Here is a 144,179-nt window from a genome sequence, read left to right as displayed (position 1 = left end):
TTCCTTTAACCCCTAGGTGCACCAGGACGTTATAGTATATCTCTGCAGGTAGATACTTCCCGCACCAGGACGTGCTATAACGTCCTGCTGAAGTAGCGGCTGTCAGCTGTCTATCACATGACTGCGGCGTGTAAGGGTGTTCCCCCTATGGATCGGATCCCCCGTGTCGTTTACCGGGGGGATTCGATCCACTTCTGGGCAGCCCTGAGGTATGCCGAGTGCCCTGGGGCTGCCCGATGTACCTTTATAGTCCGGGTCTGACTGTAAACTGTCTGCACATGCGTCTGCATGCTCAGACAGTTTACACTGCTCTAAAATGAATTAGTATTGTAGAGCAGTGTATTGGACTACAAGTTCGAGTATAAAAAAGTAAAAAAAATTAAAAACACATATAGAATAAATACATAAAAATATAAGCCCCTAAAATATCACTTTCCCATAAAAACCCTTAATAAAGTATAAAAAACACAAAAATCACAGAGAATTGTTACTGGACCCACAAGGTAAACACCAGAGAAAAAAAAAAGTTCAGAAAAAAAAGATAATTTTTCATTAATACCTTTAAAAAAAATGCTCTAAAAATGTTCCGCACTCTAAAATAAGCCCACTGAAAAAAACAAATCTTCTCGCAAAAAAAGAAACCCTTAACCAGAATTTGTCAGCCGAAAAAAAAGTTCTGCATATGAAAAGATGGTGATGCTAAAATGAGCAAGATTTTCTCCAAATTAGTTTTTATTCAGTAAAATTGAATAAAACACAGAAAACCCCCACATATTTGGTATCGCTACGTCCGTAACAATCTGTATAATAAAAAAGAATCGTTATTAGATCCGCAAAGTGAACCCTGTAAAAAAAATTAGAAAATACACTCCAAAAAAGATAATGTTTAATTAATAGCCTATAAAAAACGCTCTAAAAAGTGATTAAAAAAATGTTATGCACTCTAAAATAAGAACATTAAAAAGAACAATCCTTCTCGCAAAAAATAAGCAATTAACCAGATTTGAGAGGAGAAAAATAAAAAAGTTATGCATATGAAAGACGGTGATGCTAAAATTCATTTCACCAAATTACTTTTTATTCAGTAAAAATGGGAAAACAGTAAAACATATATATAAATGAGGTATTTTTGTAATTGTGGCGACCCATATAATAAAAATAATATACTATTTTTATGGTATGGTAAACAGCCAAATAAAAAAACAAAAAAATCTTCCTAAAAATTGATGATTTTCATTTCCTCCAGTTAATAAAATCTCACCAATTAGCTATAGATGCCCCAAAATTATTTTGTTCTCATTTTTTCATTTATATCGTAGTTTAATGCAAGTTGTTGTGTCTTTGTATCTTTTGTATAATTATGTATTGTTATTTACTATTCTGTCTGGACGGAGTCTGTCACGCACAATTAACCATAGGTCCACCCCTTTTACACAGGTGAATTAATTCACTTGTGTACAAATGTGCGGACAAGACTCAGTGGAGACAGACCATGACTAAGGACGGTTAAGCCGTCGGAAACGCGTTGGTGGAGGGAATCTACACTGTGGATGTTTTATGATACCATTGAATAAAATTTGAATACGCCTTGGAACCTGGCTGGACCATTGGATTATTTACATGTACTGCGTTGCCTTTTCAAAGAAGGTGGGTCCGTTGCCGGCTCCATGTGAGGGACGTTATGATCTAGAGGAGTGCTGGAGCTTTTTTCCCTTTTTTTCTACTGACCCAAAATTATGTACCAGAAAAGTGCATCTCATGTGGCAAAAGAAATAAGTCCCTATAGGTCCACATTAAAAAAATTTAAAAAATTATAGACTGTTGCAATGCAAATCTACTCTGGATAGCGCCTCCTTTCATTCTATTTCCTATCATTCCACCCTGCTAAAGGTGTAGTGTTGGTGGTTTTTGGTGCCCCTTTACTTGTTTGTTCTGCTTCTCTTACCTAGGTGCTGGGCCCGGCACATGGTAACTCTCTGCTTGTCTATACTTTCTTACTTTCATTACAGGAATGGATCCAGCACATGCACTTTATCCATATTTATATTGACACAATTGCAGGGTAGCTAGCAGGACTGGTGCACAGGCACATGTTTACTTGGATATATTGTGATGGTGGTCACCGTACAGGGTTAAATTCCTGCTTCTATTCCAACAACCTTCAGTAGGGGTGGTGGAGGGAGAAAACAATTACCTCTGTTTTTCTCCTTCCTTTGTATTTGTGTTGTACTGGTGTACTTTTTTTTAAATGTTAGTTTTGTGTGTATTTACATGAATTTATTTAATAAAATTTGTTGTATTATACTCTAGGCCCTTTGTAGCACACTTCTTTTTCTATATCATGTTTGGTGTGTGAACTGGTCTTTAAAATTGAAGCTGTGCATGCCCAACTTTGTTTGGGATACATATAGGGCAGTTGTGGCGAACCTATGGCACGGGTGCCAGAGGTGGCACTCTGAGCCCTTACTGGGGGCACCAAGGTTAACACCAAAGAGGATGCGAGGTATCTTCATGGATTCCCAGACAGCCTAGGACTCAGTGCTATCTTAAAGTGACAGTTCTGCCTGAGACTAGAAGAGAAATGGGAAGGTGTGGGCAGATCTGGATTATCATTGTAATACCGACTTCAGGTGCGAGAATTCTTCCTATTTTGGGGAACCTGAATTTATCACTCCTTTCTACTGTATTGGTGTTCTCAGGATACTGATCCGATTAAAAGCTATGATAGAGAAGGGAGCAAGAAGTTACAGCTTAAATTGCAATGTTGGCACTTTGCGATAAATAAGTGGGTTTTGCTTGTAGTTTGGGCACTCGGTGTCTAAAAGGTTCGCCATCACTGATATAGGGTATCGGAGCCTTTTTTCATTTAAATGAAAATGTTTAATTTTCCACCCAAAATGAGTGTATTGTAAAAAAAATATTACAATTTGTAGACTGCACCGCCATTTTGTTTTAACCCCTATAAAACACCTAAAGGGTTAACAAACTTTTAAAAGTGCTTTTTAATACATTGAGGGGTGTAGTTTCCATAATGGGTTAAGTTATGAATCTTGCTATTTAGGCCTCTCACAGTCAATTAGAAGTTGAGCAGGTCCATCTAAATATGGGTTTTGGTGATTTTCCAAAAATGGCAACTAAATTCTGAGCCTCATAACATTCTAGTAAATTATGTGGAATCTTAAAATACCATGGCAACATAAAGCAGACATTTGGGAAATGTAAGTTATTAATTTATTTGGGTGCTATGACTATCTGCATCAAAAGTAAAGAATTCAGAACTATGAAAATAAATAATTTTTCCAAATTTTTGCCTATTTTTTTTTTTCATAACTAAACACAAAAGATATCATCCAAATTTTTAAACTAATTTGCAGTACAATGTGTCACGAGAAAACAATCTCAAAATCCCCTGGATATCTCATAGCGTTCCAAAGCTATAACCACTTATAGTGACACAGGGCGGATTTGAAAAATGGGGCCGCGTCCTAAAGACCAAAATAGGCTGAGTCCCGTAGGGGTTAAATCAACACATAGGTCAGTAAATGCTAAAATGACCAACAAAAAGGTTTGTTACTCCTGGATAGACCCATATACATGCTGGTCACATCTGGCTTAACCAACAACATGATTGTTTTCTTCTGACCGGAGGGATTCACAGGCTGGTCACCCATGATTTGACTTTTATAGAGACAGGGAGCAGCTGCGCTAGGCGACATACATGAAGCTCATCCATAGCAAGGCCAAAATACATAAAAAATAAAAGTGAGGCGGGTATGCAACTCGCTAAAAGTTTGCATACCTCCGTGCACCTCATTGCATAGCCTCCACCTTATCTGTGCATGTCCGTCAGTGCAAGCGCGTGAATTGCCTGACGTTGTCAGTGAGAAGAGGAGCCAGGGGCACGCAGACATGTATAATGTCCTAAGGGGGAAATAACAGGGGCAATATGGGGGACATGGGAGGGTTCTTTAAATTTCAAATCGACATGTACGCAGGGTGGGGGGGGGAAACCAATCCTCCCATGGGACAAGGGAAACAGCTCTTCATACAGAAAGGTGAACTTATGTAACTAAACTTATGATCTAACTAATTTTCTTGGAAAAAAACTGTTTTACTATAAAAACTCTTTGGCGATGTGTACACTGTTCCCTAAGAGGACATATGGGAGCTAGAAAAAGGGCTCCTGATGACAGGTTCCCTTTAACAATTTACACAAAAAAACATCTTAATATTCAATAAATCATGTATAGGTAATTGACCAAAATTTAGAAAACTAATTTTAAACAGTACAGTAAGGAGTTTTTGGAAATGTTACAGGTTTTAAGTGTTTCCCATAACAATTATATGCCGGCAAAGTCATCATCATCAACATGAAATGAGATTTTAATTAGGTTCAAAACTTTAATGTCAGCCCCTGGCGACTCCTCAAAGCAGAATTTATCATACAGTAGAATGACAGGGTGAATAATGGCTTCTAATCAAGATGCCAGACTCAAGAAATTCAATTACAGTGAACAGGGCAATCTCATTTCATTATGTTCCATGGGCCATGACTAGAGGATTACAGCACCACCTGCTGTTCACTCAGGATATGAAAAATATATAGATAAAAATCTTTTCCAAGGTTATATATATATGATCTACCAAAATCACCAGGTATCATGTACGACTGGCCCCTTCATAGGGTAAATAATAAAATATCCTGCTAACCAATTTAAGACATAGCCTTTTACCATGGACCATTTTTGGGTCTTTAGGACGTGATTTTGACTAGTTTTATTTCACTTGCACATTAATTAAAGGAAATCAACCACTCCTATACAGTGTTTGAGCAGCGTTCACTTACACATTGCTGCAGGTGAAGGATCTGTAAGGATGAAGCCCAGGAACAGTCAGTTTATGGAGAAAAAGACTTCAAAACCTCCGGACACGGCAGCCCTGAAGCACCCGATGAAGGCGGAGAACAGCGCTTCTTACATACATAATTATGCCTCTAGCAGCTCGAGGGGCGCTTCTTCTCTCCTACTCCATCCCATTCCCAGTCAGATAGAACTGTGAGAGACATGCATTATCAGGGCCGGATTATAGGGTGGGCTCCCGGGGTGCGTGCCCTGTGGCCCCCACCAAAAGTCAGGTGGTCTCATGGCTATCCAAATCGCCCAGAGTATGTGCAGGTCCGGCTCCCCATATTTTCTCTGAACCAGCTTTAACAGCCAGATCAGGGAACTTGGAGGTATCCAATAGACTTCAGTCTATAGCAGTTCGAGGGAACAATACGTTCCTTGCTCTGCTATAGACCAACAGAGCTCGACCAAGAGAGTGGTGTCCTGCCGCTGGCGGTGCAGTGACATCACACTGTGCACTGCAAGCGCCTGTATGCTGAACCCACGAGGGAAGAGGAGGTTGGCGCTCATCAAGAGAATTTCAATATTTTACCAAGGGCTATATATATTTGGTACAGTGAACTGTATGTATTTATTCTAGGGGGGCTGGATATATTTATCACAGTGGGCATTATGTTATTGCTGGGGTGTCTATATATTTATCACAGTGGGCAGTAAATAGTTATTATAGGGGGGCTGGATATATTTATCACAGCAGGCAGTATACAGTGATTGTGTGGGTGTATATATATTGTATATAGTTGCGGAGGCTGTATATAGATGTATTACTGAGCAGGGGGTGGGGGGTTTATATATGTATTACTGGGTAGGGAGAGGTCCGTTTGTATGACCGTTTCTAGGGGTCGTCTGTAAGTCTGGTGTTCTTAAGTAGGGGACTGCCTGTAGATGTATTACTAGGGTGTGGAGACTGTATATAGATGTATTGCTGGGGGAGGTGGGTGTATATAGATGTATAACTGGAGGGAGGGGGTCTGTATATAGATGTATTACTGGGGGGGGGCTGTATAAAGATGTATTACTGGGGGGTGGCGGAAGCTGTATATAGATGTATTACTAAGGGGTGGCGGAGGCTGTATATAGATGTATTACTGGGGGTGGCAGATGATGTATATAGATGTATTACTGGGGGTGGCAGAGGATGTATATGGATGTATTACTGGGGGGTGGCAGAGGCTGTATATAGATGTATTCCTGGGGGATGGCAGAGGCTGTTTATAGATGTATTAATGGGGGAGTGGCAGTGGCTGTTGGTGGAGGCTGTACATAGATGTATTACAGGGAGTGGTTAAGGCTGTAAATAGATGTATTACTGGGGGTTGGTGGAGGCTGTATACAGATGTATTACTGGGGGTTAGTGGAGGCTGTATATAGATGTATTACTGTGGGTAGTGTAGGCTGTATATAGATGTATAATTGGGGGTTGGTGGAGGCTGTATATAGACGAATTACTGGCAGGGGGCAGCTGAATATACTGGGGGGGGGCTGAATATAGATTTATTTCTGAGGGTGTGAGGCGGCTAAATATAAATGTTTTACTTGTGGAGAGAGGAGGTGGCTGAATGTAGATGTATCACTGGAGGTGGGGGGGCTGGTTGAAGATGTATTACTTGGGGTGGGGGAGGCAGCTGGATGTAGATGTTTCACTGTCTTTCTCACTAGAGGTGAAGTGGGCGGAGACTAATGTCTGTCTGTCTATGCCCTGCGTTGAGTCAAATTCTAGCTGCTCACAGATCCCATGATGCCTTGTGTTCTCACTCAAAGTAATTTAGCATTAAATCCATTTAGTTTCCCACATGTAAATCCACTGAACACTGCACATACAGGATGTATATGGGGACTGGCCTGGCAGCTTTGCTCACATGGAGGAGCAGGGAACATGTAATAAGTGGTAGTAATGTCTGCAAAGTGTCGTTATATAAATTGATGAATCTGCCAATTTTCCTTAGACTAGGAAAACAAAACCTATAAGGATAACAAAAACTTTAAATGTTTGCCTATGTCCATCAATTGCAGCAAACCAATATGCATGTCACGGCGTACCCGCGATCCATACCAAGGATCGCGGGTACATGCACTCCAACGTGGCGCGGTGTCCCCTCTGCCCGTACTTGCCTCTCTGGGCTCCTGCCTCTGCTCGGGTCCGGGCGTGTAGTCTGCACGACCTGGTGGCACACTGCCGCAGCAAGTCCATCCTGCTTTGCGGCGGGCTCTGGTGAAGACCAGGTGCCACTTAGACTCCGGTCCCAGGTTGCGGCTAGCATCAACTCCAGTGGTGGTCCAGAGGGTCACCTACAAGTGCGTTCCCCTGACAGTAAGATCTGGCCATGGATCCCGTCAAGGTCATGGACTGTTCGAAGGAGTCATATCAGTTGCTGGCAGATGTTCTCGCCCAGCAGTCTCAACTGATTATTTTCTTGGGGAGCGGTATCTGAGCAGTATCGCCACCCTGTTCCAACAGCTGCTAGACTTCCGGCAACCGCAGGCTCCATTCCTGCAGCTTCCATGTTCTGCTCCGGCTTCCCAAGAGCCACTTCAGCCTGCTTCCATGCCTCAACAGCTGTCTGATCACCAGCAACTACAAGTCTGGCTTCCATGTTGGCCTCGTTTGGCTCCGGTGTTCCTTAAGCCGGCCGCCTTGCTTCCTCAGCTTCCAAGCTGTACTCTTATTTTCCAAGAACCACTCCAGTCGGCTGCCATGCTACCACCATTTCCAAGCTCCTCTGTGGCTTTCCCAGAGCTGTTCCAGCTATCCAAAAGCTGCTCCAGCCTCTGCAGCTTCTCAAAGCTGTCCCGGCTTTCCAAGAGACGCTCCTTTCTCCACAGCTTCCCAAAGCTGTCCCAGCTTTCCCAGAGCCACTCCAGCCTCCGGCTTTCCCAGAGCCACTCCAGCCTCCGGCTTTCCCAGAGCCACTCCAGCCTCCGGGCTTTCCCAGAGCCACTCCAGCCTCCGGGCTTTCCCAGAGCCACTCCAGCCTCCGGGCTTTCCTAGAGCCACTCCAGCCTCCGGGCTTTCCTAGAGCCACTCCAGCCTCCGCAGCTTCCTAGAGCCACTCCAGCCTCCGCAGCTTCCTAGAGCCACTCCAGCCTCCGCAGCTTCCTAGAGCCACTCCAGCCTCTGCAGCTTCCTAGAGCCACTCCAGCCTCTGCAGCTTCCTAGAGCCACTCCAGCCTCCGCAGCTTCCTAGAGCCACTCCAGCCTCCGCAGCTTCCTAGAGCCACTCCAGCCTCCGCAGCTTCCTAGAGCCACTCCAGCCTCCGCAGCTTCCTAGAGCCACTCCAGCCTCCGCAGCTTCCTAGAGCCACTCCAGCCTCCGCAGCTTCCTAGAGCCACTCCAGCCTCCGCAGCTTCCTAGAGCCACTCCAGCCTCCGCAGCTTCCTAGAGCCACTCCAGCCTCCGCAGCTTCCTAGAGCCACTCCAGCCTCCGCAGCTTCCTAGAGCCACTCCAACCTCCACAGCTTCCTAGAGCCACTCCAACCTCCACAGCTTCCTAGAGCTGTTCCAGCTATCCAAGAGTCGCTCCAGCCTCCGCAGCTTCCCAGTGCTGCTCCAGCTTTCCAAGAGCCACTTCAGCCTCCAGCCTTACTGCTTGCAGAGGAGTCTATGCAAGTTATCCGATTTGTGACATTTAATATTGATCGTGTATTCTATCTTAGATGCTTGAATTTTTTGAATGTTTACTTAGCATAATATTCTGACAAGTATAATATTCTGACAAGTATGCTGCAGTTATACAGTGAATGGATAATGTATCAAGCACTCTTATTCGGTTATATATCTCTGATTGCTGGATGCAACTTTCACCCATGTACTCTACCTTTTAATCCACTCTCAGTCTGTGCAATGGTATACCTCTCTGATTCCTTATAATAATAATAATTCCTTTATTTATATAGCACACACAGATTACGCAGCGCTGCACAGAGCTTGCCAAATCGATCCCTGTACCCAATGGCGCTCACAATCTAATCAACCTACCAGTATGTTTTGGCATGTGCGGAGAAACCGGAGGAGCTGGAGGAAACCCACACAAACATGGAGAAAACATACAAACTCTTTGCAGATGTTGACCAGGGTGGGACTTGTAGTGCTGTCCACTCAGCCACTGTGCCGCCCCTTGACCACTTTGGCTGTGCAGATTTTCTACACTTCAAATTTAAACCTATGACTCTGCACTTCACCTGGCTAAACAGGTCTATTTTTCTAATCTAATATCGAGAAGAATCCCCAAAAGATTCTTTGATACTCTTCACTCCAGAGGTGCAGCCACCGGTCACAGACATTGGGGCTGAAGATCTGCCCACCTAGTTTAAAGAGAGGAAGGCAAATTAACCCTCTAAACTAAATATATTTTCATAAAGTGCCATTAGAAAGCATTGCCTCTATGGCTTCATTGTCCCTCTACATGCCTGTAAACTTAAGCAATGAGGTCCTAAAGCTGTATGCAAATGACCTGTGAGGTCCAATGAGTCCTTATCATATTCAAGCTGTCCAGCTTATTCATGAGTGGGAGGCACAGCCACACCCCCAGTGCTTGACTGACAGCCTGTATAATGGTGTGAGGTATAATGGTTGATGGCTCCTCCATGTGCTTCCTGGTACTGGCGCTCCTGCAGCCTGTGTGTGTATAGGAGAGATACGAAAGCTCCAGGCAGCCATTTTATAGCAGAACATGTCAGGTACTTGTTTAGCTGATGTCTGTGTGTCTCACACATGTGTATAGGAGGACACAGCATGTCAACAGATAAAGCACAGACACTAGCAATGCTCTCCTATACATTACACACAGACATGAGCAGGGAGAGGGGGGGGGGGGGTAACAGTGGTGACATCACTGCCTCTGACCATCTGACCAGACTCATTTACATAATAAAGAAAAGATGATTTTACAATGATTAATGTATGAATTGACTAGATAAAGGCTGTGATGGAATAATTGTGAGCTGCTCCAACAGGTAGTAGTGACAGGACTAGTGACAGAGACCTGATGACAGCTGTCCTTTAAAAATAAAATTGATCAGTTTCTAATATCCCTTCCCTAAACTTCTGGCCTATTCCCGACAAACACGTTATCTCTCTGCTAACTCCCCCTTGACCCCCTACAATCTGGTTTCCACTCTATGCACTATCCATTGAAACAGCTCTAACTATAGTCTCCAATGATCTCCTCACTGCTAAAACCAAAGGTGACTATTCGCTCCTCATTCTTCTGGATCTATCGGCAGCGTTTGATACTGTAGACCACCAGCTCCTCCTCAGGATGCTTCGCTCCATTGGCCTAAAGGACACTGCACTCTCTTGGTTTTCTTCCGATCTCTCTGACTGCACCTTCAGTGTCTCCTTTTCTGGATCTTTCTGTTCTCATCTTCCTCTCATAGTCAGGGTTCCTCAGGGCTTAGTCCTAGGTCTTCTTCTCTTTTCCCTCCATACTGACCCCATTGGACAAATCATCAGATTTGGTTTCCAGTATCATCTCTATGATGATACCCAGCCATATACGTCTGCACTTAACATCACCCATGCCTTAATCCAGAAACTAGTGAATGTCTCTCTGCTGTCTCTAACATCATGTCCTCTCTCTTCTTGAAACTTAATCTACTAACCGCCAAACCAAGATTTCTCCATCTCGGTCTGTGGGATCACTGTAACACCGATGCAACAGGCCCGCTGTCTTGGGTTTGTGCTGGACTATACCCACTCCTTTGCACTGTGTATTCAATCCCTTACTCGTTCTTACTTCATGCATCTCAGAAACATCTCCAGAATCTGCCCATTTCTGACAATTGAAACCTGAAATGCTAATTGTTGCTTTGATTCACTCTCTTCCAGACTACTGTAACTCCCTACTAATTGTTCTTCTACTCACTAAACTCTCGCCTCTACAATCTATTCTTAATGCAGCAGCCAGGGTCCTCCAGTAGACCAAAAGGTACACGGATGCCTCAAGTTTGTGCCAATCACTGAACTGGCTGCCTGTCTCTTTCCAAAATCAGTTTAAAATAAAAACCCTCATCCAGAAAGCTCTGTATAATGCTGTGCCTCCCTATCTCAGTCTATCACCCAACCCATGCTCTACCATCTGCCAGTGATATTAGATTAATCTCTACCTTAATTCGAAGCTGTCATGCACATCTGCAGGACTTCTCCCGAACTCCACCAATTCTCCAGAATGCCCTTCTGCAATCTATCAGACCAATACCCAACCTCCAAAGTATAAAATGTGCTCTTAAAACCCTATCACACTTTCTAACTGGATGAACTGTCTTTACCTCCCCCCCCCCCCCCCCCCCCCAGTCTATAATCTCTTGTGAGCAGGGCCCTCACTCCTATTGTTCCATATGACAGTTTGTACTCTGTAATGTATCATTATAGTTGTTTACTTCCCCTGACTTGTAAACCCCTATGGAATTAATGGCTCTATATAAAAATTTTTATTATTATTATTCTTCCACACTGCCAGATATTTGGAGATGCTGCTTGAAACACTCATCGTAATACTGAAAGTGAGAGCCCGTTTTTAAGCAGTCCGTTAAAAAAAGCATGCGTTTTTCGAAAACGCATCAGTTTTTGACAGGTTTTACCAATTATCTTAATTAAAATGTCTCACAAACGAATGCTTCTTAGAGCAAGTGCTTAAAAACGGACCAAAAACGGGTTGAAAAAGCCATGTGCGGCATCCCCGCTACTGTTTTAAACCAAACCTGTCATTACTCTAACCCCCCTCTCAGCCAGCTAGTACCTCCTGTGCTATGCATGTTGCTTGGAGGTGTTTTTACTATATTTCTAGGTTACAGCATGAATGAAATATCTTTTTATTCTCCTGCAGGCAAGCACCCCCATATCCCTCTCCTCACAAAACCTAGGTCCCCGTTTGTTGACAAAGTGGGAACCCCACGCCCTTTACTCTCCTATCACTCTCCTATCACTCTCCTATCACTCTCCTATCACTCTCCTATCACTCTCCTATCACTCTCCTATCACTCTCCTATCACTCTCCTATCACTCTCCTATCACTCTCCTATCACTCTCCTATCACTCTCCTATCACTCTCTTTCCATCCCTTCCTCCCGGCTCTGGCTTCCACATGGCCGCGCGCTTTCCTATAAATTCCCCGATCGCTCCTCCCACCCAGGAGTCGCTGATCACATGATCATGACGTCATCGATAGTTGACGCTGGGAGATCATGATGGCGGCAACAAGCGGGCTGTTTTCCGACCTGCGGGAAATAAAGAAACAGCTGCTGAGTATAAGCTGGTTGTGCCGGGAGCGGGGCCTCATGCACAGCGTGAAATGGTGAGAGCCTGCAGAGCCGCTACATGGCCTATAGGGCGGTGCTGTGTCCGTGCAGCCACTAACTGACAGATCCCTCCAGGTCTGCAGCACTGACATCCTGTGCATGGAGGTGGATATACTCTAGTGTTCTCTGTTATCAGGACACTCCTAAACATAATAAACAACACCCGCCCCCTCCTGTTATCCTTTATCTTATATATCTGACCGGTCACCGGCAGCTGTACTGACCCTGTAACATCACCCTCTATGTACTGCACCCCATAGAAGCGAATAAAGTGTCAGTCCTGCATAAGCACTGCAGAGTATCCACACCTTCTGAGCCTGGGGTATGTGAGAAAAACCTTTAGCCTGTGCGCACACATTAGGTTTATGCAAACGATGTAAGCACAACCTGTTATCATAGCCTGAAAGAAGTCTCCCTGAAGAGTAACTACAGTGGCTGCCAGGTAGTGGCAAGGATCACATCCAGGGTGTGTGTCTTGGGATTGCTACAAGGGAATCGTAGCGAGGCTCCCAAGATGGCTATATATATATATATATTATACACTATATAAAGGAATTATTATAATTCTGAGTAGAAATTTTAAAAACCCGATGGCTTTAAAAAAATAAAATTAAACTTGAATCTGACACTAATGGAAAACAAGGTATCCATTTTTTAAAATGGATCTGTTAAAGTATACTTTGCTATTAATGTATTTGTCTGGACATATATTTAAATTACAATATGTTATTTCAAAAACGGAAGCCAAAACGCAGATTGGTATTGGCCATAAAATTTTGAAGAAAACTTGCACAAACGTGGTAATAACACACAAAATAAAGGCCACAGATACAATCCACTTGTTTATTTTATGCATTCATTTTGATAAAACCTCCCCAAAGGCTGCCAGTGGAGAAATGTTGCTTTGTGTTTTAAAAATGTTATTTTTTTCCCCAACTCCCAGGGCATCTGAACTAGCATTTTCTTTGGAATCCATTCCATTAAGTGAGCTGCCATCAATGCCTGCATTAACAGAGGTAGGTTTACAAATACTGAATATACAGTACTTGTCTAGACTATTTTTTTAGTGAATTATACATTAGTAGTTATCTATATATGGGGATAAAAATATTCTACTAGTCTGTTCTATTGTACTACTGTGGTGATTGACATGTATTTGGAATATGTGTTATTGCCATAGGCAGTGCTATACATTGGACTGTTTATCTTTATAGAAGCATTGTTTCTGCACTTGAATCATAAGGTGTAATGAATGGAGCCTAAAACACAATACTGGTGCTGAGAGGTCTTACAGGGAAGCTCTCTGTAATTTTATAAACCCCCCCCCCCTGAGATAAATGGCTTGTAGGTGTTGAAATCTATAATCCAGACATAACATGTTATTCCATGTTTTAGTTTTCTCCTCTCAAAAAGTGTTTGAATAAATGTACATGAGCCTGGAGTGCCTCAGTTATGGTCCCATTGTTATGATTCTTCATTCTCACTGTTTATCTCACAAGATCCTGCACCTGCCCAGTGGAACTTGTAGTCCATTGTAGTTACATAACCAAGATATTTAGCTAGGAGGCTTCTTCCAGGTATATGTTGTGCACATACAATGGACATAAGAAGCCCAAGATACATTGTGCAGGATCTACTGAGTCACTGAGTGGAGGAAGGATCTAACAGGTAGTGGGCATAGCTGAAGCGCCTCACACATGGAAGGGGGGTAGATTATGTGCCGGGGCCTGGTAATGCCAAACAGAGGGTCATCAATATATTTATTACAATGCCTTTTTGGGGGAATAAAGAACTTTCACATTGAATCAAAATGCTTTTATCTCAGTTTAGGCATTGAAATAACTTGACAGATTCCACAGTTGTCCAGTTTTGTTGAAAAATTAAAAAAAAAAAAGTTATATTTCCCTCCCTTGAACAGGATTACCTAGGCTTCAGCAATGACATTGGGTAAACAATACACGAAGCCGTCTGTGCTCTGGCTTCACTGGCTTGCACCTTCAGTAATCTCAGCAGCAGTGAACACACAGTGGGAGGGGGGAAGTTCACCTTGTGCCGTGTAACAGCCTGTGCACAGAGGTGAGGTTACACTTCCATCGCGTTTAGCATACAGATGGTCAACAACTTAAGGACACCTGACTTAAAGGCAACCCCTAGTTACAAACGGCTTAGATGTTTGGAATTTAGCCCCAGGCTACAATAATCAGCTGTAAGAGTTATCAAAGGTGTCTGCAATTAAGATTTATTGTTAATCCTGTTTCTTATGACAACCCAAAAGTTACAAAATCCAATTGTCCAGAGACCAAAAATATTTTGGCTGTGGTTACAATTGTAAAATATACAGTTCCGACTTGCATACAATTTCAACTTAACAACAATACTGTAGAACCTATCTTGTACGTAACCTGGGGACAGCCTGTAATTCTAAAAGGATGGGGTAGACTGGGTTCATCATGGTGAGATTTATCATTCTTGTGTGTCTTATAGAGAAACCCTCCTTGCCCCTAATAGGGTGTATGGAATGGTTATATATTGATGGCATATCCTTAGGATAATCAGAATCAGGTAGTCTCTCTGGGCTACTGGTGCTCAGCTCCCATTCTTGTGAATATCAGAGAGGTGTCACTATTGCTGTATGACCATTACCCAGTCTACAGAGCTGTCTGCTTCTTGCTTGGCACACTGTGCAGATGTGCTGTCGGAACCTAACCAATCATGAAGTTGATGGCCTACCCTAAGGAAAGGTTATCAAATATCTAAGCCTAGATACGTCCCTTTAATGGTCCATGCTGCCACCCATAAAGAAAATGGGTAATGCTATTATTTTGTTTCAGGAGGATGCCCAAGATCTCGATGCATTTACACTGGCCAAGTCTTACTTTGACTTAAAAGAATATGACAGAGCTGCTTACTTCCTTCGAGGGTGCAAGAGTCAGAAAGCCTACTTTCTGTATATGTACTCCCGGTATTTGGTAAGAGCACATTGTATATAGTTTAATCCCTGCTTATTATTAGACTAGCTGATTAATATCTGCACCCCTATGGATCAGCAGCCATGTAGTTAGATGGTTTTACTATAAAAGGTATAATTAATGTAACGTTTACAATTTGTTCATTATTGCTCATTTTGTCTTCTAGTCTGGGGAAAAAAGGAAAGATGATGAGACTGTGGATAGCTTGGGTAAGTACCAGATTTAAAATTCATTTTAATGTTAATGTTGAACTTCTTGGAAAGATTTATGGTAAATAAATATGTGCATATAAGTTGCACATGGGACCCATGCATGAAACTTGGTGGACATGTGACAGCAGCGGCTTATACTGGAATAATCGGTTTTCTGTATGGGGACAGCAGTCTAAAGTCTTGTTTTCCATAAAGAGTGGTAGCAAGGAATTAACAGAATTAATTGACAACGATTTCATTTGTGATGTGCTGGCTTTCCGTCCTCAGAAGCAGGCAGAGGACTGACATTGTATTCCCATTACTAAGATTGTCCAATCTGAGTCCTCTTTTATAAAGAACAATAAACCATCATTGCAATCCCTGCTACAACAGCATTCTGTGCAGTTACGTGCATGTCTTGTAAACAATATGTTGTGATGCATCTTTGAGTACACCAGACAGGAAAGTTCTTTAAGGCTGGCTTCACGCCACATTTTTAGCTATATGTTGTAAGGACACGTCAGGCAGATTCTCAGTGTTTCCCCAGTGATGTCACCGACCTTATAAGGACAGCGAGATCAGCGGCGTCCTTCCACCTTCTGAGTGACATATACGCTTAGCGCAGGGGCTGAGGGAGGTTGCGTCAGCTCCCCATAGGATTTTGTTGCTTGTATTATGTCGCTCAGCAGGAGGGAGCTGGATGGAAAGATGTAACTTGCTTCATCTTTCCATCCTTTCTTTTTCACCGGATATGTGGTGTACTGAGCAGACGGAGGCAACAACTATGCCTCCTCCTAGTATATGTCAATGGGTAAGTGCAGCATATATTAAAAACGAGGTGTAAACCAGCCTTAGCTCTCGCCTATAGATTGGGCTCTAGGGTAGTACATTTGGCTGATCTGTTTGGAACGGACACTGAGCATTCAATTTGTAACAGATTCCATTGTGGAATATTTTCTTTTTATAGGACCCCTTGAGAAAGGGCAAGTGAAGAATGAGGCCCTGCGTGAGCTGCGCGTTGAACTCAGTAAAAAGCATAAGGCTAGAGAGCTGGATGGATTTGGTCTTTACCTGTGAGTTGCTGAAATGTTTTCCGGTGATTGTGGTATTGTCAGAAGCTTGTACTTATTTTCTGTTTTGCAGGTATGGTGTGGTTCTGCGAAAATTGGATCTTGTGAAAGAGGCTTTGGATGTTTTTGTAGAGGCAACACATGTATTGCCCTTACACTGGGGAACTTGGTTAGAACTGTGTAACTTAATTACAGATAAAGAAATGGTAAGATTGGTTTGTTAGATGGTAAACATGTTTTATACTAGGTGTGAAGGTTTAGAAATGGCAGCTGAATATTTCTGTATGCATCACGGTAGTATCTTAGATATTGCACTGTAAACAGCTTAATATTCTTTGTATTTGTTCAGACTTCTCATATACTCTTCAGTGTTCTATATAAATATAAGGAAACTATAACACTGAGACTAATTTTAAAGAATATGGTGGGGCATAATGTAACAAATCATAGAGCATCTCTTATATAATAAGGATCCTATACAAAGAAAGCTATAAAACCAACTAAATTCAAGAAACTGATCAAGTTGTATTTCTTATTCATTATATTTTTCAGCTGAAGTTCCTGACCCTGCCTGACTGCTGGATTAAGGAGTTTTTCCTTGCCCATATATATACAGAGCAGCAGTTGATCGAGGAAGCATTACAGAAATATCAGAGTCTCATTGATGCCGGATTCTCCAAAAGTACCTACATTATTTCTCAGATCGCAGTAGCATACCATAATATTAGAGGTAAGTCTATAGAATTCTGAATATTTTCTGCTTTAATAAATGGTTATTTCCTGACCTAATGGTTATTTGCTTTTGACAGATATTGATAAAGCTCTTTCTATTTTCAATGAGTTACGAAAGCAAGACCCTTATAGAATAGAAAACATGGACACTTTCTCTAACCTGCTGTACGTCAGAGTAAGGAACATTTGTTGGCTTCACTATGTGTCTGTTGCCTTCAGTCCTTCCCAGTTGCTTAATACCAGTTTCAATATTGTTTATTTTCCAAGGGTCTTAAACCGGAGCTGAGTTACTTGGCACATAACCTTTGTGATATTGACAAGTATCGGGTGGAAACCTGTTGTGTTATTGGTAAGTGGGGAACTCTCATTTCTAGTAATAGTAACAACTGTTCTTTTTACTTGCATGTATTATCTATTTCTTGTAGGAAATTATTATAGTTTGCGCTCTCAACATGAGAAGGCAGCGTTGTATTTTCAAAGAGCCTTAAAACTGAACCCAAGATATCTTGGAGCATGGACACTAATGGGTCATGAGTATATGGAAATGAAGAACACTTCTGCAGCCATACAGGCTTACAGGTATGAAAATCTGTTTTAGCTAATATATGCTGTGTATTTAGGTTTCATAGAGGCAACCTTATTCCGTGTGCCACATTGGAGATATGTTCTAGCTTTGGTAGACCTGCCACATCCAAGCGTTACATGGACAGGCATTTGTTTCAATAGCTGCTTGCGATTCCCTGCTGTGGGGTAAACATAAGCCTAGGCTTGGCTTTCCCCATTGACGTCAAGTAGCTTCGGGGAGTTTAAAAAAAGCTGGACCTGCAGCAGTCGAGATTTTTGTAAGATCACAATGTAAATGACCCTTTAGCAGCTGCTTATCTTTTCTTAGAGCAAAAGCATCAGGCGTGTTGAATCTCCGCCATTTTGATTTTTTTTTTTTTTTGTCTCACTTTTGGGGAATAATTTCCTTTAAATATATTAGATTCTTTCTTAGTTGATGGACTAAACCAGCACAACATCTTTATAGAGAGTATTGAACTGTTGATGTGGTCGATCCATGAATTACATACAGTACAGTGACCTCTTTCAAGAGCCGTTGATGCAAGGAGTCCCTTCTTCTCCACAGAAAACCACAGCAGTGTGAAAAACTGAGCTTGTAAAACTGTGATATGTTCTGGTTTAGGAACTAACTTTAGCACATTCACTTATTTAGATTTAGTAGCTTGTTTTTTTTATAGCTCATGTATGCAGTTATTACAGATATATAATATTTTTTTTCTTCACAGGCATGCTATTGAGGTCAATAAAAGAGATTATCGGGCTTGGTATGGATTGGGACAGACCTACGAGATCCTAAAAATGCCATTCTACTGCTTGTATTATTATAGACGTGCCCACCAATTACGGTAAGGAAAGTCTATTATATTTTAATCCATATTTATTTCCATATGTATATCCATATGTGTGTCATTCTGGAAAATAAAACCTTTCATGGCAGACTTTTTAAACCTGGGACTTATTCTGTACGTTCTTAACAGTGGGGGGGGGGGGGGGAAGGTAAAATATTTACAAAAGCAAGAAGTGATTCCTTTCCCAGGTCCTTGTCAGTTTGACCCCTGCCCATCTAATAATGCCTACACAGTGACATATACAATTTTTTCACGGCAGTAAGAGGCCCCTAATGTAAGTATTGCACTTTTGGGGGGGTTGGTGACATATTTCCTTTTAAAAGAGGTGAGCTGCTCACATAATACAGGCATCTGATGGGTTGTTCATGAGATAAGAAACCCTGTATCAAAAACAAATATCTTCTCTACTTTCAGACCAAATGACTCCCGGATGCTTGTTGCCTTAGGTGAATGTTATGAGAAGCTCAACCAGCTTGTGGAGGCCAAAAAGGTATTTTTGCGGACCTCAAACTGTGGAACAACTTAGTGGCAGTTGACATAAATCTGTAGCAGCAGTTTAAATGTGTTTTCTGAGCAAATACTATGACAAGTAGTTTAAGAGGGAGCCACGTGTCACATCTTTACCAATTGCCTATTAACCCATCCTAAGGATAGAAAATTAATAGTATTTGGCCGGGAAACAACATTGAACCACCAAGTATAACGTTACATATGATGACCAAGTTATATGTCCAGCAATATGTGTATAGTATTATGCTCCAAAAAGGTATTTTACATATAGCATTTGTCCTTGCCCATTTTTTATCCGTGGATTCATGGATTACAATCTTCAAATATTATTTGCCCCTCTGTATCATTGATAGACCTATATACAGTTCCACTAGACAATGCTAGCGTTGCTGTCAAGAAATTCACATTGACACTAGATTTTGGGTTATGTGGTGCTGAAAACTATGTAGTGCTGCACCCATTGCTGCTAGGTTACTGAAAAGTGGTTAGTAGGGTTTTGCCATTTAATAAAAATGAAAAGTAAGCAACTTCAGATTTATTCACTTAGCCTATTAGAAATGGAACATTGTATAATGTGCGGTTCAGGTAATTTTTTTTTATCATTATAAATGTGTGATCTTCTCTCATGGCAGTGCTACTGGAGAGCTTATGCTGTTGGAGATGTGGAAAAAATGGCTTTAGTTAAACTGGCAAAGTAAGTTATACATTTAAGATATTATAAATGATGTATCATATATTGTATGTACCATATATACTTGTGTATAAACCGACCTGAGTATAAACCGAGCCGTGTATAAGCCGAGGATGGTAAATGCATTGGTCACAGCCTTCCAGTATGGTATATAGCAAGCCAGACAGACCCCTATGGTGTATAGCTAGCCAGCCAGACAGCCCCCTATGGTATATAGCTAGCCAGCCAGCCCCCTATGGTGTGTAGCTAGCTAGCCAGCCAGCCCCCTATGGTGTATAGCTAGCTAGCCAGCCAGCCCCCTATGGTGTATAGCTAGCTAGCCAGCCAGCCCCCTATGGTGTATAGCTAGCTAGCCAGCCAGCCCCCTATGGTATATAGCTAGCCAGCCAGCCCCCTATGGTATATAGCTAGCCAGCCAGCTCCCTATGGTGTATAGCTAGCCAGCCTGCCCCCTATGGCGTATAGCTAGCCAGCCTGCCCCCTATGGCGTATAGCTAGCAAGCCAGCCTGCCCCCTATGGCGTATAGCTAGCAAGCCAGCCTGCCCCCTATGGCGTATAGCTAGCTAGCCAGCCTGCCCCCTATGGCATATAGCTAGCTAGCCAGCCTGCCCCCTATGGCGTATAGCTAGCTAGCCAGCCTGCCCCCTATGGCGTATAGCTAGCTAGCTTGCCAGCCTGCCCCCTATGGCGTATAGCTAGCTAGCTTGCCAGCCTGCCCCCTATGGCGTATAGCTAGCTAGCTAGCCAGCCTGCCCCCTATGGCGTATAGCTAGCTAGCTAGCTAGCCAGCCTGCCCCCTATGGCGTATAGCTAGCCAGCCTGCCCCCTATGGCGTATAGCTAGCAAGCCAGCCTGCCCCCTATGGCGTATAGCTAGCTAGCCAGCCTGCCCCCTATGGCGTATAGCTAGCTAGCCAGCCTGCCCCCTATGGCGTATAGCTAGCTAGCCAGCCTGCCCCCTATGGCGTATAGCTAGCTAGCCAGCCTGCCCCCTATGGCGTATAGCTAGCTAGCCAGCCTGCCCCCTATGGCGTATAGCTAGCTAGCCAGCCTGCCCCCTATGGCGTATAGCTAGCTAGCCAGCCTGCCCCCTATGGCGTATAGCTAGCTAGCCAGCCTGCCCCCTATGGCGTATAGCTAGCTAGCCAGCCTGCCCCCTATGGCGTATAGCTAGCTAGCCAGCCTGCCCCCTATGGAGTATAGCTAGCTAGCCAGCCTGCCCCCTATGGCGTATAGCTAGCTAGCCAGCCTGCCCCCTATGGCGTATAGCTAGCTAGCCAGCCTGCCCCCTATGGCGTATAGCTAGCTAGCCAGCCTGCCCCCTATGGCGTATAGCTAGCTAGCCAGCCTGCCCCCTATGGCGTATAGCTAGCTAGCCAGCCTGCCCCCTATGGCGTATAGCTAGCTAGCCAGCCTGCCCCCTATGGCGTATAGCTAGCTAGCCAGCCTGCCCCCTATGGCGTATAGCTAGCTAGCCAGCCTGCCCCCTATGGCGTATAGCTAGCTAGCTAGCTAGCCAGCCTGCCCCCTATGGCGTATAGCTAGCTAGCTAGCTAGCCAGCCTGCCCCCTATGGCGTATAGCTAGCTAGCCAGCCTGCCCCCTGTGGCTTATAGCTAGCTAGCTAGCCAGCCTGCCCCCTGTGGCGTATAGCTAGCTAGCCAGCCTGCCCCCTGTGGCTTATAGCTAGCTAGCTAGCCAGCCTGCCCCCTATGGCGTATAGCTAGCTAGCCAGCCTGCCCCCTATGGCGTATAGCTAGCTAGCTAGCCAGCCTGCCCCCTGTGGCGTATAGCTAGCTAGCTAGCCAGCCTGCCCCCTGTGGCGTATAGCTAGCTAGCTAGCCAGCCTGCCCCCTGTGGCGTATAGCTAGCTAGCTAGCCAGCCTGCCCCCTGTGGCGTATAGCTAGCTAGCTAGCCAGCCTGCCCCCTGTGGCGTATAGCTAGCTAGCTAGCCAGCCTGCCCCCTGTGGCGTATAGCTAGCTAGCTAGCTAGCCAGCCTGCCCCCTGTGGCGTATAGCTAGCTAGCTAGCCAGCCTGCCCCCTGTGGCGTATAGCTAGCTAGCTAGCCAGCCTGCCCCCTGTGGCGTATAGCTAGCTAGCTAGCCAGCCTGCCCCCTGTGGCGTATAGCTAGCTAGCTAGCCAGCCTGCCCCCTGTGGCGTATAGCTAGCTAGCTAGCCAGCCTGCCCCCTGTGGCGTATAGCAAGCTAGCTAGCCAGCCTGCCCCCTGTGGCGTATAGCTAGCTAGCTAGCCAGCCTGCCCCCTGTGGCGTATAGCAATGATGGCAAACCTTTTATGGGCCGAGTGCCAAAACTGAAACCCCAAAGCCCCCTCGTTTATCGCGAGGTGCCAACCAAAAATAAAGCAGTAACTTATTGCTCCCTGTTCTTCAACAACGTTCAATCTTACTGGCCTCCTGAGGACAGCAACATAATAGAAAAAAAGCTGGAAAATTGGCACCATTGTAGCTTCTTTCCAGTGGCCCTCTGTATACAGAGAATCGTGGGGCCAGCAGGAGGTCCTCCAAAGATAATTCGGCCCTGTCTATACATTCCCTTCTTCCTACAGTCCCATGTAGCCAAGTAAGTATCACTTTAAAATATCAATGAAAGCCGCATCTTTTAAGTTGTTTGGAACTGCGGGAAAATTCTTTGAGTCCTGTCTGGTGTGCTGGGGCAATGGCCCGGGTGCCCACAGAAAGGGCTCAGAGTACCGCCTCTGGCACCAGTGCCATAGGTTTGCCACCACTGGTATATAGCTAGCTAGCCAGCCCGCTCCCTATGGTATATAGCTAGCTAGCCAGCCAGCCCCTTACGGTGAATTTCTAGCTAGACAGCCAGCCCCTTATGGTGAATTTCTAGCTAGACAGCCAGCCCCTTATGGTGTATAGCTAGCTAGCCAGCCCCCTGTAGTGTATAGCTAGCTAGCCAGCCCCCACATAAAAAAATAAACTTACATACTCACCTTTCGGCGGTCCCTGATGCTTGACGCACCTCCTCTTCTTTCGTAACTCTGCTGTATTAGCCGGTAGAGGCGCAACACCGCCGCATCATAGTGTGCGCCCGGCAGAGCGCATGGGCGCGCCTCTGACGGCTAATACAGCAGAGAAAGAAGAGTCGTGTACATTTTTTGTGCTGAAAAACTTGCCATAAATACAGTATGTTATCATTATTAAGGGCATAAAAGAAAGCATCAAATTAAGTTTCCATTATTAATAACGGTCAAAAAAATGTAACAGAAGTGTGAAATGAAGGTAAAGAGGACTGTTATATAATGATTGATTAGTGATTATGGAGATAGGGGTGCTTCACAGAAGGGGTGTATTAACCAAATTTGAAAAGCTATGGTCCTTATGGATTGTTACTTTGGAACTTCCTCATCCAATCCCTTCCCTTCCTTGGCCAAGCATATATAAACTATACTATGAAACTTGAGGTATAGAAAGGGGATGGTCTGATTCTGCTATACAATGACCAAACTGTTATTTAACCATTTGTTTTCTTGGTGAATTGTAAATGCTTCTTATACATTGTAGATGGGTCAAGGGTTTCCGTGGCTGGGGGGTTTGTGTTGTATCTTTTGTTTTTGATATATAATAAATATAAATATAAAATATATATATATATATAATATTACTCTAAACTCTCATTCCCTGCAAGACAGTATCTGTCTATAGTCATGATTGCAGTTCAGTGCTGCAATTTTGCGAGGAAGAAGGGACTCCCTGTATTATAATACTAAAAAAATATTATTCCAAAAGAACACTGCGTATCAAATTCAGCAGGAAAAGTGGCAAGAATAAAATATAAAGTGTAACTTTTTATTAAAATTAAAATATAGTAACTTGCAAATGAAAAGTAGTAGCTTTTATTTTAATGCAATTGATAAAAGTTTACATTTTTATATTTTATTCTTGCCACTTTTCCCTACTTTACCACATTCCTGCAGAATTTGATACTCTGTATCATCATATGTCACTATGTTTCCTGTCCCTGGCACTGTGGATGGTCCATGAAATTCGTTTTTTCACAGTTCTTCACAGACCAATCGCGGTTGAATGTTGTCAGCCTAATGCATTTCAAGTGCTACAAAACTGTTTTTAAATGTCATTAAATGTATAAGTTTAATGCAGGTGAAACCTTAAACTATGGATGCATGCTTTTCACAAGAGTCTAAACCTCTGCTTATTATTACTACTTTTTATTAAAAATAAAATGACAATGTCATTGTTTTGGTCGGCTTGGTCTCACATGGTTTGCCTTTTACTCTTTTCCATTTAAGACTCCATGAACAGCTGAATGAGTCTGAACAGGCTGCCCAGTGCTACATAAAATATATACAGGATATATACTCGTGCGGAGTAAGTACATGATATTGTCCTTCTTTAGCCAATCTGTTTGGACCACCATGCAGCAGTTTATCTCGTCTCTTCCAGGAGATAGTGGAACATCAAGAAGTGAGCACCGCATTTAGGTACTTGGCTCAGTATTACTTCAAGTGTAAGCTGTGGGATGAAGCCTCAGCCTGTGCCCAGAAATGTTTTAATTTCAATGATGTAAGTATTTCACATTATTGTGGGTCATTTCTGCTTCGATGATTGCTCAGGGTATTGACGCCCTAAAAGTAATTTTGTATACTAGAGCCACACGGCAGCAGTGTTGGCCTCTGCATGGGAAGTTTATAGTATGGAAGCACAAAGGTTCAAAAACACTGCAACTTTTTCCATCCCAGAATCTTTACTTCAAAAGACGCTTTGCGGCAAAAATGTTCCCAAAGGGTTAAAGTATTCCAAAGGTTATAATCTGCGACATGAATTGATATGATTTTTTTCTTGTACAACATGTTGTTGCTTTAGCTGTTAGGACTGTCATTGCTGGTTCTTCACATGGCATATTATTGATATCTTGTATTGCTGTATTGTTGCTTGTTTCAGACAAGAGAAGAAGGCAAAGCACTTTTACGCCAGATTCTGCAGCTTCGGAACCAGAATGAAAGCCCATCTGCTGACCTGCAATCCAATGCTCCATTTTTATTCCCACAATCTGTATCTGCCAGCAACACCCCTACCAGAAGAGTATCTCCTCTAAATCTTTCCTCAGTAACCCCATAGTAGCATCCTCCAAGAGGATCCTTGGTGCTACGTCTGCAGTTAAAAAAAAAAAAAAAAAAAAGAAACTGTGCAGAGATGTCGCTTCTATTGAAGCTCACACCATTACCATTCAGAGCTCGTCTGTTGTGAAATCATTCTGCCAAACCCATGTCGGACTGGTCAGGTTTGTGCAGGCACAGACAGCGCTTGAGAGTCCACTGAGCAGCAGATTTCTGTCTGCGTTACATGAATTTATTGTCAATAAACTTTTTATACTGTGACCACAAATTTTCTTTTTAGATATACTGAAAACTGAATGTATGTCTAGAACATCCACTGTCATTCAAAAATCTGGAGTCTATTGGAAAGGTGTAACCCAATTATTTCAGTCATTTTCTCATAACTTATTTCAGTTTCTTAATATTAAAAAAAATATATAAAAATATTTATACACAACAAAAAAAATAGTACATTTTGGAATTGCGGTTTCAAAATCTGTCAGTGAATGGAAACCTGGTTTATATGTGTGGAATGAAGAATGGTGTCATTTAGGGCTCATGCACACAAATGTTTTAGGACGTTTGCTGCCCACTGTTTCAACAGTACACGTCCCCATGTATTTCTGTATCCATGGTCTGACTGAGCTGCAAGTTTTTGAGCAGGTCCTATTACTGCTCATGCTGTCTTTTTCTATTGTCATCAAAGTTAGCGGATGCCAATGACACATGGGCTGTGGACAACACACCATGAATGTTTGTGGCCCACAATTGCACACATTCTCGCCTAGCGAGCATACAACTTGAAAAAAATATATTTTTGATATTGATAATGTGTATTAGAAAGTTTAATAACAATTCTTTATTTTATATACTGTTAAACTTTACAGCTTTGAAAAAGAAGAACCTTTAAACACCCCTTCCCTCAATTATGTTTTGGAGCAGTTGTTTACTCCAGTCTGATGGAATTGGAATGATGTCCAAATCTATCTTTTTATTTTTACCCTTTGCCAACCATAATTTTAATAAAAAGTTGAAGAAAATATCATACATTTAGTAACATGGTATCAATAACACAAGCAAACATATTTATACTTTTGTGTATAGAGTTTTACAAGGAGCCCTGTTTTGCGGCACATGTTGTATTTTTTAAGGTGATATGGAAAATGTTATCCAATGTTTATCTAAAGGTATAAAATACCCAATTTAGATATTTTTTATTATCTCTGCAATCGCACTGACCCACAGAATAAAGATTTGTCGTTTTGACCACACAGTCAAAAAAAACAAAACACAAAAAGCTTGTGAGAAAATATTGCAAAGAAATATACTTCAGAACAAAGCAAAAAAACAAGATGTCATCGGTTCTACAAGACAAGGGAATAAAATATAAAAACACCAAAATGAAAACTGCTCTAGTCTAAACGTAAAGGAAATCTACTATCAGTTTACAGATTGTAGATGGTAGTCTTCTTTTATTATAACTCTATAGAACCACCATCAGAAATCTAGAGTTACAGAAGTTACACCGATTACCAAAGCTCCTCGGATAGCCTTATAAATGTATGCACTCCCACCGTAGCACTAATGGATAACAAAGATCAGGTGGGTTTTATCGCGGGCAGACAAGGGGGCGCCAACACCAGAGGCATTATAGACCTTGTAGGAGCGGTCAACAACGCAAGGAAGGGGGGCTCTCTTTTTAAGCCTTGACACAGAACAGTAGGACATTTGGGGGAGCAGGTGAGGGGCATGGAATTCAAATTATCTCTTTTTGGAGAGCTTATTAACCCTTACCAACTCAAACACTTCTTTTCCTGACATGCACAGACTACTTGAGTATTAGGGGAACCTTTCCTGCTATAAAGTCAACCTAATGTTCTGCTTTCTAGACAGGAAGTAAAAGTACCCAAAAAGCTTGATAATTAACATTTACGGAATGTCTGCTTTATGTTGAGATTATATTTTATGTGTCCTGTCATTTTTCTAGGATGTTATGAGGTGCAGAACTTTAGGTGCAATTTTTCAAATTTTCATGAAAATCCCCAAAACTCACATTTTGAGGGACAGCTCAGCTGTGACTTTGAAAGGCCTAAATAATAGTTAAACCCCACAATAGAAACTTCAACCCTCAATGTATGTAAAACAACTTCTATTGTCTAAAAGTCTATTAACCCTTTAAGTGTTTCACATGGGTTAAAACAATATGGACCTGCTATTTAGAAACTTAAAAATTTTTTGGGAAAATACATTCATTTAAGCCAAAACTGACCATTTCATAATAATTAAATGATGAAACGCTCTGTAACATGTGATACCCAATTCCTCCCGAGTGTACTGATACCCCATATGTGGTGGTAAACTGCTGTATGGGTGCACGGCCGGACATAGAATGAAAGAAGCGCCATTCACAGCAGATTTGTATTGTCACATTGTACAGGCTATAAATTTTAATTGTTTTGGTAATGAGAACATAAAAGGCTTATTATGTACGAGATGAGATACAACGTATAGATAATTCAATTTGGGGTCTAAAGCTTATTCATGAGATTTTATTAACTATTTAACGGGGGACACAAACAAAATCATCAATTTTTATTTTTGATTTTTAGCACTTTTTCCCCACTTTTTTTAGCTCACCGTAACATAAAAATAATATTATATATTTATTCTCTGGTTCACTACGATTGCGGTGATACCTCATTTATATAGTTTTTCTTATCTTTGCTCAATTTTACTGAGCAAAACCAATATTGCAGGAAATCACATTTTTTACTATCGACAACTTTTCAGGGCCATAACTTCTGTATTTTTCAGTTGTCAGATCTGGTTGGGGCCTTATTTTTTGCGAAAAGAGTTGTTTTCAGTCGCATCATATTAGGGAACGTAACTTTTTTTGTTCACTTTTTAAAAAAAAATTTTGTGATGGTTTTTCCAATCCACGGTGGGGACACTTACACGCTGCAGCCATGCTTGACCTCGGCGTATAAGGGGTTAAACACACACGGGATTGGAGTTTTTCCGATCCTGGGTGTTAGTGCTGGGTCTGGGCTGTGATATCACGGCCCGACACCGGCACCAGCTAAACCCGATGTCCCGAAATCTTCTGACACGCCTACATAGAAAGGCGTTGCGTCAGAAGAAGTGCCCTTAATGACCGCCATAGAATCCCGATACAGCAGTCATTAAGGGGTTAAGATAAATGCAGGCATTCCTTCCCAGTGCCTTATTCCTTCAATCTATAGCAGAGGAGCTTCTCTAGTGAGTATGACCATAGTGTGCATCATACAGTCATGGCCAAAAGTTTTGAGAATGATACATGATGTTTTTTTTACAAAGTCTACTGCATCAGATTTTATAATGGCAATTTGCATATACTCCAGAATGTTATAAAGAGTGATCAGCTTAACAGCAATTAATTGCAAAGTCAATATTTGCCTAGAAATGAACTTTTTCCCCCCAAAACACATTTCAACTTCATTGCAGGCCTGCCTTAAAAGGAGCAGCTAACATTGTTTCAGTGATTGCTCCAGTAACACAGGTGTGGGTGCTGATGAGGAAAGGGCTGGAGATCAATCTGTCATGATTAAGTAACAATCACACCACTGGACACTTTAAAAGGAGTCTGGTGCTTGGCATCATTGTTTCTCTTCTGTTAACCATGGTTCTCTCTAAAGAAACACGTCCTGTCATCATTGAACTGCACAAAACTGGCCTAACAGGGAAGAGTATTGCAGCTAGAAAGATTGCACCTCAGTCACCAATCTATCGCATCATCAAGGAATTCAAGGAGAGAGGTTCCATTGTTGCCAAAAAGGCTTCAAGGCGCCCAAGAAGGACCAGCAAGTGCCAGGACCGTCTCTTAAAAGTGCTTCAGCTTCGGGATGGGGCCATCAGCAGTGCAGAGCTTGCTCAGGAATGGCAGCAGGCAGGTGTGAGTGCATCTGCACGTACTGTGAGGCGGAGACTCTTGGAGCAATGCCTGGTGTCCAGGAGGTCAGCAAAGAAGCCACTTCTCTCCAGAAAAAACATCAGGAACAGACTGATATTCTGCAAAAGGTACAGGGAGAGGACTGCTGAGGACTGGGGTTAAATCATTTTCTCTGATGAAGCCCCTTTCCGATTGTTTGGAACATCTAGAAAACAACTTGTTCAGAGAAGACAAGGTGAGTGATACCACCAGTCTTGTCTCATGCCAACTGTAAAGCATCCTGCAACCATTCATGTGTGAGGTTGCTTCTCAGCCAAGGGAATCGGCTCTCTCACAGTCTTGCCTAAAAACACAGCCATGAATAAAGAATGGAACCAGAATGTCCTCCAAGAGCAACTTCTTCCAACTGTCCATGAGCAGTTTGGTGATCAACAATGCCCTTACCAGCATGATGGAACACCTTGCCATAAAGCAAAGGTGATAACTAAATGACTAAGGGAACAAAACATAGAGATTTTGGGTCCATGGCCTGGAAATTCCCCAGATCTTAATCCCATCTAGATGATTGGTCAATCATCAAGAGACGGGTGGACAAACAAAAACCAACAAATTGTGACAAAATGCAAGCACGGATTGTGCAAGAATGTACTGCTATCAGTCAGGATTTGGTCTAGAAGTTGATTGAGAGCTGCCAGGGAGAATTGCAGAGGTCCTGAAGAAGAAGGGTCAACACTGCAAATATTCACTTGCTGCGTTAACTCATTCTAACTGTCAATAAAAGCTTTTGTTGCTCATAATATGATTGCACTTGTATGTCTGTGTGTAATAAAACATCTGACAAACACATAAAAACCAGAGGGCAACAGTTCATGTGAAAATATAATATTTGTGTCTTTCTCAAAACTTATGGCCATGACTGTACATTCATCTCAACTAAAAGGGGGATCAAGTGTGCACAATCCGCATCTAGCCTGTCAAGCCATGAGTTGAGGTCCACATCCAGCTGAGAGTCCATTGAACACTTCCAAAACTGATGGAAGCATTTACTGGTGCAGGAGGCGGGGGTAGCAGTGAGTGTAGCCGAGAAGTCCTTACTGGTCCCAGGTCTTCTCCTGCCACTGGTTGTATGCGTCAAGGTCACAACCAACAGCAGAGCACCCAAGAGTGGCAAGTAATTGTCAGCTGTACTGTACTGCTCACAGGTCCTCTCTTCTCCAGGTCCTGATGCCGCTGCATACATCCAGCAAAGGACACAGAGCAGCAGATGGGGTAGAGAAGAAGGTGCAGGCAGGAGAAGGATTTATTTTTGTCTGCTATGGAGTCTCCAGTATCAGTTTTATGCTCTTGGTGTCTCCAGTATCAGTATTTGTCTGCTCCAGGGGTCTCCAGTACTATAATCTGCTCTGCATGGGCAGACCTGCAGTTGGATATTGCGTCAGTCCTCTCCTGCACCACTATACATAAACTCAAAATAAGACATTGCTGTAGTTGTGTCCTACAGACCAACTAGTCTGCTTCATGCACAGCCTGCAGTCAGACATTGCTTGTGGTTCTGAATTTTTTTTTTCCCCATTAAAGGGGTTCTCCTATGAACAAAAGTTAGGGCCCAACTTGCTGATCAGTTCACGAAAACGAGGGGTCCGATGTGGTCTCACGTACCTGTCGTATCCCTCGTTGCTCCATCAGACTAATGGAGCAGACTCCCGCACATGATTGTATGCCATGTCATGACTATTGGTACAAGTGCCCTATTTTGGTTTGAGAATTAGTTTATTTCATATTGGTCAGTGACAGGCCTAAATGTTTAGTGTGGATTTTGCAGTTATTACATAAAGAATTAAAATTAATTACGTTTTCCTAAATGGCCCTCAATCTCTACTGTATTCTATGGCAAACCGATTATTAAGGACAATTAACCTACTACATACTGGTGCATTTTTCATGCAAATTTAAATAATAGAAAATAAACTAGAATGACTGAAGTTACCGCACTCAAACTATAAACTCTGCTGGGCAAAATCTTTATGCCCTTGGAAAATAACCACTAGCCTGGTCTATTCAAGCTTCCCATTCATCCAAACACTAGGGAATATTTCAAGGAGTTACAGGAGAAATCTGTACAAAAGTCGTTTATTTGCAAGAGCTCAAACGATACATGAATATTGCACTTGTGAACCGATTCAACTTCAAAGTCGTAATAAAAGTAAAGGCCGAGACCAGTACAACTTTCCGTAAGCTGCACAACTTGTAATGTATAAAACAGAAGCATCATATAAATGACATTGAAGATAAAGATAGTACTGCGGGCAGTCATCAGCATAGAACACCATTTCTGCATAGTCTTACACACACGCATACTAGTCACTTAGCTATAGAAGGCATTGAGCCTATGAATACATTTATGTAATATACAGTTACTGCCGTAGATTAGCAGCAGACGCTCTTTTGGAGTCCAATAGCAGCAGACAAAACTCAATATTTTGTACCAAATGCAATGGATTTTAGAACAGGGGATCGGCGAGCACGCAGCACGCGGCTATAGGGGCTGTTCTCCATTAGTGCTTTTTGTCCAGGAGTCCTGGACAGGAGGTTGCGGAGGAATGGCTTCTTCTCAGTGGTTTGGTTGGGCTGTGAATTCTCATTGTTGACCATGCGTTTTAGACCAGAGGATGTGCCTTGTAGCCTTTGCACTGTGTTGTACTGCTCAGCAATGCAAATCGCCTTCTTCCTCAGGTCCATCTTCACCAGAACCATATTGTTTTGCAGTTCTGCTAGAGTCTTCTCCTATAAAATAAAAATAGATATAATTGTAAAAGCGCTGCATAAATTCTGAACAATTTTAGTAGTTGAACTATAAACCAACCTGTTTAGACAAGATGTCATCACAGCCAGCCAAGGCCTGTCTCAGCTTCTCTGCTCCAGTTGTATGGCAGCAAGCTCGATCAACCTGATGTAAGGAGGAACCAAACTTCTGAATTTCTGTGCGCAGCATTCGGATGTTCTGGTGAGGGGAAAAAAAAAAAAAAAAAAAAAAAAAGTTTAAAAAAAAAAAGACAACTTCTAAAATTGGCACTATCCCTATCCTGCTATTCCTCCACCCACAGATCTGGCCTAAGATGCTCACCAATAAAGAAAGGAAGGGAGCGGGATTCTGTGCAATTAAAGCAGGGAATACTACATCAGATTCTGGAGAGCAAGACAATTGCTTAAAAAGTCACAATCTGCCGTGCAATTTTTAGTTTTTGTAAATGATATCTCCGATTAGAGTCCCCAGTTCTCCGAAGTAGAAAATTATGGGCTTTTTGCTTATTAGATTGAGTACAATGAAAGAAATACATTGTACTATTCCACAATATAAAAAACAAGGGGCCCCATCATTACAACTAAAAAGCAAAGCAAGGACAGGAAAGGACTGCAAAGCAATAGAATCATAGTTGCTCCCCAGAACCTTATGGTGAAGAAAAAGTGAAGTCAGACAATTAAGGTGGTTACCCAAAGAGCTCTTGTGTGCTGAAAATCTGTGCACTTGTGTTGAGAGCCCAGAAAATACCGCTGGAAAAGTAAAATATAGGAGACATTTACAGATAAAATAAAAGACTTTAATCCCCACACAATGTGTAGTAGCAATGGCGCAAGGAAGTTTACATTCAACCCAAAACTGTCTAGCTCCTTGCAACCAATTACAATGAAGCTCTAATTAAAGGAAATCTAATGCCAAAATCAAGCATGATAAAGCAGGGGCACTTGCTCATAGATCCAGGTCCATCCAGGTGTAAAGTAAGCAGCTCCTAGTTAGTTCTAAAGCAAAGGCAGCAGTGTTGCAATGATAGCGTTATAGGAGGTTTCCCATTACTATCTAATACAGCTGCGGAGTACAAAAAAAAAAAAAGTGCATTCATGAGGGGGGGGTGGGGGGGGTGAGGGTCCGAGGCACTGACTCTTCCTCGGACCCCCCTGCTTGCTCCATAGCACGGCGGTGATTGCCGCGCGTCGTGCAGCAGTCACCGCCCCTAATCCCGCCGCTTCATGAATATCGTACTCCGCCGCGGTGTTAGATATCGTTATCAGAGGTGTCCGATAACGCTATCATTGTAACACTGCTGCATTTTTTTAAGCACTAGGGAGCTGCTTATGTTAGTAAGCAGCTTCTAGTGCCGACTTTCTGAGCGACTGGTCCTCTAAGTTTATGACTTTGAAACATAAAAGCTGCTTAATGATTCCTGGCTATGGGCAATAATATTTTATTTTACCAGACAGCTTTTATAATTCTGCGCAAATGCTGCCAGGAGCAGCCATACTAGCTACGCAAAGGAAAATTAACTAAGAAAAATCCATTTAGACTAGCTGAACCATTACCCTTTAGGATGAATGCACATATGCTACAAGGGTATTGGACCTTTTTTTTTTTAAATTATGTTTTTATGAATTTGAATTTAAAAATTATATTTGGTTTATAACCCCGAGCACTATAGACATAAGCCTATTTGCACAGGAACGTGCACATTATTGGGCTGTTGAATCAATGGATAGCACACAGACAAAATTAACATTCGTGGACAGGGAGCCTAAAACAGCAATTGGATAAATGTTTATACTGACCTACGAGGGTATTATTGTCCACTAATTTACAGTACTTGAGGTTTTTCATCTTTGCACAATGGATCTGCCATTGAAAAACAGCACTACCACTAGTCAAGGCAAATACACTACAAATACACACTTACCTTTTGGCCATCTAGAATCTTCCGATCTACATCAGCTGTAAAGGTTCTGGCAGATGAAGGCGGTTCCTGAATGGTCTTCAATCTTTGAATTTCTGCAGTAAATATTAATTGGATGCAATTTACTTACAACATGACTAAACTGTACATAACCTTGCAATGGGCTTTCCAGGGTCAGATGCCATGTACACAAGCAGCACAGATACACATAAATACTTGTAGTGAATTTACACCTATCCCATTCATTTATTAGGAATTTGGGGAAATACTATTTACACTATCAAAAAGTATGGATATTTAATGTACAGCATGAACAAAAAGGACCTTCTCACCAGGCCCTTCACATAGCTGGACAGCAGGGATGGCTTATGCAATAAAGTGATTTAAAGCCCAATTTCTAATATTAAGGGAACATATTAAAATATTTTGCGAAACCTGGATTCCTTCCTTACCATCATTCTTCAAACGCAATTCATCCTTCAAATCTACAATTTCTTGTTTGAGCCTGGTAAAGTCAGACGGTTCATTTGTTGCTAGACGCTTAGATCTGCGGAGAGGAAGATTATCCTTCTTGTTTATAGTGGTGTCTAATGAAATTGAAGAAGTAGTAGTATTTTCAGTTGCTTCCTGCAGAGCATCTTCCAGTTCTTTAATTTGCTGATCTCGTTCCTAGATTGTGCAAAAGATTAAAAAATAAATATACATTTTGTTGTTCCATCAAGTTTCTATTCAGAGTTCCTTTACCATTATTCCAAAAAAAGGATACAAAAAATAAACCCCACAACTCAAAGCAAGTTCACAACCCCCACAATTATTATGAGAGCCAAGGATGACACAGCTGAAGTATGGAGAGCATAGACGTTCAGCAGGAGTAAGAATGAGCCTTAAGGGTGGTATGAAGAGAGACGCAGTGGTTCCAAGCTGTTGATAAAATGATCATACTGCTGGTAGACTCCTTTAAATGCCTGGGAGCAATGCTCAAGTTATCAACACTTGACACTATCAAAGTATTTTCATTTCATATATACCGGAAAACACCTGCATAGTGATAATAGTACAAGTAATATAGGGCACATCGGCAAAATATGAATAGAAGACACACATTGGGACCAAACAAAAGGAAAGGAAAAGGGGAAAAAGGGTTTGATTTTGTACAAAACCAGTAGAATTACATTACATACATCATACTAAGGCTATATGTTTTAGTTATAATGCCTAAAGATTAAAAAAAAAAAACAACTAAAAACAACACAACAAAAACACAAAGCAAATTTGAATTGTTGCAACCAAACTTATTTGGTGTGATAAACCAACCTCCAGCTCCCGCTTGTAATAGTTTGTGAGGGATTCCTTGAGGTTTTCTAGCCTTCCCTCATACATCTCTTCTAGTAATTCACGCTCGTCCTCCATTGTCTCACTGCAGAAGAATTAAGAGAAATTACCACTGGATGTCAACAAGACACATTCTTAAAAACATAGGAGATAGATTTACCTGAACTGTGTCTTTTGTTGCTGCATGATTTCCATCATTTCACTGCACACTTCCTTCCTGATTGTTGCCTCCATGTCAAGATTTTCTTGGCTTTTTTTAATCAGAAGTTGTTTCAGATTTTCAATCACCTGCAGCAGTTCCTGAAATAAACAAAAGTGTCAAGTGTACATCCTATACAGAGCTGAAAAGTTTATCAGAGGATTCAAATAGAGAACACCAACTTCTTTGTTAAATGTCATAATATCGGCTTCATTGCTGCCTTCCTCATCAGACTCCTCTTCCGCATCTTCATCATCTGTATAACTGCGATTTGCCAGGATGCTGCTCTCCTTGATTAGTGACTGAATAGTTCGCAGATTCAGTTTCACTGCTGGTGCTTGAACCAGCTGTAAATGGAAATACAGGAAATAAATCATATGATGGCGAAAAAAAAAAAAAAAAAAAAAAAAAATCCTAAATTTATTAGGGGTGGGATCAGAAAATTATCTTTTATATGTAATTTTTATGCTTGAGAAATTATAGTTTTATATTTCCAAGGTACATTGCCTTAGAATTTTCCTACCTGGCTTGCTATGGCCGAGAACTTCATGGCATGTATGGTCTCATCGTAGGTTGAAGCACATTGATTTATATTCACAATCATGCATGATTTTCCCCTCCCAGTGAAGAATGCTTGAAAGACTCGGGTTAATTTGCTGTCCCGAAATGGAACAACATTCTGCCTCAACCTAGGGAAAGAGATCCGCATTATGAGAAGCTCTGCTTTTACTAGGAGTTTTTTTTTTTAATTTTACAACAATAAACTGTAACAAACATAACATGTAGATGAGAAATATTACAGTATGATAAAGTGTGCAGTCAGCACTGTACAACATTATGCTTGTTACAAAACTGTGAATAAGATTGAGGGTTTGTTTTTTTTCAATGTGTTTTTTGAAATGCAGTTTGAAGTACACATCAAAATCCACAAGGTACAGATTCAACCTAATACACAAAACTCAGCTCACTTATTCTGCTGATTCTGTCTCAGTATGGCGATGCAGCGTCCCAAAGTATGAAGAGATGTATTAATATTTGTTGCTTCCTTCAGACGATCTCCACTTCTCTGATCTTTGCATCGTTCAGATCCAGCCAAATCACAGAAAGACAGTCTTTTGGAGTAAAATAAAGAAAAAGGAAATTAAAAAAAAAAAAATACATAAACACAATCTATTCTAACAAAAACACTGGAATTGCATAAAATGTGAATAATCAAATTAAAATCATTGTACTTACTCACTAATCTTTGGTGTAAAATCATGGCTGCCCTGCAAGTGCAGAATACGAATGGAGAAGATACTATGACTGCAAAGGGAAACCACAAAATTAAGATATGACTGTAGAACTGTAAATTTTCCTGCTTACACATAATGTAAACACTACCCAAGACATGTGTTACAGAATGCCCAGAGATTTGATCTATGGCAGGAACCAGACAAAAGGGATGGTATCAAGTCCCAACATGGGGGGCCCCCAGTTGTAATCTTTGCAAGGTATAGTTGATATGCTGATGATTGCCGTACTGGGCAATCTCTGTCAGCTCCGTTGAGATGAGTGGGGCATGGCGCGCATGCACAACTGGCTGCGACAAGGTACATTGGACCCCCTTGGGGTCCCATCACCATCTTGTGGATAGAGCCCAACTTGCTTCGTGGGACAACCCCTTTAAGGTTAGCTGCTGGCGATTCTTCAAAATTGCAACCCACCCCCATGTCCTTCAAAGTAGATAAAAAACAGAACATTAAGTCGCACCTTCTGCTGGAATTTTGGTTCAAATGGGTGCTTGCAAAGCTTTGATTTTTCCTTCCAACCCTCAGCAGTTTCCATGCTTCATCAGCACTCTGAACATTAATCCAGTTTAGATCTGTTGCAGGAAATATTTATTAAACACAAATCATCAGAACAGCTATTTCTATCATGATAAGGCTACATTCACATCATTTTGCCTAATACATTGGGAGGATTAGCAGCATATTCGTACAGAGGCCAGCAGGGTATTTCACAGTATGCTCATAAAGTGGGATATGGCTTCCAGTTCAGCATCTTTCCCCTGAAAGTGCAAGGAGTAGTGATCATCGGCAGCCAACATCAGAGGTCAGGGACGGATGCCATGCAGTTACTCCTTTCTCCAAAGCCTCTAATGCCCTCAGCTGAGCGTATACTGCTCCCTCCAGCAGGATGATAGAGAAAATTGCTGTGTTTTTTTCATCAAGTATTTCGCGCTGGATGAGACGTCAGTTGAAGAGACAAACCGAAACAGATGCCCCCCTTCTGCCACTATAAATCTATGGACACGTTCAGTATAAATGCTGGGAGTTTTCCTGGTGTAGAAGCTCTAAATTGGTGTGTGAGTCATTACTACCCTGGTCCCCCCCAAAGGAAACAGACTGCAGCAGGAGATGTCCACTGTTCTGTGTGCACTAACCCATAACAAATAGCCTGCCTTTTCAAGCCATCTGACCACTGAATATAGAAGAAATCAGGTGGAAATGCACTCCCATGATCTCTGCAATATTTCTCAAAGACAGTTTCTTAGAAGTTTTGCATGTGCCAGAAACAATGCTGGCACGTTTCCAAAACCCATTCATTTCTGAGATAAAAGGATTTTGCAAAAAACATGAGCCAAAATACATTTTAACCAAGCCTTTTTACCTTTAACATAGGGATTTCCATTCCGGTCCTCACACAGCCTGAGTGTGTTCCGTTTGCGATTTGGCCCAGAAGGAAGTGGTTCCAATAGATCATATACAAATTCATTATAGATTTCAAAGAATGACACCCAAATGGAGATCTGCACATCATCAGGGCCATGGATTGAAACAGTCTCTTGAGGTCCCCAATGTGATGTGGTATCTATTAGGCAGATTTAAAAAAAAAAAAATCCATTAAAAACTTTATTTTCCTCCTCTCCTCCAATTGTTCCCTTTAAAATCAATTATTATCTAGAATAGAAAGTGTGTGGTTTGATAAATACTGGTACCTTCAAGTTGAATACTGCTTTGGTTATCATGGCTAGTGGATGAAAGCCCGCCAATTCCACTGTCAAAGCTCATGCTAGTGCCTGCACGCAACTGAGATTCATTCCCACCACTTCTTTTTAAAGGTGTGAAAAGATGTTCCTGCAAATACAAAAACAGACGCTTTTTTAAAGTGGTGCTTGTGCTGGAGTCCTGTATCTTCCCCCACCTGTATACTAAACATATTTATTTTTAACATTTTTCATCAGAGGACAGTCTGCACTGTAGAAAGTTCGCCATGTTTAAATATAATAAAAAATTCCTTGGTTTGTATTTAACGTGCACTAACCTCACGCAAATTGGAGAGAACAGAGATTTTCTTCATTTCCTCTTGACGCACTTGTTTGCTGTCCAGCCAGATTACTTCATTGGAGAGAGGTTTCAGGTCTGAACTTTTGTATAGACGGTCATGAACACTGTTGAAGATGAGGGATATGGATCGAGGAAGAATACCACCATTCTTACTAGTCCCTGAGGAATAGATAATGATAATATCATGAAACAGTATTTGAGCAAGCACATATCACAATTGTCCATTTCCATTATAGAAGCAACACGTTAAAGCGAAATACTGGATGAATACCTTACATTATGTTTCAGTAATTTACAATGAAAAACATAATGTAGCAAATAGCTTTGTTTCAGTACTTTTTCCTCTAATGAGTAAGAGATTGATATACATCAATACATCCATATACATATGTATCTATCTATATATATCTTGCTCACATAAAATTTCCATAAACCTTACCTTGTATAGTGTATGTTTTGCCAGAGTTGGTCACTCCATATGTATACACAAGCCAGTTTTGCCCATTTAGGGCATCTTTTACCACGTGCCTCATAGTTCCGTCGAAAAACTGCTTTTGGTCAACATCTGGTCCAAAAATCTAACAAAAAAAAAAAATAAAATAAATAAAAACAGGGACATTCTGCAAACATCAACACAGACATGCTGTAAGTTTAGATGCTGCGTTTGATTAGTAAACTCCTTTTTACCAATTGTGGATGTGTTTAGACCTTATTGCTTACGATCAGGAGCAAGAAACATGTGTTCTGCCTGTAAACAATGCAAAACACAATGTGCTCGTTCCCAGATATTTAAAGACAAGATGCTTAAATATACCCAGGATAACAAAATAACACAAGCTCTTATTCACAGTTACTAACAAAAATACAGCATTTCACAGAAATAATTCCAACCTGTCTAGCAGCCCTGGTATACACAATTTCAGCTGTCCCAGGATCAGACAGTAAAAGTTTTTTTTTCCTGTAAGGCAGGTCAGCTTCTCCTGTCTGCTCAATGCAGTGTGATCTCAGCCCCTCCCCCTCCATTAAAAGATGACCATACACAGACTCCTACTGTCAGCAAGAAGCAGTGCACTGACTCTAGTATCTACACATTAGATAAGGTCTTTATAGCAGGGCTGACTATGTGGGTTATAGCTGATTTAGCAGAGTGTCATTGTGGGTTATATCTATTTCATGGATCTCGTCAGCTCATCTCCCTTTTTCTCCGTGTCAGATACTAGTAGAATGTTCAGAAGATAAAATGAAGGTTCAGATAAACCTGGAACCATATAATCTAACCACCTTGTCAGCATAGAGGTATCCTAATGTGCCTTCTTAGGGAGTCCCCATCCACACTCTGGATTCTTACACTGACCGTCACTGAGCTAAAACATCAATAAAACTGAGAAAAACTGTAAAGTAAAGGGTTAAAATTATCTTTATTGTGTAAACATCACTAGGGGGTTATAATTTGAGAACTTTCCTTCATGGGCCAACCCCTTCAATACATCTGCTACTGGGAAAATCACCTTCCCACTGCACTTGAATTACATTTCAAACACATGCCTTCTTACCCGAGAGAATGTAAATTTGTGAACGCTCTGTCCCTGTCCACGTTCAGTGTTCTTCATTGCAAGAGAGTCCTTAGGAGCTCGCAAGACCAAGGTTTCCTGATCCTCCACCACAACACAACCCTGGGGGATTTTTTTTAATACAGTTAAAGCTGCACACCACTACCAGGATTTGGAAAGTAAATTGCAAAAATGTGTTCCTTTGCCTTACCTGGTCTTCATTTTTCTCCAGTTCACTATCCACAAATGGTCTTATCCTGACATAGACCATAACTTTATCATTGCCTTCATTGGCAGATACCTGAAAGTAGGGCAGAGCCATTATGATAATCAGAGCCAACAGCAAGATTACAGGATAAATAAGATTACAGGATAATTAAGCATAAATGGGGTTTAAGAGATGTGAAACACAGCTCTTGGTCTTACCACAGAAGCGTGTCCTAGTCCAGGGGAGATGCAGGAAAAGTCACTAAGAAGATCTTTGCGGATTCCGGCCGCACAATCAGCGGCTGTAGATTCAAAGATCGGAGAATCCTCATCATCAGAGAGAACTCCAAGGCCAGGAGAAATTACATTGCTTGTCATGTTGGGGGTGGTTGTGTCCCTTCTTAAAAATAAAAAAAAAATTTATATAAATATAAGAAGTAGTCATGTTAGTAGCCAGAGAATGATAGAAAGAAGAACATGTCACCAGATATAAAACTTAAGATAAGAAAACTTAGCTGACCAGTTACAACATGCAAAATGTTGGATGACAAAATTTCTGCCATTTTGATTGTTTTATCAACTCAGTAACCAGGTAGATTCTTGCATCTAGCCAGCGCTAATCTCTGTTGGTATACAGAGGCTTATTGGTGATGTTGCATCCACAGTGTGCATTTGCTGCAGTCTGCATTAGGGTGTAGCAGGTCGCCTGATGATCAAACTTCTATACAAGAGGTTGGCGGTGACTAGAGCTGCTGCACTGATGTGGAGTGGAGGATGGAGCTAAGCTCCGGTTGTTTTCCTTTGTTACAGCAGCCTCTACCAGTAATAAAATAAATAATGAATCACAGACATTATTGTATTTCAGTTTTATTCACTTTCTAAAAGGCAGATCTTTTTGAATTGAATAATAATCATATGACGGCTTATGTGACATACCTTCCATTCACTAGATATGGAAGTGTAATTGAGCTTTGCTTTCTAAGTTAATATCAAACTGCAGCAATAATTTCAACCGATTATTTTTAGCTCCTTATTTTTCCTGGGGGTCCTAGAGGTTAGACTCCTAGCGATATCTAACTTAACCCTCTACTGTGAAAAAGGGTCACTTTAGTTTGGGGCAACCCCTATAAATCTCATCCCATACACTTCTGTACATCACAGAGGGCTACTGTGGTCTATCATCACTACAATATTGCCCTATGCTCTGTCATTTGTGATTCCATATAGACTATACAAAATAGAGACTGATGTCTTCTTTTACTTTTTCTTCCTTTAGGCAAACCAGCTTCTAACACTGCAGGGCTGTCATGTCTGAACAGCTCTCTTGGCGTCACTCCTTTATATCCATACCAAACATGTTAGTCAAGATTTTAAAATAAGCAACGCTTACATAATGGAAAGTGGGGGGGGGGGGGACTATGCATCAGCCCAACACCACAACGGCTGAGAACACAAATGCTAGACTAGGTCAGCAATAGAAGTGGAAACTTTAGGCTGGATTTGTTTATATTTCACCAGCTTTAGAGGTTTGATTTAGCCAGCTACAGGAACCAGCGACTGTTCTGTAGCCAATATAGAAACTCTAATAACCCCATCCAGAATTAACCATTTCCTTAACAGAGCTCTTTTGTATTGTTAAAGGGAACCCGTCATCAGAAACCCTTTTTCTGGCTCCCCCATAGGGAAATTTCCAGAAAAAAAAAAATTAAATGGGTTATCCGGGTTTAAAAATTTTTTTATGGCCGGGCTGGGGAGGGATAGTTAAACATAATAAACATGGACTTACCTCCTCCGGCGCCGCCGATGTCCTGCGCCGCGGTCACTTCGATCCGTGCCCCTGTAAACAAACAGGGGCACGGAAGCCGTGCACAGGGAGCTTCCGGTCCGCGTTGTGGACGGCTCCTCCCATCCGTCCCTATCTCTCAGCGTTGTAAGCGCTGGGAGATGGTGCGCATGGGAGCTTCCGGCCGGCCGGAAGCTCCCTGTGCGCCTTTGTACTGAAACCGGCGCACGGAGAAGACCGGCCGCGGCGCGGGACATCGGCAGCACCGGAGGAGGTAAATACATGTTTATTATGTTTAAATAGCCCTCCCCAGCCCGGCCATAAAAAAAATTTTAAACCCAGATAACCCCTTTAATACGTTAGATCAGTTTTGCTAGAAAACCTCTTTGGCAACGTCTACACTTTTCCCTATGGGGACATGGGGGAGCCAGAAAAAGGGCTCCTGATAAAAGGTTACCTTTATGGACAGATCATACATACAACACCCAGGGGGTGACTCACACCATTGCTGCAGCAGGTGTGAGTCTGCGGTTGGGATGGCACTGCCAAAGAGGCGATTATATGCTCTTTATTATTTTTAAACTTCCCAGTCATATATTGGATGTCTTGATTTAAAGGGGTTTGCTCAGAGTACTAAAATATATATCAGAAGGGATATATATCAGAAGGGTAAAACAACAAAAACCTTTTCTGGCGCTTCCAGTGTACCGTACCGCCGTCCATTGGTGCTATGCCCCTGTTTGTTTACAGAGGCAGGCACACTTGGCTCGGACAAGTGGATAGGCGGAAGTTGTCGGAGCCTCTAAACAAACAGGGGCACAGCACTGCCAGAGAAGGCAAGTATAAGTTTATTATTTTTTTTGTATAGCCTTTTCCAATCACCCTCCCCCATATATTTTTTAACATACTGGGACAACCTCTTTAAGTTAAGGTCAATGTAAAAGGTGCTCTTACTTTGAAAAGTAGAGAGACGTGACACACAACTAGAATGACCACCTTGAATGGCGACAAACTGAAGTCATAGACAACAACATTGATATTGCACCAGTATTTTACAACCAGAGGTGAACCCCTCTGGTGGCAACTTGTCCAGTGCATCATGCACACAAATTCAGTCTGGAAATTAGTGCTTGCCATTTATTTCAACATGTATATCTATGGGCTCATTCACGCGGCTGTAGTTTCCATGCATCCGGGTGTGACGCAATTGAGCGACAAGCTTGTCCTTTGTCGTCACACCTCACAGGTTGTTTGCTGCCTATGAGATACACATCTTCACGAGGTCTAACTTTTACTAAACAATAGCATCAACTAATCGATATGGACCTCCGGTTACCACAAAACCCAAGCCTGGTAGTGTCCCATGTAAAATGAGTAGTTGTTCATTTTTGTTATAGTAAATGGAGGGGTGGACATACACTGCACCAGCCATTCCTAGTCCTGTCCTCGTGATCATAGTGGATCATAGCTGTCAGACACCGTATACTTAGTGAGAAAATTTGCCCCTACACAGCTCATTCTCCATATCTATGCCAGTATATCCCTGGTGAAAGTCCTCCTTATCAGTAAACCTTTCAGGTCATAGAGATGTCATTCAACAAACACCTATATGTATTGTACAATTTAGTTTAAATATTTACTTCTACCAAATGAGAGAAGGAAGTTTAAAGGGAACCCGTCATCAGAAATTGGCCTAATAAACCAATACTATTATTGTTGTCAAGCAGCTTAACACCTTCCAGATCATGGCTCAGCGGGGTCCAACGTACAGAAAATCAACTTGGAAGAGAGTAGTAAACTGGTATTAAGTCAAGGAGGCGGAGAGTTAAAGGGGTTGTCCGAGTTTTGAAAAAAAAAAAAAAAATATGTGGCCGGGAGCGGGCTGCCTAAAACAATAAAGCTGTACTTACCTTCCGGTGCCCTCCCGTATCCAGCGACAGCACCACTGGATACCGGAGGGCACCAGAAGGTAAGTACAGCTTTATTATTTTAGGCAGCCTGCTGCCGGCCACTAAAATATAATATATATATATATATATATATATATATATATATATATATATATATATATATATATATATATACACAACCCCTTTAAACATTGTAGTTAAGCTCTCCCCACATCCTCCCAAGTGATTGATATCATGCACCGGACTTCAGGAGATCTGTCTAGTGATGTTTCTGGATGCAGGACTATCAATTATAATGAACCCCTTCACTATATTCTAGGCAAGGAGAGCTTGACTTCAGTGCTAAAATATCCACCTCCTTGACTATACAGGCAGTCCCCGGGTTACATACAAGATAGGGTCTGTAGGTTTGTTCTTAAGTTGAATTTGTATGCAAGTCGGAACTGTATATTTTATTATTGTAATCCCAGCCAGAACTTTTTTGGTCTCTGTGACAATTGGATTTTAAAAATGTTGGGTTGTCATAAGAACCATGATTAATAATAAAGGTTCATTACAGACACATTTGATAACTGTTACAGCTGATCATTGTAGCCTAAGACTAAAGTACAATAAATTACCAATATCCAGAGGTCCGTTTGTAACTTGGGGTCGTATGTAAGTCGAGTGTTCTTAAGTAGGGGACCGCCTGTATACAAGTAATTTAATCTCACTTCAAAGATGATTTTCTGAATGATGTGTTTAGCTGCATGACAACAAACTAGTAGTGGTTTATTAGGTCAATATCTGCTGACAGGTTCCCTTTAAAGGAAACCTACCACTTCTGAAGGTAGGTATGAGATACAAACACCGGGCACCAGCTCAGGGTGAGCTGGTGCCGGTGCTTAGTCTCGTTAGTGTTAAAACCGCGGTATCGCGGTTTTAACACTTTTGAAACTTTCTAGCAGAAACTGCTTCGGCGCTTCGTGCACACGATCGTGCGCGCGCCTACATTGGAAACGCCGCAGGCGTTGCGCGCGCACGGTCGCGCGCAGCGCCGAAGCAGTTTCTGCTAGAAAGTTTCAAAAGTGTTAAAACCGCGATACCGCGGTTTTAACACTAACGAGACTAAGCACCGGCACCAGCTCACCCTGAGCTGGTGCCCGGTGTTTGTATCTCATACCTACCTTCAGAAGTGGTAGGTTTCCTTTAAGAGAAGTGAACAGTGGCTTTTGATACAGAATCTGACGGACAATTCCATAATGGCAGGAACACATGTGACTTCTATGAATGCAATTCAAACGCTACATGTGAATGCAGCCCAAATCCGATCCAGGTGCCTCTGGACTATAGATTGAGAAATTGTGCGCAAATAAAATTATATTATACAAAACATTTGTGGCAATGCATAACGTTTGTACATCCCCTCAGCAAAAAGTCAGATGACCCTATTGTGTTTGATGGGTTATGGGTCAGAGTTTACATCTCTATCACATAATAGAAAACAGAATAAGTACAACGCAATCTACAACCAAGGTTCAGGACGGTTCTTGTAATGCAATGTGAACAGAGGCGAATTACTACATATACATGAAGCTGCATGGTCACAGACCTCTGTCTGCAGCAGGGTAAGCGCGTTATACAGTCATGTAAAGGCGGAAGACTATGGAAGACATGAGAAGGAGCTTTCTGTGTAGCTATGAAGCACCGAGTGCTCCCCCGTCCCTCATGACACGAATGTAATGGCCACGTGCACTCCCGCCCCCGGTGGCCGCACTTACCTGCCGGTAAGAGGATCAGCCTGCTGCTACCTTTACGCTCGTGACGGACCGACTGTTACTATGCTGTACTTTCAAATCAGGCGCTGCGGCTTCTGACCACTCACAATGAACTACATGCGGGTCAGCCAATCACAGAGCGGGAAATTCTAAATTGGCCAATCAGAAGAGGATCTAGAGCTGCTAATCCTGCCCTCCTGGGAGTGTACGTACTGACACAACTTTATTGTCATCACGCCACATACACTGGTCTGCTGTAGTCACTATATATTACAGAGCCTCAAGCACAGGGCTGTACAGACATAAAACAGCGCCAATCTGATTTGGGACCCTAAACCATCCAAGTTCGGGAACAACCCCTTTAAAATATCAGTGGCTGTTATAAAAAAAAAGACAAACAAACATAAAGTGCGGTCACAGGTACCACTAGCGTTGTGTTAGAAACGCAGTTCCAGTGTATATACACATCACATATGTGTTTCTAAGAAAACGCAAGTCTACGCTAGTGCTGCGTTTGTAAATGCAGCACTAGAAGTATATGTGACCGCAGGGTCGGACTGGGGTGCCTGGGGCCCACCAGAGAAATTGATTCTGGGGGCCCACCATACCGCTACCTAGAAATATTCCAGAGTTCACAGCATTGTGCTTAGCACTAACTTAGCAAAAAGAATAACTAACTATAACCCTTCACCTTCTCCGAATGTTCTCTGCAGCATATAAGAACTAGGCACTGACATTATAGAAATAGTCTATATTGTTAGTCAGTAATTACAGTAATTACAATCAGACTCAGAGTGGGATTCAGTACCTCACACGTCACACGTCTTCTCCTATTGGTACTGAATTGCAGGACGACTTCTCACTGGAGAATTTTCCACCAGATATCTTCATCTCTGCGTGGCACATCTCCACACTGTGCAACTAAAAATATCACAGTCACTACAGCACAATGTCACGTGGATAACAATGTCCCACTCGCAACTGACCACACTGTGCCCACCACAAATATCAAATGTACCCCATAACAAAAACCATGCTGTGCCCTCAGTACTATTCAGTATAAATGGGCACAGTATAGTACTACTACTCCTTTCCTGTATATATATGGGCACAGCACAGTACTACTACTCCTATCCTGTATATATATATATATATATATATATATATATATATATATATATATATATGGGCACAGAACAGTACTACTACTGCTTTCCTGTATATATGTGGGCACAGCACAGTACTACTACTCCTATCCTGTATATATATATGGGCACAGCACAGAACTACTACTCCTATCCTGTATAAATAGGCACACCACAGTACTACTACTCCTATTCTGTATATATGGACACAGCAAAGCACCGCAAAACTACTCCTATCCTGTATATATGGGCAAAGTACTACTACTCCTATCCTGTATATATGGGCAGAGTACTACTACTCCTTTTCTGTATATATATTTACACAGCACAGTACTACTACTCCTATCCTGTATATATGGGGACAGCACAGTACTACTACTCCTATCCTGTATATATGGGCACAGCACAGTACTACTACTCCTCTCCTGTATTTATGGACACAGCACTGTACTACTTCTATCCTGTATATATGGACATAGCACAGTACTACTACACCTATCCTGTATATATAGGCACAGAACAGTACTACTATTCCTATCCTGTATATATGGACATAGAACTGTACTACTACTCCTTTACTGTATATATGGGCACAGCACAGTACTACTACTCCTATCCTGTATATATGGGCACAGCACAGTACTACTACACCTATCCTGTATATATGAGCACAGCACAGTACTACTACTCCTATTCTGTATATATGGGCACAGCACAGCAATACTACTCCTATCCTGTATATATGGACACAACACAGTACTACTACTCCTATCCTGTATATATGTACACAGCACAGTACTACTACTCCTATCCTGTATATATGAACACAGTACAGTACTACTACTCCTATCCTGTATATATGGGCACAGCACAGTACTACTACTCCTATCCTGTATATATGGACATAGAACTGTACTACTACTCCTGTACTGTATATATGGGCACAGCACAGTACTACTACTCCTATCCTGTATATATGAACACAGTACAGTACTACTACTCCTATCCTGTATATATGGGCACAGCACAGTACTACTACTCCTGTACTGTATATATGGACACAGCACAGTACTACTACTCCTATCCTGTATATATGGACATAGAACTGTACTACTACTCCTGTACTGTATATATGGGCACAGCACAGTACTACTACTCCTATCCTGTATATATGGAGACAGCAGAGTACTAGTACTCCTATCCTGTATATATGAGCACAGCGCAGTACTACTACTCATATCCTGTATATATGGGCACAGCACAGTACTACTACTCCTATCCTGTATATATGAGCAAAGCACAGTACTACTACTCATATCCTGTATATATGGGCACAGCACAGTACTACTACTCCTATCCTGTATATATGAGCAAAGCACAGTACTACTACTCCTATCCTGTATATATGTACACAGCACAGTACTACTACTCCTATCCTGTATATATGTACACAGCACAGTACTACTACTCCTATCCTGTATATATGTACACAGCACAGTACTACTACTCCTATCCTGTATATATGTGCAATGTCTTCCCCTCCCTATTACATATAGTACCCTAGTACTTTCTTCAACCACTCCCATTATTCTATATAATCTTGTAGTACCCCCTCTAATTTATGTATATAATCCTGCATAAGGGGTCCCTTATTATATGTGGTCATTTTTACTCTTTATAGAGCTGGAATGGGGCCCCCTTATAATATATTTAGTCTTGTAGTCTAAAATAATAAAATTCACTCACCTTTAGTAGCGCTCCCGCGTCCTCTGCTTCTCTTCTCACAGCTGCAGCGCGACCGACAGGAACAAGATGCGCGGCAGCGTGAGTGCATCATCACGCTGACGCGCATTAAAGCCGGTACTCGAGTAGTCGCGAACGGCCGCATCGAGTACCGATGCTGTCACGCACTGGCAGGGGCCTCAGATGGGGATGGAGGCCCCTGCCGTAGCGCCGCGGACCTACCGGGGGCCCACTGTAGGCCAATAAGACCCTGCAGGCAGATGCCTCAGATGGGTATGGAGGCCCCTACCATAGTGGAGGTAACGGGGGCCACCGGAGGATTCACCGGCCCTCCGGTGGGCCAGTCCGACCCTGTGTGACCGTACCCTTAAGGTGCTGCCACACGTGCTTGAACCGTATTTAAGCGGATGCATTTTTGTAAGCTTACCAAATGTTTGGCTGGTTTTAACCCTTTAACCCCTTAATGACCTGGCCTTTTTTGTTTTTTCATTTCCATTTTTCAATCCACACCTTCAAAAATCACAGTAATCACTATATACAGCCCCTAACAATAACTATATATAGCCCCCAGTAATCACTATATGCACCCCCATCATTACCTATATAGTCCCCCTATAACAACTATATACAACCCCCTAATAACTATATACAGTCCCCCTATTATAACTATTTACAGCTCCTATAATAACTAAATCGATCATCTAATGGCAATTGTTCCCTGGCTCTGCCATAGGCTGAAATCGGGACATGCCCCAGGTCCGCTGGGTACTGTCCAGTCAGCCCGGACCCAAATACACAGTGGGAAATTTGCATGACCGCCCAAATCGCCCACATTTTGTGGGGGCCTTTAAACCCCTTAACGCCGAAGCCACTTATCACCTTCCTGACACGGCCATTTTTTCAAATCTTCCCTGTGTCACTACAAATGGTTATAACTAGAGATGAGCGAACATACTCGTCCGAGCTTGATGCTCGTTCGAGCATTAGCGTACTCGAAACTGCTCGTTGCTCGGACAAATACTTTGCCCGCTCGAGAAAATGGCATCTCCCGCCGTTTTGCTTTTTGGCGGCCAGAAACAGAGCCAATCACAAGCCAAGAGACTCTGCACTCCACCCAGCATGACGTGGTACCCTTACACGTAGATAGCAGTGGTTGGCTGGCCAGATCAGGTGACCCTGGGATAGACTAGCCGCTGGCCGCGCTGCTCGGATCATTCTGTGTCTGGATGCCGCTAGGGAGAGAGCTGCTGCTGGTCAGGGAAAGCGTTAGGGTGCTCTATTAGAATAGTGTTAGGCAGGAGTGATTCAACAAGAACCCAACAGCCCTTCTTAGGGCTACAATAACGTTATACTTTTTTTTTTTTTATTTGCTTGTGGCTGGGCTTGCTGGCACTAGTAGTGCAGCTAGTACCATATTGTGAGGAATTTGCTGGGAGACTTGCTACCGTTGTGTTTAGCTCTTAGTGACACACATATCCACCTCAAACACCGAAGTGGGACAATTTATTAGGGGTTTGATTAGAATTAGGCAGAGTCTGCTGATTTAATATTTTTTTTTTACCTTTATTTCATTTTAAACTCAAACTCATCTTGCAAAGCAGTGTGCTCTCATTGTAGGCTACAAAATAGCCATAGGAGAACCCCAACGGCTTACTTAGGCCTACAATAGCGTTATATTTTCCTTTTTTTTGTTTGCTTGTGGCTGGGCTTGCTGGCACTAGTAGTGCAGCTAGTACCATACTGTGAGGAATTTGCTGGGAGACCTGCGACCGTTGTGTTTAGCTCTTAGTGACACGCATATCCACCTCAAACACCGAAGTGGGACAATTTATTAGGGGTTTGATTAGAATTAGGCAGAGTCTGCTGATTTATTTATTTTTTTTACCTTTATTTCATTTTATAGCCCAAACTCATCTTGCAAAGCACAAAATCCAGTTGTGTGCTGTCAGTGTAGGTTAGAAACTAGCCATAGCAATAGGATAGCATTGTTTTGTTAAAAAAAATTAAAAACTAAAAAAAATAAACACAAAATTTTTTTTTTTTCAAGTTTACACTTTAATTTGGAAAATATTTAACCCGAGGGCTAGGGGTATAGGACGCGGGCGTATACGTGGGCGTTCAACTACTGCAGGGGTCAGAGGCCGTGGTCCTGGGCGGGGTGAGACACCACCTGCTGATGGGGGAGCAGGGGAACGCCGCAGAGGTACACTCCCTAGGTTCATCATGTCTCAAGTTACTGGGACTCGTGGTAGAGCACTGTTGAGGCCAGAACAGTGCAAAGAGGTGATGTCGTGGATTGCGGACAATGCTTCTAGCCATTTGTCCACCAGTCAGTCTTCCACGCAGTCCACCCATGTCATCGAAATCGGCACTCCTCCAGCTCCTCCACCTCAGCCTCCTTCCCCCCAGTCTGCCCCCTCCCACCAAAATTTGGCATTTGAACCGGCATACTCTGAGGAACTGTTTTCTGGTTCCTTCCCACAGTCACAAACCACTTGTCCGGTTGCTGCTGAGCTATTTTCCGATGCCCAGGTTTTCCACCAGTCGCAGTCTGTGGGTGATGATGACATTATTCACGTAGTGGAAGAAGTGTGTAAAGAGGTGTCGGACGATGAGGAGACACAGTTGTCAGACAGTGGTGAAGTTGTTGTCAGGGCAGGAAGTCCGAGGGGGGAGCAGACTGAGGGATCGGAGGATGATGAGGTGACAGACCCAAGTTGGGTTGATAGGCCGGGTGAACACAGTGCTTCTGAGACGGAGGCGAGTCCTATAGCAGAACAGGTTGGAAGAGGCAGTGGTGGGGCCAGACGGAGAGGCAGGGCCAGAGCTGGTGCATCAGCGCCAAATGTTGCCCGTAGTCAAGCTCCCGTGGCGAGGGCTAGATTTTCAGAAGTCTGGAGGTTCTTTAAAGAAACACCGGATGACCAACGGACTGTGGTGTGCAACCTTTGCCAAACCAGGATCAGCAGGGGTTCCACCACTACTAGCTTAACTACCACCAGTATGCGCAGGCATCTGAATGCTAAACACCCCACTCAATGGCGCCAAGCCCGTTCACCTCCGGCCGGGAACACCACTGCTCCTTCCCGTGTGTCATCTGCTAGTCAGCCCCCTGCCCAGGACCCCGGCCCAAACACCTCCCGTGCGAAAACCCCATCTTCGCCTCCACGATCCTCCACAGCATCCACCAGCGTTCAGCTCTCCATACCCCAGACGCTGGAGCGCAAAAGGAGGTATAGCGCAACCCACCCACACGCCCAAGCCCTCAACGTCCACATCTCCAAGTTGCTTAGCCTGGAGATGCTGCCCTATAGGCTGGTAGAGACCGAGGCCTTTCGAAACCTCATGGCGGCGGACGCCCCTCGGTATTCGGTCCCCAGCCGCCACTACTTTTCCCGATGTGCCGTCCCAGTCCTGCACAAGCACGTGTCAGAGAACATCCTCCCTGACCAACGCCGTTTCTGACAAGGTCCACCTGACCACGGACACGTGGACGAGTGCTGCCGGGCAGGGCCACTATATATCGCTGACGGCACATTGGGTTAACTTGGTGGAGGCTGGGACCGAGTCTGACCCTGGGGCTGGTCATATACTGCCGACGCCGAGGATTGCGGGGCCTACCTCGGTCCAGGTCTCAAAGGCCTTCTATGCCTCCTCCTCCTCCCACCCCTCCTCCACCTCCTCCTCTGAATTACCATCCGTGGGCATGGCGCCATCAGTCGGTAGCTCTAGGCACAGCAGCAGTGCCATCGCTAAGCGACAGCAGGCGGTGCTCAAACTGCTGAGCCTAGGCGATAAAAGGCACACCGCCCAAGAGTTATTACAGGGCATCACGGTGCAGACTGATCTGTGGCTGGCACCGCTGAACCTGAAGCCAGGCATGGTTGTGTGTGACAACGGCCGTAACCTGGTGGCAGCTCTGCAACTCGGCAGACTGACACATGTGCCATGCCTGGCCCATGTGTTAAATCTCATAGTTCAGAGTTTCCTCAAGACATACCCCAATCTGTCTGATTTGCTCACGAAGGTGCGCCGCATCTGTGCACATTTCAGGAAGTCCAGCACAGATGCTGCCACTTTTAGGGCAGCGCAGCGCCGCCTCCAACTGCCCGCTCACCGACTGTTGTGCGACGTGCCCACGAGGTGGAATTCAACACTAACCATGTTATCCAGAGTTTACCAGCAGCGCAGAGCGATTGTAGACTGCCAGATGTCAACTTCCACCAGAACTGGTAGTCAGGTCAGTCAGCTTCCTGAAGTCTACAATGAGGAGTGGACGTGGATGTCTGATATCTGTCAGGTGCTGAGTAACTTTGAGGAGTCAACACAGATGGTCAGTGGTGATGCCGCCATCATCAGCCTCACCATCCCGCTGCTTGGCCTGTTGAAAAACTCTCTGGTCAGCATGAAGTCGGAAGCTTTGCGCTCGTCACAAGAGACGGGGGAAGAAGATTCCCTTGTTGATAGCCAAAGCACCCTTAGGTCTGTTTCTCAGCGCATATCGGAGGAGGTGGAGGAGGATGAGGAGGAAGAGGAGGAGAATGTTGGCGAGACAGAAGAGGGGACCATTGTTCAGTCCTTCACTGTTCAGCGTGTATGGGCAGAAGAAGAGGAGTTGGAGGAGGAGGAAATGGACAGTCAGGCCAGTGAGGGGAGTGAATTCTTGCGCGTTGGGACTCTGGCGCATATGGCAGATTTCATGCTAAGCTGCCTATCCCGTGACCCTCGCGTTCAAAGAATTTATTCCAGCACCGATTACTGGGTATTCACTCTCCTGGACCCACGGTACAAGCAAAATCTTTCCACTCTCATCCCTGGAGAGGAAAGGAGTGTGAGAATGCATGAATACCAGCAGGCCCTGGTGCACAAGCTGAAACAGTATTTCCCTTCTGACAGCGCTAGCGGCAGAGGGCGTACTTCTGCGGGACAAGTAGCGAGGGAGAGTAGGCGACCAGGCAGCTTGTCCAGCACTGGCAGGGGTACGCTTTACAAGGCCTTTGCCAGTTTTATGTCACCCCAGCAAGACACTGTCACCTGTCCCCAGTCTCGGCAGAGTAGGGCTGATCTTTACAGAAAGATGGTGAGGGAGTACGTAGCTGACCATACCATCGTCCTAAATGATCACACAGCTCCCTACAACTACTGGGTTTCAAAGCTGGACATGTGGCACGAACTGGCGCTGAGGTTCTTGCCTGCCCTGCCGCTAGCGTGTTGTCCGAGCGGGTTTTCAGTGCAGCTGGTGGCATCATCACCGATAAGCGTACACGCCTGTCGACTGACAGGCTGACGCTTATCAAGATGAATAAAGCCTGGATTTCTCCGCATTTCCATTCTCCACCAGGTGAAAGAAGCTGAACCTGAATAATGTATGCACTCCTCCTCCTCATTGTCCTCCTTCTCCTCCTCTTTGTAGACTAAAGCAGAGGAAACTGGCTATTCTTTTGCCAGGGCCAACTGGCTCTGGCTATAGTACTCTATGTATTTAATTTTTCTGGAGGGCCAACTACCCTGTCCTCTGTTTTAAACAATTTTTGGGAGTGCCACATACAGGCACTCAATCTATGTAATTTTTCTGGAGGACCAGCTACCTGCTCCTCTGGTTTGAAAACTTTTTTGGACTGCCACATACAGGCACTCAATTTATTTAATCTTTTTGGAGGACCAGCTACCTGCTCCTCTGGTTTGAAAACTTTTTTGGACTGCCACATACAGGCACTCAATCTATGTAATTTTTCTGGAGGACCAGCTACCTGCTACTCTGGTTTGAAAACTTTTTTGGACTGCCACATACAGGCACTATCCAAATTAAATTGTCTCCATAGCAGCCTCCACACGTCGTCTTTTAGCTGCCTTCACACGTTGTCTCCATTGCTACCTCCACACGTCATCGCCATAGCTGCCTCCAAAAGTAGTCCATATAGCTGCCTCCATACATGGTCCCCTTATCAAACGAGCTGTGTCAGGCAGAATTTTGGATTGTTTTCATGGCTTCCATGTTAACTTTGTCGCCACCCTGCTGTGTAATCCACAAAATATACTGGCAAACTTTTATCATTTACCAATATTATTTCAGCGCTACTTGCACATCTGTTTACATTCCCCTCACCCGCCAGAACCCAAACTTATAAGAACGCTACTACACTTGATCTTATACAAAAGGTTCTTAGAAGTGCTGTTTGGGGAGTAGCCTAGAGACAGGGGCTTGGATTGGCGAAAGCTCGCCTGGCAACGGAGCGCCAGCTCCATCCCAAGATCCAACTAACATAGTTTTAACTGCAGCACCTTTAATCTACTACTAGTTCACTGCCTCCATACATGGTCCCCTTATCAAACGAGCTGTGTCAGGCAGAATTTTGGGTTGTTTTCATGGCTTCCACATCAAACTAGTTAACTTTGTCGCCACCCTGCTGTGTAATCCACAAAATATACTGGCAAACTTTTATCATTTACCAATATTATTTCAGCGCTTCTTGCGCATCTGTTTACATTCCCCTCACCCGCCATATCCTAAACTTATAAGAACGCTACTACACTTGATCTTATACAAAAGGTTCTTAGAAGTGCTGTTTGGGGAGTAGCCTAGAGACAGGGGCTTGGACTGGCGAAAGCTCACCTGGCAGCGGAGCGCCAGCTCCATCCCAAGATCCAACTAACATAGTTTTAACTGCAGCACCTTTAATCTACTACTAGTTCACTGCCTCCATACATGGTCCCCTTATCAAACGAGCTGTGTCAGGCAGAATTTTGGGTTGTTTTCATGGCTTCCTCATCAAACTTGTTAACTTTGTCGCCACCCTGCTGTGTAATCCACAAAATATACTGGCAAACTTTTATCATTTACCGATATTATTTGAGCGCTTCTTGCTCACCTCCTTTGGTTCCTCTCTGCCACCCATTGGTTTTAAGCCATAGTCCATTTGGGGTATGTTGCCAAGACACTCTCTAGCCTGCCGCTGTCTCTGCATAGTCCCCTATAGTGTCAGGGTCAATTATTGGATGTTTTAGATGCTATCTAGCTTCATTCTGTCACTCTGTCATGGCCATGCTGTTGCCCATAATTTTGGCATAATGGTGCGATTAAGCAGCCTCAGAGGCATCCATGCATGCTGCCCCTGCTGTTTCCTGTCCATTTCCGTGGTGTTTCCATCCTTTTCTGAGGTTCCCAGGTGCTTGGCCAAGCTTCCCTGTGCAGATTCTTGGTCCCCTTGAAAAATGCTCGAGTCTCCCATTGACTTCAATGGGGCTAGTTATTCGAGACGAGCACTCGAGCATCGGGAAAAGTTCGTCTCGAATAACGAGTACCCGAGCATTTTAGTGCTCGCTCATCTCTAGTTATAACTTTGAAACGCTTTAACATATCCTAGTGATTTTAAAATTGTTTTCTTGTGACACTTTGTACTTCATGATAGTTTAAAAAATTTGGTGGTATGTTTTGTGACATGAGATGCACTTTACAAATATTTTATTTTAGTAGCTTATGGATGAGATTTTATTAACTCTTGAATGTATGGGTGAAAAGATAATTGTCAATTTTGGTTTCCTTTCTTTTTGTATTTTTTGGGGGTCGTACACGATATACTAAAGATACTATATTATCTTTATTCTACAGATCACTACGATTACGGTGATACCCCATTTATATAGTTTTTCATGTATTTTTAAAATTTTACTGGAAAAAAACTAATTTAGAGGAAATCTCATTTGTTTTTGCATTGCCATCTTTTCGGAGACATAACTTTAATATTTTTTGTTTGACAGAGCTGGTTTAGGGCTTATTTTTTATGCTTTGAGTTGTCCTTTCAAGTGGTACTATTTTAGCGCACATAACTTTTTTCAATCACTTTTTAGAACATTTTTGTGAAGAGATTTTATAAAAAATGTACATTTTTGGCGAGTTTTTCGTGTTTCGTTTTTACGGAGTTCACCGAGCGGGCCCAATAATGTTTCTGAGTTATTGTACGGATTGTTACGGATGTGCCGAGGCCCCTAATTTTACCACAAAAACCTGGTAAAACCTATATTTTTTTACTCAAGTATAAGCCGAGTTTGGGTTTTCAGCACATTTTTTTGTGCTGAAAAACTAGGCTTATACTCGAGTATATATGGTAATTATTTTTTTTTTAATTTTTTTATTTAATGTTTTTAACTGTTTTTATTTACTTTTACAGGTTAGCTTGAACAAGCGATCCACTGATCGCTTGTTCAAGCTCTTCTTCACCTTACACAGTGTAGTACAGATGTATTACACTGTGTAATGTAACACACTGAACATGCTGGAAGGGAGTCAGCAGGGACCTAGCACCTGGAAGAGGATCGCGCAGCCCTGGGCACTGCGATCGGAGCACCGGACCCCCCAGTAAGCGCGGCAAGGGGGTCCGATTCTTGTAAAATGCCCCTTGCACGACGCGGTCAGCGCGACCGCAGCGTGTTAGGGGTTAACACCCGTGATCAAAGATTGGGTGTTAGAGGCGGGTGTCAGCTATAATATATAGCCAACACCCGCAGCTTTTCGCGCCGGCTCCGTTCAGAAGCCGGCGCCAGAAGCTTGACGTAATAGTACTGCAAATTGCAGGAACGCACCTCCCGCGATGCAATACTATTACGTCAAATGTCGGGAAGGGGTTAAGGATAAAGTGGTGGGGGCCACAGACCCCCCCCCCCTTTATAATCCGACCCTGTTTATTTGACTTCGAGGGAAAGAGGGGTGATGTGAGTTTTTAGGGGTTTTTTTACATAATTTATTTTTTTTTTTTTACATTCTTATTTTTTACTATTTTTCAGATCCCCTACCATACTTTGACCCTAGGTTGTCTGATTGATCCTACCTGGAGCAGGTCATATTCTTATCCTAGTTTGCAGCTTGCACAGACTTTTCTCTTGTCATCAGGGTGTGAGCTGACCATGGGTCCATTGTATGCACACATTCATGTTCAGGTAGCCTTTTAATTACCTAGATATGGTGGTCCGAAGAGTCACATTGAACTTATATGTGGTGCTTATAATGCCTATGTCTGAACACTTGGCCTGGCCTCCATGCCAATCAGTTGTTTGGCCCAGGGTAAACACAGGGCAATGGGCTCCGTGATCTGTGAAGCAGCCACTGCTACAGCATTTTCCAAATTACCATATAGCAAAAGCATGCTACGGCACCGAGCACAATGATAACTGTTTGTTTCTCTACAAAACAGTGTGTGGAGGGGCAGGTATTGTTCCTTTCAACATTCAAACATTTCTTGATAACCTCATTCAGAGAGCGTTCACATGTGGCGATAGCGCATGCATTTTCAAACAAGTTCCCGCACCTTGACCTTTATGTCATGGTGATTGCCCGGGACTTTGCGATCACTGCGGGATCCCGGCAGTGCACGATTGCCGAGATTCCGCCTTTTTAACCCTATAGATGCCATGGTCATAGTGACCGCAGCGTCTATAGGGCATTACCACCATGGCAGCCCTGAGGTCCGATGAAGGACCCCAGAGCTGCCTTCAGTATAAGCCTGATAGATTGTGCTTTCTGCACAATCTAACACTGCAGCTGTCAGCCTAGACCAGAAGGGTTTAAAAAGCATGTGTTTTGTAAACGCAATGTTGACCGCAATGTAATTAGGTAAGTCTCCTCTGTTGTGATGCATTTGAAAACGCATGTGTTAACGCCATATGTAAACACACCCTAAATATTTCTCCTTTCACCTATTCCATTCTAGACGGTGTAATAGGGATTATGCTATATAACTTGCTGCACAGAGACCCTGCTTTTATCTCTCCCATAGACTGCTTTATCTTGAACCATAAAGGCTAAACACTATACCTTATACTATACCTATACTAGGACCTTCTGACATTATCGGGTCAGGACCTTCCAACAGGGGACCACTAGGATCCCTACAGATAAGGTAACGGCTAAATCCTATAACTCAGAGGGACCTTCTGACATCACTGAGCCACGTGACGTTCCGGAATCACGTGACTCACTGACGCAGCCTCAGTTTTTACTTTGACGGCTGCTGTGTGCTGACAGTAGGAAGCACGGCAGGGGTGATGGGGGTTTACTGAGGTGTAGGGTGCCAATTCCGGAGCGGGAAGGTAATGTAACGATGGCGGCTGAGAGAGTCTGTGTGGCGGGGGGGATATGTATTTTGCTAGGGGGAAGATGAAGATGGCGGCTGGGGGTATGTGTGTTGATCGGGGGTGGGGGATGGCGGGGTAGGGGGTATGTGTGGGGGAGGGGGGAGGGGAAGATGGCGGCTGGGGGTATGTGTGGGGGAGGGGGTAGGGGAAGATGGCGGCTGGGGGTATGTGTGGGGGAGGGGGGAGGGGAAGATGGCGGCTGGGGGTATGTGTCCCCTGTTGTCTTCCCCAAACCCCCGGCGCTGCCCCCTCAAGGCAGCGAGGGGCGCTGCCCCCCCCCCAAGGCAGCAAGGGTCGCTTTCCCCCCACCCCCACCAAGGCAGCGAGGGGCGCTTTACCCCCCACCCCCACCAAGGCAGCGAGGGGCGCTTTAGTAAGCAGCTCCTAGTGCCGAAAATTTAGGTGACAGCGTCTTCCCGCGCTGCAGGGGAGGAGGGGGCGGGAGTGAGAGAGTGTAAGGGAGCACTAGTGAGCACAGAGCCCACCCAACTGCCTTAGTAGGTAGATCCATGATGGTAGGTTTCCTTTAACAAATGTTTCATTTAACAAATACTTAATCTACTGTACATGGTGAAGTACTTCACTTGGATCATTCCAGCAGATTGATTGTTCTTATTGTAAACCAAGCACACTGACATACTGGTGTGTGGTCCCTTGGGCAGGATCTGCTCTTTTATCTTCTTATTCCCTGTTTTTTTTTTACAAATAAAAGGCCCTTTAAATTATGCAAATGAGTCTAAGTGGCTCCTGGCTCCATAGGTGCTAATGGAGACTGGAGCCCCTCAGGCTCATTGGCATAATTTTTAAAGCCTAAGAGCATAAGAAGCTTAAAGAACAGCAAATCCTGTCAGTGGGGGCACCCACCATCATGTTATTGTGCTTGGTTTACAATCCTTCATCCTGGTAATAGATGTCCTTTATGGGGGGCCTTTACTAGAATAAAAGCCATAACCTGATTACACCAATAGGGGCCTTAGTTCTGTAAGTGCCTACGGTGGCATCAAGTCTAAATACAGCCATGGATACACTGAAACAGCCCTTTCATTTTTCCCATCCTACAATCTACTTCTATGCCTGGCGGTAATATTGTGTGTGTTTTTGTCTCTCCTTTAGATTCTGTGCCATAAGGGATCTTGGAGGCAGCGCGTGACCGCAAAGGGAGAAAAAGTCATCAGAGAAGATCACAGCTACACGGACGTCAGAACAAAAAGTCCTTAATGAGGACAATCACCATGGTAAACTTGTTTTATTGAACTTCCCACCATGTGGGGGCTTGCTTCATGGCACTTTTGCCTGCAGCAAGGGAGTGGTCATGCATTTATGCTAATCTTCTCTTACACTGTGCCATCAGCGGCAGACAGTGTCATTGAAGATACTGAACCCGTGGTGTTTGCAGAGTGTGATCTCGCTGTGCTACAGCCAACACGACCACACTGCCTCCTACATGACTGGAAGTTTAGTAAAACATATTTAACGTGGTGATAAGTCCTCTTTAAAGGAAACCTACCACTACGGAGCTACCTATTAAGGTAGATCCAGTGGTAGGTGCATCTAACAAATGTAAGGATAGCCCTCTATCTTTTCTAATCCTTATTAAGGGCAATATGCTAATTTTTTAAAGAGGCTACTTGGGCGTGGAGTAGTTGGAGCTGAGGCTACACGGCACAGCTACTCCACGCCCCAGTAGCCTCTGTAATCCTCCTACCCAGACATCTTCAGCGCGCAGCTATGAGGAGCTGCACGTAGACGTCCGCAAAGCCGGAGTTCTGTGCATGTGCATAACACAAGCCAAGGCTACACTATCTCGGCTCTAAAGCCATGGCTGCACACTGAAGGTGTCTGGGTAGGAGGATTACAGAGGCTACTGGGGCGTGGAGTAGCCGCGCCGTGTAGCCTCAGCTCCAACTACTCCACGCCCAAGTAGCCTCTTTAGAAAATTTGCATATTAACCTGATTAAAGATTAGAAAAGATACAGGGGAGTAAAGGATTAGCCCTAAAAAGGGCTATCCTTACATTTGTTAGATGCACCTACCACCGGATCTACCTTAGTAGGTAGATCCATAATGGTAGGTTTCCTTTAAAAGGGCTATGTGCTTTGTTATACCCCTGGGGAACAGAGTTCAAGTCTCAGGTCAACATCTGCAAAGAGTTTGTATGTTCTCTCCGTGGTTGCGTGGGTTTCCTCCGGGTCCTCAAGTTTCCTCCAAAACATATTGGTAGGTTGATTAGATTGTGAGCCCCATTGAGGACAGGGACTGATTTGGCAAGCTCTGTGCAGTGCTGCGTAATCTGTGTGCGCTATATAATAAAGAATTTATTATTGGCCTCTGTGGCCAGTAGAAGACTGCAGCAGGCCTGGAGCTTGTCCTGCTATTGAGGGAATGTTCTATTGTGCCATATTAAAAAAAAGTAGAATAAATGTATATTAAAAAATAAAACATTTCCTTTTATTTTTTTCTCACTTCAGTTTTTGAACATTCTATCCTTCTCTGTACAGCCTAGAATAGTGACAGCCCTGCTCTATCCCTCTGTACAGACTAGAATAGTGACAGCTCTGCACTATCCTTCTCTGTACAGCCTAGAATAGTGACAGCTCTGCACTATCCTTCTCTGTACAGCCTAGAATAGTGACAGCTCGGCTCTATCCATCTCTGTACAGCCTAGAATAGTGACAGCTCTGCTCTACCCGTCTCTGTACAGCCTAGAATAGTGACAGCTCCGCTCTATCCGTCTCTGTACAGCCTAGAATAGTGACAGCTCTGCACTATCCATCTCTGTACAGCCTAGAATAGTGACAGCTCTGCACTATCCATCTCTGTACAGCCTAGAATAGTAAAAAACAGCTCTGCACTATCCTTCTCTGTACAGATTAGAATAGTGACAGCTCTGCTCTATCCATCTCTGTACAGCCTAGAATAGTGACAGCTCAGTGCTATCCATCTCTGTACAGCCTAGAATAGTGACAGCTCTGCACTATCCATCTCTGTACAGCCTAGAATAGTAAAAAACAGCTCTGCACTATCCTTCTCTGTACAGACTAGAATAGTGACAGCTCTGCTCTATCCATCTCTGTACGGCCTAGAATAGTGACAGCTCTGCTCTACCCATCTCTGTACAGCCTAGAATAGTGACAGCTCTGCTCTATCCGTCTCTGTACAGCCTAGAATAGTGACAGCTCCGCTCTATCCGTCTCTGTACAGCCTAGAATAGTGACAGCTCTGCACTATCCATCTCTGTACAACCTAGAATAGTAAAAAACAGCTCTGCACTATCCTTCTCTGTACAGACTAGAATAGTAACAGCTCTGCTCTATCCCTCTGTACAGACTAGAATAGTGACAGCTGTGCACTATCCATCTCTGTACAGCCTAGAATAGTGAGAGCTCCGCTCTATCCCTCTCTGTACAGCCTAGAATAGTGACAGCTCCGCTCTATCCCTCTCTGTCCTGTACAGATTAGAATAGTGACAGAGAGAGGAGTGAGCGCTGCTCACCCGGGCGATCATACAGCCGCGCACAGGAGAGAGAAGGAGTGAGCGCTGCTCTCCCGGGAGATCATACAGCCGTGCACAGGAGAGAGGAGGAGTGAGCGCTGCTCTCCCGGGCCATCATACAGCCGCGCACAGGAGAGAGGAGGAGTGAGTGCTGCTCTCCCGGGCCATCATACAGCCGTGCGCAGGAGAGAGGAGGAATGATTGCTGCTCTCCCGGGCCATCATACAGCCGTGCGCAGGAGAGAGGAGGAGTGAGGGCTGCTCTCCTGGGCGATCATACAGCCGCACACAGGAGAGAGGAGGCGTGAGAGCTGCTCTCCCGGGCCATCTTACAGCCGTGCGCAGGAGAGAGGAGGAGTGAGCGCTGCTCTCCCAGGCCATCATACAGCCATGCGCAGGAAAGAGGAGGAGTGAGCGCTGCTCTCCCGGGAGATCATACAGCCGTGCACAGGAGAGAGGAGGAGTGAGCGCTGCTCTCCCGGGCCATCATACAGCCGCGCACAGGAGAGAGGAGGAGTGAGTGCTGCTCTCCCGGGCCATCATACAGCCGTGCGCAGGAGAGAGGAGGAATGATTGCTGCTCTCCCGGGCCATCATACAGCCGTGCGCAGGAGAGAGGAGGAGTGAGGGCTGCTCTCCTGGGCGATCATACAGCCGCACACAGGAGAGAGGAGGCGTGAGAGCTGCTCTCCCGGGCCATCTTACAGCCGTGCGCAGGAGAGAGGAGGAGTGAGCGCTGCTCTCCCGGGCCATCATACAGCCATGCGCAGGAGAGAGGAGGAGTGAGCGCTGCTCTCCCGGGCCATCATACAGCCGCGCACAGGAGAGAGGAGGAGTGAGTGCTGCTCTCCCGGGCCATCATACAGCCGTGCGCAGGAGAGAGGAGGAGTGAGCGCTGCTCTCCCGGAGAAGCGAGCGGCTGGTGCTGTAGCAGAGCAAATTACAAGACATTTCCTTTGTTTTTCAGCTCGCTGTGCGGTGAGACAACGTATTCTCACCGAAATCAAGACCGGGCGCCATTTGTGTGCATGGGGCCTAAGGCCTTATGTACAGGAATGTGTGCGGGCTGGGTCGTGAGGTCCATCCATTCAGTATAAGGAGTGGGGCACAGGAGTCCCATAGTCTCAGGAGCATAGTGCATGACATCTAATCCAAAAATAGGAAATAGTCATTTCTATATGAGGTGACTAAACCCCATTACTCAGAAGGACCTTCTCCTACATAACCCAATCTCCCCATATAGTAGATAGAAAAGGTCCTTCTGGACAAGGGGAAATTGTACAGTTTGGTACTTTAGCCAATGTTAAAAAGTGTACAAAATATAAATTAAGTGTATATTTAGTGTGAAGAAGCCAAAAACTCTCATAGATCAAGTCCAAACCAATAAGAGAATAAAGAGTCCCTCCAGGTCATGGAAAATAGACAGTTGCTTCAGAGTTGGCTAATTCTCATGACTGGGGAGGACCAGGTCCCTCTGAGTTATAGGAAATAGCCTCTTCTATGTGAGAAGGCTAAATCCTATAACTATCCAGCACCTCACCACTAGGGGGCGAATAGGTCCTTCCCAGTCATGGGAAATAGACAGTTCATACAGAGCCAGCTAAATCCCAAGACTGGGGAGGACGGGTACCTCTGAGTTGTAGGAAATAGCCTCCTCCATGTGAGATGGCTAAATGCTAGAACTATCCAGCACCTCGCCACTAGGGGGCGCAGAGGTCCTTCCCAGTCATGGGAAATAGACAGATCATACAGAGCCAGCTAAATCCCATGACTGGGGAGGACGGGTACCTCTGAGTCATGGGATTTAGTCACAACCCTACAGATAATGGGAAATGACCTGACCACTAGGGGCGAGAAGGTCCTTACAAGTAATAGGAAATATCCGGCTCCAGCAGAACTGGCTGTTTCCCCATTACTAATAAGGACCAGGTCCCTACGACGAACGGTCCATGGTCACGAGAGACGCTGACCCCTGGGGAGGGGCATAAGACGTTCATTTCCAATCACCGCCGCCCTGAGCTCGCTCTGTGGTGACGTCATCGCCCAGCGACGTCGCGGTTTCCCCTCACTCTTTTGTTTACGAGAAAATGGCGGCCGGGACTGGGAGTAAGTACATTAGAACTGTCGTTTTTTTCCGTTACTGTCCTTGACATGGTGGCCATTTGCTACACATAAACTGCGGTGTTTTCTACTCGCGGTACCCTGCTCCTGTCCAGTGCCCGGCTGACGAGCTGTTGGTTTTCCCGTAGAACACAAGCTGCAGAACATCGGTCCCACGGAGCCATGGTCTATCCGGGAGAAGCTGTGCCTCGCCTCCTCCGTCATGCGCAGCGGGGACCAGAACTGGTGAGAGAGAGGCCGTCCTCGTATCGGACCTGTCCACAGCACTGTCACTCTCACTCTGTCACTCACATGATGACAACCTCTGATAGAGATTCCCCTGCCCCTGGTGCCTCACATATTGATTATTCTTTCATGTTATGATGTAGGAAATTTATTTCTGATTTATTACCATAAACATGAATAGAAAATTCATTCCATGTGTTCCCTTAGTTGTCAAACATCTTTCCCAGTCTCCTGATAACCCTATGGAGACTATACACATATGTATATCACACATATGTATGTCCGATGTTGTCAGGCTTTCTGAGACTCCTGGTAATGGCTGCAGGAGTTGTAATGCCACGCTCTTTCTAGCATTTCTATATCCCTGAGAATAGGATTGATGAGTGTATAAATTATCGGACTACATATACAGCAGATATGGAGTATACACTGCGGCTTTTTGGTAAGCCCCTCCCCTTACAATCTTCTGATTCACTCTCTTTCTCAGATCCTCCCTAGTCAACCTTGATTTGACACTTCCCTGCTCCACTTATAAAACTATAAAAGAGAGAGGGTGCCCCGAACCTCTGTAATACCCATACTGCACTGAAAAAAAGTTGCATACAATTCAAATGATTTCTCTGCATTCAGGTCTCAGATTTTCTCAATAAAGACATGTTTATAATATAAAGAAAATCCCTTACAAGGAGATACATTTTAGTTTATTTGTAATCCATGAGCTGACAGTCTCTCTTTTTAAAGGGAACCTGTCACCAGGGACCTCAATTTCACTAAAGACAGGTTGCAGAAGCTTATTATACCTGCAGTGCAAATCTGCCTTTCTACCTTTTCTTAACATTTGCATTACAATATAATTGTGTGTTATAACTTACCTTGCACGCTGACAAAATTCTGGGGTAGTCACAGGGGTTGGGCTTTGGATGCATTTCAAAAAACAACATGTGCCTTGTCTGTGTTACTCACTCCTCAGAGTTTGGCCCCCACCTCTGTACAGCTCCTGCTCCTTCTTAGAGGTCACAGTCTGGTGAGCTGACATCGGTGGGGGAGGGACAAGCTGTACCGGAGCACAAAGATGGAGGCAGCCTGCAGCTTAGACAAGTAACATGTTGTTTTTTGAAATGCATCCGAACCAAAGCCCAACCCCTGTGACTACCCCAAGATTTTGTCAGGGTGCAAGGTAAATTATACCACACAATTATATTGTACTGCAGTGCAAATGCTTAGAAAAGGCAGAGAGGCATTGTTGCACTGGAGATGTCATGGGCTTTTACAATCTGTCTTTAGTGAAAATGAGGTCCCTGGTGACAGGTTCCCTTTAAGATCGTTGTATACAAGGGAGTTTGGTCTGTCAGACTTCCTCTGTATGATTGCTGGATTTACTGGATCTTATTCCCTGGTTTTTACTAAAAAAAAGGCATTTAAAATTATGCAAAAATGCCTGAGGGTCTCCAGGCTTCATAGGTGTTAATGGAACCTGGAGCCCCTCATGCTCATTTGCATAATTTTTAAAATGTTTTTTCATTAAAAACAAAGGAATAAGAAGCTTAAAGAAGGGTGGATCCTGCCAGAGGAGACACACACCAGTATGTCAGTATACTTGGTGTACAACCCTTCATCCTGGTGGTAGATGTCCTTTAAGGGGTACCTGCCAGGACTCTTTTTCTACACTGACATTGTCTACTCATGGATTATAATATGGATTTTATGGATTATAAATCTATAGAATGAAATTTGCTCAAATATTTGGCATGCAAACTAAAATATGCATATTTTGACATCCGTTTCCTGGTAATACTGTGCAGACAATACTGGGAGCCTCCATTAGGCCCTTTGTCTGCATGTAACACTGGCAACCCTTAAACATGATGCCAGTCCTTACAGAGGGAGCAACTAATGACCCAGAGCAGCCTGGTAAGGATCTGTCAAAGCACATTGTGGGTTTTATTAATCCTATTGTACCAGACTTCTGGTGTTGTGTCCTTCATGGGCTTAAAATAGTCTGTGTGCCAAAAAGACTCAGACGATGGGAGAGATTCATCATAGGCTGGTGCTTCACAGGTTTTGAAAATGTACACGGGCACGGTGTGGGAACGCCTGTGCCCGCCTGCTGAACTGGCTGCCTCGCCCCTCCATGCCCATGTGGCGTGAAGGTTGCATAGTCATATAATTGCAATGTTTGAAGTTTGTGATTAACTGCTTCTTCACCAGAAAACTGACGTAGAAGCAATGATCAATTCCCACAAAGCATGGCTTTGTCCAGTTCTACTTTAGGCCTATTCTTTGTTGGACTGTCTTACACTGTGCCAGAATTTATCATCACATTGATGCAGAAAAAGACTAGTGCTGGCCAGGTCTACACTGGTGTACTCGCCAACACATTAATAAATTATCCCTGTTGTTTCCCCTCCTTTAGGTTAAGAGGAGAGGGAGAAATAAAACAATTTGTCATCACGTTGTGATCACTGACTGCTTGTCACAATTCTCAGACATCCTGAGACTACATTGTCTTGTCTGTGGCTGCAGCCCCATGGTCCTCCCTGTTCTTGCAGAACTGTCTAGAATCTGTCATCCATTACTCACAGATTTTAATAATGCAAAAACTTAAAATCTTGTTTTTAAAATTGTCCTTTTAGGGTCTCTGTGAGTCGTGCTATCAAACCTTTTGCCGAACCTGGTCGTCCTCCTGATTGGTTCTCTCAAAAAGTAAGGTGTTTTTGTCAAATCCAGTAAGATGATCCATATACTCTATTAGTTATAAATAGGTGGGATAGAGGATAAATGCCTTTTATGGAAATACTCCTTTTAAATCTAACACCAATTTTATCTACCAACCTGGGAGTTGAACCCATGTCCCAAGTGCTGCAAGGCTATAATGCTAACCACTAAGCCACCGTACTGCCCTATTAACTTACTCATTCCCCACCGGTCCCCACAGTGCATAGAGCAGGTAATGGGTGGGACTTGTATTGGTACAGAGGTGTTAACAATTTAAATGAGGCGCTGAGTGTTGTAGCCAGAGCTCCCCAAGCTAATTAGCATAATTTTTATAGCACTATTGTTGCAGTCGCTGTGCATAGACTTATAATAAGAGGTCCTGAGTAACATGATGGTAGATGTCCTCCTAGTAAAATATCTGTGATGTTGAGCAGCATTATAGTACACGCTTACAATTACACAAACTACTCAGTATGAATCACTAAAATGCAGTGCAGAGGTGACCTGCATTTCAGTGACACACAAGAGGCAAGTGGCCAATAAATGCCTGGATACCTTGAATAAGAGCAAAAATCTCATATGCCTCATTTTATACATGTTGCTGCGTGCTATCTTCTGTTTTCTTTTGTATTTCGTTCTCAGCATTGTGCCTCACGATATTCTGAACTTTTGGAAACCACGGAGACCCCAAAGTGAGTATACATTTGTGAGCAAAGTAATTCTCTAATTTCATTTTGTCTGTTTTTTTTTTTTTTTTTACACCTATATTTGCTTCAGGATAGCCATTTAGATTCAGCATGTCCTCTGCTGGACTTGCTTTACATTAGGTACATTGACCCCTGTAAACACCAAGAGCTCAAATAATTAAAAGAGGCTTAGTTTTTCTTGTCTTTGTTTTGCTGCTACTTGTGAGGACATGAACATGGAGGCTAGTTTTTGGCCCAATGATACCAAAGGGCACATAGTATGCCACTTTATATACACACCAGTATAATATAAATATAATATATATTTTGGTGTGTGTGTGTGTATAAAGCTGCTTTAACCTTTTCAAGGGATATAACACAACCTAAACATTGGCTTTCTGGGTTTGGATCTGTAGTCTACAGCATTTTGTAGTATCTTTTGGAAATGTTTTATAGTTTCCGCTGTTTTTATTTGTGTTAACATTACTCTTTTTATGCCTTGTTTTAAGACGGAAAAGAGGAGAACGTGGAGAGGTTGTAGAGACAGTTGAAGATGTCATTGTGCGTAAACTGACAGCTGAAAGAATTGAGGAATTAAAGAAACTGATTAAAGACACACAAGAAAAGTACAGGTACTTGCTTTACATCACGCATCGGCTGCAGGTGTTTGGATAGGGCTCACAGGCTCAGGCCTCTCCGTAGCCGGTGAGCCACCTTTCACCGGTCTTAACCCATTTAAAAGCCGGTGGTGTGTGTGCACCGCCATATTGGCTAAGATCGTCGCTCCCTGTGACGTCATTGGGAAGATCGGTTGCTATGACATCCTCGGGTCATATAAAGACCCAAGACTGTCTCGTTATAAACCATCCATTACAATGTGCGATTTGGAAAATCCCCATATACTGCCATACTGTAGGATCAATCAGACAACCTAGGGTTAAAATACTCTCGTTGGTCTGAAAAATAGTTAAAAAAAAAAATAAAACCTATAAATTCAAATCTCTCAAGCGCCTCTGGCCGCTCCCCTATAAGTGATGGAAGTCTGAGCCTGTGCGCACACTGCATAGTAACAACCAGGCTCTGTATGATAGAAGGACTAACATGAGCAATAAGTGGTATTAGTATTACCATATTTTCCGGACTATAAGGCGCACATAAAAGCCTAGGATTTCCTTAGAAATCCAAAGTGCGCCTTATAGTCCGGTGCGCCCTATGTATGGAGGAGGGCAGCGGACCCTACTTACATAGGTCCCCGCTACCGGAGACAACAGATCTCCAGCGGGAACTGCAGACCACGCGGCACGAACAGCTTCTGCCACGTCGGTCTGCAGTTCCCGCTGGAGATCTGCTGTCTCCGGTAGCGGGGATCTATGTAAGTAGGGTCCGCTGCCGTTCTCCACCTGAACGAACCCCCTTCCCCGGAGACCGCTCACCTCTTGCCGCTATCACCTCCGCTCCGTTTTCTGCCACACCCCCGGACCTCCGCCACGCCCCCGGCCACCCTGTGCCTTATAGTCCGGTGCACCATATATAAGGCGTTTTCTACTAATACGCCTTATAGTCCGGTGCGCCTAATGGCCCAGAAAATACTGTAAACTGTAGCACCCCGCTGCTATGGTTTCTGGCTTATTCTCTACTAGTGTGAATATATCACCTGAGTCTGATATGACTAATATAATGTTTCTGTTGTTTTATCCAGTACTGGACAACGTATGCACATTGGGCAGACAATCTTTGCAAATGCATCTAAAAGGCAGTTGATGTTAAAGGGGTATTCTCGTCTGGGCATTCAATTTCATTAATCTGCCATATATAAACATTTCTTCAATTTGATGTTATTAAAAAAGATTTACCTGTGTGAAGATAATTTCTCATAAATGTAGTCATATGGTCCCTTAGAAAAAATACTGTGTCCTTGGATACGGCCACCCCTGCTGGAGGTATTGCACACACACAAAGAAACAAAAGGTTTTTGTATATAAAATGTCCGGGAGTTGCTGCATATCCTAAAGTCATCCTGTGGTAATGATTGCTGAAGCCAAGTGGTCAGGCAGGACTCAATGCTGCCAAAATGTGAGGTGGTCGTATCCGAGGAAGCCATCTCGTTTCTAAGGGACAACACGGCTACATTTATGAGAAATTATCTTCACACAGGAACTTTTTTTTTTTTTATAACAACATCCAATTGAATAAATGTTTACATATGGAAAATGATTTAAATTAAATGTGATTTCCCAGATGCCCTTTAAGAATTTATCACAAACAACGTTGAAAACAATACAGTATATATTGTGTAGTAAAGACTGTCCTATTTTTTTTTTTTATTTAAATAGAAAATTGAAGAAGGAAGCTGAACTGATACAAAGTGGTCACATGGACAGCAAATTGGAGGAACTGTGGAATGATATTGTGATGTATGTTTTGTTATTCTCCCTACTATAACCTTTCTTATGACTTAAGGAGGGGTTGACTGGGTGATGGATTTAAAATAATAAGGAGCACATACTCACCTTTTCTGGTGCTCCCATTCAGCCAACAGCCACACACCCACTACAGCAGCAGTTGCAGAGTGTAGAGGGTGCATGCGCTGTCCACGTGATGTCACCGCCAGCTGCTGTATGCAAATAAAGGTTGGCGGTAATTGGCAGCACCAGGGATAAATGGGAGAAGGTTATGTGATATTAATTTTACAACCACAGCCCCAAGGGCAATATAAATACATTTTATTTAAACTTCTGTTAATTTGTCTGTTTTTTTTCTAATCATTAATTGTAAGGCAAAACAAGGATTGGTTAAACATGCTGAAGAGGTTAAAATCTTTCCATTATACCTTATTTCTGTGTAGTTTCAAGGTCTGATTTTGGCTCTCACAAAACGATGCATAAAAACTGCTTAATCTGTTTTAACACGCTCTGTAAAAGGAATCGGAACAATCTATTCCAAGTCAACACACAGTTAATTTGACCATCACTATTATTTGCACGTATGTTTTTTACATGTTAAATTTGGTTCCCACCTTTCACTCAATAACAACCATTTTTATATTCTCCATGACTTTCAGTAAAAAGAAACAGGAAGAGGAAGAAGCAGAGTTGAAAAAGAAGGCAACAGATGCTGCTTATCAAGGTATCACAACCCATAAAAGGAACCCTAAACCTAGAATTTTACCTTCGAATAAAACATTTATTTGTGTGTCATATTCTCTATTTCTGAAAACCTTCAGGCAACACACAACTTGTTCTCTAAAGGACATCTACCACCAGGATGAGAGGCTCCATTAACACCTGTGGAGCGTGGAGCCCCTCATGCTCATTTGCATACAGTCCTTCATCCTGGTGGTAGATGCCCATTAAAGTACTTTTTCAAAGTTTTATTACCAATGATAGAGGATAATGATCTAATGTGGGAGTCTGACTTCTGGGACTGGGGTCCTATTTCCAATAGTAAATTGATTCTTGGCACAACAGGGAAGCCAAGGGTCTTGTCCAGAATGTTAAAGGGGTTGTCCCAGCATTTAATTTTTTCCCCAAACCCAGTTATAAGTCTAAAATGAGAAGAAAATGTGATTCAAGTTCAGGAGCAAAGGAGGAATGGTTGTTTTTTTTTTTCTTGTGAGTTTTCTTATTCCCGTTATTGAATCGATGTTTAAACCTCACCCTGTCAAACCAAAAAGAGAAATACGGTAATAATACATCTCTGCTCATATGGTCAATCAGATTTGTATAGCTTTATAATGACATTTCTTTTTTTCAGCACGGCAGGCTGCTAAGAATATTCCTCGCAGAAGTTCAAGTACAATAGGTCGCACATCTGTTGGATCTTCATCTCCAGGTGGAGAGTTTGGCTTAGGAGACCTGACGCCAAATAGCACCGAGGAGGGAAATATGGGGGTAAGCTTAATACAGTTCTTATAAATATGGATTTGTCTTGTATCCCATTACCTGTTTACTAGTTTCTCCTTTTTTTTAGGTAAGTGTGGGGTCTTTACCAAACACCCCAATCTCCTCCTTCATTGGCATTCCTGACACCCCTCCTCCTCCTCCTGCCCCATTGGAGTCCCCGTTGACCCCTCTGATGGACGACTCCCCTCAGAAAAAGATGGTGGGACAGAAAGCAACTCCACCCCCCTCCCCGCTGTTATCGGAGCTACTGAAGAAAGGCAATGTGTTGCCCACAAGTCCCCAGCTGGTATGGAACCCCTCCCTGGTTCTCACGGAGTTTGCCCCAACACAACCCATAGCCTTGCCAAGGGAGGTAAAATCCACCCATTGTCAAGTTTCTTGCCATATCTTTTTCTTTTCCCACAGGTCAGTGAAGGTGAAATGGCTCTAGGAGCTAACATGCCTGGTTCTAGTGTCTTAATGGATGTTGGAGTGCTTCCAAATCTTCATGGAAGTGATCTCCACACAGTTGCTGGCACAATTCCAGCATCACCGGCAGCATCAGGTATGAAGCCTAAATTGCAGAATGAGAGATGGGTAAACCCCACACATACTGGCTTTAAAAGTATAACAAATTTCTGAAGACTTTCTATTAATCCATTTGTTTGTCAATTGGTCCTTGTGTCTTATTTCTGGTTTTGTAAACCCTTTTCTCCTACGTTCCCCCCTCCCCCCACCTTTTCTTTTTTTTCCTTTTACACATCCTTTTCCTTCATCCAACCTCCATGTGTTGTGTTGTGCTCCTTTCTGTTCTTGCCCTGCTAGGTGCTCCCACTCTGTCCCGGCTTCTAGAAGCTGGTCCTGCACACTTCGCTGCACCTCTTGCTTCCTTCTCTGCTGCTCCAAGTGAATCTCCATCTAAATCTTTGCTGACCCCACTAGAGTCTCAGGCTACCATTATTATGATGTCAGCACTGCCAATGACTGCAGCTGTCCCAGGTAACTTGTGCCTTGGGTTCCATGCTTGCATTGATCATTCCTTAATGTTTGATTTCTTACATGCAGATTTATGAAAGTAGTAATTAATTAGTTCATGTTGTTCCATTTGTTCCAATAGTGACTCAGCAGGAGGACAGTGAAATTACTTCTGATCCACACACGGTCACTGTGTCCATGGACAGTAGTGACATTTCCATGATCATAGATTCTATCAACAAGGAGTGCCTGGGAACTGGAGATACCAGCACACAATCAAAGGACGAGTCTTCAGATAGTAAGGGAGACCTGGATCTAGCAGAGAAAATGGATATTGCGGTGTCTTACACTGGAGAGGAGCTGGACTTCGAAACTGTTGGTGATATCATTGCAATAATTGAAGATAAGGTCAGATTAATAGCTTTACCTCATTGTTATTTTGCATCAACCTATCCAAAACTGTAGCTTTGGGAATGATCAAGTATTAAAAATTAGTTTCTTCCTCATTTTAAGGGAATCCATCTTGCAGGGCCCTCATTCCTATTGTTTCATCTGATTGTTATAACTCTGTAATGTCTTCTTTTATTTGTATATGTGCTGTGCTGCGGAATATGATGGCCCATACTGTGTAAAAGCTGAGGGGCCCACGTGTTTAACAGGTTCTCGATGTCACACAGATTTTAAATTCCTGTGACCTGAGGAAATGTGCAACAAATGTATAACGGGAAGGATTTACAGAGAAATATGGAACAGAGTATTGCAACAAACACTATACCCCTAGTTCCCACAGTTACTTGAAGTGGTGATGGGTACAAGTTCTTTAAGAACACGTGTTTTCTGGATCAGTCCCTTGTTGTGCAATACTATTTGTTATCCACAGGTAATTGCTGTCTTCTACTTAGAACAAAAAAGTATAGGCCTCGCTCCAGCTCTCCACTTAAGACAGGCCAACTTCACCAGTGATAAGGGACTCTTACACTGACCTCTTGTGTAATCTGTGTATCCCTACGTGGTCTCCGTAGATGCAATCAGCCGTACTTGAGGTCTTTCTTTTAAGTAGTCTCTTTGCCTAGAAGACTTCTCCTCAGCTCAGACCACCACCCAGCATACGGCTCCCTGTGACTGCCCAGCAAAGAAACCGCTATTCCCTAACACATATTCACCAAAAACCTGAATTCATGTTGAGTGATGATGGCATATTTTATCTTCAATGATAGTCCTCAAAACTGTAATCCCAGCGCTCTGCCAGCCTTGTAGGAGTCAAAAAAGTCCCAGTAATTTCCTACAATAAGACTTTACAACCCAGAACAATATTTCCATTTACACGCATTAAAACATGTACTGTACTTATGGCAGTTGGTTATTTTGCTGCCACCCACTGACCAAGTTGGTTACTACAGAGATGTAGGGCTAGGCCCACACATGTCACCCAGAGCTTTTGCTTTTATTTTCCAGCTGCTCCTCCCATGCCAACTGAGGCACTTCAGCCTCATTTGAATATTTCTAAACTAAAAGGTTGACATTGGAAAAACAAAGGTATGAGTTACATGCGTGGACATAACCCTAAATAATTGGTAGGCAAATTGTGGCGACTAGCTCCCTTTAAGCAGTTCAGTTAAATCTTCTTTCTATTCTCTGACTGCTGAAAGAAAATAATGGTTCTAATGCTTAAAGGTGTTTGCCCATGAAAGAAAGTTCTCAAATTTTAATCCCCTAGTGATGTTCACACAATAAATATTTTTCTTGCATATTTATTGCTTTTTTACCTCCATATAACTCGGTGATGGTCAGAGTAAAAATGTGTGGGCGGGGACACTCATGATCACTTCATGATTCTTCTGTACATTGGAATTCTGTGTGCTGACAATGTGCTTAGATCATCATGGTTCAGGGTTCATCTACACTTTTTAGTTTCTGAACTTTCACTAGTATCTGATACATAGAAAAAGATAGATGAGAGATCAGAGATGATGAGATCCATGAGATGTATATAAGACACAATGACACTCTTGGGCTCTCTTAACTCGCCCATAACATACACGTAGTCAGCTCTGCTCCCGCACCTAATCAATAAAACACAGACCCTATCTGTCTGTAGCTAGTAGAGTCCGTGCATGCTGCTTGCCCATAGAAAGTGCTTGTGCCTGAGCTGGTCTTGTAATGCAGGGGGAGGGGTAGGAGGTAAAGAGCATTTAAGTGTGCAGACATGAGAAGCTATTCATGAGAAGAATCCAACCATAGTCAGAAGATTTTCTGTCGTATCCAGGGGACAACCAAAATTATAAACACAAGGACTGATAGGTTGGAATTATATCTGTGAAATTCTGTATTTTTGTTCATAGTGAATTAGAGAATGTGTTATTTTGTTATTCTGAGAATCTGTATTCGTGGGAATACCCATTTAACAAAATTTTACTTTTGTCACCTGCTCTCTTAATTTTTTGCAATTAAAAAAAAAAAAATTCACAGATCTACTTTTACTTCAAACTATTGGACCATAAGGGCTTGCTAGTGTCAAACTTTTTATTCAAATTTATTTTTATTGATTTTTTTTTTTTTATAAACTTTTCCAAAAACACACATCAATTATCCATTTCAGATGGTCAAATGTACATTATGAGGAGATACATACTTAGTTGGCCAAGCATGACCTATATTATCCCACAATAGAGTACAATAGACCTAAGGATATCTGCCATATCATGAATTTCAAGTGAACAACATATCATAACATGGCAAAAAAGAAACCCAACAAAAGAAAATAATACCCCCCCCCCATCCAGTGTCAAACTTTTTAATAGAAATATATTAATACGTTTCATTTTTTTTTTAATGACCCAGTTATGTCCATTTAAATTGTTAGCGGCCTTAAAGGGAGTGTCCAAAGAATTTTGTAGGTTTATAGGACATAAACCTCCATTGATCTGACATTGATGACATATCCTTATATGGTGAATACTTGCATCTGTTAGATGTAATGGTTATATAGACGAGTAATACAATATATATTCTCTGAATAGGTTGATGACCATCCTGAAGTGCTGGATGTAGCTGCAGTCGAGGCTGCTCTTTCATTTTGTGAAGAGAATGATGACCCCCAAGCCCTTGGTGGGCCCTGGGATCAGGCTGTTCAGGAACACACAGTGAAACAAGAGACGCTTCCCAAGTCTCTTATTCCAGGGCCCAAAGAGACAGATACAATAATGAATATCATGGAGCTAAGTGATATAAAAGCAGAACCTTCTGAACCAGATCCGGAACCTCCCCAGACAGAGGAGGCCCCTGGGGCTTCTCACTCCACCTTTCAGCTTGAACCTCCTGAAGAAGAATTAAGTGAAACAAGTGTTCAAGAACCTGTTAAAGAAGAGGAGGAAGTGACTAACCACCAGTTGAAAACGGAGGTAAATTTTATTGGGTTCCATATCTATTTTAGATGGACTCTGGTAATATTTGGCATATAAATATTGGTTTCTCTTTCTTCAAGGAGCCGCAGTGTGAAACTTCTCAGAGTGAGGCTTTTTCCAATGAAGAAGAAAAGTGTACACCATCGGAGGAATGTCCGCCTCTAACTGGTGAGCGCTGAGGGCATTAGAAGTGTATATGAGGTTAACATTTGGAGCTGTATAAGGAGCTTCTTTATTGCATATTTTCACTGTATCACTCCTATTTTCAGACCCAATAAAATCAGAACCTTCAGCTGCCAGTCAGAACAAGGTAACTATTCTGCGCTACTGTTTTTATCACTTTTTAGGATGTAACTTTAGGAATGGAACTTATGCAAGTGTTTTATTTCAGGACTCTCAAGGAGAGGAAGAAGAGGAGGAGGAGGATGTTACAAGTGAGGTTGGCAGCCCTGAAGAGCCGAAGGAAGAAGAAGCAGGGGAAGAATATCTGTCTGAAATGGATAATGAGCCTCCAATAAGTGAGAGTGACGATGGCTTCAGCATTCATAATGCCCAGCTTCAGTCCCACACACTTGCTGATTCTATTCCTAGCAGCCCAGCATCATCCCAATTGTAAGTTTATTGATATTATACATTTCCATATGAGATAAAGTTTTACCTATTTCAAATAACTTTTAATCACTGTGATTTCAGTTCGGTCTGCAGTGAAGATCAAGAGGCAATTCAGGCACAGAAAATTTGGAAAAAAGCCATTATGTTGGTTTGGAGAGCAGCAGCCAATCACAGGTCTGTCATGTAATGATCTATGTGGATGGAATTTCATTGTCCTCCTGCAATACAAGGGATTATATAATCCCTACCTGTTAGGGTTTCATTTCATTTTTGCACACATTCAGTATGTACAGCAGGAAAACTTGCAGTGAGATGGAAGCCCCAAAAATATCCCTCTATCCTCAGCTTAGTACGGTAAAAGGATGTACACTATGCTATACCATTATGCTGCCTACAGTAAGCCAGGTATCCATTTAATAGTCTTTACAAGACTGATGATGGCTGCCATACAATAGCATCAGTCTCCAGAATAGAAACCCTGCTGTACCCAATGACAGCTGTTTTTATATGGACAGTCACTGGAGCTTCCTTCATTTAAATCTTTTCCAGCCCAAATCTCTTTCCTATGTCCCAGCTACTGCCAGCTTTGGCAAATGTCTGCTGCTCGCTCCCTCCTTCTATGTAGGAGCAACCAGACTTAAGGAATGCATCTGAGGCATCGCCTCCCAACTGCTGTGTATGTATATACTTTACCTATGATGGAATGGGAAAAAATTAAATGTGAATAAATCCTGAAAAAGGTTTATTGCCAGTAAGCTGAAACCGTGTTTTCTTGTTGTGGAGAAACCCTGGTGGTAGTGGCAGTATTTTTATTTTATGAAATAATATGGTAAGTTTCTTTTCTTTCCTTTGTAGGTATGCCAATGTCTTTCTTCAGCCTGTGACAGATGACATTGCTCCTGGTTATCATAGCATTGTGCAAAGGTAATAACATTATTCCATTACTTTACTTTTGTATTACCAATGTAAATTAGAAAGGTTAAGGGAGATTAAATGTTTGTTTTATGTAAGTGTTATCTATTTCATATAGATTACCATGAGCAATTTATTATCAGTTTGATATGTTCAGCATAACTTATTGCATTACCCTTTTTGTTCCAAAGGCCTATGGATCTATCTACTATAAAGAAAAACATTGAGACCGGTCTGATTCGGAGCACAGCTGAATTCCAGAGGGACATCATGCTCATGTTCCAGAATGCTGTAATGTATAACAGTTCTGATCATGATGTCTACCACATGGCTGTAGAGATGCAGCGTGATGTACTGGAACAAATCCAGGTATGGTTATCCAGGTCATTGCCTGGAAGAAATGTGATACAGGCTAATGGGAATTTTTTTTTGTGTGTATTATATTGTATTATTATTGTATTTTTTTTTTTTTCTTTTATCTCCACTTTCTTCTTCTTTCACTTATTTTTCTTGTACATATAGCAATTCCTAGCCACACAGTTGATAATGCAGACTTCTGAATCTGGGATCAGCGCAAAAAGTCTGAGGGGTCGAGATTCCACACGCAAGCAAGATGCCTCTGAAAAGGTTTGTTTATTTGTATGGAGCAAAACTTAGCTTTTTACTCAATAGAGTAAAAACAATCCATACACAACACAAAATAAACGCTACAGAGGTGTAAGTGTAAATTCAGGAGTCACTTTGGATAGATGAAATGCCGCCCTCTAGTAGTATACAGCCGCCCCCTAGTAGTATACAGCCAGCCTGCCCCCACGGCCCTTAAGAAAATAAACTTATATATTCACCCTCCGATGTCAGCGCGGCTCCCCGATGTCGGTGCGACTTACCGATGTCCCCGATGCCAGCGCGTCCCGTCTTCTTTTTTCTCCGCGGCTCCTCTTCTATCTTCCGTCATGGACGCGGCCATGTTTTCTTCTGGCATGCACATACTATGACGCGGCCGCTGCTGACGTCATAGTATGCGCGGCCACTAAGAAAACATGGCCGCGTCCATGACGGAAGATAGAAGAGGATCCGCGGAGAAGAAAGAAGACGGGACGCGCTGGCATCGGGGACATCGGGGAGCCGCGCTGACATCGGAGGGTGAGTATTTTTTGTTATAGACCCGTGTATAAGCCGAAGGGACGTTTTTCAGCACATTTTTTGTGCTGAAAAACTCGGCTTATACACGAGTATATACGGTACATAATTTTCCTAAAAAATATGGTTATTTTTAATAAAGAAACAATGTAGATATAAATAAATAGTTGGATAGTTTAAACTACTACTGTTTCCTTAGTTTATAGATACAATTGGCTAAAATGTGGTGCTTCATCTTATTAATTCTCCTTAGTGAGCAGTGCAGCAGTTTGTTAACTAGGATGAGTTCTGCTGTCGCAGTCAAGGAAAAATGAAAGATAAGAATTATTATACTTGTTATCTATGGCCTCCTTCCTTCTAAACTTTTTAAATGATGCTAATGAGACGGAAGGGCTCTGGGGATGTTATCAGAGCCCCTCTGTGCCCTGTCTTCACAGGCTGTTACACTGTACCCCCTCTCCACCTGCTCCCAGCACCCCCCCCCCCTTGCCTGCTGTTGCCTTATACACTGTGGGGAGGAAGAGCAACTGTACAGTGTGACAGTCTGTGAATCTACAGCACAGAGGGGCTCTGGTAACACCCCAAGCAGTTTTCGGAAGGAAGGAGGCCATCATGGATAACAAATATAAGAAGATTACCTCAGTCACGGTGCCTGGATGTATGAGAAGTGTCTCTGGTTTATCATGCTAAAATATATTGAAATCTATATCCTTTAAATATCTTGCACCTACTAAATTAGCAAGTCTTCTGTAGCAATATTTAAGCCCATGATTGTCACGGTTCTGGCTTCTCTTTTTGCTTTTGTGTCGCCAGCTTCTTAATGTCTTGTATCGGAGGAGAGTCTCCTTGGAATCTGACCTGTTTTTCTGTTTGTCCTTTAACAGGACAGTGTCCCCATGGGCTCTCCTGCCTTCCTTCTCTCTCTCTTTGTAAGTATTGAATAGCTGCATTGTATTGGAGGATATCCATCCATTACAGCTGTTTGACAATGTTATCAATGTACATATTATAACTGTCTGCCGTGTGTCTCCTGTGCATTGCTTTCTTGGTGCCTCTTTCTGTCCTTCAAACTGATATTTATGTTTGTGAAATGTGTCCAGGCCAACAATAGCAGGGTTCCAATATTTGCTATGTAGTGCATGATACTAAAGATGTCTTCATTCCACAGTGTAGTGTGTATTCAGTAAGTGAACAGCTCAGAGCTGAATTGTGACAGGGTTAGAACAGCACTAGGATCAGAAGGCAGAAGGTCACTGCTTAGAGTTTTTCAGGTATGTGACTATTCTAACTATATCAGAACATGAGCTCTATATCTGTGAAAGAAAAAGGTTGTCCCCTTTCCTAAACCTAATTTATGGCAAAAAATTTTTTTTATTGCCTTTTGTAGTAACGCATTACTTTACTTTTCTTGCTTGACAGGATGGAGGTACGCGAGGGCGCCGCTGTGCAATCGAAGCTGATATGAAGATGAAAAAATAAGGGATTTGTTACGTGCAGTACATTGCAATAGCTGTAACCTACAGTGTGTAAATATTTAATGGATTGAGGTCTTCATTAGAAAACTTGTATGTAAAGCCCCAGTATCTGGGGTTTTTTGCTACATTCCTGTTTGCCTTGCCTTCCATGAATTGGCGATCAAGCAGTACTGTTTTTTGTTTTGTTTTTTTTGTAAATATGTACAGCTAGGTGGCGATAAAGACATGTTTTTGGGGTTTTTTTTCCATCTTTTAAGACAAAAATGGATCAGAAAAAAAATGGGCAGTTAGTGGTCTCCTCCATTCTCCTCCCTGCTGGATCAACAGTTTTTGGGCTTTTTAAAACTTGCAAATAATGGGGCCAATCATTTTTGTGGATTTTTGAAATTGTTCAACCTATACAAAGCCATTTATCAGGTCAGGAAGAAAGTAGCATTTATTGTTATCCATCTTGATTAATTATAGATTTGGGAAATCATGCGAAATGTTAATGCTGAACGCAGTAATGTTTTTGGTTTTTTTAAAGATAATTTTTATGTCATGTACAGGCGGTCCCCTACTTAAGAACACTCGATTTACATACGACCCCTAGTTACAAACGGACCCCTGGATATTGGTAATTTATTGTACTTTAGTCCAAGACTACAATAAACAACTGTAACAGTTATCACAGGTGTCTGTAATGAAGCTTTAGTGTTAATATTCATTCTTATGACAACCCAACATTTTTAAAATCCAATTGTCACAAAGACGAAAAAAGTTCTGGCTGGGATTACAATGATAAAGTATACAGTTCCGACTTACATACAAACTCAACTTAAGAACAAACCTACAGACCCTATCTTGTATGTAACCCGGGGACTGCCTGTACATAATAATATCATTTGTCAAGTGGTTAAGGTTACAGATCCTGGCTCCAGGCAACCACTTTAGGGTTCTGGTCATAGAATCTGTATATTGTCATATTCATCAGATTTAAAGAAATAATATATAGAGAAGAATAAATCTGTCTAGTTATTGCAGATATATGGAGATGAATGCAGAACGATCTAAATTGTAAATCCCTCATGTTATTTAAGTTTAATTTGTATGTCATGTATGTGTTAAATACAAAATAAAGGTATCATGTTTGGACTTGTTTAATTTTATAAAAGTTATTTAAAAAAGTAAGGTATTTATGTATTGCAAAAGTATGCTGCTATGCCTTCTCCTATTCTGTGCAGGCCTTCTGACTGTATGATGGAATCTTTGTATCGGCCATTTGACCTCGGTGTGTCTACAATAGTCAGTTATGACTTGTTTTTAAGGTTCTTGGTCTATATTTTTGCTTTAATCTTTAATATATACCATATATATACAATCGTATAAGCCGAGGTACCTAATTTTACCACATAAAAACTGAAAAAATAATTGACCGCATTAATGAAATGTCCACAGCAGCCCCTCCAATTAATACAATGTCCAGAAAGTCCTTCCCCATTCATAAAATGTCCAGCAGAGCCCCCCTCATTCATAAAATGTCCATAGAAATGCCCCCCTAATTCATAAAATGCCCATAGCAAATGGTTAGAAAATGTCTTTCTGCTTCTTTGATGTTTGAATTGGGGTACGTTCACACTAATGTGTGCCTGCCATGCCGTAGCACAGCGGGCACATGGGAGGAGAGGAGGAGGTGGTGAGTGTGGCTCGCCCCCACCCCTCTCCATAGAGATACATGGTGCACAGCTCTGTATTGCCGGGGTAGATAAAACATGTCTTATCTGTTCCCCGGATACGGAACGGTATGGTGCCATAAGTGCACTGTACCGCTCCTTGCACCATTTGCCAGCCGTATATATGCCTCCCAACGGTCGTGTGAACATAGCGTAGTAGTGTGGATTTGTACTGTTATGCTAATTTTGCCCTTCTGTGCCTTCCCTTGGTTAAAAAAGTAAAGAATGGAGGTTTAACGTATACATTTACGTTATCTGTAATGCAACGTTTAGGCAGGGATCCGTTATCCATGAGTTTTTTGAATGGGAAAAATGTTGGAGTACTTTTCTTTCGTTTGACTAAAAAAAGCATGGATAACAAATGGTTGCCAAACTGACCATAACGGATGACCAAAAATTTGCATTTATGTCAGTGGAATTGTTAATTGATACTTTAATCCTCCATTCTTTCCTTTTTTTATCGGAGGGAAGGAACAGTAGTGTGAACTACATGACAAGAGTAGTGTGAAGGCATGACAAGACATTTCTGCCTCTTATCTACTTGTGGCCTCCAGGTCAGACAGCAGGTCATGAAGCTGCCACGGTTCATAAGACCACTTTGCAATGTGTGTTTAGAAATGTCCCATTAAAACGATAATCTGCAAATCTTAAAGCTCTGGGCCAAGCTACTAGCGCTGTATGAAGAGGGACCACCAGGTGAACCCTTTCCATACAGAGGTGGGGTTTGCAGCAAACACCAATAGCTAATACCTCTCGACCCCTGAGTCATTTAAAAGACTGGGGCGTGCGGGTGCTGCCATCTTTATTGAGATCGACGCTCCCTGTGATGTCATCGGGAAGTGGCGATTGCCATGACCGCTTCGGGTCTTTGTCAGACCTGAGGCTGGGTGGCTTTTGCAGATTCGTTACAATGTGCCAGTTGCTCATTTTAATCAATCCTATATAAAAAAAGGCATATCCTGCAATACAGTAAGTTTGCAGTATATTGTAGGAACGATCAGACCATATAGGTTAAAAAAAAAATGCTAGGTTTAAAAAAATAAAAATAGCAACAAAAATGTAAAAGTTCAAAAAAAATAAATAAAAACACAAATTGCCACCTTTTCTTTAGAATTGATATAAAACTAAACAGTAAAAATCACAGGTATCGCCGTGACCTGAGTGAAGTTGGCTCCCCCACCTTGTTCAAATAAAATAGAATTGGTGTCAAACGTTTGTGCAGCAAAAATTTTCGTTTGTGCCGCTATAGTTTTTAAGATTTTAATGAAAGTTTCCAGAGGTCAACCAGCCCCACCCACATTGCCCAAACCATACAAAGCTGGTGCCAATCAATTCTGCTACATTTGTGCTCTCAAATTTTTGTCTGTGCTGCTTTTGTTTTGAATATATGAACAAAAAATTAAAGGTCAAAAGTTCAAGCAGCCCCCCCACATTATCCGAATCGAACAAAACTGGTGTCAAACGTTAGTGCTATGTTTGTGCAGCAAAAATTTTCATTTGTGCTGCTATCATTTTTAATATATTCATACTTATTTCCAGATGTCATCAGAGTTCATTTCTTCCAAAGTACAATGTGTTTGCTAGCTCCCCCTGGTGATCAAACCAGGGAAGTGTCACTAGGTTTGTTTTTTTTTTTTTACCAGTTCATCCTAAACACCTTTAACCTATGTAAACACCTGAACATACCTTAAAAATGATAGCTGCACAAATCAGCACAAACGTAGCACTAACGTTTGACACCAGTTTCGTTCGATTCGGTTAATGTGGGGAGGCTAGTTGAACTTTTGACCTTTTAATTTTTTTTGTTATTTATGCAAAACAAAAGCAGCACAAACAAAAATTTGAGCAGCACAAACGTAGCAGAATTGTTCGGCACCGGTTTGATTTGGGCAATGTGGGGGGGGCTGGTTGACCTCTGGAAACTTTCATTTATATCTTAAAAACGAAAATTTCTGCTGCACAAACCAGCACAAACGTTAGACACCAATTTTGTTTGATTTGAACAAGGTGGGGGGGGCCAACTTCACTCAGGTATCGCCGTGTCCTAAAATGCCTAATCTATCAAAATATAAGGGGTTATTCCCAGCAGTGAACTCCATAATGGAAAATAGCGCCCAAATGTCCAAAACGGCACTTTTACATCAAATAAACATTTGTTATATAAAGCGATGAAAAGGTCGCCCAGTCCTCAAAATGGAAGAAAGAAAAACCTCAGCTCATCTCGCAAAAATTTGTTTTACACAGCACACCAAAGTATGAAAAAGTTATTTGTGTCAAAAGATGGAGAAACAATTTTTTTTTTTTCAAGCAAATTGTTTATTTTATTTATTTTTTTAAATGTATAAACCTTCAGGACTGCTGGTATCTAGAAACACAAATCTGGTGTCAAATTAAACAGGATAATCTCCCCTTTAATATACAGATTTTAATACAGTTTATTTTTATGTAAAGCTTTCTATTGCCGATTGTAACTTTAACATGTTGTGCGCATTTCTGAAAACGCGTTTAGTGGAAAGGCAATTGCAGCGCAAGCAGCCTTACTTAGGAAATGTGGGTGTATGTGATGTAATCTATATATGATGTGATGATATTCTTAATGAGAAGAGACAACTCTTTAGCATTGGACTTGTCTTGTCACACGAGAATATAAGCTCCTGTGTTTGGAACCTTTAGCAGACGTGGCCTCCGGATTTTTGGACTAACTGTACCGCATGGTAACATAACATAAAGCTGAAGACCAATGCTGATTATTTTTCTAAATCTGCTCAAACATCACCAATCTCAATACCATTATTGAACTGTCTGTCTTTGGAATTCATGTTATGCCAAGGAGCAGGAATTTGCTAATCACATTTTGATGATGTAGTAAGTAATATAGTAAGAGAAATGCAGAAGAGAGCAGGCAACCAAAGCTTCAGGATAAATGTGTATTGTGTAGCTCCACAATACACCAGCTTCAACCTTCAGAAGCCCTCTGCATTTTATGTACATGAATTCATTCCGCATGGGCAATGTATAATATGTCATTGTTGGCCAGAATGTTATCCAGAACAAATGCAAGAGGAAAATCCGTACTTCAATTTTTGTCAACCTATCATCTATGCCACATGTGGCAGATCATATGGAGAAAGCGATCCACACTTAAAATTCGATCCCTTTGACATCACAGATGATAACTTCGGGGGAAAAAAGAAAAGAAACACTTTTTATATATCAGCGTAGAGGATGTTTAATGAACACCATACATAGATGCCACAGAAGCCTTGAATTTAGATGTTACATTTCATTTGTTTGATATACTGCAAATTGTATTTTTTATTAAACGCAATAAATAAGATTGAGCAACCATCGGAACTTACTGGATAGATCAAGGATTCAGTTTTATTTCTTATTCCTTAACTGCTCTTTGTGACCAGTTTAGGGAGAGAGGAAAACTAAGGAAGTGGGGAAACCTATACAAGGAGATATATCCTGACACTCCTGTGATACAGTAATGAGGAATGTTACAGTGTTAAGAATAACACAGTCTTTTAGCATGTATTCTGTAAATAAAGGGTGATAGCTTTGTGACTCTAGTTTCTTTGTTTGCCTAATAAGTTCATCTGAAATGCATCAAATATGCCAAAAAAAATGCACATCTTTTGACAGTCTTGTTCTTTTTTTGGGGTTTTTAGTTGAGTCTGTTGAGTCTTATTTCCTTCAGTTATTGTTAGTGGGGATGAGCGAGTATCGGACCCATAACCCAAACAATAACATGTCCCTCTCCGTACTTGGTGTGATGGTGGCATAGGGGGGAAAAACGTGTAATTCCTTGCCATGTGCCAGGAATTGCAACTTTTTCATGGCTTGTATGCCAGAGTCCAGTAGGCTAGGATTTTGTTCACTGTCGTGAAAAATTTTATACTAGAAGGCAGCAGTAATCTTGTTGAGATTTTTTACTTTAAACTGCTTTTTGTGTTAAGTAAGATACTTGTTACATAGACAACTTTTAATAGTGATTTATTAAAGAAAATCTACCACTAAAAAAAAATGTAAAAAAAATAAATAAATAGCTACACATAATTACATACACTCCTCTTCATCCCGATCCCGGCAGCGGTCTTTTCTCATCTTGACACCCAAAATAAGAGACGTATAAAAAGCAGCCTTGGGCGCTAATTATTCATGGCTCCTGTGTGACATCACCTCCCTCTCCCATGTTGGGATGAGCGTGGGAGAGGGAGGTGCGAGAGTTGTGAATAATTAGCAGCCCGGAGCGCCGGACATCTTGTCCACGCACTTTTTTATAATTCTCTTTTTTTTCATGTGATTGCGGCATGTCATGATTAGGAAAGACCACTGCCGGGATCGGGATGAAGAGAAGTGTCTGTGTTTTTTTACTTATTCAAGTGATAGATTTCCTTAAATATAAGTTACATTTCATATGCTACGGAATACGATGTTGTTATATAAATAAAGATTATTATTATATGAATAGTGTTGACCTAATAGGTCTTTGCCTTTTGGCAATCTGTAAATATTTAATGGAAAGGGGAAATAACTTAAAGGAGACCTACCATTAAGGGATCTATCTAATAAGGTAGATCCGATAGTAGGTTGGCAGAAGCAGAGAAAAAGCTTTTCTTATATTTATGCAAATGATTGGCAGATTAGCCTCTGCTAATCCTGCCTACTAGCGCATACTCGGCACACAGCATCCTTTCGTTCCGCTCTCTGTTCCCAAAGCCAGGGTTCTGCATCTATGCAGAACCACTGGCTTCTTGGCCAAAGGGAGCGTTGCTATGTGCGTGCTCTTTACATAGACTATTTGTGCAGAGCGCATGTGCGGGTCTTCGGCTTCTGGACCAGAAAGTGGAACGAAAGGAAAGAGCTCAAGTATGTGCTGGTAGGTGGGATCGGCAGTGGCTACTGAGGTGTGGAGTAGCTTTTGCTCCCATGCCCCAGCATCCTCCGCTGATCATTTGCATAAAAATAAGATTTTTTTCTTCTTCTGCCAGCTTAAAAGATTACACAGGGATACTATAGACATCTACCATCGGATCTACCTTATCAGGTAGATACCTGATGGAATATTTTAAAATTCACATTTGTTTGCAAAATTAGTTTTTTGTAAGGTAAGCCATCAACTAGTTGGTAGAAAATGCTATGTGGCCTCCCCATTAGGCAGAGATTTGTTAATACTGTGTAAAATTTGAAGACGTCCATTTGTCACCTCCAAGACCCCATCTTTTTGCGTCATTTAATAGATGTCGGTTTTCTTTAAACAACTTAGAACTAGACGCACTAAACATATCACAGTGGCGCATGCTGGATAATAAATCAGTATCATATTTGGACCATTTTTATCTTTGTTGGCATCACCTTTTAGACTGGCTTGCCTTTCTGTGCACAACAATTTTCTTGCTTCCCAAGCCACTTCCTTTCCTGTATAGCCAAAGCTCTTGTCTAGTGAGAAACAAAAGTGTCTAGAACAATAAATATGGTGTATAGTATGTGTATCAGATATCTGTTGTATCTTAGTTATTAGTAAGTCTGCCTCACTGTGATAAGAACAGCCATGTGCTTATGATCTCGTCATCTCCTATCCAACTGGAGACCTTTGTATGGACATTTTGTGCATGTCCATAGCCTTCAAGAAACAAAAAAGTGGCTCGAGCAAATAAGCATTTGATTAAATGTAATCTATGTAGAATATATATATATATATATATATATAGTAAACTGTACTTTTCTGAATATTTTCCAGATTACATTTACACTTATTATTCTTGTGCCTATTGCAGGTTGGTAATCGCGGGTTCACTAGTGCAGATGACTTGAGGTGTCCTGAACACTCTTTCTTGGAGGACTTTAGCGATGATAGTGATGGAGGAGGCTCAGTAAGCAATCTAGAAAATAATGTGGAAGAACAAAGTCAACCTGCCTTTGGAACGACTGAACACGAGACCACAGACACTGAATTATCTTCAGACATAGCGCTTGTTATCAATGAATCTGCTGCCGTCTGTCCACAGGTAAAAAATACATTTAATCTGTTGTGGGCTGTTCAAGAGAAAACACATCATGGTCTTTGTATACTACGGTTGCTTTGTTCATTTTATGTATAACCCATATTCAAATACATTGTTTGGTCATTATTAGCGCCTTTATTTAGTAATTCAATCCACTGGCCATAACTAAGGCTTGCCTCATGTGTTGGCTGGAATGTCTGGTCTGGACACTGAGTAACCGCAACGGACCTCAGCATGTCAGTTCAGTTCTGGTTGTTAGCGTTTGGGCCGCACGTTCCAGCCAGCACACTACGTAATTGTTATGCTCGTTGGAAGTATCACACTTGCTAGTGTGTAAGGCTGGCGCCACACGTAGAGCTTTGTCTGCTCTTGCAAACGCAGACAAAGTCACGCCCACCTCGGCCCGATCGCATCGGCGTTTCTATGGAAAAGCGCTACGTAAGGGGCCTAAGAGCTGCTGCCAAGAGCATCTTTCTTTCAAGGATATATCTAGCTGGTTGCTGGGGGTCTTAACAGTGAGCTTCCTCAGATAAACATAATTATTAGGGGATCTTTTATCCCAAAAGGATTGTAAAGAATTGAGAACCCCATTAACAAATGTCTGTTTCCTCCTGTAGAGTTTGAATGTTCAGACATTTACCTTTGGTTCTCAGAAAAATATCTAAAAAAAATAGCTGCACAAATATAGTTTGTTAATTTATTTGAAGGGAGTCTACAGCTTGTTATCTTCAAAAGAACATTGTATAGGACAGCCTTACGGACGTACATTTTCTGTTCTTACATGATCTGTCATTTTTGAGAAAATGCAGTTTTCCATAGCGTCCCCCATGACGGCCCCAACTGGAGGATGACCCTTGACCTCTGTAGAGACAGGAAGCAGAGAGGTTAAATACCCCACCCCGGCATCCGTACCCCAGTGGCTTCCTGACCCTACACAGGGCAGGGAGTAGAGAGAAGTCTCTCCTCATCCCCAGTAGTTGGGACGGTGAGGGGGGACCAGTGTGGCGCAGGGAATCGTCCCTTACCCTAAGGCAGTCTCGGCCTCGATCGGACTTCGGTCCTTTCCTCTGCCACAAGACAGAGATGCCTTCTTCTCCGGCTCTGCCCGCGGCTCTGCGCAGCTAAGGACATCGCGGAAGTCACGTGGGCCGGCCGCCGTCCGACTCTGGTGACGACTTCCGCCGGAAATGACGGGACCGGATGTGACGTCACGATGGCGCGACCCGGAAGCAGGAGCGTGGAGCGGTAAGCTTGAAAAAGCAGGTATTCACGTTGATCTGAGGTCTAATAGTCGCACTCTGGTCCTGACGAGAGTAGTCGCTAAAATCGGACGCTATTCTGAGCATTTTCCAGCCAACAAGGTCGGTTAACATGCTGTATGGTTGCCTCATTTGTGTCATATGTGTTATATACAATTCAGGTCTATATAGACGTGTATATCTTTCTTAGGGGCTTGTGCTGTGTAACCCTCAAGATACCTCAGGTACTCCCTTGTTATATTCCACTTGGTTAAATGTCACAGTCTATCTCACATTTCTATAAATGTTTAGGCTTGCTGATATCAGTGGTCCCACAATTGGGAATATGGAGACACGTGGCATGGAGGCTTCGAGTCTGGACCTCATATCCTTGAACCCTGTAAGTAGGGTCAATTGGGGATAGGGTGGTGGGTCACCCACATGTCCCTATATTATCACATGAGGTGTCGGTTAAGGACTAATTACCTCTCCTTCTCCTTGGCAGGAGCCCAGGGAAAAGGAGAAGGATAAAGGGAGAGCTAAAGATCAGTCCGGCACAAAGAAAACCACTTCCAAAAAGTGTAATATGTGCTTAGAGAAACTCCCTACGGACTATAAAAAGCCGGTCTGTAAAACCTGCGTAGATAATCTACTCAGAGAAGAGAGAACCTCATTTGTGGATGAAATGCGTAGTTTTATCAGGGAAGAAGTTAAAACATCTATAGCATCATCCATAACAGCTTTCATACCTCAGGAGCCTCCACATAAAAAACAAAGAGTTATAGAATCCATGTCGGATTATACATCAGACTCAGAGGGGACCAAGGAGTCTATGGATATGGAGCCAGGTCCCTCAAATTCAGCAAGTAAAATGGAGTCGAGATATTTGTTAGCATCCGAAGATCTGGAACCCTTACTAAAAGCTATGAGGGATACCCTCAAAATTGAGGAAATAGAAGAGACCAAATCTATTCAGGATGAATTGTTCGGACTTCTTAAAGTTAAGAAGAGGCGAGTGTTTCCCATAAATGACACTCTTAAGGAACTAATACTAGAAGAATGGAGAGAACCGGAGAACAAAATCTCCATATCTAGAGAATTTAAAAATCGTCTGTCCTTTGATGAAACAGAAGCCAAAATTTGGAACGCTACCCCTAAAGTAGACATCCAGGTCACAAAAATGACCAAGAAGACGGACCTCCCGTTTGAGGATGCAATCCAGTTAAGAGATCCCCTGGATAGAAAGGCGGACAGCCTTCTAAAGAAGACATGGGAGTGTGCCATGTTGAATCTAAAATCAAATATTGCCACAACATCCATGGCACGGACTCTCTTTCATTGGATTACCGAACTGGAAGGTCATGTTAGAGATGGTACTCCTAGGGAGATGCTATTGAGTACATTTTCAACGTTGAGAGCAGCCACCGCCTTCATCGCAGATGCCTCAGCGGAAGGAGTTAGAATAAGTGCCAAGGAAGGGGCACTATCAAATTCAGTTAGAAGATCACTTTGGCTTCGCCAGTGGACTGGTGATTTCAGATCGAAGTCAAAATTATGTGGTATTCCATTTGAAGGGGAATACCTATTCGGTTCTGAACTTGACACGCTTTTGGAAAAAGCGGCGGACAGGAAGAAAGGGTTTCCGGAATCCAGAAGTAACCAAAGAAAGCAGCCCTTTCGAGACTCTAAGGACAGAAAACAGCCCTTTAGAGGGAAAGGCAAACAGGGCAGGTGGAGCTACCCTAAAGGAGGGAGAGGAAGGGGCTTCCTTCTCAGTGCCAGCAACTCGGCCCCAGCGTTTAGAAAACAATGACGCCAGGGTGGGGGGAAGACTATTGCAGTTCCACTTCCAGTGGACTCAGATAACATCAAATCCCTGGATACTAAGTATTCTTCAGGAAGGTTACCATCTAGAACTAACCTCTCTTCCCCCCAGAAAATTTGTTTTGACAGAGCAGCCCTCAGAAAACCTCTCAAACTCACTGTGGTCAGAGATACAAAAACTCATTCAGTTGGATGTCATCATCCCGGTACCTCAGACACAGTTAAAAGAAGGACACTACTCTCCCCTCTTCTTGATAAAAAAACCGAATGGCTCTTTCAGGATGATATGCAACCTGAAGAATCTGAACAGGTACATACGATATCGGAAGTTCAAGATGGAAACAGTGAGCTCGGCAGCCGTTCTGATCCAACCAGGAGCGTCTATGTGTACGATAGATCTGAGAGACGCGTATTACCATGTGCCAATACATCAAAAATCTCAAAAATTCCTCAGATTCGCAGTGCGATCACCTTGGGGAGAAGAGGTCCACTATCAGTACAAGGCGCTGCCTTTTGGGATTTCTTCGGCCCCCAGGACATTCACAAAGATCATGATCGAGGTGATAGCTTTCTTGAGGCGGAAAGGGATTCTAGTCATCCCCTACCTGGACGATCTGTTACTGGTGGCCGGTTCGAAACAAGAGCTTATACACCACCGAGATTTCACAATGAGGATCCTACATCAGTTAGGATGGATAATAAACCTGGAAAAGTCCAAACTAAACCCAAGTACAGAGGTTGTGTTTCTAGGAACGTTATTAGATTCGATCCAGCAGATGTCCTTCTTACCACCAGAGAAAGCAACGAGACTAATGCAACATGTTATAATGTTTCAAAAAAGAAGTCATTGCACGATAAGGGAAGCCATGAGGATACTGGGCCTTATGACATCTTCCATACAGAGTGTACAGTGGAGCCAGAGTCACACCAGAGTCCTTCAAAGTTGGATATTGGCCTCCTGGGACAAAGATCCCCAACATCTAAATCAAAAGATCCAAATTCCGGAAGGGGTCAAGCAATCCCTGGAGTGGTGGATAAATACTTCCAACCTGGGAAGAGGAATATCATGGCATCCCTGGCCAGTGATAAATATCCGGACGGACGCAAGTCAGTCAGGATGGGGAGCGGACATAGCAGGCCTTCCCGTTCAAGGTCTTTAGCCGTCCTCGACCAGATCCCGTTCCTCGAACTTCCGAGAACTGAGAGCTGTACTAGAGACTTTAAGAGCAAGTGCTCAAAGCCTGAGGGGAAAACATGTAAGAGTTTATTCAGACAACACCACCACGGTGGCTTATCTCCGTCATCAGGGGGGTACCAGGAACCCCGATCTCCTCAGTCTTTCAGACAAGATATTCATCTGGGCAGAAACCAACATCCGCTCTCTTTCAGCCACCCATCTAAAGGGAGAAATGAATCAAATAGCGGACTTTCTCAGTCGTCAGACGATAGACCACAACGAGTGGTGTCTAAACGAGAACATCTTTTCAAGTCTCTTACAAAAATGGGGACAACCAGTGACAGATCTTTTTGCCACCAGCAAAAATACAAAAGTTCCTAATTTCTTCTCTCTGGATCCAAATACTCCGGTTTGCCAAAGGGATGCCTTCAGCCAGTCCTGGAGCGGACCTCTAATGTACGCATTTCCTCCTATACCTCTCATAGCGAGAGTGATTCAGAAGATCAGAGAAGACCAAGCAAAGGTTATACTCATTGTTCCCTGGTGGCCAAAGAGGAACTGGTTTCCGTGGTTAGGGAAGATGGCATTGGAAGAACCTGTCATGCTGGAACCTCTAAACAACCTTCTGTTCCAGGGTCCAGTTTACCATCCAGATCCACAGGCTCTCTGGCTCTCGGCTTGGATCCTGAAAGGCGATTGCTGATATCCAGGGGACTATCAAACAAGGTAATTTCCACACTCAAAGCGAGCCGCAAACCAGTTACCCACAAAATCTATGCCAGGATATGGGGAAGATTTGTGTCTTTTTGTGGCAGGACTCCTCCTAACCAAATGTCCCCTAATGTCTCACAGGTGCTCGACTTCTTGCAAGCATGGTTTGACAAGGGCCTTAAGACGAATTCCTTAAAAGTCCAAATTTCAGCCCTCAGTGCCTTTTTCGACACCCCATTAGCCGAAAATAGATGGATCCAAAGGTTTGTCAAAGCTACGGCTAGACTAAGACCTCATTAAAAACAGAATATCCCCAATTGGGATCTTTCATTAGTACTGGATTATCTCACAAAAATACCGTTTGAACCTCTAGAGTCGGTCAAGCTTAGAGAATTAACACTAAAACTCACCTTTCTCATAGCCATAACAACAGCTAGGCGTTTGGGTGAGATCCAAAGTTTGTCTATTAAAGAACCATATCTTAAAATATGTGAAGATAAGATTGTACTAATGTTAGATAAAGCCTTTACTCCCAAAGTAGCCTCATCTTTTCATCGTAACCAAGAGATTATTCTGCCTTCCTTCTGTCAGAATCCAAAACATCCCAAAGAACAGGAGTGGCATACGCTAGATGTCAGAAGATACCTTCTACATTATCTCGAAGTTACCAAATCCTCGAGAAAAGACAACAACATTCTCCTACAATTTAAAGGAAAGTGCAAGGGCAGAAAAGCTTCAAAGGCATCCATCGCCAGGTGGATAAGGACAGTCATCAAAGAAGCTTATGATGCCAACAACCTGGACATTTCAGGGACTATTAGGGCCCACTCGACCCGAGGAGTGGCAGCCTCCTGGGCGGAAAAACGGGGCGCCTCATTAGAGGACATATGTAGAGCAGCTACCTGGTCTACTCACCTAACTTTTGCCAAACACTATAGGCTAGATGTTCAAAGTGCTAGAGACCAGTCCTTCGGAAGGAAGGTCTTACAAGCTGTTGTCCCACCCTAATTATTTATCTGGTACATCTCCAGTTGGGGCCGTCATGGGGGACGCTATGGAAAAGGAGAATTATTCTCACCGTTAATTCGGTTTCCATTAGTCCACCATGACGGACCATATATATTTCCCACCCTGTAATTTGAAAAAGTTAAAATTGCCTATTTGTTATGTGTGCATTGATAACATACAATAAATGGGTTGCATCCAAGGCCGGTGTAGGTATTTGGTAGCTACTGGTGTACGGATGCCGGGGTGGGGTATTTAACCTCTCTGCTTCCTGTCCCTACAGAGGTCAAGGGTCATCCTCCAGTTGGGGCCGTCATGGTGGACTAATGGAAACCGAATTAACGGTGAGAATAATTCTCCTTTTTATTTTTAGGCAGGGCCTTGCCTGTTGGTGAATCTGTTTTCTTCTTTCTAAGGCTCCTTGCAAATGTATGCAGCATACAGCTGCGGGCATAAGAGAGGATGACACCCCTCCACTCTCCATAGACTAGAGACCGGACAGCGCAGTACCACGGCAAAATATAGGTCATGTCCTATATTGTTTTGTGCACAGTCATAGTGTGGTGAGCACACACTGTATCACTGCACCATTATATCCAGCCTCAAACTGTACAGCTAAATATCGTCCCCACACACATTCGTGTGCATGAGGCCTTACTTCTCGTGAGCTATAGTTCTCCAGGAGATTTAAAAAAAAAAAAATAGTTACACAAGCCACTCCCCTGGTGCACCAGAAATGTTATCTGCATAAATATATATTTATAAAATATATATATATATATACATATATATATATTGTGGTTGATTTATCACTTTTGTGGCTATTGTTTTTTATTTTTTTTTGCATATTATTGTGGCGCATTCATGGATTTTTCTTTAGACTGAGTGCTGCCATGTGTCGCTTTCTTGGACCGTTTTTAAACTGATACGTTTTTGTATGCTTACCATGCGTTTGGCTGTTTTTAATCTGTTTCACAGCTGCCTACGCTTCTAGAAATGAATATAAACAGGTTCAAAGCAGCCAAACGCATGGTAAACGGACCGAAAACGCCTGCTTTAAAACAATCCAAGAAGGCTACGCATGGCAGCACCCCGTGGGCGCGTTCACACGTTCCGCTATCGTCGCGTTCATAACGCGACGCTAGCGCACAGTGGGCGGGGCTCGGGCCGATTGCATATGCGTTTCCCGGGAAACACATGCGATTAATAACCCGATCGCATATGCGATCGCCCCAAACTCCGCCCCCTGTGCGCTAGCGTCGCGTTATGAACGCGGCGCTAGCGGAACGTGTGAACGCGCCCTCAGGGTGGTTGCACACGTGGCGTTTTGAACCTGTTTTTGGGCCGTTTTAAGCACTCCGTTTAAAAAAGCATGCATTTTTTGAAAACGCATCGGTCTTTTGACAGTTTTTGTCTGTTTTACAATTATCTTAATTAAGATAATTGAGAAAAACGGTCAAAAACAGTGTTTTCAAAAACCCATACGTTTTTTAACGGACTACTTAAAAACGGCCCAAAAACGGGTTCAAAACGCCACGTGTGCCACCACCCTCAGACATACTCCCTGCAAAGTCTGGCGCAATCAAGTTTTCTTGGGCTGCACCTGATTTATATTAGCAATCTGTCTTCAAATTGCCGCTATAGTTAAAAAAAAAACCTTAGCCTAATCGCATATGTGCTTCCAGTGAAATGCAGCACCCGGTCTCTTGTATTGTTTAAATTACACAGGTTACTGATTATCAATCGCATGCGTTTCACTGGAAGTGCTTTTTTTGCTCTGGCCATGGCCCACCCCCAGCAGCTAGCGTTTGTAAACTTAATGCTAGAGTCACCTGTGACTGGACCCTCAGGGTTCCAATAGGTGATAGAGTTCCGAGAAAGGACCCTCAGTGTTGTCAATGAGCAGATAGATAACATACGTTACTGCTGCTAGAAACTATTTATAGACTACAATGGAAGCAGCTGAATTCTTCCATGTCCTACATGGATTGCTGGGAGTAGTAACTAGAGGGCATTTGTCACCTTAAAACAAATTTTGCAGGAATCAGTTTAGTTTGTGTACATGAAGAATAACAGAGTTTCTGGTCATTATGGGATATGTCCCAAAATAGTGGATTACAGCGATAATGCAGAGAGCCAGCAGCTCTCCTTCTGCAGTGTATAACAGAGGCCGACAGGCGTAATGTGAGGATGTCATCTGCCTGCCAGCTGTACTGTTACACACAGCAGAAGTAGAGGATAAAGGAGCTGCCCTGGGGGGACGGGAGAGGTGAGTATCTGTTTATTATTTTGGACATTAAGCAGCAACAAGGAAAGAAGGAGGTGAAGGGCCATAATTGCAGGCGGAGCAGCTGATGGGGGTGGGAATACAATATTAGTGGACTGACAATAAGTGGGGGAGCAGATGGGAGGGGTTTTTTAAAAAACCCATGCGTTTTTTGAAAACGCATCTGTTTTTGACTGGTTTTACCAATTATGTTAATTAAAACAGGTCATGCGTTTTTTAACTGACTACTTAAAAACTGGCCAAAAACTGGTTCAAAACGCCACGTGTGCCACCGGCCTAAGCAGTAAGGCTCCTTGTTGTTACCAAGTGGATTGAGGGGTAAACATTCCTTGGCCAGGGCTTCCAAATGATTACTAAAGCTCTAAAACGGGCAGGAATTTATAATTCCATTACATTGGGTTTTGATAGGATACATAAAGATAAAGCATATTGAGGCAATGTTTGTCACCGTACAACCCCTTTAAGTTTCCAGCAACCCACATCTCTGCACGGTGAATTGACGGTGAATTTGCAGTTCAGCTGGTGGGTGGAGACCTAGATGTCTGTGGCCCACAGCTTCTCCTCCCCCCTGCATAGAGCTGCTATATCATCTGATTGCTAGTGAGTAAGGGAAGTTCAGGGTAAAAGCAGACAAGGAATAAGGCGGCGATGGTAAGAACCAAAGTGGAGAAAAAAGGACTTTGCTTCAGATAAGATATAAAATAAAGTTTATTTTCACAAAGTTTGTTGAAAAGTCAAGGACCAGTTTAGAACCTTGATCAGTGCAAAGTAAGTAATGAAACAAACAGAATAAACTTTTTCTTGAATAAAGTGATCAGAGGTTGGAGAGCTTTATACTTGCCGTAGATAAACTGACATCTTGCATGCTAATATAGATCTCACTAGCTCCATAAACAGGGCTGATTCTAGCATATTTGCTGCCTGAGAATATTAAAATGCTGCCCCCCCCCCTCCCATACTCCTGTCCCATTGCCCGCAGCTGCACCAAGTAAATGGTGAAAACTTTACTAACAATTAAAATCCCGACAGGCAGCTCCCAGACACTGTGTGACTGGCTACAGTTTCTGAGAGGCATTAGTGGCATCTAGTACCTTATAGATGACAAGCTTTTCCATCAGGAAGAGGACTTTATTCCGGGTTCTCCAATTCATGACGTATCGCTGCTGAATTCACGGCCGGATATCTTCAGCTCCGAGCAGCATCTCCACCCGGCGTCCCTAAAAATACCAGTCACTTACAGTATAAAGTCTCCTGGATAACAACACTGTGCTCCTAAATAATATATAACCCTCACAGCACAATTGACTGGAATTATAGCATGCACAGCACACCAATCAATTATATATACAACACCCCTTATTTATTAATACAGACCCCCCCCCCCCAATATTTGGTGTATATGATGCAAAGTAATTTATTGTATCCTATAACTAATATATCCCACCCTGTTATTATGTTACATATGATTTTATATACAGTGCTCCCCTGACCAATGTAAATATATAGCGCCCCTAATTAATATTTACTAATATATATATATACATAATTTTTTCTTTTTAAAAGCCCTGCTCTCTTATATTTAAAGACCCATATACAGATCCCATGCAGCTTCAATAAAATCTGGCCCCACATATACAGCCCCCAGTTTAGTAATATACTGTATCCCATATACAGCCCTCCCAGCTTAGTAATATACAGGCAGTCCCCGGGTTACATACAAGATAGGTTCTGTAGGTTTGTTCTTAAGTTGAGTTTGTATGTAAGTCGGAACCGTATACTTTATCATTGTAACCCCAGCCAAAATTTTTTTGGTCTCTGTGACAATTGGATTTTAAAAATGTTGGGTTGTCATAAGAACCAGGATTAACAATAAAGCTTCATTGCAGACACCTGTGATATCTGTTATAGCTGTTTTTTGTAGCCTAAGACTAAAGTACAGTAAATTGCCACCATCCAGAGGTCCGTTTGTAACTAGGGGTCGTATGTAAGTCAGGTGTTCTTAAGTAGGGGACCGCCTGTATATGCATGTAGGGATTGGGGACGGGTCCTGGTTCTGTGTTTTTACATGAAGCTCAGTTCTAGTAGTGTACTTATTTATTGAACTCCATACTGGTGGCATATTTATGTATTAAGCTTTGTTCTGGGGAAGTATATATGTAAAGTGCTATTATAATACTTCATGACAGACACAATATTATAATTTGAAATACATCATAATATATTGCAACTGTGTTTTATTCCAATTCCAAATTCCTACCAACGACCTGGTTTCGGAGAAATTTTTACTGGAAAGAGGCACCCGCCAGGGATGCCCCTTATCCCCATTATTGTTTAACCTTTTTATTGAACCTCTGGCGTCCTTGATTAGAGGGGATCCAGATATACTTGGATGTGGTTGCATGGGAAGCTCCGATAAAATATTATTATATGCTGACGATGTATTGTTATCTGTGGGAAATTCGGCTGTATCCATCCCTAAAGCGATTCAATTGATCCAGGATTATGGTTCTTATTCCGGGCTCGAAATCAATTGGAATAAAACAGTGTTGCTTCCAATAGATGAGATCCCTACCGAAGGCTTGAGTAGCCTCCAAATATTGGAACCACATGCAACTATGGAGTATCTGGGACTCTCGATCCCCACGGACATCAGGAGATATGTTGAGTTAAACATCCGCCCATTGATAACGAAAATCCGGTCAAAAATTTCTATTTGGGCTAAATTGCCTCTTACTAGGGCCGATAGAATAGGCTTATTGAAAATGATAATCCTTCCACAACTGCTATATGTTCTTTCGGCTTCTCCGGTGTGGGTGGAAGAAAAGCTCTTTAAACTTATTGAAAGGCTTTGCAATGAGCTGATATGGGGGCGAAAACGTGTACGAATAAAAATTTGTTACTTATACAAAGGTCTGAGAGAAGGGGGATTGGCAATCCCCAATTTCAAATTATACTTTTTGGCAGCTAAGGTTTGTTTTTTATCAAAATGGCACAGCTTAGGGTTTTTTTTTCACAAATACAGTGTAAGACTAAGGGAAATATGTCTTTTTGGGAGATCTGCGAATCTGGCCAATTGGCGAAGGGCGGGTTAAAACATCTTCCAGCCTGCAGATTAATAAATGAGAGCTGGAAATCTTTGAGGAAGATGGGCGGAGAGAAGGGTGCCTTACAGGTTTCCCCTCTGTGGTACAATATTAATTTGAAGGAATTTTGGAAAATGGTGGATGTAGAGGTTTGGATAGCACTAGGTGTCACTAGAGTATGTCACATATTTCAAGATGGGATATTAATGACTTATAAGGATATTGAAAGAATTTATGGGCTAGGTAGGAATATGTATTTTCACTATTTACAATTGAAGGACGCATTTAATAAGACACAGGAAAAAAAATTACTTTTTGTGCACAGTAGTACAATGATTGATCATGTTTTTTTTAATTGGCAAGGGAAAATGACAGTGTCACGAATATACACAGTTTTACTTAGAGAATACACAAAGGATGTAAAATTTAAGGCTATTCCCCACTGGGAATCAGATGGGATAAGGCTCTCACAGGGCCAATGGGTTGAGGTCTATCGGAATTCAGCTTTATGTTCATTAAATATGAATCATAGAATGATCCAATTCAACTTTATACATAGGCTATACTACACTCCACTGGCACTCAAAAAAATGAGACTGTATAGAGATGCTAGGTGCCCACGTTGTGAATGTATTAACGCAGACTTCCCACACTTGAGCTGGAGCTGCCCTAGTATCAAATCCTTCTGGCAGGGAATACATGAAAATATTGAGGTTCAACTGGGGTTCCATATTCCCTTCTCTGCTGAGACTTTAATTTTGAATGAACTACAAAACGTGCGCAGGGTTGGGTTATCTAAGAAGCAAAAAACCATCATCTGTAGAATGCCTCTTGTGGCTAAGGTTCTGCTTGCAAGAAACTGGATGAAGTCGAATCCACCGACTTTTTCACAATGGAAGGACTTGACACATAAGATAAAGATGTACGAAAAAATGCATTTGGGAAAACAAAATCGGCTAGCACAATGGGAGGAGCTATGGGGAACAACGGAGTGATTTTTAGGTGTGGTTTTTTTTGTTTTTTTTTTTCTCCCAGGCAGAGGGAGGGGGGTCGACCGGGGATGTATTTAAAATATTATAGGATGTTAGGGGGTAAACTTAGGTTGCATAAACTGTTGAAGGAGGGAGGAGGAGGGGGAGGGAGGGAAGGGAAGGGGGAAGGGAGAAGGAAGAGGGAAAAGGGGGGAAGGAAAGAAGAAGAGAAAGGGAAAAAGGGAAGGAAAAAGAAAAAAAATAGAAAGACCACATTGGCGTGAGAAGTGTTGTGGTCTCCCAGTGAACAGTCACTCCGGCATACTGCGAGAGGTAATCTGTGCAGTTAAACACTGTATTAGTACCTTAATCCCAAATCATCATTGAATACATTTTGGAATGTCTCTCAGGTTTAAGAAACTAATGTAATCGGATTGCTGACTAAATGATACCCTATACAACGGGTTGGTTCAGAAGGTCTTAGTAAATGCTGAGTAGAGGTTTCATAAAGGAGGAGGGAAGGGAGGAGAACTGTTAACTCCCATCTTCAGATTGCCTTTCGTGGTCTATGTTTGTATGCTAAATCTTTTCCCCCAGGTTGAGGGAGGGGGGGGGGGGGGTAGAATAGGGGTCTGGGGGTAGGGAACGGGGAAATATTATAGGAAGATGGGGTAATGAAGGCTCATGCTTAAGAATGTAATTTTTTTTTTTTCTTTTTTTTTCTTTTTCCTGGATTGTTAACCAAAAGACACCCCATACAACGATGGTGCTCCTGACCGTTTTAGCAAGTGTTGTATATGGGTTCGCATAGGAAATCTCATGTACTATTGTGATGACTGTCAATTATTATTTGAAGACTGCCCTGTGATGTTTATGCTTGTATACATAAATTTTCAAAATAAAATTTATAAAGAGGAAAAAAGGGAAAGAAAAAAAAAAAAAAAACAATAAATCTTAATTACAGACACCATTGATAACTGTTACATCTGTCTATTGTGGCCAGAGGTCCGTTTGTAACTAGGGGTCGTCTGTAAGTCAGGTGTTCTTTAGTAGGGGACCGCCTGTACTGTGTCCCATAAACAGCCCTCCAGCTTAGTAATATACTGTACCCCATATACAGCCCCCCAGCTTAGTAATATACTGTATCCCATATACAGCCCCCAGCTTAGTAATATGTTGTCTCCCTTATACAGCCCCCCAGCTTAGTAATATACTGTATCCCATATACATCCCCCCAGCTTAGTAATATACTGTACCCCATATACATCCCCCAGCTTAGTAATATACTGTATCCCATATACAGTCCCTCCAGCTTAGTAATATACTGTATCCCATATACAGTCCCCCCAGCTTAGTAATATACTATATCCCATATACACCCCCCAGCTTAGTAATATACTGTATCCCATATACATCCCCCAGCTTAGTAATATACTGTATCCCATATACAGCCCCCCAGCTTAGTAATATACTGTATCCCATATACAGCCCCCCAGCTTAGTAATATACTGTATCCCATATACAGCCCCCCAGCTTAGTAATATACTATATCCCATATACACCCCCCAGCTTAGTAATATACTGTATCCCATATACAGCCCCCCAGCTTAGTAATATACTGTACCCCATATACATCCCCCCAGCTTCGTAATATACTGTACCCCATATACAGCCCCCCAGCTTCGTAATATACTGTATCACATATACAGCCCCCCAGCTTAGTAATATACTGTATCCCATATACAGCCCTCCATGCTTAGTAATATACTGTACCCCATATACAGTCTCCCAGCTTAGTAATATACTGTATCCCATATACAGCCCCCAGCTTAGTAATATACTGTATCCCATATACAGCCTCCCAGCTTAGTAATATACTGTATCCCATATACATCCCCCAGCTTAGTAATATACTGTATCCCATATACAGTCCCCAGCTTCGTAATATACTGTATCCCATATACAGCCCCCCAGCTTAGTAATATACTGTATCCCATACACAGCCCCCCAGCTTCGTAATATACTGTATCCCATATACAGCCCCCCAGCTTAGTAATATACTGTATCCCATATACATCCCCCCAGCTTAGTAATATGTTGTATCCCTTATACAACCCCCCAGCTTAGTAATATACTGTATCCCATATACATCCCCCCAGCTTAGTAATATGTTGTATCCCTTATACAGCCCCCCAGCTTAGTAATATACTGTATCCCATATACAGCCCCCCAGCTTAGTAATATACTGTACCCCATATACATCCCCCAGCTTAGTAATATACTATATCCCATATACACCCCCCAGCTTAGTAATATACTGTATCCCATATACAGCCCCCCAGCTTAGTAATATACTGTACCCCATATACATCCCCCCAGCTTCGTAATATACTGTATCCCAAATACAGCCCCTCAGCTTTGTAATATACTGTATCCCATATACAGCCCCCCAGCTTCGTAATATACTGTATCACATATACAGCCCCCCAGCTTAGTAATATACTATATCCCATATACAGCCCCCCAGCTTAGTAATATACTGTATCCCATATACAGCCCTCCATGCTTAGTAATATACTGTATCCCATATACAGCCCCCCAGCTTCGTAATATACTGTATCACATATACAGCCCCCCAGCTTAGTAATATACTGTATCCCATATACAGCCCCCCCAGCTTAGTAATATACAGTATCCCATATACAGCCCCCCAGCTTCGTAATATACTGTATCACATATACAGCCCTCCCAGCTTCGTAATATACTGTATCCCAAATACAGCCCCCCAGCTTAGTAATATACTGTATCCCATATACATCCCCCAGCTTAGTAATATACTGTATCCCATATACAGCCCCAGCTTAGTAATATACTGTATCCCATATACAGCCCCCCAGCTTAGTAATATACTGTATCCCATATACAGCCATCCCAGCTTAGTAATATACTGTATCCCATATACAGTCTCCCAGCTTAGTAATATACTGTATCCCATATACAGTCCCCAGCTTCGTAATATACTGTATCACATATACAGCCCCCCAGCTTAGTAATATACTGTATCCCATATACATTCCCCCAGCTTAGTAATATGTTGTATCCCTTATACAGCCCCCCAGCTTAGTAATATACTGTATCCCATATACAGCCCCCCAGCTTAGTAATATACTGTACCCCATATACATCCCCCAGCTTAGTAATATACTATATCCCATATACACCCCCCAGCTTAGTAATATACTGTATCCCATATACAGCCCCCCAGCTTAGTAATATACTGTACCCCATATACATCCCCCCAGCTTCGTAATATACTGTATCCCAAATACAGCCCCCCAGCTTAGTAATATACTGTATCCCATATACAGCCCCCCAGCTTCGTAATATACTGTATCACATATACATCCCCCCAGCTTAGTAATATACTGTATCCCATATACAGCCCCCCAGCTTCGTAATATACTGTATCACATATACAGCCCTCCATGCTTAGTAATATACTGTATCCCATATACAGCCCTCCATGCTTAGTAATATACTGTACCCCATATACAGCCCCCCAGCTTCGTAATATACTGTATCCCAAATACAGCCCCCCAGCTTAGTAATATACTGTACCCCATATACAGCTCCCCAGCTTCGTAATATACTGTATCCCAAATACAGCCCCCAGCTTAGTAATATACTGTACCCCATATACATCCTCCCAGCATAGTAATATATTGTATCCCATATACATCCTCCCAGCTTAGTAATATACTGTATCCCATATACAGCCCCCCAGCTTCGTAATATACTGTATCCCAAATACAGCCCCCCAGCTTAGTAATATACTGTATCCCATATACAACCCCCCAGCTTTGTAATATACTGTATCCCATATACATCCCCCAGCTTAGTAATATACTGTATCCCATATACAGCCCCAGCTTAGTAATATACTGTATCCCATATACAGCCACCCAGCTTAGTAATATACTGTATCCCATATACATCCCCCAGCTTAGTAATATACTGTATCCCATATACAGCCCTCCCAGCTTCGTAATATACTGTATCCCATATACAGCCCCCAGCTTAGTAATATACTGTATCCCATACACAGCCCCCCAGCTTTGTAATTTACTGTACCCCATATACAGCCCCCCAGCTTTGTAATATACTGTATCCCATATACAGCCCTCCATGCTTAGTAATATACTGTACCCCATATACAGCCCCCCAGCTTAGTAATATACTGTATCCCATATACAGCCCCCCAGCTTCGTAATATACTGTATCACATATACAGCCCTCCCAGCTTCGTAATATACTGTATCCCATATACAGCCCCCAGCTTAGTAATATACTGTATCCCATACACAGCCCCCCAGCTTCGTAATATGTTGTATCCCTTATACAGCCCCCCAGCTTAGTAATATACTGTATCCCATATACATCCCCCCAGCTTAGTAATATGTTGTATCCCTTATACAGCCCCCCAGCTTAGTAATATACTGTACCCCATATACATCCCCCAGCTTAGTAATATACTATATCCCATATACATCCCCCAGCTTAGTAATATACTGTATCCCATATACAGCCCCCGCAGCTTAGTAATATACTGTATCCCATATACAGCCCCCAGCTTAGTAATATACTGTATCCCATATACACCCCCCCAGCTTAGTAATATACTGTATCCCATATACATCCCCCCAGCTTAGTAATATACTGTATCCCATATACAGCCTCCCAGCTTAGTAATATACTGTATCCCATATACACCCCCCCAGCTTAGTAATATACTGTATCCCATATACATCCCCCCAGCTTAGTAATATACTGTATCCCATATACAGCCCTCCCAGCTTCGTAATATACTGTATCCCATATACAGCCCCCAGCTTAGTAATATACTGTATCCCATATACAGCCTCCCAGCTTAGTAATATACTGTATCCCATATACAGCCCCCCAGCTTAGTAATATACTGTATCCCATATACAGCCCCCCAGCTTTGTAATATACTGTATCACATATACAGCCCTCCCAGCTTCGTAATATACTGTATCACATATACAGCCCTCCCAGCTTCGTAATATACTGTATCACATATACAGCCCTCCCAGCTTCGTAATATACTGTATCCCATACACAGCCCCCCAGCTTCGTAATATACTGTATCCCATATACAGCCCCCCAGCTTTGTAATATACTGTATCCCATATACATCCCCCCAGCTTCGTAATATGTTGTATCCCTTATACAGCCCCCCAGCTTAGTAATATACTGTATCCCATATACATCCCCCCAGCTTAGTAATATGTTGTATCCCTTATACAGCCCCCCAGCTTAGTAATATACTGTATCCCATATACAGCCCCCCAGCTTAGTAATATACTGTACCCCATATACATCCCCCAGCTTAGTAATATACTGTACCCCATATACACCCCCAGCTTAGTAATATACTGTATCCCATATACAGCCCCCCAGCTTAGTAATATACTGTACCCCATATACATCCCCCCAGCTTCGTAATATACTGTATCCCAAATACAGCCCCCCAGCTTTGTAATATACTGTATCCCATATACAGCCCTCCATGCTTAGTAATATACTGTACCCCATATACAGTCTCCCAGCTTAGTAATATACTGTATCCCATATACAGTCCCCAGCTTCGTAATATACTGTATCACATATACAGCCCTCCATGCTTAGTAATATACTGTATCCCATATACAGCCCCCCAGCTTCGTAATATACTGTATCACATATACAGCCCCCCAGCTTAGTAATATACTGTATCCCATATACAGCCCTCCATGCTTAGTAATATACTGTACCCCATATACAGTCTCCCAGCTTAGTAATATACTGTATCCCATATACAGTCCCCAGCTTCGTAATATACTGTATCACATATACAGCCCTCCATGCTTAGTAATATACTGTATCCCATATACAGCCCCCCAGCTTCGTAATATACTGTATCACATATACAGCCCTCCATGCTTAGTAATATACTGTATCCCATATACAGCCCCCCAGCTTAGTAATATACTGTGTCCCATATACAGCCCTCCATGCTTAGTAATATACTGTACCCCATATACAGCCCCCCAGCTTCGTAATATACTGTATCCCAAATACAGCCCCCCAGCTTAGTAATATACTGTACCCCATATACAGCTCCCCAGCTTCGTAATATACTGTATCCCAAATACAGCCCCCCAGCTTAGTAATATACTGTGTCCCATATACAGCCCTCCATGCTTAGTAAAATACTGTACCCCATATACAGCCCCCCAGCTTCGTAATATACTGTATCCCAAATACAGCCCCCCAGTTTAGTAATATACTGTACCCCATATACAGCTCCCCAGCTTCGTAATATACTGTATCCCAAATACAGCCCCCCAGCTTAGTAATATACTGTACCCCATATACATCCTCCCAGCATAGTAATATATTGTATCCCATATACATCCTCCCAGCTTAGTAATATACTGTATCCCATATACAGCCCTCCATGCTTAGTAATATACTGTACCCCATATACAGCCCCCCAGCTTCGTAATATACTGTATCACATATACAGCCCTCCCAGCTTCGTAATATACTGTATCCCAAATACAGCCCCCCAGCTTAGTAATATACTGTATCCCATATAGAACCCCCCAGCTTTGTAATATACTGTATCCCATATACATCCCCCAGCTTAGTAATATACTGTATCCCATATACAGCCCCAGCTTAGTAATATACTGTATCCCATATACAGCCTCCCAGCTTAGTAATATACTGTATCCCATATACAGCCCCCCAGCTTAGTAATATACTGTATCCCATATACAGCCCCCCAGCTTAGTAATATACTGTATCCCATATACAGCCCCCTCCCAGCTTAGTAATATACTGTATCCCATATACAGCCTCCCAGCTTAGTAATATACTGTATCACATATACAGCCCTCCCAGCTTCGTAATATACTGTATCCCAAATACAGCCCCCCAGCTTAGTAATATACTGTATCCCATATAGAACCCCCCAGCTTTGTAATATACTGTATCCCATATACATCCCCCAGCTTAGTAATATACTGTATCCCATATACAGCCCCAGCTTAGTAATATACTGTATCCCATATACAGCCCCCAGCTTAGTAATATACTGTATCCCATACACAGCCCCCAGCTTAGTAATATACTGTATCCCATATACATCCCCCAGCTTAGTAATATACTGTATCACATATACAGCCCCCCAGCTTTGTAATATACTGTATCCCATATACAGCCCTCCATGCTTAGTAATATACTGTATCCCATATACAGCCCTCCATGCTTAGTAATATACTGTACCCCATATACAGCCCCCCAGCTTAGTAATATACTGTATCCCATATACAGCCCCCCAGCTTCGTAATATACTGTATCACATATACAGCCCTCCCAGCTTCGTAATATACTGTATCACATATACAGCCCTCCCAGCTTCGTAATATACTGTATCCCATATACAGCCCCCAGCTTAGTAATATACTGTATCCCATACACAGCCCCCCAGCTTCGTAATATACTGTATCCCATATACAGCCCCCCAGCTTTGTAATATACTGTATCCCATATACAGCCCTCCATGCTTAGTAATATACTGTACCCCATATACAGTCTCCCAGCTTAGTAATATACTATATCCCATATACAGCCCTCCATGCTTAGTAATATACTGTACCCCATATACAGTCTCCCAGCTTAGTAATATAGTGTACCCCATATACAGCCCTCCCATCTTATTAATATACTGTATCCCAAATACAGCCCCCCAGCTTAGTAATATGCTGTATCCCAAATACAGCCCTCCCAGCTTAGTAATATACTGTTTACGGGCGCCCGAATCGTTCACATTAGAGCTGCAAATTTTGCCGCTTCCCAAAGGGCTCCGCATTTTGCCTCCTGAGGCGAGATTTTCATCTCGATTCATTGCAGATGCGGCCCTGGCCATAAAATTGATACATTGATGAAATGTTTCCATGAAGTGTTGCTTTCTCTAAAATCCCCCAAACTATGCAAATATTGGACCGATCTCCTGATTGTTTATGTCTCTTGTATCTCGTATTTGCTATTTAATTATGCATGGGAATAAAAACTATGAATGGATATCAGACCTATTTGAGACCAGCCTATTACAGGAGAATTTTTGGACATGTGCTATAGTTATAAATCTCCAAACTGTGGAACTACTGATCTGAACTTACTTATCACTTGGATTGGAAGCTCAAAGCCATCACAAAAATATAATATACTTAGCTAAAATTGTTGAAATGAACACGCACATAGTTTCCCTCTCCTACATGGTCTGCATAAATTTTTTATTTTGTTTTTAAGGAAAATAATGTGGAAGAAACAGAAATGGAATTCACGGAATCCCAACATTTGGAGCAAGATGATTCACCACAACTGGAACCTGTATTAGAAGTGAATCCGTCTACTCCTATCAACCAAAGTGAAACTGAAATTTCTGTCTCTGAGAGCCCTGAATGTACTGCACCAAAGACCGTTTCAATGCTTGAATTGTGAGTCTTAACTTCCATAAGTCTTGCACAATGTTGTAAAACCTGTTATTAATATGACTTTTATATCTACAAGGTTGTTACTTTTGCCTAACATGAATGTCTGTAGACTGCATATAACATCACAATATGTATGTATGTCATTTCATGCATGGAAGCAGCGCTTGTGACATCAGTATATTACGTTTACACATATGAATGCAGCCATATACCCTTCTATTTTTCAGATTAGTTTTAAGTACTAAAGAATTCCACCACAAAGACAACATGAGGAAGAGGCTGAGATTCATTTGGAAGATGATAGCAGATCACAGGTGTGTTTTAACGTTCCACAATAATTTGCATAACTTGCATTACAAGTGAATATCCTAATGTGTGGCAGTCATTTGATACATAATATGTATAATCTGGGGCAAACAGGCAGGAGGAGTGAATATTGGAAGCAGGTAGTGATCCGCTACTGATGTTAAAGGTTTCTCTCGAGGAATATAACTCTCTATATTTGGACAGCTACATCACTGAGGTTACACACCCATAGTGTATGTTCTGCAGAGACCAGGTATAGGTACCATACAGTGGATGCGGAAAATATTCAGTCTCTTTGTTTCATTTCAGCCAATTGCTAAGATCAAAAATAGTTTTTTGCTCATTAATGTACACTCTGCACCCCATCTTCAATGAAAAATAAAAATAAAATTAAATGTAGATATTTTTGCTAATTCATTAAACAAGAAAAACTGAAATATCACATGGTCATAAGACCCTTTGCTCAGTATTGAGTAGAAGAAGCTTTTCAGCTAGTACACACATGAGTCTTCTTGGGAATGATGCAACAAGTTTTTCACACCTGGATTTGGGGATCCTCTGGCATTCTTCCTTGCGGATCTTCTCAAGTTTCCTCATGTTGGATGATGAACGTTGGTGGACAGGGGCGGACTGGGAATTTAAAGTGGCCCTGGAAAAAACTGTTAAAGTGGCCCGATTCTGTGGGCGGGGTCAAAACAAGTAGGCGTGGCCACATGATGTGGGTGGAGTTACAAACCGTTTATAAATGGTCTAAATAAACATGTACAGCACAGAAAAAGAAATTCATACTACCTTCCTTATACAGGAATAAAGCTTCTTTTTTTAAGAGAACACTACCTTTTCCGATAAACAACTACTTTCCGATGTAACTACTATAATACTGCCTCCTATGTACAAGAATATAACTACTATAATACTGCCTCCTATGTACAAGAATATAACTACTATAATACTGCCTCCTATGTACAAGAATATAACTACTATAATACTGCCTCCTATGTACAAGAATATAACTACTATAATACTGCCCCCTATGTACAGGAATATAACTACTATAATACTGCCCCCTATGTACAGGAATACAACTACTATAATACTGCCTCCTATGTACAAGAATATAACTACTATAATACTGTCCCCTATGTACAAGAATAGAACTACTATAATACTGCCCCCTATGTACAGGAATATAACTACTATAATACTGCACCCTATGTACAAGAATATACCTACTATAATACTGCCCCCTATGTACAGGAATATAACTACTATAGTACTGCCCCCTATGTACAAGAATATAACTACTATAATACTGCCTCCTATGTACAAGAATATAACTACTATAATACCGCACCCTATGTACAAGAATATAACTACTATAATACTGCCCCCTATGTACAAGAATATAACTACTATAATACTGCCCCCTATGTACAAGAATATAACTACTATAATACTGCCCCCTATGTACAAGAATATAACTACTATAATACTGCCCCCTATGTACAGGAATATAACTACTATAATACTGCCCCCTATGTACAAGAATATAACTACTATAATACTGCCCCCTATGTACAAGAATATAACTACTATAATACTGCCCCCTATGTACAAGAATATAACTACTATAATACTGCCCCCTATGTACAAGAATATAACTACTATAATACTGCCCCCTATGTACAAGAATATAACTACTATAATACTGCCCCCTATGTACAAGAATATAACTACTATAATACTGCCCCCTATGTACAGGAATATAACTACTATAATACTGCCCCCTATGTACAAGAATATAACTACTATAATACTGCCCCCTATGTACAGGAATATAACTACTATAATACTGCCCCCTATGTACAAGAATATAACTACTATAATACTGCCCCCTATGTACAAGAATATAACTACTATAATACTGCCCCCTATGTACAAGAATATAACTACTATAATACTGCCCCCTATGTACAGGAATATAACTACTATAATACTGCCCCCTATGTACAAGAATATAACTACTATAATACTGCCCCCTATGTACAGGAATATAACTACTATAATACTGCCCCCTATGTACAAGAATAGAACTACTATAATACTGCCCCCTATGTACAAGAATAGAACTACTATAATACTGCCCCTATGTACAAGAATATAACTACTATAATACTGCCCCCTATGTACAAGAATATAACTACTATAATACTGCCCCCTATGTACAGGAATATAACTACTATAATACTGCCCCCTATGTACAAGAATATAACTATTATAAACTATACAACACAGCTACATACAGCCGCCTCGCCCCAGTTTCGCATGTAACATACACCTCAGTCACACTAGCCACGCAGTCCCATGCAACATACACACCAGCCATACATTCCCACGTAGCATACACACCAGCCATACATTCCCACGTGGCATACAAACCAGCCATACATTACCACGTAGCATACACATCGGCCACACGGTCCCACGTAGCATACACACCAGCCATACATTCCCACTTAGCATACACACTAGCCATACATTCCCACATAGCATACACACCAGCCACACGGTCCCACGTAGCATACACACCAGCCATACATTCCCACGTAGCATACACACCAGCCATACATTCCCACGTAGCATATACACCAGCCATACATTCCCACGTAGCATATACACCAGCCATACATTCCCACGTAGCATACACACCAGCCATACATTCCCACGTAGCATATACACCAGCCATACATTCCCACGTAGCATACACACCAGCCATACATTCCCACGTAGCATACACACCAGCCATACATTCCCACGTAGCATACACACCAGCCATACATTCCCACGTAGCATATACACCAGCCATACATTCCCACGTAGCATACACACCAGCCATACATTCCCACATAGCATATACACCAGCCATACATTCCCACGTGGCATACACACCAGCCATACATTCCCACGTGGCATACACACCAGCCATACATTCCCACGTGGCATACACACCAGCCATACATTCCCACGTGGCATACACACCAGCCATACATTCCCACGTGGCATACACACCAGCCATACATTCCCACGTGGCATACACACCAGCCATACATTCCCACTTAGCATATACACCAGCCATACATTCCCACGTAGCATACACACCAGCCACACGGTCCCACGTAGCATACACACCAGCCATACATTCCCACATAGCATATACACCAGCCATACATTCCCACGTAGCATACACACCAGCCATACATTCCCACGTAGCATACACACCAGCCATACATTCCCACGTAGCATACACACCAGCCACACGGTCCCACGTAGCATACACACCAGCCATACATTCCCACGTAGCATACACACCAGCCATACATTCCCACATAGCATATACACCAGCCATACATTCCCACGTGGCATACACACGAGCCATACATTCCCACGTAGCATACACACCAGCCACACGGTCCCACGTAGCATACACACCAGCCATACATTCCCACGTAGCATACACACCAGCCATACATTCCCACATAGCATATACACCAGCCATACATTCCCACGTGGCATACACACCAGCCATACATTCCCACGTAGCATACACACCAGCCATACATTCCCACGTGGCATACACACCAGCCATACATTCCCACGTGGCATACACACCAGCCATACATTCCCACGTGGCATACACACCAGCCATACATTCCCACGTGGCATACACACCAGCCATACATTCCCACGTGGCATACACACCAGCCATACATTACCACATAGCATATACACCAGCCATACATTCCCATGTATACAGTCACTTACCCTGTAAGTTCTCTTCTCTTGCCATCTTCATCCTGCATCCTTCTCCTTCTTGCAAACCAGGGAAAGGGGGGGGGCCATCGCGGGGGGGGGGGGGTACTTGCGGGGGGGGCCATCGCGGAGGGGGGGGGCGGTGGTCTGTGTGGTCTCTGTCAGCAGTGCTCAGGCCTCCAAATCTAGCAGGGAGAGATGCCGGCCCGCGCGGGGTACGTCATGAGGCGGGTCATGTGATGACACTGGCATCAGACAGCAGAAGCACAGCAGGGGGAAGTCCCTGCAGCGCTGCGCCCGGCCTCCCACCTCAGAGCGGTGTCCGTCCATCCTTACCAAGCTGTTTTTTTCTTTCTCCGGCCCCACAGATGTCAGACCGGCCCTGGACCGGCCCCAATCGAGTCGGCCCACCGGGATTTCTCCCGGTGGGTCTTATGGCCAGTCCGCCCCTGTTGGTGGATAACATTTTCAAGTCTCTCCAGTGATGCTCCATTGGGTTTACGTCAGGGCTCTGGCTGGTCCAGTCAGGAATGGTCACAGAGTTGTTCTGAATGCTTTGTTATTTTAGCTGTGTGCTTAGGGTCATTGTTTTGTTGGAAGGTGAACCTTCGGTCCAGTCTGGGGTCCAGAGCACTCTGGAAGAGGTTTTCATCCAGAATATGACTGTACTTGGCCACATTCATCTTTTCTTCAATTTCAACCAGTTGTCCTGTCCCTGCAGCTAAAAAAAACCCCATAGCATGATGCTGCCACCAGCATGTGTCACTGTTGGGATTGTATTTTCCAATCCCACGATTGCTTAGTTCGGCTGGACAGCCATGTCGGGGAAGAGTCGTGGTAATCCCAAACCTCTTCTGTTTAAGAATTATGGAGGTCACTGTGCTGTTAGGAAACTTGAGTGCCTTGGAAATTGTATGGTTAAATATTTGTTCTATATAATTTGTAGATAAACTTACAACACATTGGGGCAGATTTACTTACCCGGCCCATTCGCGATCCGTTCTCTGCACTGGATTCGGGTCCGGCCGGGATTTATTAAGGTAGTTCCTCCGCCGTCCACCAGGAGGCGCTGCTGCGCTGAAGAGCATCGGAACGCACTGGAATACACCGAGCCGGGCTGAGTGAAGGTAAGTGCAATTTTCGCAACACATTTTTTAAAAAAAAATGTGGCGGTTTTTCCGAATCCGTCGGGTTTTCGTTCGGCCACGCCCCCCGATTTCCTTCGCTTGCATACCGGCGCCGATGCGCCACAATCCGATCGTGTGCGCCAAAATCCCGGGGCAATTCAGGGGAAATCGGCCCAAATCGGAAATATTCGGGTAACACGTCGGGAAACCGCAAATCGGGCCCTTAGTAAATGACCCCCATTGTTTTAATTTATCCCAGAAGAGCTATTACAAACAATTTATTGTTAAATGTATGTATATTTTCTTTTTCTGCTTGTATACTTTTTAATGCAGATATCATAGACTGTTTCATCATCCGCTGACGGACAAGGAGGCTCCAGGATATACAGACATGGTTAAACGGTCAGTAGTGGATTCTCACATATAAAGCATATCTACCAAATTTAGCTTGGAGTAATTTTTTTATTATTACTGATTTCTATTAACCATTTTTTCACTGTTAGAAATGCCTTATTTCATTCTTAAAGAGGACCTGTCACCCGGGGAAAACACCCCCAAAAAATTATTTCCCTCTCATCCTATCCCCAGCCCCTTTATATTTATTGAATTTTTATTTAGATTTGTGTTTTTATACTTAGTTTAAAACGATCAAATAAGAGGTCGGATCGTTGTACAGGTCCCCTGGCAGTCGGCCATATTCATGAGGGGTCGGCCGACACACCCCCTCCACGCCCCTGTCACTCAGGGACCTGTAAGACTCGCCGGCAGCAGCACATGTATTGCGCAATCGCTGCTGGCTCTATGCGATGCTGATAGCGGCCGCAGAGGGGCTTATTCACAGCGCTGGTTGAATGTTCGGCCCTTATCATGAGAAAGTGAGACGTCCTTCTACCACCCCCAGAGTCTTAGCTGAACACAGCATTCGGCTCGGCTGACTCTATCTTCAGCATTGCCATAGAAATTAATCAAGATCAACTGCTCCATTCATTCTGGTACAAGGGACCAATAGGATTTCCAAAGATCAGAGCCCGTCTACCTTGCAGGTGATCATTTAAAATGACCAGAAAAACAACTTTTAAATGATTTGTTCTTTTTTCTAGGCCTATGGATCTCACTACAATCCGAAAGGGTCTTCTTCAGGGAAAGATAAAAACAAGTGCAGAGTTCCAAAGAGACCTTCTGTTAATGCTTCAGAATGCTGTAATGTACAACAGCTTCCATCACATTGTTCACCAGAAGGCCCTGGAGCTGCAAACATATGTAGTGGAGTTGCTTCAGGTATTTTAATACTAAATCGGTAAAATTTCCCATTAATAGCTTAAACAGGCAGTGGCTGGATTTTGCTGACCGACCACAGTGCTGGGGGCAGCCGTCTGTGAATCATAGTGACGCATGGAGTCCCTTCCTATGCACTATAGTCGGTAAGCACAATCTGACCAAAGTCAACCAGATTTTTCCCCAGGCATAAACTCAGGCAAGAATATGTCCTTATATACTCAAGTAAATACGGTACCATATAATACCTTACCCAGGAGACATATACAAGAGCCTCAACTTTGTAGCTTTTAACCACCATACACAAACATGCTTGGCTTAATGGGTTTGTATACGTTCTCAGTGAGAGGGTATGGAGGAGCCTATACATCTTTATATATATTCAGCCCAATTGCAATTGCAGCATGAAACATAATAGTATCAAAGAAAAGGCCAAAATTAAAGAAAGAAGGGCTAGAAATGATTATTTTAGTATTTTTGGCCTGGGTCGCCTTTTTTTGGGGAATTGTACATACAGGCGGCTTATTATGTAAAAGAATCTCAGGAGATGTTATTACTAAAGCTTTTCTTCACTTTGTCTTTTCTTATGTTTCTTAGGTTTTTAATGAGGAAGCAAATCAAACCCAAACGGAATAAGAATACATTTCAGCTCTCGGACATGCCAGTTCTTTGCACTATATTTAGTTTTGGTTGTAATTTAAGAAATCTGTTGGAAGATATTTTCTGTATCTTTAGATGTTTTATCATTATTCTTGTTCAAAAAAGCATTAAAAAGTTGTTTTGCATCATATTTTGTGAGTCAATATGTCATATCATGATGGGGCCCAGATACGATGATCTGCATCCAAATGACATGTGTAACAAAAGAGAAAGAAAGACGGATGCATATATACTAAGTCAAACAAATTTCATTTTTATTCTTCAATGTATAGACAAACATATAATTTAAAACACCATTAAAAAAGTCCCAACTTGGACATACATAAATAACAAAAACAGGCATAGGTATGGGGCATGTAAATGGAGGTGGAAATAGTAAAGCAGCAGATATGTGCGTTATTATGGAGACCACAGCAAGATATATAAAGTGGAGTGCAATTGACCATGTGAGCTGCGGTCTAAAAATGAAAAAATTATAAATCGCTTGGTCTCTAAGAGGTCTATGTGGCCAGAATCATACTTGCCACCAGCTACATAAGGCACAATCTGGATACAACATGAACAGATATACAACAAATTTTTACCCAACCTGTGTCTGGAGAGGAGAGACCCGACGCGTATCGCCTATCAGGTAGGCTTCATCAGGAGTAAATGACTGCTAGGGGAGGACTGCCCTTTATACCCGTTGCTGCTTAGTGTTTGGTTCCGGTCCGAATTATGGCGCATGCGCAATACATTATTTCTCGTCTGCCGGAAGTACGTCATCCAGCATAATTCACCGGGTCTGTGGAACGCATCTTGCGTCTCACCGGACCAGAGTTGGAACAGCGCATGCGCTCCATTGACCAATGGCGCTGCGTGGCACCTGGGAAGTACAGTAAGTCAACCACAGGACATAAATTAAGTTGGTAAGTTATATTGGCGCAATATTTCAGTATAGTGCAGAAATGGGTACAGTATGAATCCTATAAATAGTACACGTCCCTACCTTAATATGGTACAGCCTTGCAATGGGTGACTACAACAGTCATATAGTGCCGAAAAATAGGTAGGTATTGCATAATCAACTATCATATGGTGCCAAAAGTAGGCAGGTATTGTATAATCAATACTCCACCTGAGGAACAGCGTTAGATATCATGTTACAGGGTAATCATTCCATTGTGCCGAAAGTAGATAAATAAACAAGACAAAAACTAAACAATATGCTGCTCATAACAGGAGATGTAGAAAGAGGAATTAATTCGACGCAATATTAAGGAAGATTGGTTTGACGCAATATCAAAGTAGGATATTTTCATGCTATGCATAGTAAGCAAGAGATATTAAATAGAATATTTCACAGGCAATTTACATGATTGGATTTGCCAAGGGTACCATATAGATGACGAAAGAGAAAAGAGATTTTATAATTACTTAGATATAGAATCAATGCATATTGTGCGTAAGACATGCATATTTAGTATAATTAGCAAGGCTAAAGTCGTGCACGTAAGAACAACAACAGCTGAAACACTCATATAATTAGATATTATACCCAGTGCAAAAACATGATCGTATAGGTAGGTGGCATGATGGGTGGAAATCCCGTAGTGCCAATAATAGACATAAAACCGTGCTGTGAACTAAAGTATATATGGTGCCATCGAGAGGCCATATGATGATGAATTGGATTGCCAAGATATTGTAACCGCATAAGAGAATGAGAGGAGGTTATCATTTAAGGTATCACTAAAAAGGTTTATAAAATTTCGCATATCTCAAGTGCCATACAAATAATCAATAAAATACAAAGTCAAAGTTGCCTGAAGCTTGTGACATACATATTAAGACTGTGCATGTTAAATACAACAAGATTTCGGGACAAGTGCTCATATAATAAAGTGATGCGTGCTGGTAAGTTCAAATATCTTAAAGTGCTATGCCGTTCACCAGAGGTCCTGCTGCACAGTTCATGTTGGGAGCATTAATATAGTTATATTGTACTAGGTGACAGTTATCATAATGCTACGATGCAATTCAAGATGTGAAAGTGCAGCCAGGGCCTAAAGTGACTAGTGCTAATATCCTCGAGGTAAGACAGAAAAGTGTCTTATTAATTAAAAACATGATTCCAAAAATAAGTGCGGTTGCAGTATCCAATTATCAAGTGCATAGAGGCAGCGCTGGGCAAAGAAGGAAAGGGCAGTCCTCCCCCTAAAGGGTTAGTAATGAGGCTATGAATAAACAAGGTTATAGCTAAGGGAATAAATATATGAAGAAAAGGCGGGGGGAGGTAAATAAAACTAAACATAGTAGTTTGCCTGGTCAAAATTACATTGGTATAAGGTCGAAGGTATTTTTAGACCTGGTATACAGAGCCGAGAAAGTGCCGGCTGACACTTTGTATAGGGAAAAAAAAAAAAAAAAAGGAATGCTACCCAACTCCAGTTGGTAATATCCGGCAGCAAGAAGAAGAGTCACTAGGTAAGTATGGTCTCCGGGTAAATAGGGATCGGATCAAAGTCCAGGCGGTGCCGAGGTCCGGCTAACAAGTTCCAATTCAGTAGGAAATAGGGTCTCGGAGTGAAAGAATGTCAGCCATCAATATCCAGGTAATCTTGTGGGTATGGTGATAAATGTTGAGTTCTCGTTGTAAAATCCCGGTGGATCGGATCAAGATGTAAGAGAAAGCCAATGAGCAGCTTATAAATACTGTAACTTAGAAGAGGAAAGAAAAAGAGTGTTATACACAATATACAAAAACATCTATAAATTGTGGTGCTTGGTGTCGTAAGTCTGGTGCATGAAGCTAGTGTGCTTGCTATTTACAGGGGTTAACCTGTGGGTGGGGAAAACTAGGGAAAAGGGGAGATGGAAGGAGTGACTTGTGTGGGGAATGCACAAGAAGTGTGGTGATTATTGTGGTGTAAGGGGTCCAATGCACAATTCCAATTATAATAAGGGGCCCAAGATCTTATATGTGTAAGGGGTCCAGCACAATGGGTAACTATAAGGGACCCTAATGTGTGAATTATGGTGAGAAGAGGGGAGGAAGGTGGTGGGAAGGGGGCTATATGGATAATATTAATGTAGAAGGTGAAGTGGGAGGCTGAGATGTAGGTGTTATTATTTTTTGTAGAAACCTGTAAAATTGAGTTCCTCGTTGAGGCCCTTAGGGGAAACGCAGTCCAGTGTGTAAATCCACCTGGATTCTTTTTGTAATAATCTTGGAGTAATGCTGCCACCCCTTATACTCTGAGCGATCTTTTCTAGGCCCACTACCCGCAGATCTTTTGGGTTTCCTCCATGTTGTTGTGAAAAATGTGACGCAACTGAAGAAAGTATCTTACCTTTCTGGAAATCGGATGCGGCATTGTTGATGTTCGATACATGTTGCTGGAAGCGTCTTCTCAATTCTTGTGAGGTTTGTCCTATATACACTTTTGGACAGGGGCATAGAAGGGCATAAATCACAGCTTTTGACTTACAATTAATATATTGTTTGATCTTGTATTTACCTTGGCCCACTGGATCCTCGAAATATTCCGTATTGATGATTTGCGGACATACTGTACAGGCTCCGCATGGAAAAGACCCTTGTAGGCGTATTCCCCTTCCAAGGGGAGAGGTAGGTCGTTGGAAATGACTATTAGTAAGTAAGTCCCTTAGATTTCTGGCCCTTCTAGCCGTGAGTTGAGGTTTATTGTTGATGTGAGGGAGAAGTCGTGCATCACTTCTTAGTATGTCCCAATTTCGCTCCAGAATCTTTTGTATATCTTGCCATTGGTTGTTGAAGGTGGTTACAATTCTTGGTTTGTCTTGTTGGGTACGTATTTTGGGAGTCAGGAGGTCACTACGTGGGCTGTCTCTCGCCCGGATGTAGGCTCTTGAAATTGTTTTACGTGGGTAGCCTCTTTCCCTCAGTCGGCATGTTAAGTCCCTGGCGTGAGTTCTGAATTCCGTGTCCGTAGAGCAGTTACGTTTAATTCGTAAAAATTGGCTAACCGGTATGCCGCTTTTTTGGTGATGTGGGTGAAAGCTGGAGTAATGTAACAAGTTGTTTGTAGCTGTTTTTTTGCGAAATAGCGTGGTGGATAGTCCAGTGCCCTCTTTGCGGATTGATATGTCCAAGAAGTCTACGCAGTTTTCCGAGATATGTGAAGTGAGATGTATTCGCCAGGGATTAGAGTTCAGCCTTCCAATAAACTCTGTACATTCTTCAAGGGTGCCCGTCCAAATGATCAATATATCATCTATGTAGCGGTACCAGCCCGCTACATATTTTTTGAAGAGATCCGAGACGTAAACCACCTGTTCCTCCCAACGTCCCAAAAACAAATTCGCGTAAGCGGGTGCACATCGTGCACCCATGGCCGTCCCTGAGATCTGCTTGTAAAAGGACCGGTCAAAGGTAAAATAATTTTGATGTAAAATTATGTACAGTAAATCCAGCACAAAGGAATCATGTCTGCGGTCATGGGACCATTGTTTGTCCAAGAAGTACATGGTGGCTTCTAACCCCGTCTCATGTTCGATGTTCGTGTAGAGAGCCTCTACATCTAGGGTCACTAAAAAGCATGATTCTGCGATTTGTAGGGCTTGTATTCTCTGGATGAGATGCATCGTGTCCCTTGTGTATGAGGATAACTGTAGCACTAGAGGCTGGAGATAAAAATCCACGTAATTACATAATTTTTCGTTTAGCCCCCCAATTCCCGAGACTATTGGGCGTCCAGGTGGTTTTGAGACCGATTTGTGCACTTTAGGTAACATATAAAAAGTGGGAATAGTGGGTTGATCCACTGTCAAAAATTTCTGTTCACTTTTGTTCACAATTCCTACTTGGAGGGCTGCTTCCAACAGCCGATCTATTTTTTTCTTGAATGTTTGAGTTGGATCTGAAGGAAGGATGCAATAAAAATCTTTATTGTTTAGCTGTCGATATGCCTCTTCCCTGTAAAGCTCTACTGGCCAGATAACAATATTTCCCCCCTTATCAGCCTCCTTTATAACAAAATCCTTGTGTTTAGTAATTTGGTTAAGGGTACGCTGTTCATGGGGGGAGAGGTTTTGGCTTCTGTTGTTGTCTAGGCTTAGTTGTTTGATTTCCCGGAGAGTGTATTCATAGAAAATATGTATAGCTGGGAACATGGTTAGGCTGCGTGTTCTTTGTGAAGGTGTCCTATAGGGAAACTTTCTCTTACCTGTGTATTCGAGGTTCTCTTCCATTAGTTCCATAAGATCTCTGAATGTCTGTCTATCACCTTCCGGTAGTGTATCCACCAAGGAGGGTTCGGAGTATAAGACTTTAAAAGCTAATTGCCTACAAAATAGGTAAAGATCCTTTGTTAGTTCAAACTTATCCAATTTGTACATAGGCGAGAATGACAGACCCTTTTTTAGTACCTCACATTCGATCTCTGATAGATTATGAGATGACAAATTGATAATTTGTAAGCTATTATCATTACCTGTATTGGTGTTTTGACGTCCTCGATTCGGTTTGTCCCGTTTCTGATATGGGGAGCGCTCTCGGTGGCTCGGCCCTCTTTTTTTGCTTGTTCGTGTATCTGAAGCGGAGTCTTCTTGTGAGCTCTCCAGGTCACTATATTCGGACGATTGTGGGTCCTGTGACAAGTGGGAATTATTTGGGAAGGTTGATTTAGCTTGCGGTTTGAATCTTCTTCTGTTGCCCCTGTGAGTCCATTTATAGGGTCTACCTTTTTCATAATCCAACCTATTTTGTAGGCAATTAGCTTTTAAAGTCTTATACTCCGAACCCTCCTTGGTGGATACACTACCGGAAGGTGATAGACAGACATTCAGAGATCTTATGGAACTAATGGAAGAGAACCTCGAATACACAGGTAAGAGAAAGTTTCCCTATAGGACACCTTCACAAAGAACACCCAGCCTAACCATGTTCCCAGCTATACATATTTTCTATGAATGCACTCTCCGGGAAATCAAACAACTAAGCCTAGACAACAACAGAAGCCAAAACCTCTCCCCCCATGAACAGCGTACCCTTAACCAAATTACTAAACACAAGGATTTTGTTATAAAGGAGGCTGATAAGGGGGGAAATATTGTTATCTGGCCAGTAGAGCTTTACAGGGAAGAGGCATATCGACAGCTAAACAATAAAGATTTTTATTGCATCCTTCCTTCAGATCCAACTCAAACATTCAAGAAAAAAATAGATCGGCTGTTGGAAGCAGCCCTCCAAGTAGGAATTGTGAACAAAAGTGAACAGAAATTTTTGACAGTGGATCAACCCACTATTCCCACTTTTTATATGTTACCTAAAGTGCACAAATCGGTCTCAAAACCACCTGGACGCCCAATAGTCTCGGGAATTGGGGGGCTAAACGAAAAATTATGTAATTACGTGGATTTTTATCTCCAGCCTCTAGTGCTACAGTTATCCTCATACACAAGGGACACGATGCATCTCATCCAGAGAATACAAGCCCTACAAATCGCAGAATCATGCTTTTTAGTGACCCTAGACGTAGAGGCTCTCTACACGAACATCGAACATGAGACGGGGTTAGAAGCCACCATGTACTTCTTGGACAAACAATGGTCCCATGACCGCAGACATGATTCCTTTGTGCTGGATTTACTGTACATAATTTTACATCAAAATTATTTTACCTTTGACCGGTCCTTTTACAAGCAGATCTCAGGGACGGCCATGGGTGCACGATGTGCACCCGCTTACGCGAATTTGTTTTTGGGACGTTGGGAGGAACAGGTGGTTTACGTCTCGGATCTCTTCAAAAAATATGTAGCGGGCTGGTACCGCTACATAGATGATATATTGATCATTTGGACGGGCACCCTTGAAGAATGTACAGAGTTTATTGGAAGGCTGAACTCTAATCCCTGGCGAATACATCTCACTTCACATATCTCGGAAAACTGCGTAGACTTCTTGGACATATCAATCCGCAAAGAGGGCACTGGACTATCCACCACGCTATTTCGCAAAAAAACAGCTACAAACAACTTGTTACATTACTCCAGCTTTCACCCACATCACCAAAAAAGCGGCATACCGGTTAGCCAATTTTTACGAATTAAACGTAACTGCTCTACGGACACGGAATTCAGAACTCACGCCAGGGACTTAACATGCCGACTGAGGGAAAGAGGCTACCCACGTAAAACAATTTCAAGAGCCTACATCCGGGCGAGAGACAGCCCACGTAGTGACCTCCTGACTCCCAAAATACGTACCCAACAAGACAAACCAAGAATTGTAACCACCTTCAACAACCAATGGCAAGATATACAAAAGATTCTGGAGCGAAATTGGGACATACTAAGAAGTGATGCACGACTTCTCCCTCACATCAACAATAAACCTCAACTCACGGCTAGAAGGGCCAGAAATCTAAGGGACTTACTTACTAATAGTCATTTCCAACGACCTACCTCTCCCCTTGGAAGGGGAATACGCCTACAAGGGTCTTTTCCATGCGGAGCCTGTACAGTATGTCCGCAAATCATCAATACGGAATATTTCGAGGATCCAGTGGGCCAAGGTAAATACAAGATCAAACAATATATTAATTGTAAGTCAAAAGCTGTGATTTATGCCCTTCTATGCCCCTGTCCAAAAGTGTATATAGGACAAACCTCACAAGAATTGAGAAGACGCTTCCAGCAACATGTATCGAACATCAACAATGCCGCATCCGATTTCCAGAAAGGTAAGATACTTTCTTCAGTTGCGTCACATTTTTCACAACAACATGGAGGAAACCCAAAAGATCTGCGGGTAGTGGGCCTAGAAAAGATCGCTCAGAGTATAAGGGGTGGCAGCATTACTCCAAGATTATTACAAAAAGAATCCAGGTGGATTTACACACTGGACTGCGTTTCCCCTAAGGGCCTCAACGAGGAACTCAATTTTACAGGTTTCTACAAAAAATAATAACACCTACATCTCAGCCTCCCACTTCACCTTCTACATTAATATTATCCATATAGCCCCCTTCCCACCACCTTCCTCCCCTCTTCTCACCATAATTCACACATTAGGGTCCCTTATAGTTACCCATTGTGCTGGACCCCTTACACATATAAGATCTTGGGCCCCTTATTATAATTGGAATTGTGCATTGGACCCCTTACACCACAATAATCACCACACTTCTTGTGCATTCCCCACACAAGTCACTCCTTCCATCTCCCCTTTTCCCTAGTTTTCCCCACCCACAGGTTAACCCCTGTAAATAGCAAGCACACTAGCTTCATGCACCAGACTTACGACACCAAGCACCACAATTTATAGATGTTTTTGTATATTGTGTATAACACTCTTTTTCTTTCCTCTTCTAAGTTACAGTATTTATAAGCTGCTCATTGGCTTTCTCTTACATCTTGATCCGATCCACCGGGATTTTACAACGAGAACTCAACATTTATCACCATACCCACAAGATTACCTGGATATTGATGGCTGACATTCTTTCACTCCGAGACCCTATTTCCTACTGAATTGGAACTTGTTAGCCGGACCTCGGCACCGCCTGGACTTTGATCCGATCCCTATTTACCCGGAGACCATACTTACCTAGTGACTCTTCTTCTTGCTGCCGGATATTACCAACTGGAGTTGGGTAGCATTCCTTTTTTTTTTTTTTTTTCCCTATACAAAGTGTCAGCCGGCACTTTCTCGGCTCTGTATACCAGGTCTAAAAATACCTTCGACCTTATACCAATGTAATTTTGACCAGGCAAACTACTATGTTTAGTTTTATTTACCTCCCCCCGCCTTTTCTTCATATATTTATTCCCTTAGCTATAACCTTGTTTATTCATAGCCTCATTACTAACCCTTTAGGGGGAGGACTGCCCTTTCCTTCTTTGCCCAGCGCTGCCTCTATGCACTTGATAATTGGATACTGCAACCGCACTTATTTTTGGAATCATGTTTTTAATTAATAAGACACTTTTCTGTCTTACCTCGAGGATATTAGCACTAGTCACTTTAGGCCCTGGCTGCACTTTCACATCTTGAATTGCATCGTAGCATTATGATAACTGTCACCTAGTACAATATAACTATATTAATGCTCCCAACATGAACTGTGCAGCAGGACCTCTGGTGAACGGCATAGCACTTTAAGATATTTGAACTTACCAGCACGCATCACTTTATTATATGAGCACTTGTCCCGAAATCTTGTTGTATTTAACATGCACAGTCTTAATATGTATGTCACAAGCTTCAGGCAACTTTGACTTTGTATTTTATTGATTATTTGTATGGCACTTGAGATATGCGAAATTTTATAAACCTTTTTAGTGATACCTTAAATGATAACCTCCTCTCATTCTCTTATGCGGTTACAATATCTTGGCAATCCAATTCATCATCATATGGCCTCTCGATGGCACCATATATACTTTAGTTCACAGCACGGTTTTATGTCTATTATTGGCACTACGGGATTTCCACCCATCATGCCACCTACCTATACGATCATGTTTTTGCACTGGGTATAATATCTAATTATATGAGTGTTTCAGCTGTTGTTGTTCTTACGTGCACGACTTTAGCCTTGCTAATTATACTAAATATGCATGTCTTACGCACAATATGCATTGATTCTATATCTAAGTAATTATAAAATCTCTTTTCTCTTTCGTCATCTATATGGTACCCTTGGCAAATCCAATCATGTAAATTGCCTGTGAAATATTCTATTTAATATCTCTTGCTTACTATGCATAGCATGAAAATATCCTACTTTGATATTGCGTCAAACCAATCTTCCTTAATATTGCGTCGAATTAATTCCTCTTTCTACATCTCCTGTTATGAGCAGCATATTGTTTAGTTTTTGTCTTGTTTATTTATCTACTTTCGGCACAATGGAATGATTACCCTGTAACATGATATCTAACGCTGTTCCTCAGGTGGAGTATTGATTATACAATACCTGCCTACTTTTGGCACCATATGATAGTTGATTATGCAATACCTACCTATTTTTCGGCACTATATGACTGTTGTAGTCACCCATTGCAAGGCTGTACCATATTAAGGTAGGGACGTGTACTATTTATAGGATTCATACTGTACCCATTTCTGCACTATACTGAAATATTGCGCCAATATAACTTACCAACTTAATTTATGTCCTGTGGTTGACTTACTGTACTTCCCAGGTGCCACGCAGCGCCATTGGTCAATGGAGCGCATGCGCTGTTCCAACTCTGGTCCGGTGAGACGCAAGATGCGTTCCACAGACCCGGTGAATTATGCTGGATGACGTACTTCCGGCAGACGAGAAATAATGTATTGCGCATGCGCCATAATTCGGACCGGAACCAAACACTAAGCAGCAACGGGTATAAAGGGCAGTCCTCCCCTAGCAGTCATTTACTCCTGATGAAGCCTACCTGATAGGCGATACGCGTCGGGTCTCTCCTCTCCAGACACAGGTTGGGTAAAAATTTGTTGTATATCTGTTCATGTTGTATCCAGATTGTGCCTTATGTAGCTGGTGGCAAGTATGATTCTGGCCACATAGACCTCTTAGAGACCAAGCGATTTATAATTTTTTCATTTTTAGACCGCAGCTCACATGGTCAATTGCACTCCACTTTATATATCTTGCTGTGGTCTCCATAATAACGCACATATCTGCTGCTTTACTATTTCCACCTCCATTTACATGCCCCATACCTATGCCTGTTTTTGTTATTTATGTATGTCCAAGTTGGGACTTTTTTAATGGTGTTTTAAATTATATGTTTGTCTATACATTGAAGAATAAAAATGAAATTTGTTTGAATTAGTATATATGCATCCGTCTTTCTTTCTCTTTTGTTACATATTTTGTGAGTCAAAAATCCTGATTATAGTGGCAGTATTAGGCCACAAGTGGCAGAGTGGCTGTGGCATTTACCCTAGCGCTAATTCTACAGCAGATAATGGATTTTATGCCCAAATTTTACAGTGGCAAGGGGGCAAATTCTGCACCATTATCTGCAGCGATTATGTGACATTTAATTGAAAGCAGTTTCTGCTGCTGATTTTTTTCTGCAATATGTTTATGGAATTTATATAAATCCAATTATCCAAGTCCAGCCACAATCCAGGAATATACATCTATATTTAACCGTCTACTGCTACTAAGAATATACACTTTATGGTATGGTTACACAGCTCTCCGTGACCAAAATCTAGCACTAGCAGTATCAGTACTGGCAAAAACTGATGGTAGACTCCCGTTAATGTGATTCTTGCTGTTGTATGCCTGCTGATAAATCTGTATGTCCTTTATAAGTTCAAGAGCAATATGCAGCACTCAGGGCAGCTGTTAGACTGTTTCTGGTCAGATTTGATATGATTCAAAGCTGTAAGGAGCTACTCACAAGCATATGATTATTATTAGTGCTTTCATTGACTTAAAAGTATCTGGCAGAGAATTCCACACTTAGGGCTCATTCACTCGAAAGTAAAAGAGACCATTTTGTGGCTGCACCATATATTGGTCCCCATTGACGTCAATGGTGCCCGGTCACTGTGCAGTGAGCACAGGTTGTCTCATCGCACCGTGATCATGCTAAGCAAAATATAAGACATGTCCTATATGCTGCTGTGTTACGGCCCCGGCCACTTGCTTCTCTGTGGAAATAGAGAAGTAAGTTCCATCTTACGGAACTGTAGAAATCTGTTACTAAAATTCACCATTGCAACTGTTAAGACGCTACAAAATTCCTTGTCGATTTTCTAAAGGCTTATAGGACTGTCTGCAGATGTAGAATTTCCTAAATGCAGATTAGATTTGGAAAATATTTCAAGGTCACTTTCAAAAACCTGCACATCTCTCAAATGTTTTGATTTCACATATATCAGAACCATGGATATTCCTGCTAGTGATGGGAATGCCGGCTCTTCTTAGTGAGCTGGCTCATGAGGCTCAGCTCACTAAGAAGAGCCAGCTCTTCTGGCTCCTGAACGGCTCCCTATTAAAAATATAATTAGGCCAGTCTGTCACCGGACACCACACCACTTTTAACCCGATTTTCTCGGGTTAAAGGGGGCGTGGTGAGCCAGTTAGGGGCGGGGTTAGTGAGCCATCGGCTCTGACGGGAGCCGGCTCAGGTCGTTCACGAACAAGAGCCGGCTCTTTGTGCCAGCTTGTTCACAAACGACCCTTCACTAATTCCTGCCTTTTTTCTTTTATAAACAGCATGATTTCCTCAAAGCAGGCTACAAATGACTTAGATCAGCGGTGGCGAACCTATGGCACGCGTGCCAGAGAGGGCGCGCAGAGCCCTCACTGCTGGCATGCGCCCGATCCTCCTAACCACTGCCAGGTGCGGACAACCACTGTCCACACCTGGTTGTCATGGCTGCTAGCAGTATCAATGGGACAGACATTGAGGCAGTGAAGTCCTATAAGTACTTGGGTGTCCTCCTCAACAATAAACTGGAGTGGGCAGAGAACATAAATGCACTTCACAGGAGGGGTCAGAGCCGGCTACACCTGCTGAGGAGGCTGAGGGCATTCGGAGTGCGGGGGGCTCTTCTTAAGACCTTCTTCAACTCTGTAGTGGCACCAGCCATCTTCTTTGGCATAGTCTGTTGGCGAAGCAGCATCTCAGCGAGGGAGAGGAGCAGACTGGACAAACTGATTAGGAAAGCCAGTTCTGTCCTGGGGGGTCCTCTTGACACAGTGCAGGTGGTAGCTGAGAGGAGGACACTGTAAGTTGAAGTCTATTCTGGAGAATAGCTCCCATCCCATGAATAAGACTATGGTGGCATTGGGGAGCACATTCAGTGACCGACTGCTTCACCCCAAGTGTGAGAGGGAGCGTTATCGTAAGTCATTCCTCCCCGCTGCCATCAGGCTGTTCAACAAACAAGGCCCAAACAGAAGTAACATATTTAGAACCCGCTCCGATACTGCTAACAGCCATGACAGAGCAGGGTGCTGACACTTCCTGCTCTGTCACTCCGATCACAGCAGCGCACAGGACGGTAAGCGTCCCAGCGCTGGCAGCGAAATGTCATTACGCTGCCAGCGCTGGGCACCTTACTCTGTGTGCGCTGCAGTGATCAGCCGGAGGAACGCCGAGTCCGAGGTGAGTTTTTTTTTTTTTTAACTCAGCGCTTCCACGGGGCATAATAGATCAGCAGGAGGCTGATTTCCTGCCCGCTCCCGCCCCTCCCCTAAGCAACCGTCTCGAAACTCACTGTGCCACTACCACAAGCCCCCGCGCCCGAACCCCAGCCCGCTATCGCACCCCTACCCCCCCCCCGCCCAAACTCCGCCCACTACTGCAATTTGCCTGCCCGAACTCCCGCCGCTCTCACTACCCCCCCCCCCCCCAACTCCGGTCACTGCCCCGCATCACCCCCTCTCCTGGAACTCATGCCTCATAACCCCATTGCCCCGAACTCCAGATGCTGCATTACCCCCCCCCCCCCCCCGCAGACCTAACTCTGGCCGCCCACCCTCTGCCCATCTACCCTACTGACCCCCCCGGAACAACAGACACCTGAACTTCTGCCCGCCAGCATGGCCGCCACCTTGGACAACCAAAGAGTAAGTAACATATGTATTTCTATGTATGTATTTATGTATATGCATATTATATTATATATTTATATGTGCATTTATATATTTAGGGCTTATTTTTTGCGTAACATATTTTACTTCATTTATTATTCCATGTCGTGTACTGGGAAGCTGGATTTTAATACTATCGCTGTGCGCTCCAAATCATTTGTCTCCTTTATTCTTTGGTTTGGTAAACTCACAGTGATTTGTAGGTTTTATTGTGTTTTAATACTTTTTCAATAATTAAAACAATGTACTAAAAAGAAAATAGTTTCGCCATCTTGTGACGCTTATAACTTTAGTGTACGGAGCTGGGGAGGTGTGGTTTTTTTGCTTAATGAGCCGTTGTTTTCATTGCTACCATTTTGAGGACTGCGTGACCTTTTGATAACTTTTTATTACTCTTTTATGTGATGTAAAATGGTGTAAAAGTGGCGTTTCAGTGTGTATAGGACTGCTGGAATCCGAGCTCAGACAGTCCTGTGTAAATTGATTCTCTACTAAACCGTCAGTTTTATGGTTAAATTGCCGTACTGGCACTTTGCGATAAGTAATTAGGTTTTGGGTTGCAGTTTGGGCACTCGGTCTCTAAAAGGTTCGCCATCACTGACTTAGATATAAAGAGTCATTAAATAGCTTTAGAATAGAACAGCACTTCAAATTCCTCAATCTACACATCACACCATGCAAAAAGTGAACCTGTCCGGCAAGTGGAATCACCGCCCTAACCGATAAATACCAGGAGAGGCATTCCATCCCATGATGTTTTTTTTTGTTCTCTCATTAAATAAATCCAGTGAGAATAATCTCCAAAGTAACTCAGCAAATCCAGTGAGATTCCTACAAGTAGATCCATTGCGCTCTACATAGTATGTACATACAGGACTATATAGTGATTAGCTGGACATATTAGACCGCTGCACCAGTTTGATGATAAATCTAGACTAGTTTGACGGTTACAAATGGTATCTTGCACAGCTTCTTTTTCTGGGGAAGATAAATTGAATATCTTTACCTTGATACATTTAGAACCCGGTAGAAGATCACTTCCACAGTTCTAAGGCACAAATGTCATGTCAAGGCACAAGATTTAACATGTATAAACAAGTTCCAAACAATTTATTATTTAAGCTTATAGATTTTATTTTTAGCCCACTTCGATCACATTGGCTACTGTGGGGACAATGTGACAAAAATGTCATACCTCCTAACCACTCCCGGCCTGGTAGTAAAGTCCCAGATTTAGTCGGAACATCAACTCTGAGGGGGAGCTGCTGGGGCACCACAATATGAGGGGGAGCTGCTGGGGCACCACAATATGAGGGGGAGCTGCTGGGGCACCACATTATGAGGGGGAGCTGCTGAGGCACCACAATATGAGGGGGAGCTGCTGGGGCACCACAATATGAGGGGGAGCTGCTGGGGCACCACAATATGAGGGGGAGCTGCTGAGGCACCACAATATGAGGGGGAGCTGCTGGGGCACCACAATATGAGGGGGAGCTGCTGGGGCGCCACAATATGAGGGGGAGCTTCCGTGGGCGCCACAATATGAGGGGGAGCTTCCGTGGGCGCCACAATATGAGGGGGAGAAACCAGGGGGTGGGGTGAAGGGCTACAATATGAAGTGATGCGGGGGCCCCACAATATGACTGGAGATGCTGGGGGGGGGGGGGAAATTTTAGGGTCACCTAGGGGAGCAGACTACAATATGAGGCACAGCTGTGGGCACAATATGAGGTGGATGGAGTTGGCTACAATGTACCAGGGACACAACTGAAGATGGACGGCACTCTGTAAGTGTGCGGTGCTCCGGGTACGGCTTGGGCCTCAGATTCAGTAGAAAAGGAAAATCCCGGCACTCGCAGGTGAATGCAAATCGTGTTTTAATGGTAAGATAAACTTACAACATGAAGTGCAGGGACACAAACACAGGAACGCGTTTTCGGCTCGTGACACGAGCCTTTGTCAACCACATCATATAGTAAACATCATACACTTATATACAAAGTAACGATATAAACCCCGCCCACTGACGTCACATCCTACCGGAAACGGGATCTCCGTGGTGTGACGTAGTGGCTTCAGGTATTCTCCTCGTTCTGAGTACGTTTCTAGAAGAAGGGATAAGGGACAAGGATCAAAATTGCATTATTAATCATATCAAGACAGCCTCGTTTATCATATCAAAATAGAACAACGATAGAGTTAATGTAACATAAGAACATCTCAAAATGAAATTCACATAGTGCTATGAAAAATCTCTTAAATCATAATCACGATTTAACCCTCGTGGTTCCAAGGTCCCTAAGGTATGAATCCAATAAGCCTCACGGCGGCGTAGAAGAACCTTAATATTGCCACCCCTACGGGGAACCTGGACCTGTTCGATAACTTGGAACCTGAGCTGGGAGATAGAGTGTTTCCTTTCATGGAAATGGTAAGGAATTGGCAATAATCTGTTGTTGCACCTAATGGTTGATTTATGTTTATTGATGCGGGATTTCACAGGTTGCATCGTTTCCCCTATGTATAGGTATCCACAAGGACACTTTATGGCGTAAATTACATTGTGGGAATTACACGTGAAAAATCCCTGTATCTTAAAGGGCTGACCAGTATGGGGATGGTATAATATATCACCGCGGAGGATATTCGAACATTCGGAACAATTCAAACAAGGGAACGTACCTCTCTTCTGCGTTGCAAGAAAAACTTGTTTTGGTAATCTTTGTGTACCTCCCATGTCGGCCCGTATAAGTTTGTTCTGCAAATTAGGAGCCCTCTTATTGCAAATTAAGGGAGGATTCTGAAACTCCTCAACCTGAGGGAACGATGTTTGGAGTATGCGCCAGTGTTTCCTGACTATTTTGTCAATCCTGCTGTTAAAGGGATGGTGTTGATGGCTAAGGATTATCCTTTTTTCCGCCCGTACCTTGGGTCTAGCTGAACCCATAGAGGCAGAACTTCTAGCCCCTTTTAAGAGGTGTTCAGGGTAACCTCTGTCACGGAATCTAGATTCCATCTCGTCCAGCCGATTCACCTTAGTGCTCTCATCTGATACTATTCTATGAACTCTTCGAAACTGGGAGTTAGGGACAGACTTTTTTGTGGCATAAGGATGATTACTGCGATAGTGTAAAACACTATTCCTATCTGTATCTTTCCTATATAAATCTGTGCCTAAGGTCCCGTCGGACCTTTTGTATACCACTGTATCCAAGAAGCTGATGTTTATTTCATTATAGGTCATAGTGAACTGAAGTTCACTACGTATCGAGTTAAGATGTTCTAAAAAGGTCCTAAGGGTCTTCCGGTAGGATGTGACGTCAGTGGGCGGGGTTTATATCGTTACTTTGTATATAAGTGTATGATGTTTACTATATGATGTGGTTGACAAAGGCTCGTGTCACGAGCCGAAAACGCGTTCCTATGTTTGTGTCCCTGCACTTCATGTTGTAAGTTTATCTTACCATTAAAACACGATTTGCATTCACCTGCGAGTGCCAGGATTTTCCTTTTCTACAATGTACCAGGGAGCTGTGGGTAGTACTAAGGGGGGGGGGGAGTTATATAGTGTGGGGGTAGAGTGAGAGAGTGGCCAAAGGGGGGGCTTAGGGCAAAAATTGTCCCTCTTCGAGTTAGGCGGTATGCCTACTGGGGGCACTGTTACTATATTGCCCAATATGAGGGCACTGTGAACATATTGGTAATAATCAGACAATTTTACGCGTGTAGCTTTGCCTTCCAAGAGCTGTAGAGACATGCATGTGTCCGCCATGCAGCTCCCTCAGAAGCAAAATGAAGCAGGACGCGAGCTCCACATGACGCTATAAACACTCCTATAAGAGTGGGAGATGGTACGGTCCGTGCACCCCTCCTTCGCACTTCCGTCACACCCGGAAGTTGTATAGTTGGAAGCAGCGTGCGAGGCGGCGGTGTGAGACACGTGTGGTGAGGCGGCAGTACGGAGCCAGCATGAAGGTGAAGAAGGAGAAGCGAGATCCGGAAGAGGAGACCGAGATGGCAGCAGTGGCCCCAGTTACCCCCGAGAGGTCGTATGAGGAGATGCTGGACAACCTGAACCCTATCGCCAAGCCGCTGGCGGGGAGGAAACTCACCAAGAGGCTATACAAGTGCATCAAGAAAGGTACGAGCGCTGCCCCTCCGCCATCACCGGCTGCACGGAGATCTGCACATTTACCTCATGCATCGGGGGAGGCAACAGAGATCGAACAGACGTGACTATACTTATACATGTGCCCGGGAGCACACAGCGGTACCTGTGGCTTCTCAGTCATATGGCTGCTGAGGACAGGGATTGACTTCTACCGGCACGTAATGAAATTGAGGTTCGGGGTGTAATCTCGTATTTATTTGGATACACATAATACACCCTCCATACCAAGTAGGTGTGATGGGGGTGTGCAGGCATTGGAGGTATGGGGCATCTGACGTTTCCTATGGCTATATTCACACTACTGTCATTGTGATCAGATCCCTGAGACAATAGCGATCTATGGCACCAGGCGTTGGTGCGGCGATTGCTTACTTACTGCACTATGACCTGGCCAGGTGTCCATGTAGCAAAAGGACATTTTGCAGCTACTGTGTTTTCTATGCATAGGGAGGGGTGAGGAGCGCTCCCCTTGCAGCGCAGGCCACGTTGTGGGCGAGCAAGCGGTCGTGTGCATGTAGGGTGAGTTACTGACAGTCTCCTGGTGTATCGGGGAGAGGAGTGCATTTCATTATACGTCGGTGCTTGATGCATCTCCCCCTTAGTCCCTATCATGTGGTCATTGAGTTGTTCCTGCTGATGGACTTGTAGAAAGAAATCTCTAGCACCACAATTTCCTTATACATTTCTCTACTTGCTGCTGTGATCTTTTTGTTACTTACTTCAGCTTTTTTAATTTCTTATGTAGCTGTTAAAAATAAGAATATCCGGAGAGGAGTGAAGGAGGTTCAGAAGTTCATCAACAAAGGGGAGAAAGGGTGAGTAGGTTTTCCTGGTCCTCTAGGGATTAAAGGTGTTGTACCAACTACTGTAGGAGATAAACTCTCACCGATCAACTTAAGTGCAGGGAATTATAAACCCAAAAAACCTCAACCTTCAGGATAAATGTATATTAATCACTCAATATTACTGCTTCAGAGGACCACAATAAATCCAAATTTTTCCTATTATACCCCCATAAAGAGAGCACACATGACAAGCTCAAATAGCTAAATAAATCAAGTCTTTATTACATTTCATAACATAATTCATCACAAAAAAATACATCTGATAAAGCAACCCCATTAAAAGAGACATAAAAACATGTACAAAAAACAGACAGTGTGCAAATACTAGAACCCAAGAAGTATTATGAGAATATATAAGGCGCTGGCTGTAAAAGTACAAAACCTCTGACCTAGATGCAAATAAGTTTCACATGTCACTACAATTCAGGGTAAGCACCACATCACGGACACGAGCATCCAAAATATGCAACCAGAGAGACCCACCAGACGCCATGTTGTCCCCTAGCACACACTGTCCGACACCCCAACGCACTTTTCGCACCTTGCTTCTGTTTTTCTCTTTTTTAATGGTTTTTTTTTTTTATGGGGTATGTATTTTTTGTGATGAATTGTTAAGTCCAGGGAACCCTCCACCCAATCACGATAATGCACCCCCCAGTGATGTTTGTGAAGTGAGCGTCCCACCACTACATTCAGTTGTAAGGGAGTGTCAGAACAGACTTGTTAGTGAGAATAAGACCCCTGTTCTCAGGAATGCTGGAGGTCCCATTCTTGTGGATAGGAGATAACTTAAATAGTTGGTACAACCACTTTATGTGGAGGGTAACGAAAAGTGAACTGAAGCAGACGCATGAAAATACAATGACTGTTTCACCAAGAGTAGCTACAAAGAGCTGCCAACTCATCCTAAAGCATTCTGTTCTCTCTCCTGTAGCATTGTTGTACTTGCGGGTGACACACTCCCTGTTGAAGTTTATTGCCACCTTCCTGCCATGTGTGAAGAGCGCAGCATACCATATGCCTATGTCCCTTCTAAAACGGTGAGTAGAATATATAGACATCTGGAATGTACCAGCTATTACAGGGTATGAAATATCCTCTGTAGCATTCGCTCTTGTTAAGACGCACCTGTAAACAAAATAAAAACTTCTATTCAGACTGAGAGATTGAGGGGCATCACTTCAGAAGCCCCTAACATGGGCTACATAACACCTTGCACTCTGATTCTGGTTTGATTTTAAAGTGGATTGTGGTTCTGTATGCTGTAGAAACCAAACCGGGCATTGGACCATAGTTGGGCTTGCTGTTCCAACTATGTCTTAAACTGCCTGTATTTCCAGTTCTATAGCGTGCAGAACTTCTCCTTTAAGCATGCTTGATTCATTAGTATTCGAGTCCAAAATAGACGTGTCTGAAGTGATGCTCCCCTCCAGATTCTGTGTAACTCTGTGGCTCATTTGCATATGATTTTGGAGGAGATTATTTTTACTCTGTCGGGGGGCGGGATATTAACCCCTTAAGGACGCAGGGTTTTTCGCCTCATTTCTCGCTCTCCAACTTCAAAAATCCATAACTTTTTCATTTTTCCGTGTACAGACCTGTGTGAGGGCTTATTTTGTGCGTAACAAATTTTACTTTCCCGTAATGTTATTTATTTTAACATGCCGTGTACTGCGAAGCTGAAAAAAAATTCCAAATGTGGAAAAATTGAAAAAAAAACGCACGTGCGTCACGTTCTTGTGGGCTCAGTTTTTACGACTTTCACTCTTCGCTCCAAATAACACGCCTACTTTATTCTTTGGTTCGGTGCGATCGCGGTGATACCAAATTTATACAGGTTTTATTGTGTTTTAATACATTTTCAAAAATTAAACGAATGTGTACAAAAAAGAAAAAAATTTTTTTGCCATCTTCTGACGCTAATAACTTTTTCATACTTTGGCGCACGGAAATGTGTGAGGGGTCATTTTTTGCGAAATGAGGCGACGTTTTCATTGCTACCGTTTTGAGGTCTGTGCGACATTTTGATCATTTTTTATTTCATTTTTTATGTTATGTAAAAAGGTGTAAAAGTCGCATTTCGGACATTTGGGCGCCATTTCCCGCCTCGGAGGTCACCGCCGGCCGTAACCGTTTTTATATTTTGATAGATCGGGCATTTTGGGACGCGGCGATACCTAATATGTCTGTGATTTTTACTGTTTGTTATGTTTTATATCCGTTCTAGGGAAAGGGGGGTGATTTGAACTTTTAATATTTTATTAATTTTTTTTATTTTTTAAACTTTTTTTTTTCTTTTTTTTTTCACTATCTTTTAGACCATCTAGGGTACATTAACCCTAGATGGTCAGATCGCTGCTACCATATACTGCAATACTTCTGTATTGCAATATATGGCATTTTTGCAGCACATTCATTACAATGAGCCACTGGCTCATTGTAACGAATATGCAGCTGCCAGATAGCCTCGTGTCAAGAGAAGACACGAGGCTACCATGGCAACTGATCGCCACCCCCCGATGACGTTCGGGGGCGTGGCGATCAAAAAAAAGATGGCGGCGCCCACGCGCCGCCGTCTTTTAAACGCCGCCTGCGACTTTGCAGGCGGCGTTTAGGGGGTTAATAGCCGCGATCGGTGCAAGCACCGACCGCGGTTATTAGCGGTGGGGGTTTTATGCATTTTGCAAAAACCCCCACCTTTGTATGAAGAGGACTCAGCCCGTGAGCCCTCTTCATACACTCCTTATACCTCTGCGCCGTAGAGCTACGGCGCAGAGCGTTAAGGAGTTAAAGGGAACTGGTCAGCTAAAACAAAACAAAACTAGCTTTACGTACTAATGAAAAACTGTCCCTAGCCCACTTTCACTAATTCTGCCGTCAAAACCATTGAGGTAGCATACTGCTAAGTGCTGCCACACTGACCCAGGAAATTGATGAGGGGGCCGTCCAGGCCCACCCCTCTCTCTCTCTACCCATCCTGTGCTAGATGCCGGCAGTGACTGCAGCGTGCACCAGGCTTGATGCTGCAGTCACAGGTGTCCTTTAAGCACTTTTCCTGTTCTGATCCTCAAAGATGTGCATGGACTGGTAATGTTCCACCAATTCCAGCTTACTGATGGGCAGGGCTTTTCTACCATTAGAAATTATTCTGTACTGTGGCAGTACAATCTTCATGTATAGCCTTCACAAGGAGGGAAGATCTGCAAAGTACATCTGCAGATCTTCTAATATAGTGTATAATTCATAGATTACACCTGTCTAGGCAAAGTGAACCTCTAACAGGAATATAATATTTATGCTTTTTTTTTTTTCTCCTACAGGACTTGGGTGGTGCTGCTGGCTCCAAGCGCCCCACGTGCGTTATCTTAATAAAATCTAATGATGAATATAAAGACGCATATAATGACTGCTTAGAGGAGGTGCAAGGACTTCCTTTACCCTACTGAGGGGGTTGTAAATTACATACAGTGAAACCACAGTGTTTCATCTTTTGGAGAGAAGACCAGTGATGGCTTTTGCGTGTCCCTATGTTTTTACATATTGATATTTCACTGCCATGTTGGATTTCGCTGTAAATTGGACTTCTTGAAGAAATGCAGATTTTTTTTTTTTACATTTGTTTTATTCTGTTCAGTAAACACAGTTCTATGTTTTAGTAGCTCTTGAATGGGATCTTCTATGTAAATGGATGTTGACTAGTTATCGGTCAGCATCTTCCAATATAATGTTTCTTTAAGAAAAACCTTGTTTGATTCTTAAGCATTGAGCAGAGGCATATAAACGTACCATTTTTAGATACTTTGTACAGAGTTATCATGTACTTTTCCCTGCATTCTTTGTTGTATGGTTCTGCATTCTGCTATCTTCTAGATACAGGCCCTCATTTCCTACTTTTTTTTTTTTTTTTATATATATATCTATTTTAAACACCATGGGGGTCCTTTATCTTTGGCTTTTTTCCCTCTTATATTTGCAACTTTTTTGGCACATGTTTTAACCTTTTACTATTGCCTGGAATAACTTGACGTGGAAAAAATTTAAATCCAGATGTGGGTATAAAGAAAAGTTGCTATTTTGCTGTAAATCACAGTAAAATGGTGCTCTGTTGGTGTAAATAAACTCCAGTCCCAAGCAAATGTAGGTAAAAGTTTACAGGGTTGAAAACATTGCCTGATATATCACGTCTATGATAAATGAAACCAGTCCAAACCACAGAAAAGGGGAAAAAAAGACCTGCACATAGCTAATGTGTTTGTCTGTAGGTGGTAACTAAACCTGTAGTAACTACATGTCAGAGCTGTGAAAACTATTGGAAACAAAAACATGTCAATAGATTTTGCTCCATTGCTCTGTGGCAAAAAGTTAAGACTTATCCAACTGTTGGCTGTGGTACATATTGTATTCTATAGTGGAACCAAATTTTCCATGTAATCTACTGGAAAGTGGGAAAAGTTCCAAATGCTGGTATGGAGATGCTGCGTGCTTACTAAAGTCAGTGCAGCAATGTGTTCAGGTAAAGCCTTTGCACACAAACTTGTGCTGGTCAGACCTCCAAGGACCCAGTACAGGGCAGTGGAGCCCTTGGATAACAAAATAACATCAAAAGTCATACAGGGAATCCCTGTCTGTCAGCCAAACAGCTGACAAATGTTTATTTATAGAGCATCAATTATTTCATGGTGCTGTGCAATTAGTAAGGGCTTTTCATAAATGTCATCAATAAAGAACAAATACAGAAACTACAGTAATCAGTAGGCGTGTGGGAGGACCCTACCCATGAGTGCTTGCAATCTAAATGGGAGGGAAGATGCAGACACAAGGTGAGGGAGCAGTGCAATGAATGTGTATTGTAGGCAAGCCTGAACAGGTGGGTTTTCAGATTACATTTGGGAAGTTGGAGCTAGTCTGAATCCTGGTTGTGTTTTTGGAAAGAGCAAATGGTAATAAGGGAATCTGAAGGTCCTGTAAGGATGGAAGATTACACGTGGGGTGGTAATGACTGATGAGTTAAGAGCTCTATGGAGGGGACAGGTTGTGAATGGCTTTGTAAGTCATGGTCAGTATTTTAAATTGTATTTGCTGTGCAATGGGTAACCAGAGGAGAGGCAAAGTGAAGAGAAAGATTGATAAGCTGGGCAGCAGAATTAAAGATCGTTGGGGGGGGGGGGAAGACCACAGAGAAGAATTTTGCAGTAGTCTTAAGCGGGAGATGAGGGCGTGGATTCAGTAATTTTGTAGACTATGGATTGAGGAAGGGTCAGGTGCGAGAGATGTTCTTGATGCAAGAACTCCCTTTCATGCACACTTTCCTCGGACCTTGAGATCTACCCAGCACACAGGTCCCTTTCCACGGACTAAGCATGTATGTGTGCAAGGGGCCTCATAAAACAACTTTAAGGGGTTGCTTGAATGAAGAACCTAAAGAAGGAACCACATGTCATTGAAGAAGGTTCTGATACACACTTGCACTTACTCCATTCCATGTAGCGTAATGAGAGCTCCTACTCTTGCTGCAGAAAACATTCCCTAAACTATGACACTTGCTGCACCACCTTTCACTGCGTTCTTTACACATTTTGCATTGAGTTTTTCCCCAGTTTATCGGCAAACCTAATGTTTCACATCAGATCCAAATAAATGAAACTTGCTTTTATCACCAGCATGAACACTGGACCACTTCTCCTTGTCCACATAACATGCTTCTCCGCAAAAGTGAGTCTAGCCTTTTATTTCTTTTTGCTAATGTTCACTACATAGTGATCTTTAAAGGGCACCTACCACCACGAATCTACCTATAAAGGTAGATCGGTTGGTAGGTGGATGTATGGGACGTGAGGATAGCCCTTTTTAGAGCTAATCCTCACGTCCCCGCTAGCGTCACATAAACTTTATTGCCCTAATATGTTAATTTAATTAAGCGGCTACCGGGGCGTGGAGTAGCCGGACACGAGGCTACACGGCGCGGCTACTCCACGCCCCAGTAGCTGCTTTCCCCCGCCTACCCTGTGATCTTCGGCGCGCAGCTCCTGGCAGCTGCGCGCCCTCGTCCGAGAAGCCGGAGTTCTGCGCATGCGCAGTAACTCCGGCCAAGATGCGCGATCTCGGGAACGAGGCCGGAGTTACTGCGCATGCGCAGAACTCCGGCTTCTCGGACGAGGGCGCGCAGCTGCCAGGAGCTGTGCGCCGAAGATCACAGGGTAGGCGGGGGAAAGCAGCTACTGGGGCGTGGAGTAGCCGCGCCGTGTAGCCTCGTGTCCGGCTACTCCACGCCCTGGTAGCCGCTTAATTAAATTAACATATTAGGGCAATAAAGTTTATGTGACGCTAGCGGGGACGTGAGGATTAGCTCTAAAAAGGGCTATCCTCACGTCCCATACATCCACCTACCACCCGATCTACCTTTATAGGTAGATTCGTGGTGGTAGGTTCCCTTTAAGTCCAAATGCTCTGAAACATTGAGATGCTGTATGATGAGACAGATCCTTACCCTGTTCAGTGCCGAACTGGTGTGCAATTTCAGCTGCAGTTTTTAAATGATTACCTATAGAGATTTTCTGCATTATCTCGTTTTCTCTTGTATTTGTCTTTCAAGGGAGACCCTCCTTCTTGGGGGACTTAAAGACGCAGTCTTTTTTCATTCATTTTTCGCTATCTACCTTCAAAAACCCATACATTTTTCTGTGTACAGAGCTGTATGAGGGCTTACTTTCTGCGTATCAAATTTTACCGATTTGGCAAGCTCTGTATTGCTCTGCGGAATCTGTAGGCTCTATATAAATTATTATTTATTACTTCTCAGTGATGTCATTTATTATCGATGCTGTGTACTTGGAAGCTGGAAAAAAATTCCAGATGAGGTGAAATTGCCAAAAAAACGCAACCCACTTTTTGTAGGCTCAGTTTTCACGACTTTCACTGTTCGCTCCAAATGATACGTCTACTTTATTCTTTGGTTTGGTATGAACACAGCAATACCAAATTTATAAAGGTTTTATTGTGTTTTAATTTTCAAAAATTAAAACAATGTGTACGAAAAAAAATTGCCAGGTGCCATTGTAATGTGTCATTTTTTGCATAATGAGCTGATGTTTTCATTGCTACCATTTTGAGGATTGTGCTACCTTTTGATCGTTTTTTTATTACATTTCTTTTTGTGATGTAAAAGGAGCCTTTCTGACATTTGGGTGCAATTTTCTGTTATGGGGTTCACCGCCGGGAATAACTGTTTTTATATTTTGATACATCGGACATTTTTAAACGTGGTGATACTTAACATGTTTATGATTTTTACTGTTTATTACGTTTTGTATCAGTTCTAGGAAAAAGTGGTGATTTGAATTGTTTTTTTTTTTTTTAGTTTTTATCATTTTAGTTTTTACTTTTTAGACTCTCTAGGATATTTTAACCCTAGAAGGTCTGATCGTCCCTTCAATATTGCAGTATATGGCATTTTTACACAGTATTCATTACAATGGGCCTGAGGGGGCTGCAACTCCCACTCTAGATGCCAACGGTGACTGCCCCCTCATGAATAAGCCGGTTGGAAGCTAGGTTGTTTGGACTGCTACGTACCTTAGCGTTTCATAGCTTTTCCGGTATGTTCCAAAAAAGCTAGAAATTTAAAAGTGCTATAACTTGGGAACAGCTAAGGAGCTGCTTACTTTAGTATGTTAACCAAAAATTTGTAAATCAGAAAAAATTGCACCAAAGAACATAATTCAACTTCAAATCTTTATTTAATTTACCAAACATGATTAAAAATGTAGCCATTGGCAAAAAGAGCCAAAAAAATTTAAAATGCTGTGTGTTATAATCCATATCATCAATTAACCCAAAGTATAAATATAGTACAAAATATATTCTAACAGGACAGACCTAATCGCTCTGAATTTAGTTGTCAGATATTAATTACAAAAAAAAATTCATACATAAAAAACAATGGGATAAATCATACCAGTTAGTAGGACACCACACCAGTCAGCCCCCTTTTTTTTTTTTTACACTTCTGTTGGGATATATTCACATATGACTACACAATAACCTTGATATTCAGGAACTTAATTTTGTTCTTCAGTGTATATTGTGAACTTAAAATACTCATACTTTCATTATGAAAGTCATAATGATGCCTTGAGACAAAGCACATCTCCAGGAACAGATTATGAAGGACTTTTTGTTTTCAATGTTTTATTTGATCTCCTCACCCATATTACTATCTTCAAGTATTGTTAGACAATCTTAACTACTTTACACTCTGAGTCCGATGAGCACAGTGACTTGGCGCTTAGCATCCGATATATTGGATGCAGAGCTGATGCTGGTTTAATTCGAGACTGGAGCTGAGCCGGCATTGGGCTACACGGGGTGTCGGCTGTTGGAGTGGGTTTCAATTGTGGATGTTTATCCCGTTAAATGCTGCGGTCAGCAGCATTTGAACTGCCTGTCAAGGGAGGTCCAATCAGGACCCCAGGGCTGCCTGCAAGCAGTGCCTCTAAGATGCCATCTGTGACGACATCTTAATAGCACAGTGTCGGCCTATGCACGTCCATAGGCTGACACAGATATTACCCTGCAATACAGTATTGCAGAGTATTATCATGAACAAACAATCAGATTATTCAACCAAATGCCCATAAGCCCCATAAACCTATAAATCGACAAATAATGGTATCACCCCATCTGTAACAACCCGTAGATTTAAAACAGATCATTATTAAACCCACTTGATGAACACCGTAGAAAAAAAAACTTTAAAAACCCGCCAAAAATTATGATTTTTAACTATTGAATCCCACAAAAAAATACAATAAAAAGTAATCAAAACAAATATTTACTCCAGAATGATACTGTTGCAAAGTTCAACATGTCCCGCAGACAACAAGCCACCAATCTGTTCCGTAGCCAAAAAAGTAAAATTGTTATGCCACTTGCAAGATGGAAATGCAAAAATGATAGTATTTTTCCCCACATTAGGGTTTTATTTGGCAAATTTAGTAAAACGTAAGAAAAAATATCTAAGTATGATATCCCCGTAATCGTATTGACCCATAGAATAAAGATAATGTGATTATTAGGCTATACGGTCAAAAAAAAAAAAAAAAAAAGTAAAAAATCCAGTACATTTTTGATGCTTTTCTGCTCCTGCCCTCAAAAAAAAAAGTTAATAAATTTTCAACAATAGGTATCACCAAAATTCTGTCACTGGAAAACGCATTGCATCCCGGAAAACAAATGCAGTCATATGACCCCAATAACTAAAAAGCTAAAATTTTATAGCCTACAAAAGGGGCCAATGAGGAAGCTAAAATCCTGGCAGCTGCAGGGTGCTCCTTCCCTTCTGCGCCTCGCTGTGCGCCCATAAAACGGCCACATGTGGGGGGTCTCTTTACTCTGGAGAAATTGCATAACAAATTTTAAGATGGTTTTTCTCTTTTTGATCTTTTGGAAATGTGTAAATTTTAGGGCTAAATGAACGTATAACCGACACAATTTGACCATTCTGAATTTCATCTCCATCTTTATTTTAATAATAATAATAATAATCTTTATTTATATAGCGCCATCAAATTACGTAGCGCTTTA

The 144,179-nt window shown here is 42.6% G+C and overlaps 4 protein-coding genes and 1 long non-coding RNA gene across 11 annotated transcripts; 4 read left to right on the top strand and 1 right to left on the bottom strand.

Annotated features, from left to right (window-relative positions):
* Window positions 1-12,043: 12,043 nt before the first annotated feature.
* CDC23 (cell division cycle 23) lies at window positions 12,044-24,952 on the top strand. Of its 3 annotated transcripts, none has more exons than XM_072146289.1 (16): window positions 12,044-12,197; window positions 13,145-13,217; window positions 15,033-15,170; window positions 15,337-15,379; window positions 16,329-16,434; window positions 16,505-16,637; window positions 16,984-17,161; window positions 17,241-17,338; window positions 17,431-17,512; window positions 17,589-17,742; window positions 18,453-18,572; window positions 18,990-19,065; window positions 19,718-19,779; window positions 24,059-24,137; window positions 24,216-24,332; window positions 24,711-24,952. In XM_072146289.1, exons 1-16 carry the CDS (start codon window positions 12,088-12,090, stop codon window positions 24,885-24,887), a joined length of 1,746 nt encoding a protein of 581 aa, XP_072002390.1. In that variant the 5' UTR covers window positions 12,044-12,087; the 3' UTR covers window positions 24,888-24,952. The 3 variants fall into 3 exon arrangements, with proteins under 3 accessions (XP_072002390.1, XP_072002389.1, XP_072002391.1); XM_072146288.1 differs by having other exon boundaries at window positions 24,213-24,332; XM_072146290.1 differs by lacking the exon at window positions 12,044-12,197 and adding an exon at window positions 12,335-12,523 and having other exon boundaries at window positions 24,213-24,332.
* Window positions 24,953-30,906: 5,954 nt separating this feature from the next.
* KIF20A (kinesin family member 20A) lies at window positions 30,907-45,713 on the bottom strand. Of its 2 annotated transcripts, XM_072146285.1 has the most exons (20): window positions 45,585-45,713; window positions 40,351-40,531; window positions 40,136-40,225; window positions 39,928-40,047; window positions 38,814-38,952; window positions 38,352-38,533; window positions 38,026-38,164; window positions 37,698-37,898; window positions 36,798-36,909; window positions 36,282-36,350; window positions 36,014-36,157; window positions 35,569-35,734; window positions 35,228-35,392; window positions 35,007-35,146; window positions 34,829-34,931; window positions 33,967-34,183; window positions 33,518-33,609; window positions 32,286-32,345; window positions 31,657-31,794; window positions 30,907-31,577 (listed from the first exon to the last, which is right to left on the bottom strand). In XM_072146285.1, the coding sequence occupies exons 2-20, from the start codon at window positions 40,507-40,509 to the stop codon at window positions 31,266-31,268; spliced, it is 2,748 nt and encodes a 915-aa protein (XP_072002386.1). In that variant the 5' UTR covers window positions 40,510-40,531; window positions 45,585-45,713; the 3' UTR covers window positions 30,907-31,265. The 2 variants fall into 2 exon arrangements, with proteins under 2 accessions (XP_072002386.1, XP_072002387.1); XM_072146286.1 differs by lacking the exon at window positions 32,286-32,345.
* An 18,259-nt stretch (window positions 45,714-63,972) lies between these two features.
* On the top strand, window positions 63,973-116,125 carry BRD8 (bromodomain containing 8). Of its 4 annotated transcripts, XM_072146281.1 has the most exons (27): window positions 63,973-64,194; window positions 64,338-64,434; window positions 67,068-67,137; window positions 67,792-67,841; window positions 68,345-68,467; window positions 70,169-70,249; window positions 70,897-70,961; window positions 71,589-71,725; window positions 71,805-72,023; window positions 72,143-72,281; window positions 72,542-72,715; window positions 72,834-73,099; window positions 75,712-76,092; window positions 76,176-76,263; window positions 76,365-76,405; window positions 76,487-76,707; window positions 76,789-76,881; window positions 77,563-77,631; window positions 77,811-77,988; window positions 78,142-78,246; window positions 79,644-79,688; window positions 87,730-87,960; window positions 108,633-108,820; window positions 109,045-109,131; window positions 114,394-114,462; window positions 115,161-115,338; window positions 115,933-116,125. In XM_072146281.1, the coding sequence occupies exons 1-27, from the start codon at window positions 64,176-64,178 to the stop codon at window positions 115,969-115,971; spliced, it is 3,453 nt and encodes a 1,150-aa protein (XP_072002382.1). In that variant the 5' UTR covers window positions 63,973-64,175; the 3' UTR covers window positions 115,972-116,125. The 4 variants fall into 4 exon arrangements, with proteins under 4 accessions (XP_072002382.1, XP_072002384.1, XP_072002383.1 ...); XM_072146283.1 differs by lacking the exon at window positions 71,805-72,023 and having other exon boundaries at window positions 63,974-64,194; XM_072146282.1 differs by lacking the exon at window positions 72,542-72,715 and having other exon boundaries at window positions 63,977-64,194.
* Window positions 79,696-81,377, top strand: LOC140126629 (uncharacterized). Its single transcript, XR_011854867.1, has 2 exons — window positions 79,696-80,030; window positions 80,179-81,377. It is a non-coding gene; the product is annotated as an uncharacterized lncRNA (long non-coding RNA).
* Window positions 116,126-133,438: 17,313 nt separating the features above from the next.
* On the top strand, window positions 133,439-140,108 carry NHP2 (NHP2 ribonucleoprotein). Its single transcript, XM_072146280.1, has 4 exons — window positions 133,439-133,722; window positions 134,498-134,567; window positions 135,532-135,637; window positions 137,918-140,108. The coding sequence occupies exons 1-4, from the start codon at window positions 133,551-133,553 to the stop codon at window positions 138,041-138,043; spliced, it is 474 nt and encodes a 157-aa protein (XP_072002381.1). The 5' UTR covers window positions 133,439-133,550; the 3' UTR covers window positions 138,044-140,108.
* The last annotated feature ends 4,071 nt before the right edge of the window (window positions 140,109-144,179 follow it).

The sequence above is a fragment of the Engystomops pustulosus genome, chromosome 4 (assembly GCF_040894005.1).
Source record: "Engystomops pustulosus chromosome 4, aEngPut4.maternal, whole genome shotgun sequence".
Lineage (NCBI taxonomy): Eukaryota > Metazoa > Chordata > Amphibia > Anura > Leptodactylidae > Engystomops > Engystomops pustulosus.
The sequence above is the reverse complement of the archived record's forward strand: the minus strand, read 5'-3'. Positions and strand labels throughout refer to the sequence as shown.

What these genes read in the sequence shown, in the direction of transcription:
- CDC23 (XM_072146288.1), top strand. Translation starts at nt 12,088, where the DNA reads ATGATGGCGGCAACAAGCGGGCTGTTTTCCGACCTGCGGGAAATAAAG. An exon ending in TAATTACAGATAAAGAAATG is followed by an intron (nt 16,638 to 16,983) that starts GTAAGATTGGTT and finishes TATATTTTTCAG; the next exon opens with CTGAAGTTCCTGACCCTGCC. An exon ending in AGCTTGTGGAGGCCAAAAAG is followed by an intron (nt 19,066 to 19,717) that starts GTATTTTTGCGG and finishes CTCTCATGGCAG; the next exon opens with TGCTACTGGAGAGCTTATGC.
- KIF20A (XM_072146285.1), bottom strand. Translation starts at nt 40,509, where the DNA reads ATGACAAGCAATGTAATTTCTCCTGGCCTTGGAGTTCTCTCTGATGAT. An exon ending in TTCTCTCCAATTTGCGTGAG is followed by an intron (nt 38,165 to 38,351) that starts GTTAGTGCACGT and finishes TTGTATTTGCAG; the next exon opens with GAACATCTTTTCACACCTTT. An exon ending in AGATTCTAGATGGCCAAAAG is followed by an intron (nt 32,346 to 33,517) that starts GTAAGTGTGTAT and finishes TTACTTTTCCAG; the next exon opens with CGGTATTTTCTGGGCTCTCA.
- BRD8 (XM_072146281.1), top strand. An exon ending in AGCAAGATGCCTCTGAAAAG is followed by an intron (nt 78,247 to 79,643) that starts GTTTGTTTATTT and finishes GTCCTTTAACAG; the next exon opens with GACAGTGTCCCCATGGGCTC. An exon ending in TATACAGACATGGTTAAACG is followed by an intron (nt 114,463 to 115,160) that starts GTCAGTAGTGGA and finishes TCTTTTTTCTAG; the next exon opens with GCCTATGGATCTCACTACAA.
- NHP2 (XM_072146280.1), top strand. Translation starts at nt 133,551, where the DNA reads ATGAAGGTGAAGAAGGAGAAGCGAGATCCGGAAGAGGAGACCGAGATG. An exon ending in ATCAACAAAGGGGAGAAAGG is followed by an intron (nt 134,568 to 135,531) that starts GTGAGTAGGTTT and finishes TCTCTCCTGTAG; the next exon opens with CATTGTTGTACTTGCGGGTG. An exon ending in CCTATGTCCCTTCTAAAACG is followed by an intron (nt 135,638 to 137,917) that starts GTGAGTAGAATA and finishes TTTCTCCTACAG; the next exon opens with GACTTGGGTGGTGCTGCTGG.